The 144,179-nt window shown below is 45.8% G+C and overlaps 1 protein-coding gene across 1 annotated transcript; it reads left to right on the top strand.

Moving 5' to 3' along the window:
* Positions 1–24,423: 24,423 nt before the first annotated feature.
* Positions 24,424–134,452, top strand: NIPSNAP2 (nipsnap homolog 2). The gene is made up of 10 exons (XM_069226932.1): positions 24,424–24,680; positions 37,962–38,101; positions 38,180–38,225; positions 73,153–73,247; positions 97,579–97,649; positions 98,619–98,759; positions 101,420–101,451; positions 107,467–107,561; positions 108,134–108,217; positions 133,675–134,452. The coding sequence occupies exons 1-10, from the start codon at positions 24,586–24,588 to the stop codon at positions 133,737–133,739; spliced, it is 864 nt and encodes a 287-aa protein (XP_069083033.1). The 5' UTR covers positions 24,424–24,585; the 3' UTR covers positions 133,740–134,452.
* Positions 134,453–144,179: the final 9,727 nt, after the last annotated feature.

Genomic DNA, 144,179 nt, shown 5'->3' with positions numbered 1-144,179 from the left:
GCTCCTCTCTGTGATTGACAGCGCAAACAGTGAGTGCCTCCTCGCGCAGGTTGCTTCAGCCAGGGAGAGGACGGGCACCAGTGGCGGCTCCGATTCCCTCCTCTACTGGACTGCAGGCACAGCCTGCCCTGCATCCAATCCTAGTGCTGCTTTCATACTGCTGGAAGCATGAAAGCAGCGTTAGGACTAGACAGATGGGGTCCTACCCAGTACGGACAGCTGTATGGGCCTCCAGACCAACAGGTGAGTACACTTTGGGCACGATGCATGTGGAAAGGATGCATGGAGATGTGTGTGCAAGCATCGTGTCATCAGGGGTGGGGGTGGGAAAATATCTTAAGGCAGTGTACATGTTGTGGGTGGGCTATGTGTGTGCCAATGGTGGTGGAAACGGGTATGGTGTGCCATTTGTCTGACAGGCTTGACTGTTTGTTTAATGGTGTTCTCCTGTCTGTATTGTCTCTGCAGGTCAGTGCATCAAAAGAAGGGAATATGGCCTGCCATCGCCAAGGACGTGCGGACCCTGGGGGTCTATGGCAGGTGGAGCACCCACTGTCGTAAACGGTGGGATGACCTGACACGTGGGGCATGGAAGACCACAGAGGCCCAGCTGGGATGGCCTCCCAACGAGGAAGGAGTGCCTGTCGAACTCTGACCCCCCCTGATGGCCTGCATACTGGCGGTGGCGTACCCTGAGCTGGATGGGCGCTCGAGGGAATCACTGCAGCCACAAGGGGTAAGTACAGTGGGTATCATTACATATTTTGGCTGGTGGGGTGGTATCCGGGTGGTGGATGTGTGTTAGTGGGTGCCCCTTAGGCCAGGCCAGACATCGCAGCGTGGGTCATCTGAAGGGTAATGGGTGTATGGCAAATACAGGTAACCTGGCTTGTTAGCAGTCCTTTTCAGCCAGGGCATCGTGGGTCCCAGAAGTGCTGCAGGTGGCGGTGAATGCTCCTCATCTTGCCTTAGTGACTAGCCATTTCACTGGTAGTGCAATGCATAGTGCTTAAGCCTATTCCCTGTGTGACGGTGATGTGTATGCCAGTAGTGGTGTTGGTGCAGTCACTGACCCAGTGTATCCTTTGCCTGTCTCCCCCCTTTCTTGTTTTGTCATCCTGTCCTTGTGTGCATTAGCATCATCTGGTGGAGGAGCAGGGGCACCGGCGACAGAGGGAGCTTCATCCCACAGGACCCAGGAGGCAGAGTCCTCCAACGCCGAGGGAACCAGTGTTATGGAGGGCGAGGGGAGCACCACGGTGGAGACTGGAGGAGACAACACAGACTCAGATACCTCTTCTGATGGGAGATCCCTGGTGGTGGCGGACACCTCTGTGACCACCCAGCTGCAGGTACAGCTGCCACCCCCGTACCAGCACCGCCTTCCCAGAAGCCCCTCAATGAGTTGCCTGTGTCGGCTCACCCAGGAGGGTGGCATCTCCTTCGCCCCAGGCACCTCAGGCCCTGCCCCAGTGAGCCCTGCTGCCCTGAGTGAGGAGGCTATTGACCTCCTGAGATCCATCTCTGTAGGGAAGTCAACCATTGTAAACCACCAGGCAAGAAGAGGAAGAAGCCTGCAACTTTATCCAGGAAGGGGAAGAGTCCATCCACCCCTGCCAGGAAGGATAAGGGATCCACGCCCCATGTAATGGAGGAGACAAAGCCCTCTACTCCAGCAGCGGCAGTCAGGGTGACACCTCCACCACCACCAGCTGTCATGGAGCCCCCACGCCAGCTGATGAATTTATGCCATCAGCAAGTGCAGAGGCTGCCCAGGAGGCTCCTCCATCAACCACAACACTGCAGCCATCAGCAAGTGCAGAGGCTGCCCAGGAGGTTCCTCCATCTACCACCACACTGCAGCCATCAGCAAGTGCAGAAGCTGCCCAGGAGGCATCTCCATCCACCAACACACTGCATCCATCACCGCCAGCGGACGCCATGTATGCCACCCGCTAGGGGCTGCTTTACGAGTTGCCCCCTCCAGAACCAGTGGGAAAGTCACCCACTCCAGAGACTGTGGCCTTGCACTCCCCAATACAGAGCAATGGGCATGTTGCCCCCTCCATAACCAGTGGGAAAGTCACCCACTCCAGAGACTGTGGCCTTGCACTCCCCAGGACATAGCAATGGGCATGTTGCACCCTCCAGAACCAGAGGGAAAGTCACCCACTTCAGAGACTATGGCTTTGCACTCCCAGGACAGAGCAATGGGCATGGAGCCCCATCCAGAACCAATGGGCTTGTTCCCGCATCCCGCTGAGGAGCCCTCCCCTCCCCCTGAGGTGCCTGCCCATTTGCAAAAATGATGCCCTTGCAGAGTACTATCCGGATGTGGTCGGAATTCGAGTTGGGCCTTGGACTGTGCCCTGTGGCCATGTGGGCCCTTTGAACATTGGACTGGGCAGTATCCCTTTGTGTACATGTGCACATATCTGTTTCATTGACAAATCAAATTAATTATTTAGATGTTGATTTAACTTTCGTCCATTCCTGTTGTCCTTGCATTATTCTGCAGTTTTTCAAGGACAAATTGTTTTTAGTGTGCAGCTGGTTGTGTGTATAGTGTGTGTCATGCGTGTGTGTGTCGCTCTCGTTTTCCTCCCTCCCTCCCTTGTGTGCTGGGCAGCTGTACTTACCGTTGTCGTCTTCGTCGGCGTTGGTGTTCCAGGTGGAGCATAACGTAGAAGATCATCGAGAAAACTTGAAGTTTGGGTTCCATGGCGGCGTTGTTCTTCCCTGTGTCTCCAATGGTGAGTCCTTTCTCTTCTTTGATGCGTTTCTGCCAGGCGTTCTGATGGTGTTGGTACCACCCCGGAAAAGGTGGCGGATTGCAGGCTCAAAATATGGTGGGCGGTACTTTGTCTTCAGCCTGGCTGTTGGCGGCTACCACCGTGGTGAGTGTTGTGTCTCTCATGATGGTTGGTGTGGTACATTGGCTGTCTATGGGAGTTATTACTACTATGGTAATAATTTGGCAGTACTTACCGCCAGCCTGTTGGCAGTATTACCGCCACTTTATCCCTCATCCGCCATCGTCACAATGAGGGACTAAGTGTATTATTGTTTTATAGTGAAAGGGGCGGGGCCATGGGACTGTGACGGGGACGACTTCATCTCCGTGCGCATGTATGCGTGGCTGGCTGTCTCAGGGCAGCCAAACACACATGCGCACTGGGCTCTCTCCAACCCAGCTATGCAGGCACTGCATTGCTGGGTTGGAGACAGCAGGCAGAGATTTCCACTTTCCCCGGTCACACAGGCCATGGCAGGTTCCAGACACAGGTCACAGCAGCACACGCAGTGTAGGTGTTCTCCTGTTGCAGGTTAGTAAACAAGTTAGGAATCAGATAGAAAATGGCATTCACTTCCGCGGCGGTATACACCATCACCGCTGGAATACATCACCATTGGCCACTGTACACCAAGGGGGTCATTATGACCCTGGCGGACGGCGGAGAAGCAGCGGTAATTTTTGTTGGAATTATGACCATGGCGGTCTCCAGCCCAGCGGTCGTCACTATACCGCCTGCGGTATTTGGACCCGGCTTACTGCCATGGATTTCCTGCGGTTGGAACCGCCATGAAATCCATGGCGGTAAGCACTATCAGTGGCAGGGAATTCCTTCTCTGGCACTGATAGGGGTCTCCCCCACCCCCACCCAGACTCCCTCCCCTACACCCCCCACCACCCCTGCCACCCACCAAAGGTGGCAGGACCCCCCTCCCCACCCCGTCCCCCAACATCACTTCACTCATGCACACACACAGGCACCACCGACACACATACACGCACACACACCGACATACATGCAAATATCCACACACACAGTCAGACACGTACACCCACATTCAAACATACACGCACACAACCATGCAGACATATCTACAGACATACACGCACTCATTCCCATACTCACGACACCCACGCAAGCATACAGGCACTCAGACATCCCCACTACATACACAAACGCACACCCCCATGCACGCACACAACACACAACACCCCCCCACCCCTCTCCCCTCACGGACGATCGACTTACCTGGTCCGATGATCCTCCGGGAGGGGATGGGAGCCATGGGGGCTGCTCCGCCGACACCACACCGTCAACAGAACACCGCCACACCGAATCACAGGACGTGATTCAGTGTGCGGTGTTCTGTTGACGTGGCGGTGGAGGTGGAGCAACCTCCACTTCCCCGCCGCCTGCCAGTATGGCTGTTGGCGGCTCTCCGTCCGAAAAAGGACGGAGAGCTGCCAACAGTCATAATACGCCGAGCGGCAAACCGCCACCACTGGCGGTCTTACGCACGGCGGTCCCTCGGTGGTCTTGAGAAAAGACCGCCGAGGTCAAAATGACCCCCCCAAGTGTGCACACAGGCCTGCTAAGTGAGGCGACTTACATCTTTAAAGTATCATAGTTGCGAGCGCGCACACCTAGGCCTGCTATGACAGGCTGGATGCATATTTAAGACCCTCTAGGTGCTAGTGCGCACGCACAGGCCTGCTACAGCAGGCCGGATACAGGTTTAATGCACCATAGGTGCTAGTGCGCTCACTCAGGCCTGTTATTGCAGGCTGGATATATATATTTAAACATGCCATAGCGGCAAGTGCGCACCAAGGCCTGTCATGACAGGCCCAGCACATATTGGGCGCGCCAGTGGGCATGTATGCACACAATGGCTGGTGCCACTTCTTTGTGTATGTAGGAAGACGTGCTCATTTCCACACTGTATTGACAGGGGGAAAGGGCCCTGGGCCCTAAGACCACCAGGTAGGGAATCAGCAAAAACCTATGGGAAGAGCTGACCCCCCTGGGTAGGGAGAACCCATGTGAGAGTTCTTCCGTACCGGGCATTCGAAACAAGCATGTATCTGTCCAGACTCCCATCTACCACCTGCCCCACCCTTCAGGGGGTGATCTAGGGGTAGCAGAGGGTCCCCACAGGATCGGCTATGATGTTAATAGTGCCAACCTAAGCCCAAATGCAACTGTGCCTCCACAGGCCTGCATTGGCAGTCTCGATACATGCTTCACAGGCTATTCTAGTGGGTGCAAAGAGAGCGAGCAAAAGACCGGGAGGAAAAAGTGAAAGAATTCAGGAAAATCCCATAAGAAGGGCCCTTTCCAACACCAACCCTACCTCTTGTCCTAAGAATGCCTCCTAGTTTTATTTTGAGCAGGAAATTACTTTACCAACCTTTTTTTCTTGAACCTACATCTAAGGAGGAGGAGCTACAGGATGTCAAATGGGCAGTGTAAGTATATTTGGAGAGGCCTAAGGACTTTGGGACATCTGATTCCTTATTAGATACTTATGGTGCTAATGGTCTGGGTCACAAAGCATCTAACCTCTATATTTGCAGGTTGATATGTGACATGATTTTGATGGTGTATTCCTTAGTGCATCAATCTCCCTACATGAACCTATAACTGAAATAAGATGCATTGTTCCAAAAGAAAGGACTCCATTCCACCAATTAGGGTAGGGTGTCTTTTCGGTCACCACATGCATTAGTCTTACAGGAACAGTAGCCCTCACTCACCATTGGGTGACATGCTTCATCATCGGGCCATGCACCTCGTCAGGCCGGCTCTGCAATGCCTGACGGGCCAAACTAGAGGGCTCTTTGCCGGAGATCTTTTTAAGAAAGAATGCCGGTAATGAGTGGATGTGAGAGGGGCTTAGAAAATTGATAAAATTGGTTAAAGGTGCCCAAGAAAACTATCTTTAACACAACCTGAGACTCCTGCCAAGGTTAACCACAAAATAAGAGCAAGTACGGAAAACAATGATCTCGTTCCCTAACACAACTAAATGTATATCTACCACTCTATTTAGAGATTTAGATATTATGGAACTGTGTGTGGGTATTCACTATACTACAGAACTGCTAGTCATGATCAACATGTTTCTCGCATAATACAGTCACATGGATCAGGTGGCAATTCTTCAGGATCTGTTTGTTATGCATAACCCTCACTAAGGGAGTAAAACAACTCTACTCCTTTTGCCTAAGTAAGAAATTACTGAAATCTTACGTTGGAATCATAGACTTCTGAATGTGGAGACCAGGCTAGGTCAGGTACATGGGCCCCTTGGGTATCGCATAGATTCTGGCCACTCTTCTATCAAGACAATTTAACTGAAGAGCGCCATGGTCAGTCTGACTTACCCTATCATACAAGCTTCGTCCAGCATCCATGTGATCTCCAAGGGGCCCTGAGCAGAAGTGTCAGTTTGCAGAGTAAACGGCTTCTGGAAGTCTGGGCACTGTAGAATTGGGACTGACCTGAGAAAAGTCTTCAATGAGTCAAAGCTTTCTTGCTGGGACTTTGTTAGGGTCTTAAAGTTACGTGGGTTGACTTTTGTAAATAAATCCATCAGAGGGGAGCCCAAGTTGAAAAGTGGGGAATAAGGGCCAGATGTACAAAGCATTTTTCAAGTGGCAAAGGGGCCGATTCGCAGAATGCTTTTGGGATGTACAAAGTTAACGAATCGCAGTTTGGGTTTTGTGATTTGGTATTAGGAAGGGGCGTGTCAAGGGCATCCCTTCCTAATACCGAATCCAAATGGTTTGTATGACTGTTTTGTGACCGCGAATGCAGTCGCAAGACAATCCCAGTTAGCACCAGTTTCAAACTGGTTCTCCCCCATTCGCAAACAGGAATGGGTCCGCATGGGGCCCCTTCCCCTTTGTGAATGGCAGCGAAAATATGTTTTCAGAGCAGTCAGTGGTCCCACGGACCACTTCCTGATCTGAAAAAATGAAAAGAAATCTTTTCATTTTTGTTTTTGAAATGCATCTCATTTTCCTTTAAGGTAAACGGGCTGCATTTAAAAATAAAAATGCTTTATTTAAAAGCAGTCCCAGACATGGTGGTCTGCTGTCTCCAGCAGGCCACCATCCCTGTGAGGGCGGCCATTCCCAATGGGGTCGGAAATTGCGAACTACCTCATAAATATTCATGAGGTAGGTCATTTGCGACCCCAGTGGGAATCGCAAACAGTGTAAAGTACATTCTTGTACATCCGGTTTTGTGTCTCGCAAATTGCGCGTCTCTAAGACTTGCAGTTTGCGAGTCGCAAAACCGGATCTTTGTACATGTGGCCCTATATCTCCTATAATACCCCAGAAACCCCAGAAAGGATCGAACGACTCGTTTGGTTTGGGGATATGGGAGCTTATGGATGTCTTCGGTTTTGGCTACTTGTGGTCTTATGGTACCTTTTCCAATTACATATCCTAAGTATTTTATAGAGGTTTTGGCTAGGTGGCATTATTCGGGGTTGGCTGTAAGTCCAGCTTCGTGAAGGGTGTGAAGCACTGTTTATAACTGATTCAGATGCTGTTCCCAGGTCAGGCTGTAGATAATGATATCATCTAAATAGGCTACGGCGTTAGCCTGATGAGATTATAACAAGGTGTCCATCAACCGCTGGAAAGTAGCAAGGGCTCCATGCAGACCGAATGGTAACACTATGAATTGGTATAAGCCCGAGGGAGTAGAAAAAGCAGTTTTATCCCAGCCTGCTGGAGAAAGGGGTATTTGCCAATAACCCTTTGTCAAATCCAGAGTGGTTAGGTATCGTGCTAGACCTAATCGTTCAATCAGTCCATCAACCAGAGTGGTTAGGTATCGTGCTTGACCTAATCTGCCAATCAGTCCATCGACATGAGGCACTGGATATGTGTTGAAAAGTGAACTAGCATTGAGCTGGCGAAATTCTACACAGAAACAGACGAGGCCATTCGGTTTTGGTACTAACACTATCAGTGAACACCATCTACTATTTGACAGTTAAATTATCTCACTGTCCAACATTTGCCTGACTTCCTGTTCTACTATCTGTCGGCCAGCTTCTGGTATTCTGTAAGGTTTAAGGCATACTATCTTCCCCCCTTCTGTGTTTATGGCATGTTCCACTACTCTTGTTTTCACAGGAAGGATAGAAAAGACATCCTGATTATACTTGATTAGGGCTTTTATTTAGATTTGCTGTTTCTGGATTAGGGTCTCTTTGATCTCAGGTTCTATTGGTATTTCTCTTTGTTTGGATGGGGGTAAGTCTGTCTCTAATGATTTAGAGGACGAGACTAACAAAGCAGGCAGTTGAGGTACAGGATGGTCCTCCTCCTCCACCCAGGCCTTCAAAAGATTGATGTGGTAGATCTGACCTGTTTGTGGGGTATTGGGGATATCAATGTGATAATTCATAGGGGTGACCTGATCTCTCACAGTATAGGGACCTTGACATTTTGCTAAGAGTTTATTCTCTGAGGAGGGTAAGAGGATCTACACCTTCCCATGCCCAAGGTTTGCAACTTACTACCCGGATTGTATTGGTCTGTCTGTTTTTTTGGGCTTGGCCCATATGTTCTCTGACCTCATCCCATAGGTTGTGTATGTGCTCCTCTACAGGGCATATATATTCTAATATGTCCTTTCCCTCATTCTCCTCCCACTGTTTGGTAGCCATATCGAGTAAAGAGTGGAGAAGACGCCCAAATACCAATTCGGACGGACTGTACCTAGTTGAGGACTGAGAATGGGTTCTGATGGCATACAGTACTGGAGGGAGTTTCTTGTCCCAGTCACTTCCTGACTCAGATATGGTTTTCTTTAACAACATTTTAATTGTTCTGTTGTAGCATTCAACTAAACTATCAGTTTGAGGGTGGTACACTGAAGTGCGGATTTGGGTTAGTCCCAGGAGTTAGCATATCTTGGCTATGAGTTTAGACATGAACGGGGTCCCTAGGACTGTCAGAAGTACTCTAGGGAATCAGACCCGGGAAATTAACTTTATCACAGCCTAGGCTACTGTCTTTGTTGTAATGCTAGTCAGAGGAATAGCTTCAGGATAATGGGTGGCAAAGTCAATTAACACCATAATGTAGTGGTACCCACAGAAAGATGGCATACGTGGTCCCCCCAGATCCATACCCACCCTTTTGAAAGGTATATCAATAATGGGTAATGGTTGTAAGGGTGGTTTTGATATATGTGGGTTATTTATGAGTTTAGAACGTGGACATGGAGCAAAAAAAGCGTCTCAAGTTTAAAAAAATCCCATGCCAATAAAACTGTCATAACAGATATTCTTCGGTGTTATCCCTCCTGTAGTGACCTCCTCCATTCTGGCAATGTGGCACATGTAGTACCTGAGGTCGGAATGATATGGGTACCAATTGTTCAATAGTTGTTTTATAGTGCCCCCATCTTTCTGGCTAATTCTATATAACAAAACTTGTTTAATAAGAAAATATGCTTCTGCCTATCCTGTCTCTTCCTGTCTGGCGGAGGCGTGCGCATGCTGTAGCGATTGGTCCTCTCTCTGAGCCACCTGAAAATTCCCTGGAGAGGTTAAACAGGGAAGACTGTGGTAGCAAAAGGTATAGGGTTATTGTTATGGTTGATATGGTATCTTCTTTTATTCTCTCTCTTTCTCACGTTTACTTAAAGGTTTCTTTTCCTTACCCTCATCAACCTGTTCTCCTTAAAAAGGGGCTTCTTGTAACCAACCGCCCTCATTCTTGTTGGGGTGGATACTGTCTAAGAGCTCAACAAAAGAAGGATAGTCAGTGCCAATAATCAATTCTCCAGCTAGATGGGGTATGCCATCCACTATTAGTGGTTCATCATACCCTCTACAGTTGATTTGGATTTCTGCTACCGGATATGGCTTACAGTCAACATTGACATACATACTAAGTATGGATTCCCCCTCCTTCCATTCTTGGGGATGCACTCTTTCTACCCTTATAACTGACTGTTTACACCCCAAATCCACTAGGACCTGAGTGACGGTTTTGTTCACTTTCATGTTTTTTTGGAAACCAGGGGCATCACCATCGGTACACAGGACTCTTCCCCAGGTAAACCCTACTTCCATAGGCTCGGTACTGGGGGGTTTATGTGCCCAGTTTCTTGCTATGTGGCCGCACTTGCCGCAGTTATAACTTTGGGGAACCTCATTAGATTCTTTGCCGGGTGGTCAGATATAAGGAAGGGTTTTTGGGTGTGTTTAATGTACTGTCTGGTAGGTGGATTGGTTTTCCCTTGGGGTAAAAGGGGTTGGAGGCACTTTTAGATGTGATGGTTTAACCTGAGAGGTGCGATCAAAAGCACAGGCCAGATCAAAAGCCATTATGATGTTTACATCAGGATGTTGCCTTATCCAACTCTGGGTGGGCCTAGGAAGGGCTTCCAAGTATTGTTCTAACATGATGTTGCTCATAATGTCCTCTTTGGTAGAGGTAGCAGGTTTTAGCCATCATAGGGCCATATCTTGTATCCTTTAAACAAGGCTATGGGATTCCCTGGAGAGCTCCATTTTATCTTTCAAAACTTAATAAGGTAGTGTTCACTATCGTGTCCCAATCTCTCCAGAATAGCCATTTTAATTTTGTTGTAGGGTGTGGTGCCTCTGGGGTTAACTGCTTGGTATGCCATTTGCAATTTGCCGGTGCCGGCCGGTGAGAAGAGGAGCCACAAATTGTCCCCATCTGTCTTGAGGTCAGGTAGAGGGCGTGGCGACTCTTTCATAATTTATGAAAAAAAAGTCTGGATCTTCTCTGACTTGATATTTTTGTAGTATGTTATATTTTTGTAGATGCTAGGGTGCACTTTGGTACTGGCTATGATGTCTGTCAGTCTCTGGATTGCTGTTTCATGGACTAACTGATTGTTAACAATAACAGTTGCTTGGCGTTTGAGAGCATTCTGTAGGTTTTAATGGTTCTGTTGAGCTTCTTTAGCTTGGCCATTGATCACTAGTTGTAGATGTTCCTCTGCCTTCTGCGTAATTATGGCGTTCATTATGAACATGGCGGGCCACACCGCCACATAATGAACCCATTAAGGGCGGCCCTCACTCACCGCCAGGCTGCCTCCGTCAGGCAGCCTAGCGGCGGTCGGCATCATCATCCGACAGGGCAGCGGTGCTACCCCTCGGATAATGATCCCTCAGCCTTTCCCTGGCGAGTTTCTCTGATGGGAAAGGCTGGTGGAAGGGGTGCACCAGGGCACCCCTGCACTGCCCATGCACTTCCATAATGGTAAGTTCTTCTAATCTCTTCTTTTCTTCTAGTCTCTCTGTAGGTGGGTCAGGGCTCCCAGTACCTTAGAAAAAGGAACAACAGCTGGTAAGTGCATGTCTGGACTTTTTTCTATCTAAGTTAAGGGAAAGGGAAGGGAGGAGGAAGGCATGGGGTAAGGGAGCGGTGCAGGACTTTGACTCACCCACCTTTGTGTGCCTCTACAAACTCCCAGAACATGTGCTTTCTTTCTTGTACTCACTTTTGTGCTCACCGGAGTTCTATTGAATGAACATGTGGGGGAACTCATGCAAAATCCTTGACTGTGCCACCTGTCCCATTACCGGCCCTCCGTCCTCTCCCTCCAACCCAAAACCACCCTTTCTGGCCATGTATGCGATCACGTACCTTGACGAGCCACGTCCCTCCTGGAAATTGCATCCTCCTTGTCCTCTCGACAGTTGAGGGTTGTTCTTCCTCGGTTGCTTCCTCAGGTCTCTGTCCCGATTTAGGATGCTCCCTTCTGGTTCTGACACTTCCTCCTCTGCTCCCAGTCTCCAGATCCTCTCCTCTTCCTCATTCCGGGCTTCCTCCTCCTTTTTCTCGGTCACAGCGAGATTCACAGAACTCTCTCGCCAATCGATCATTCGACAGTGAGGCTGGACTGGGAACTGTTTGGGACATACGGCCGTATGTACGAACACTTTTTCCCATAGACACGGAATGGGTAAAAACCTTTGCTATATCTGGCCCATAGTCCCCCCAGGGGAACATTTGTTGTCTCACAGTGTATGCTCCCCGTATGTCATACTCTGCAGACCTGATGTTCCTGTTACAGGCTAACTATATGGTAATATGACCATGTTTCTTACAAATCCTATTTTCATTGTGGTGTCCTCTAGGGGCTGTTCTGAGCATTACAGTCTAATGCCTAACGTTTATTTGTGATAAAGGTTTTTATTGGGTTTTTATGATAATTGTATATGTTTTATTAATCTCTCCTTATTGCAATTTTGACCATGATTCAGGCCAACCTAATACACTATGACTGTTTGAACACTCTTGATATGTTTGGGCAACCCTTCTAATTTATTTATCTTGTTACTTCTCCATGGCTGTCTTGTTTTGGGAATTGTGTTAGCCAGCCAGCAACTCTGATGGTGGGGTGGTATCCTATTGGAATTATCATAGCAGATTTAAATTAGGATGCTAAATGGCAATATTTTCATTTTTGTCTGAAGATAGAGGAAGAAGGTAAATGGAAGTGTTTTAGTTATATGCAGGGCCACTGGAATTATGTGGCAGGTAACGACCACATTATGAGGCAGGGTTGACTAAATAATGCGGCAAAAAAGTCCAGTTATGAATTTACAACGCCACAAGCTCTAAATCAAGCAAATGCAAGACCCATTGCATAGCAAATGCTTTTTTTGCATGTCAGAGATGAGATGAGATGAACTCATAAGTATTGACTGTGACGGGGAGGTAAGGGACCAAGGATAATGAAGATTACTGCTAAGTAAAAATGGCATTATTAGTGCAGCACATGCACTGGCGCTGGTTCCCAAAAAATCCAGGGGGTACTTGGACACAGTTATGATTGTCTTTTAATAGTTACTGACGCAAGAGGGGGCGTTTTCATTGCTTGCATTAATGCCAATGAGACTGGGCTATTCAACTGAACAACATATAGATGCTGAATACAATACGTATGTGGAGCAACGGCATTATGTGCGCCCCGCTCCTTTATTACTAGCAGGGCCTCCTGACTGCTGAAGGATAACCCTCTGGGAGATGGGGCTGTAACCATGTGCCCACAGCAAACAACATTATACATAGGTGGATAATGACATTACGGAAGTGATAAAAACAAAAGTCAAATGTAAGAATGCAATTATTGAGACACGGAGATAGAAGTCTCTTTAAAATAACATTTTAACATTACTGCAAATAGAACTGCTGAAAGATAAACACCTCATAGTTTTCACATGCTCTGAAATATAAAAATGAAGTATGCATATTTTTGGAACTTTTAGGCAAACATTTGAAGAAAGCATTATTGTATGAGGGTCTAGGAAAGTACCCTCTCTTGGCATGGTTACCCCCACTTTCTGCCTCTTGTCAGTGTGGTTGACTGTGTCCACGAGGATCCTACTAACCAGGACCCCAGTGGCTATGCTCTCTCCCTTAAAACTTGGTAACTGTACCTTTTTCTCCCCACCGTTGGCATACTGGTCCCCACGTGTAAGTCCCTAGAATATGGAACCCAGGTACCCAGGGCATTAGGTTTCCAGGGGATCCCTATGAGCTGCAGCATATTGTATGCCACCCATAGGGAGCCTATGCAAAGTGTTCTGAAGGCCTGCCATGGCAGCCTGCATGAAACAGGTGCACACACCTGTTCTCACTAGAGGTCACTGGACCAGGTCACTATAAGCCACCCGTAAGGCAGGCCCTCTCAGCCCAGAGGGTAGGGTGCAGGTACCTGTGTGTGAGGGCACCCCTGCACTAGCAGAGGTGCCCCCACAAACGCCAACTCCATTTTACGGAACTTCGTGAGTGCGGGGACCCAATGCATAAACCAGTCCACACCGGTTCAGGGATCCCAAGTCCCTGCTCTGGCACGAAACCGGACAATGGGAAGGGGAGTGACCACTCCCCTGTCCATCACCACCACAGGGGTGGTGCCAAGAGCTCACCCAGAGGGTCCCTGGGTTCTTCCATCTTAAATCCAGTGTTGGCAGGGACCTCTGGGAGCGTCTGAGTGGCCAGGCCAGGCAGGTGACTTCAGAGCTCCCTCCTGATAGGTAGTCACCTGGCTAGATGACAAATACCCCTTTCAGGGCTATTTAGGGTCTCTCTCTTGGGTGGGTCCTCAGATTCAGCTTGCAAGATTCCAGCCTGACTCTTTTGCAACCTTATTTTGACTTTTAGCCAATGGAACCGCGACTGGACCCTCCAGGAACCAACACTCTCCATCCATGAAGAAGACTCTTCTTGCAACATTGTTTCCACGGCTCCTTCCAGCTTCTGCAATATTTCCCCAGGTGTGCATCCTCTGAGGGCAGCAAGTCTTCAGCCTGCATGAGAAGGAAGCAGGAATTTCCCTTGGAGTGAAGGAGTCACTTCACTGCATCCGCAGGCACCTGCTGCAACGACAACCGGCTGCGTGGATCTCCTCTCATCCTGAGCTGCGTGGATCCTGCATCACGTGTGGTGGTCCGGAGTAGTCCTATTGGTCCTCTCTGCCAGCTATCCAACTTTGGTAGAGTAAGCCCTTGCCTTCCCACACAGTACAGAACTCTCATGCACTGCATCTCTTGCAGCTGCCAAGGCTTGTTGACACCTCTTCCAAGACAACTTCAGGCTGCGTGCAGCTCCAGCCCTCAGCACTCCTTCCTGCGACGCACAGCCCCCTGCGTGGTTCTCCTACTGCGTGGGACCCATCTTCTATGTGCTGTATTGCTCCTTCTGCAACTTCTTTGTCCCCATCATGTGGGACTCCTGTGGGTGCTGCCTCTGCTCCTGTGGGCCCTCTGTGTCGCTGAGGGCCCCCTGTGACTCCCCCTCCTATGTTGAGTCCTCCTGGGCCTTGCCGGTCCCCGGCAGTACCACTTTTTTGCCATCTGGTTTCCATTACTGGTTTCATGCAGTCTTGTCTGGGTGTCTTTTCTTATATTCCTTCCTTTTGGGGAATTTCCAGTGATTTACCCCTGCTTTCCTGGTCGCTGGGGTGTACTGTGTTACTTACCTCTGTGGTTTTCTAGTACTCACAGCTCCCCTCTACACATTCCACTTACCTAGGTGGGGATCCTGTGTTCGCATTCCATTTATTTAGTATATGGTTTGGGCTCCCCCTAGGGTCACTAGTGGTTATTTGCAACTGCACTGTTTTCTAATCTTTTCTGTGCCTATTACTGTTTACTAGTGTATATAATTAGTGTGTATGCCTTTCTAGTATTTTGTGGTATTGTGTGACCAAAAATAAAGTAACTTTATTTTTGTACAACTGAGAATTCTATTTCATGTGTGCAAGTGCTGACTGACTACAGTGGTTTTGCATGAGCTTTGCATGTCTCCTAGATAAGCCTTGGCTGCTCATCCACAGCGTCCTCTAGAGAGCCTGGCTTCTAGACACTGCCTACACTTCACTTAGAGGGGATACCTGGATCTGGTATAAGGTGCAAGTACCTTAGGTACCCATCACACACCAGGCCAACTCCTACAGAAGGTTGTGTTTATTAGATATTTTGAAGCTGATACAAGAAATTGTGGGTATGCTCTGGTGTTCGCACATCCCATATGAGTGACAGGGTAGATGAAGTCCAATCATAAACCAAATAGATTAAAAACAGAGTCACATGGTCCCAGCACCAGAGCCCTCCAGAGGAAATTGTAAAGAAGGTACTGAGGCACATATGATGGACCTATTTGTTGTATGAAGTGACCACGATAAGTGAGTCATATGCCAGTAAATAAGTCTGTAATATGCTTGGTGTTTATTCTTCCAAAATCTTCATCATATCATGACAGTACATTCTTAAAGAGGCAGTCAATACATGTTTCGTCCACAGGACGTTTTCAAGGCTAATCAACGTTGGACATGTGAATCAATTGTCCACCTAGAACTTGGTAATATCCAGCACCACTTGGGTGAAAGCAAGAATGTACTGTTATGATGTTTTGAAGATTCTGAAAGAATAAAATACAATAATTTTACAGACTTGTTTACTGGCATACGACTCACTTATCATGGTCTCTTCATACAACAAATACATCCTTCTTGTGTGCTTTGTAACCTTCTTTACAAGATATTTTGAAGATATTGACTTTCTAGCATCTCTTGATGAGCTCTGGGTTTTTAATTGTGCTTTCTGCCTCCCTTCAGTGTCAAGGATGGAACAATACTGTCCTCGGCAGTGGCGCTCATGTGCCAAAGATGGAACCGTTCCATCCTGGCACCCACCCATGGGGGAGGTGCTGACACTCCCCCGGCGGGCTGTCTCTTTTCACCCACCAGGGTTTTTTTTTGCCTGAACATTGTTGTTTTGGGGAGCGGCCCATTGGGCAAGGGTTGCTCCCTGTGAGGGGCTACATATTTTGGCCATCTCTGCCCCCCTTGGGGTAGATTGTCTATTTTTGTAGGTCCATCGTCCCCCAGGGGGGGCAGCAAACCACAAGACACCAGGAAGAGTTTCTGTGTATGTGTAAATTGGAGTTTGTTTGACAGTCTGCATGTACTTGGTGTGTGTGGGCTAGCACTTGGCTGGCAGTATGTGCGGACTAGCTCCTGGCTGGCGGTGTGTGGGGACTGGCGCTTCGCTGGTGGTGTGCGTGAAGTAGGGCTTACTATGGTCAGGGTCATCTTGTGGCAACGCTAAAGCATTATCAACATGGACTGGTGCTTGGCTGTCGGTGTGCGTGAAGTGGCGAATGGGTGGAGGTGTGCGTGGACTGGCACTTAGCTGGTAGTGTGCGTAAAGTGGAGCTTGGCTGGCAGTGAGCATTGACTGGCGTTTGGCTGACTATGCGTGTGGGTGGCATTTGAATGGTGATGGGCAGACATCAAAGTGTTTTATAATGTTAACTGTTTTATTTCTGGTCATAATTTATGATTGTAATGTTTTATTTCTTCTTTTATTCTAGTGCAAACCTTTTGTTTTCCTTTGGTGTGACTTGTGCTTGCAGTTTCGGCACTGGTAGATCTGCAGTTTGTGTAGTTGCAGATATTTAGTAAGAAAATGTTTTTAGTACTGTTTACTCCATATGAGTATCATTGCCCTGCATGACTGCATTTGTTTGGGAAATGCTGTAATAGCAGCATATTTAGCTTCTGTTTGATTGTGTGTGAAATTCTCCTTGTATTTGTGCACAAAGTTTATTGGGTTGAACTGTATGTATTTTTCTTTTGTTTTTCCATTCTAGTGGGATATTGTTGGTGCTTGTTGTGTCTGTGCATAGTAGGTGCTAGTGAGTTTAGCTGTCTCTGGCAATTGAGTAGTATTCTTATACAGTATATTGTTGTGTCTGCGCTTTGTATTGATTGACTTTTCCTTGTAATTGTTATATGGCAGTAGTTTTACTTTTTTGTTTGATAATGCCACACTTTATTACTTATTTTACTATTTTTAGCATGTTTGTCAAGTTCCTTTTCTTAGTGAGGATTATGGCTAGCCGCAGGATGACGCTCAACAGGTTATTGGTATGCTTTTCGAGTCTTCCTCTGACTATGATTATGAGGCTGACACTGCATCTGAGGCAGAGGAAGAAGTCCTGGATTCTGGCAGTGAACTTTCTGTCCAAAACGAATCATCTGATGATGAAGCCACTATCAGTGTGGAGATAGTGCCTCTTTTGGAGGAGGACACTGATGTGCTAATAGTGTAGCAAGAGGCATCTGGATTGCAGCCTGGGGATGAAAGATTTCCCATTGGACGAGCTAAACTCTGGGTTGCCCCAAATATGGTGCAGCCGACGTTGCCTGCTTTTAGTGGTGTAGCAGGGTGTAGAGTTAATACTGAAAACCTTTTGCCTGTAAATTTCTTTCAGTTGTTTAAGGACAATGTATTTTTGGATAGATGAGATTGTTGACCAGACTAATTTGTATGCTGAACAGTATTTGTGGGACAACAGTGCCAGACTTAAGTTCTCTAAAGCTACCTGGTGGACTCCCACAAATCTGGATGAGTTAAAGAAGTTCTAGGGTTTAACTTTTTTGATGGACATGATACGGAAGCTGTTGCTGTCTTCATATTGGTCTACTAGTCCCCTAGTCCCTTGATGGCAACGGCTACATTTCAGCAACCATGAGTCGTAATCGGTATTTGCTTCTTCTTTGGATGCTGCGTTTTGTTGATAATGCTTTAGCGTTGCCACAGGATGCCCTGACTGTGACTGTCTTTTTAAGATTCAGCCTGTCCTTGATCACTCTGTAGATCGATTTTCAGAGATCTGTGTTCCAGGGAAAGTAATAGCTGTGGATGAGTCTTTTGAGTCTTTGGTCCTGTTTGAAGGCCGATTGGTTTTTAGGAAGTACGTTCCTAGCAAGAAGGCATGTTATGGAATTAAGGTGTATATGCTGTCTGAAAGTAGTACTAGATATATATACAATTTCAGGGTATACACCAGTAGGGATTCCAGGATTGACTCCCTACCCCTGGTTATCCATCCACTTTCAGAGTTAATGAGAAAATTGTGTGGGAACTTGGTAGAGGACTTTTTAACAAAGGTCACCATTTATACATAATTAACTTCTATACTGGTGAGCAATTGCTCAGGGAATTGTTCAAAGTGGACACTGTTGCTTGTGGCAAAATCTACTCTAACCGTAAAGGTTACACAAACAAGCTTGTTTATAGAAAACTTGAGACAGGACTGTGCAGTGCCTTGCGTACCGATAAACTTATTATTTGTGAAATTTTCTGAAGGAGAGATGTCTATATGCTGACTACCATCCATGATGAAAGTACGTCACCTGTTACTGTTTGGGGAATGTAGCTGAAGTGCACAAACCTGTGTGCATTTTAGACTACAATAAGCACATGGGTGGTGTAGATAGAGTAGATCAGAGGTTGGAACCTTACACTGCTGTTTGTAAGGCTTAAATGTTGTATAAGACGTGGCTATCCATTTATTTAATTTAGCAATCTTCAATGCTTTTGTTGTATTCAAGGATTGTTCTCCAGAGTAACAGATGACATTTATTCAGTTTCAGCAGTCTATGATAGGCAGCCTTGTTGTAGCGAGGCAGGCAAGAGCTCCTACCATTGCAACGGTGGAGGATGTGGTAGATTGAAAGATTGCCACTTTCTTGATCACATTCCGGCCCAGTAAGAGATATAGGGGGTCCGCCGAGGGACCGCTGTGCGGAAGACCGCCAGTGGTGGCGGTTTGCCGCTCGGCCTATTATGACCGTTGGCAGCTCTCCATCCTTTTACGGACTGGGAGCCGCCAACAGCCATACTGGTGGGAGGCGGGGAAGTGGAGGTTGCTCCACCTCCACCGCCATGCCAACAGAACACCGCTCAGCGAATCACGTCCTGTGATTCGCCGTGGCGGTGTTCTGTTGGCGGTGTGGTGTCGGCGGGGCTGCCCCCATGGCTCCCGTCCCCTCCCGGAGGATTGTCAGACCAGGTAAGTCGATCGTCTGTGAGGGGAGGGGGATGGGGGGTGTTGTGTGGGTGCACGGGGGTGTGCGTGTGTGTATGTAGAAGGGGTGTGTGAGTGCGTGTATGCCTGCGGGGGTGTTGTGTGTATGGGAATGAGTGCGTGTATGTCTGTATGGATGTGTGCGTGTATGTTTGAATGTGGGTGTGCGTATATGACTGTGTGTGTGGATGTAGGCATGTATGTCGGCGTGTGCGTGTAAGTATATAGGTGGTGCCTGCGTGCGTGTCGTGTGGGTATGGGTGAAGTGATGTTGGGGGTCGGGAAGGGGAGGGGGGCCATGCCACCTTTGGGGGGTGGCAAGGGTGGTGGGGGGCAGGGGAGGGAGTCAGGTGGGGTTGGGGGGTGCGGGAGACCCCTATCAGTGTCAGGGAAGGAATTCCCTGCCACTGATAGTGCTTACCGCCATGGATTTCATGGCGGTTCAAACCGCTGGAAATCCACGGCGGTAAGCCGGGTCCAAATACCGCCGGCGGTCGTCTCCGCCCTGGCGGGTGGAACCGAAAACCGGTGGATGACCATGGATGTAACCGCCATGGTCATAATTCCACAAAGTAAGACTACCAGCCTGTTGGCGGTCTTACCGCCGGTTCTCCTCCTTCCGCCAGGGTCATAATGACCCCCATAGAGTCTGTGCCCGAAGAGGTGTGCATAAGGAGGGTTGGTTATAATGCCCTGACTGTCCCTCTAATCATGGGCTGTGCATGGCCACATGTTTAAAAAATTGCCACACGGAATGGAGTTTTTGGGAGCAACCGTGACCGTAAAGTAAACTGACTGGTCTGTATTGTTTTATTTTATTTTGTTCAGATTTCAATGTAGGCATTAGTGTGATGTATTTAGTGAGACCTTTTGTGTTTGTAGTAATAGTTCTGTATCTACTTCCTACTGGTTTGTGATGGTGGTGTACATGGACTGGCACTTGGCTGGTGGTGTGCATGGACTGCCATTTGACTGGCGGTGTACGTGGACTGGCGCTTGGGTGGCAGTGTGCGCGGGCTGGCACTTGGATGGTGGTGTGCATGGAATGCTGTTTGGCAGTCGGTGTGCGTGGGCTGGCATTTGCTGGTGATGTGTGTGGAGTGATGTTAGGTTGGCGACGTGTGTGGGCTGGCACTTGGCTGGCAGTGTGGGTGGACTGGCGCTTGGCTGGTAGTATGTCTGTGCGCTGGTGCTTGGCTGGCGGTGTGTGTGAGCTAGCATTTGGCTGGCAGTGTGTGTTAGCTAACATTTGGCTGGCAGTGTGTGAGTAGTGACTTGTTGCTGGTCAGTACACATGCTGCAAGCCAAACGCCAGTGCACACACTCTGTCAGCCTCCAGCCGTGTGATTGCTGTGTCAGTCACGTCATGCGTATGAAAGTGATGGGCCCTTGAATGGCGCTGTCTGTTCATGTCAGTGTTGTAATGTGCCGGGCCTGCGGCGGACAGTGTGAAATGATCTTGTGTGTAACATAAGAATTTTGTGTGAATGGCCTGTAAAGTGGTTGGTGCCTTGTTCTGACTTTACAGCTCACGGGCTGTGAGTCATTGGTTTCGTTTTTTGACCATTCAGTTACTAATAGTGCATTTCATTTTTGTGAAATCTCTTGTTAATAAAATTTATGTTTTGAACCTTCACTCACCCTCATGTCAAAGCTAACCAGTTTGTGGGTGTACTTGAGGAACAGGTGGTTGTGAAGTAATGTCTGTCTTTCCTGTCTTTCTCTGCCAAGGTGTACATTGTCTCTAGGAAAAATTTACCAAATCTAGATATTTTCGTAAACTAGACACCCAGGGAGTACAGGGGGAGGGCCTCTCCTGGATCCAGACAAGCTTTCTTAACCACAATGCCCTGCAAACCTCAAAATGTGACTAAAATCACACATTTTTCTTGCATTACTGTTACATATTCTTCCAGACTCAGAAAGAAATCACATATTTCCTACCACCCAGTGTTCCCCCAGGTTTTCCGATATAAATGCTACCTCACTTGGGTTGGTGTAGTGCTTCTGCTCTTATCTCGTTTTTAGCACTTACATAACATATCAAGAATGCACTTCTGAGTTCAAAGAAGACTTTTATTGTTGTTAATTCTTCCCCAACCGCAATTTCGTGAATGACGAATTATTAGACTTCAAGCACACGTTAATGAAAACACAGTTTATCAGTTTGCAATGTACACAGCAGGTTATATTTATAAGATATTGAATGCAAAGCAAAACAAATACTTCACCGTGTGAGAAACTATTTACAGCTTCATCTTTCTAGGGTCTGCAAGCTGATGACTCCCTGTCAGCTGCGAGAAAGAGATTTATCTACCCACACGGGATGCTGGCAACTGGCGCCTAGTTCCAGCACGAAGTCAGGCAGATTCGAATCTAATTCTCTGAAGCCTGTGACATCCGTTACAAAGGTGTGCCCCCTCCTCTCAGACTCGGGAAAACTACGCAAGCCTTTGGAGACTGGCCAGATCTCCTAGACTGCTCCTCTTCCCAAGCTCAAGCAGAGAGAAAAACAACCAATGTACCCTCTCTTATCAGGTCTAGTCTACTGTGAGAAGAAAACATCTTGGTTCATCTTGTGCAAAAACACAGCTTGGAAAAATACAGCTTGGATTCTCAACTGCAATGTCTAACTTCACGTTAAAGGCAATAGGCAGCTAACCTAAATATCAAATGCAATGTCTAGTGTCATGTCAAAGCCAATAGGCAGCTGAGCTGAATACAAAATGCAATGTATAATATCATGTCAAAGCCAATAGGCAGCTGAGCTGAATACAGCATGTCAAAGCCAATAGGCAGAATACAGAATGTAATGGCTAATGCAATGTCAAAGCCCATAGGCGGCTAAACTGAATACAGAAAATAATGGCTAATGCCATGTCAAAGCCCATAGGCGGCTAAACTGAACAAAACATACAATATGCTACTGGTGAACATTGAGCAACTAATATGCGCAGTGGTGAAACACAAAGTCATTGGTCAAACAAAATTAATCAAATGGCAGGACATTTGGTGGGCGAAGTGCCCGTGACAGGGAAGGACCAGAAAAATGCAGAGATTGAGGGAGTATCACAGATTGAGGAGGAATCACAGCGTGTTCGTAAGCGCATTTTTTCTATACGTTTTTAGGCTGACTCTGCTTTAGGCACCCATACAAGTGAGGTATCATTTTTGTCAGGAGACCGAGGGGAATGCTGGTTGGTGGGAAATTTGTGCTGGTACAGTGTTTCCACACAGAAATGTGAGGAAATTGTGATTTTTTTCCCCGCTAAATCTGAGGTTTGTAAGGGATTCTGAGTGAGAGAATGGTGGGGGATCCGTGCAAGCCACACCTCCCTGGACTACCCTGGATGTCTAGTTTTTAGAAATATCTGGGTTTGGTAGGTTTCCCTAGATGGCTGCCGAGCCCAGGACCAAAACACAGGTGATCCCCTTAAAAAAACAGGTTGTTTTGTGATAGCTAATTTTGATATCTCCACGGTACATTTTCTGCGGATTCCTGTTGCGGGTACTAGGCCTACCCACACAAGTGAGGCACCATTTTTATCAAGGGGGGAATGCTGGGTGGATGGAAGTTTGTGGTTCCTTGCCGAACTTTCCATCACAGAAATGTGAGGGAAAGGTGTTTTTTAATTCAACTTTTGTAGTTTGCAAATTGATTCAGGGTAGAAAAACATGGTGACAGCAAAGCAGATCAGCCCACTCTGGATACCCCTGGATGTCTAGTTTTAAAACATGTACAAGTTTGCTAGGTTTCCCTAGATGCCTGTTGAGCTAGGGATCGAAATCCACTGCTATGCACATTGCAAAAAAGGGTCAGTCGTTAGTGGAAAAATGTGATGTATCCACCTTGCATTTTGAGCCATTTCCTGCCATGGGCCCTAGGCTTACCCACACAAATGAGGTGCCATTTTTATAGGCAGACTTGGGGGAATGCTGGATGGGAGGAAGTTTGAAGCTCTCCGTAAATTCCAGAACTTTCCATCACAGAAATGTGAGTAAAATGTTTTTAGACAAAGTTTGAGGTTTACAAGGAGTTCAGAGTAACAGAACCTGGTATGAGTCACACAAATCACCCATCCTGCATTTCCCTGGGTGTCAATTTTTCATAAATATATGGGTTTGCTAGGTTTCCCTAGGTGGCGGCTGAGCTAAGGCCCAAAATCCATAGCTAGGCACTTGCACAAAAAAAAAAGGTCTGTTTTCAGTGGAAAAATATGATGTGTCCACTTTGCGTTTTGGGCCATTTCCTGTTGTGGGCACTAGGCCTACCCATACAAGTGAGGTCCCTGTTGTTATCGGAAGACTTAGGGGAACACAGAATAGTAGAACAAGTGTTAACAATTGTCTTTCTCTGCATTTGTGCCTTCCAAATGTAAGACAGTGTGTAAAACATAAGTAATTTTGAAAAATGCCCTCTAATTCACATGCTTAGTTGGATACCCTCAAATTCAGAGATCTGCAATTAACCAGTACTTCTAAACTCCATATCTTGTTCCCATTTCAGAAAGACATAGGTTTCCTTGATACCTATTTTTCACTCTTTATATTTTACCAAATGAATTGCTGCATACCCGGTATAGAATGAAAACCCATTGCAAGGTGCGTCTCAGTTATTGGTTCTGGGTAACTCTGGTTCTTGGTGAACCCACAAGCTCTGTAAATACCCACAACCAGAATGGTCCAACAGACTAATGGTATATTGCTTCTGAATGGTCCAACAGACTAATGGTATATTGCTTCTGAAAATCTGCCATAGTTAGAAGTTACAGATGAAAACGTAGGCACAAATGGCTGTTTTTCCACTCAATTTCAATATTATTTATATCAACTGTTACTTTCTGAAGGCAAATCTGGTTTCCTGACAAAAGTCTGCCTCTTCCTGAAAACTGTGAAGATACTGATTTTAGCACCACAAACACTTGTTCGATACCATTTGCATTGGAAAAATAGACGCTGTTTTTTGCAGCACTTTTTCACATTTTTCCCACAAAATCCAATATGTAGCTGTATTTTGGCTAATTTCTCGGCCCACTCATAGGGAATCCACAAATCCTGGGTAACTTTAGAATCCCCAGGATGTTGTGGAAAAAGGACGCAAATTTGGTGAATACCTTATATCCAAAAAAAAAGTTATTGGGCCTAAGCGCGCCCTACCCCAAATAGCCAAAAAAGGGCTTGGCGGGGAGGCCTTGCAGCGGAGAGGTTAATAGAATAGATCCGGTGTCATTATAAGATGGCCGCTGGGTGGGCGTAACGCCTCCCAAGCCCTGCGCTACCTTTAGCCGCCCTCGGAGGCTCCCTGTGCGCGATTCGGTGCCTTGCCGTCGCCGCAGCGTCACCTCCTGGCGGCCGCTCCGCGCGCCTCCTTCAGAGTTCGGTGGCTGTCAATGAGAAACAAAATGGCGACCCACGTACTGAGGACCGTTGGAACGGGGCTGATGCGGGCTGGCGGGCACGGGGGACACGGTGTCTTGGCGCTGAGGTGAGAGCTCAATGCCCAGAGCGTTGCTTTAATGCGGTCACTTGAGGACGGCACCAGCCTAGTGTCTATCGCTCAGCATCGGCTTAAGTCGCCACGACCATCAAAAGCCCTTGGTACTGGTACAGTATGGTGACGTGGTTTGGGTCACGTTCTTGTGATCTGGGGTATTTCTTGTCCCTCATATAACTCTGGGTTCTGCAGGGAGGCCGCTATTTCTTGGCGTGTTTACGACCAGAAGTCTGCTCCCGTTGTCACGCAGGCAGACTCGGCGCGGTCAGCTGTGAGCTCGTATTTTGTGTGGTGCGGTGTCTCAATTTTGTGCAAATGTAGTACTTTTGTGCACTTGGTTGATTGGTCGGTCCCATGTGCTGGCCGTGGCAGCAGCACCCACCCCCACAGCAGCAGGCACGTGCATTGTTTCAAGGTCACCCATGCTAGGATCATAACACAAGGACATGCATCTACCCCAAAGCCTTTCTTGTCGTTATTTATCTATTGCATGTTTTCTGTAATGCACGGAGTGTTTCTTTGCCATAGTCAAGAAGCTCCCATGTTTGTAGAGGGAACTGGAGGCGCCCAAACCAAATAAAGAATTTCATACAGTTATGCAGCATATAAAAATGAAATGAACTGCAGTGTTGTTGGTTATACTGGTGAGAAACTTGAATATAGTAAACCACCGTACAACGCTAAAAATAGGGTTGTCGTAATTTCCACCTAAGTACACTTATTGGTATGGATGTACGTGATCTACTTTTACAAATAAGTAGCTTACGCAGACTAGTAGATTTCTAATAGTTATGTTTTGAACTAGGTCGTAAGTCACAGTCTATCTGAGTTATATGCTTAAAGCCTGCTCCTTATTCCATGCCTCATTTAACAGTTCATTTGACTTTTTTATTTATTTGTGCTGGTATCTTATTTTTCAACTTCTGACATCTTGATTGAAATGGTCTTTACAAGTAGCTCTCTAAAATAGTTTGCAAAAATCTAGTGTTCACAAGTTGATGGGCACGATCCCATTGATAAAACTAATTTTTAGGTTGAGCACGCAAGCGCTATGACGTGTTGTAATCTATTTTTGGGCCTTTAACCACATCCACTGCACGGCCATCACTATCACTCGTTTGTGGGCATGCCTTTCAAAAATCTTTTATTATCATTGGTAAATGCTTTACGTTTGTCCCTCCTTGGCACAGTTTTGTTATCGCCTTGGGCATTGACCTGTTACATGAATAATTGCACTTTTGCCGATACGTTTGACTGCAAGCAAACTTCTTTTTCCTTTGTGTCTCTCGTTCGCACTCATGCTCATGGCAGCCATGGTGCTTTGAATCAGCTTGCTTATCTCAACTGTTTAACTTTTCGGTTTCAATTTATGTGGCAAGAAAAGTTAAGTTAGGAATTTACAACGCTAATGTCTCTAACTCGAGCAAACAGGAGACCCAGGGCATTGCAAATGCTTGTTCATATTGCATCTTCAAGAGATCCTAATGAATTTTACTTTCTAAGACTATAATTTCACCTACATGTAAAGCCATTGAAATAATTTTTCAGGAAATTGCGTTTAACATTTGGTTCGTAGATCATGCCCCATCACATTGGTTAAATCTTATTAAGGCATCAGGGGCCTTTTGATTTTATTTTTTCACTTTGCAAAAGTCTTTCTTGTGTATTACCTCCAGTTTACTGTTGAAGCTCCATTGACATTACAGTTTTTCTTTCCAAATAGACTTGAAATCCTTAAGAACTATGTCGTTTGCAAGTAGCAAGCATCTCTCAAGTCTTGTCACCAAGCTTTGGAGAAGAAGATTTCACCATCACAACAGAAAATACAGGATCCAAGAGGCAATGCTGCGTAAGGGTATTTCCGTATCATAATTTTTGTGGAGAGCCTCCCATAATAAAATACCTTCGCTTGAGCCCAATTATCACTACGGAGAAGTTTCATTAATGCCTTAAGTTATAGTTGGTTATCCCACTGGTAGGAAATTGAGTTACTGGTTGAGGGGGGTGCTCAAGCAACAACCACAATTCTTGTCACGATGCAACATAAGTTAACCCCAAATTAACCTGTGCTCAGCCCTCTGGTAGCTTGGCACAAAAGCAGTCAGGCTTAACATACATGCAGTATGTACAATACAGTAATAAAGTGATAAGCACAGCACAAGACGAGTCCATACCAATGTAGAAAAATAGAATAAAATTCAATAAATCATCTGAAACCAAAACACCAGCAATCTGATCAGTGGAACCGGAGATATGCAATTTTAAAGTTTTAAGTAAAAATAGTGCCTAGAAGCACAAAGCGCCATCTCCAATGGACAGACCACCATTGCGTCTACTTCTCCTACAACAAACCACCCACACACCACCACCACCACACCACCCCCTACCGCATGTGGGACAAGATCCCCACGGAACACCTGAACTCCCAACTGACACAAACTCCCCCACCCAACACCACCGACCCCAACATCGCCACACACAACCTCAGCATCGCCGCACACAACCTCAACAAATGGATCACCACCTGTGCCGACGCTCTCGCGCCCCTAAAAAAAAAACATCACCACCGGCAATATCAAGAACGCCCCATGGTTCACCACTGAACTCCACGAGTCCAAACGCAAATGCCGCAAAGCAGAGAGAACTTGGAGACAGGAACCCTCCGCCACAAACTTCTCCGACCTCAAAACCACCACACGCATCCACCACCAAAAGAGCACACTACAAGGAACGTATTGACAACAACTCCCAAAGCAGCAAAGAACTCTTTACCATCATCAAAGAGCTCTCCAAACCCAAAGCCAGCAACCGAGACCCCACCCACACACAAACCCTCTGCAACTCCCTCTCACATCATTTCCACCGCAAAATCCAGGACATACACAACAGCTTCATACCACACACACCCTCCACACACAACCCCCACCCACCCAACACAAACCCACCACACACACCCCCCCAACCTACTCACCACCTGGGCCCCCACCACCGACGAAGAAACTGAAAAGACAATGAACTCCATTCACTCTGGCTCCCCCTCCGACCCATGCCCCCACCGAATATACAAAAGGCCAGTCCCACCATAGCCCCTAAACTCCGAGCCATAATCAACAGCTCATTCGCAACCGCCACCTTCCCTGAACTCTGTAAACACACGGAAGTTGTTACCGCGCTCCTAAAAAAAAACCCAAAGACGACCTCTCCAACTACCGCCCCATCTCCCTCCTCCCTTTCCCAGCCAAGGTCACGGAAAAACTAGTCAACTCCCGCCTACCCCACTTCCTCGAGACAAATCACACACTTGACCCCTCCCAATCTGGGTTCCGCAAGAACCACAGCACGGAAACCGCTCTCATCGCTTGCACCGACGAAATCAGATCCAGAGTCGACATGGGCGAGACCGTAGCACTCCTACTCCTGGACCTCTCCGCAGCCTTGTGCCAACACACACTCCTTACACGACTCCACGACGCTGGGATCCGCCACCTAGCCCTGGACTGGCTCACCTCCTTCCTTACCGCCAGATCCCAAAAAGTCCGTCTCCCACCCTTCCAATCCTCCACCACCAAAATCACATGCGGAGTCCCACAAGGCTCCTCCCTCAGCCCCACACTCTTTAACATCTACATGGCCCCACTAGCCAACATCCTCAAACCCCACGGCACCACCATCCTCGCATACGCTGATTACACACAACTCATTTTTTCCCTCACCCGCAACCCCACCACCGCCAAAACCAACCTACACGCTGCAGTCCTTGACACCGCTGCCTGGATGACAGCCAACCACCTGAAACTCCACTCCAACAAAACCGAAATAATCATTTTTGGTCCTCACAAAAACACTTGGGACCTCTCTTGGTGGCCCACCACATTAGGCCCCGCAAACCGCGCACGCAACCTCAGCGTCATCCTGGACCTCTCCCTCTCTATGACCCAACAAATCAACGCCCTCACCTCCTCATGTTTTAACACACTCCGCACACTGAAGAAGACATTCAAATGGATCCCCACAGAGACCAGAAAGACAGTCACCCACGCACTCATCAGCAGCAGGCTTGACTACGGCAACGCCCTCTACGCCGGCACCACACAAAAACTCAAACGCAAACTACAACGAATCCAGAACTCCGCAGCACGACTCATCCTCTACCTGCCACGACATGAACACATCTCACCACACCTCAAATCCCCCCCACTGGCTCCCCATAGACAAAAGGATCACCTTTAAGATACTCATCCACGCGCACAAATCCCTCCACAACACCGGCCCAACCTACCTCAATGAGAGTGACCTCCCACACGCCACCTCCGCTCCGCTGACCTCTCCCTTGCCACAGTCCCCTGCATCAAACACACCACCACTGGGGGCAGATCCTTCTCCTATCTGGCCCCCAAAGCCTGGAACTCCCTCCCCACCCACCTCCACAAGACCCAGGACCTCCTACTCTTCAGAAAAAACCTTAAAACCTGGCTTTTCGAACAGTGATCTCCCCCTCCTCTCCAGCGCCTTGAGACCCTAACGGGTGAGTAGCACGCTCTATAAGTCTCTTTGATTGATTGATCTGTGGTTATCTGGTCCTGCCAAGCTGGGTCAAAGTCTCAAGTTCAGGCTGATGGAGCCTGAACTGGCCATCTCCGCGATGGAGCACAGGCCTGATACAGGGATCAAGTTAGGCCCACTAAACAAAGTACCTTAAATTCTAGTTTGTGGAGTGTTACGTGATCCCACTTTGTGCCTGGTGGTTCCTAAGAAGCTGAGGGGTGCAGTGTGGAGTCCTGCGTCATCATCAAAGATGCAGTTGACTGGGGACTTGCAATGCGAAGGCTTGTGTTGATAATGCGTCACGCTGCAGCAATTTCGAGGAAGCTGCAATGTTAAGTTTTGCATCAGAGAGAACTTGCACTGCTCCAGTTCTGATGCAGCTGGGAGGAGATGCATTTTGATGTGTCAGTTCTGCTCTCAGGACCATAGCTAGGCTGACGGAGCACTTTCAGGCCCGCTTCCAAAGGTCCAGGTCTTAGGTGGTACCACTTGGTGGGGTGGGGAGGGTCGGACTCAGACAGATTCCAGGTGCTGGGTTCATGGTGGTTGGAGCCTTTTCTGCCCCCGAGGCTCTGATCAGCAGGGCAGCCAACTAGCGCTTGTTGTCACTGTGGTGATCCGGGATTCAAGATGCTGGTTCAGTCCTTTCAGTAAGGCTGCAGGCCAACAGAGTAGCAGTCCTTCATGTAGAGCAGCACAGCAGTCCTGTGTCTTCCACAGATCCTGAGGTGTACTGATCTAAGGATCCATTATTTATACCTGATACCCACTTTGAAGTAAGATAAGTTTCTGGAGGTTTCCTCCCCCAGAGGTATTTGAAATTTCCTGCCTCTCTGCCCTGGCCCCAGCTTGTCTAGGGTCACAAAAGACTTGTGTCAAACTCTTTGTGAGTGTGCTCAAGCAGAGCCTTGGTGATGTGCAAGTGTGGTAGGTGACAGCTCCTCCCCCCTCATCAAGTCTGAGATGGACCATCCTACCAGCACATATCTTACTTTGTCTCACTGTCTAGAAGCAATAGGTAAAGACCAGCTACACCTAGTCATGTGACCCAGGATGCAGGCCCCAAATGGTTAGAACATGAAAATGCAAACTTTCTAAAAGTGACAGTTTCAGAATTGTGACTTAAAATCCAACTTTACCATTAAAGAGGGTTTTAAATTACAACTCATCACACTCTAAGCTCAACATTCTTACCAGCTCCCAATTGAAAGTTAGCACTTATTAAATGTAAGGCCTACCTCTCCCCCAATGTTATCCCAGGGGAAAGGTAGGCATGCAGTAGTGAAAAACACATTTTAAGAGGTTTTTTTTCTACTACCAGGACATGTAAAAAGTATTAGTACATGTCCAACTTTTTAAACACACTGCACTCTACTATATGGGCTGTTAAGTGCCTACCCTAGGGGTGACTTGTATGTAGTAAAAAGGAAGGCTTAGGCCTGGCAAAATACTTTTTTTTGCCAGGTCAAAATGGCAGTTGCAAACTGCACACACAGGCTGCAGTTGCATGCCTGAAACATGTTTACAAGGCTACTTAAGTGTGTGGCAAAATAATTGCTGCAGGCCCACTAGTGGCATTTTATGAACTGGCCTTAGGTACAAGTAGTACCACTTTACAAGGGAGTTACAAGTAAATTAAATGTGCCAATTGGTTGTAGGCCAATGTTACAATGTTTATAGAAGAGAGAATTGGCACTTAAGGACTCTGCGCACTTTACCACAGCTAACCAGTACTAAAGTCAGCAAAAACAGGAGAATGGAAGGCAAAAAAGTTGAGGGAAAACCATGCCAAAGGTGTCTGCTTCAACACCACTCCTTCAGTTTTACCCAAAGAAGACAACCATCATTGGAGTTGACTGCTGACTGTGATCCTACAATACAACAAACAAGCTTTGGCGAAACCAAAAGGTCGCCCTTTTGGGGCCTATTGCTTTCGGCAATACTGGACAGCTTTGGGACACTGCAGCCTCGTCAAAATAAAAACAAGCATTTGCAATGCAAACGGTCACACGTTTGCTTGAGCTCGAGTAATTAGCATTGTAAACTACTAACCGGACATTTCTTGCCACATAAATTGTAAATGAAAATAAAATAGTTTCACATAACTAACTGGACTTTTCTTGCCATATAAACTAAAAAGTAAAAGTTTCACATAAGCAAGCTGACGGCCGCCATCAGTGGAAAGCAGACAAATAGTTCACTCATAGTGAAACCTATCGGCAGAAGTGCAATTATCTACGTAACCGGCAAAAGTGCAATTAACTATGTAATAGGGTTGATGTCATGCAAAGCGCTCGACTTCTGCCAAGCGAGATTGCGCTGCGAAAAAAAGTAGTCCACAAACCGGACTGAAAACAGCAAGCCTCGTATGTTTTCAGTACTTGGTCGCTGTGCTCCAGGAGGGCTAATTACCGGAAAAGGCATGACGTATGCATGCATGCCTTCCACTAATGAAAGCAAGCAGATTTTAAAAGGCAAGCCCACAAACCAATGAAAGACACTGACGTGACATGGGTGTGGTTTGAAGCCCAAAGAGAGATAACAACACAGAACTGAACGCTTTGGGCTCGCCTGTAAAAAGGCATGATAGCAGTCATGTCATTCTACTGATGCTCGAATTAGTCAGAACACATACATGTGCAAGCTGAATGACACAGACTCCATTTATCTTCATTTTTATTTAGGATCCCAGATATTTGATGCCACATGGGTCATCAAAAAGAAATATATATATTTATTTTTTTAGTGTGAAAGCGCTTAAAAACTGGAAAGGTTGATAGAGTGAATGGGTGGGATTAGGGGGGAAAAGTAGCACACTGAGGGTGGGTGTTAAAAACACATGGGAAAGATAACACTACAGAAGCACATGGGCGAGAGAGTAGCATGCAAAGGAGAAAGATTGGAAACATGTACACGTGGATTGTTTGAGCAAAAAGAAACCAGTGCAGCATGGAGGGGAAAAAGATGAGAGAGAGAGAGAGAACAACGCAGAGGGGTAAGAGGAGCAGACAAAATTGATATCTGGAAAAAACATGCAGTCTTGTGGAATTATTAGAAGAAGAAAAAAAAGTAGTTCACTAAAGTGAGAGGTGGAAGTTAAGAGGTAAGGAACCTTTGCTTCATTGGAGAGACAAACACAAGATGGACAAGGTAAGCTGTTGAATAAGAAGCAAGCAAATAAGTGCCTACAAAGATAAACGGTAAGAAACAGGCAAACTTGCTATGATGGGCTCAGAAAAAATAGGCTAATGTTATCCAGACAGTACTTTACCATAGCCTGAATCACAACTTTCTGGTTCATGGAAGGAAGAAACCATGGGTCGGGGGTGTGGGTGGTGCTAATGTCTTATCCCACCTCTGCACTAACAGCAGCTCTGGGCCATTTTTTTGGAGGGTAAAAGTGATGAATGCTGTTGCTTGGCCTTTCAGAAAAGAACGGTTAGTAGTATTCTGTCTTGCATGCTACCACTGCCCGGGATCACCTAAGATTATTTTTAGTGCAGTATTTACACAAATGGCTATCCTATCTTATTTATTACAATTGCATGTAGCAGGTGTTTAAGGTGCAAAAATGAGGGCGTTGCAGTGCTTAAGTGAATGATAAGTATTAAAGAATGCAACATAATAAACTGAATTGAGCACACTAGACGCATGAGCAGTCTGACTATAAACTGTATCAAATATTATCAAAAAGAGTCTTGAAATAAAGTATTAATTTCAGAGCACCACTGCTTTTTATAATGCAAAACCATCCGGAGGAAAAATTTTGACAAAGATTTGATTCCGCAGAAGTTATTTAGGGACCTTCATCAAGACAGCTGTAAGGAGGCAATTAACTAGCATTCTTCTCCGTGAATAATCAAGAGTAGGTCAGGAGCCGTTTATGAGGAAAGGACGAACAAGTCTGGGAAAGCATTTTGGGTCAGTATGATGTGAAGCATTTCACCTGGCTGGGGTGTAAATAAAATGTCAGACTCGAAAGATAAAGAGTAGGGTACTGGCACACTCCATGTCAGAAAATAGGATGGAGAGATCTTAAAGCGTCTCTCCATTCTATTTCCACAGGCTTTTCCTCTTCTGCTTTGCAGCCTGACTCCTGAATATCATTTCCTAGTTGCCATGTGTACTTCGCAGTTTTCAGGCTGGAGAAGGAGCAAATGGTGCCTACCTACCGCCATCCTTCCTCAATGTTCCATGCCTTCTGTGCTGCATTCGTGCTCTGAAATTACAAAGTGTAGGACGTTTTAGCATGCAGTTCACCTGCAACATAGCTGCAATGGTGAATTATTGGCATACATTCTTAAAAGCTATAACTGAAAGGAAGCCAGGATACCTGGCCATTTACTCCCATATGTGGGGCTACTATGGAACCATCCAGGTCTAAGTCATCACTAACAATCTAGAAATTATGGAAAAAAGGCTGTAAAATTTCCCATATGCCAGTGGACTCTATATATGTCTGCTTGGTTCCAAGTCTGTTCTTCGGACTACTGTAGTTTAGGACACTGTTGATTGCCCGCATGTTGTAATAAGCATTGGCATAGCCAATAGGTCTCACTTTTGGGGCCTTATAAATATTTAGCCAGGCAGCACATTATCCTTGGTGCTACAGCATCTACTGTTATTTCACATGCCACTGGTAAACGGCCACACATTAACCCCTTCGCTGCCAGGCCTTTTCCCCTCCTGTGCCAAGCCTTTTTTGGGATATTTGGGTCAGTTTGCGCTTAGGCCCTCATAACCTTTTGTTCACATAAGCTATCCACGCCAAATTTGCGTCCTTTTTTTTCCAACATCCCAGGGATTCTAGAGATACCCAGAGTTTGTGGGTTCCCCTGGAGGAGACCAAGAAATTAGCCAAAATACAGCAAACATTTCGTTTTTTTCAAAACAATGGGGAAAAAAGGGCTGCAGAAGAAGGCTTGTGTTCCCCCTCTTCCCCCCCCCCTGAAAATGACATAAACAAAGGGTTTGCAGTGCTAAAATCACGATTTTCCCAGCTTTCAGGAACAGGCAGACTTGAATCAGAAAACCCCATTTTTCAACACAATTTTGGCATATTACTGGGACATACCCTATTTTTACTATTTTTGTGCTTTCAGCCTCCTTCCAGTTAGTGACAGAAATGGGTGTGAAACCAATGCTGGATCCCAAAAAGCTAAACATTTCTGAAAATTAGTCAGAATTCAGCAAGGGGTAATTTGTGTAGATCCTACAAGGGTTTCCTGCAGAAAATAACAGCTGAAATAAAAAAAATATTGAAATTGAGGAGAAAAAAAACAGCAATTTTTCTCCTCATTTTACTCTGTAACTTTTTCCTGCGATGTCAGATTTTTTTAAAGCAATATACCGTTAAGTCTCCTGGATATATAGGGCTTGTAGGTTCACAAAAACCCTAGGTACCCAGAGCCAATAAATGAGCTGCACCTTGCAATGGGTTTTCATTCGATAACGGGTAAACAGCAATTAATTTGCTGAAATATAAAGAGTGAAAAATAGGTATCAAGAAAACCTTTGTATTTCCAAAATGGGCACAAGATAAGGTGTTGGGAAGCAGTGGTTATTTGCACATCTCTGAATTCCGGGGTGCCCATACTAGCATGTGAATTTTCTTAGCTGGTTCTGCAGATTTGAACTCCTGTTTGAAACAAATGCAGCAGATTTGGACTACCTCTCCATATAAATTGCAGACGCTATTAATAAAGAAATGCTTACTGCGCCGTTAAATCTGTGTGTCAAACCTGTGTGCTGACCTCCGATTTGTATAGACTGCGTCATGGGATTACTCAACCTAGGACTTTCCCATTTATGTTTCTTAACCTTCTGCCATTGTTCAGTAGAAAAAAAGCTTCTAGAAATAATCTAAATTAATTGCTCCGATGCCCTAGATATTTTGCATTGTCAGTTCCAGCTACTTATATGTGAAATAAACCACAAAAAAAAAAACTTGAATCCGGTGACACAACTTTAACCAGAATTGATGGGAGGTATACCATGATTCACATCTGTCATTCATGTAGACGTTAAAAATGACTGAACAGCACATTAGCCTGCTCTTTGATTGGCTACTAAACGGGGCAAGAAAGGAGGTTCTTACAAGATGAAAACATGCATGGCCTTTTCACAATAGTGACACTGCAAATGGACGGTGCACCATTATGAAATACAAGGTTAAACATCCATTGTACTGACGTGAACACATTAAGGGGTGATACTTTAATAGTACTTTAGTCGAACCGCTGCCTCAAGTAAACAAGAGGCAACCATGTACTGTGGGAGGAAAGTGATATCAGTGCTGCTCTCTGCAGAGAGGTGGGAGGCGGAAGGGACGCTAGACAAAATTATTAGTTATAACACTTGGGGAAGATTCTGCAGACGTCTCTTGGATCTTCTTTCTTAAGGCACCTACATACTTTACAAAACTGAAATCTCTTCAGTTTTCACACTGGTTGGCAGTGGTAAAGAGCCCAGAGTCCAAAAGCCAACAAAACAGGTCAGAAAGAATAGGAAGAAGGCAACAATTTGGGGATAGCCCTGAACAAAGGGCCAGGTCCAACAGTAACAATGAAAAAAGTTGATTTACATTTTCTTAAACATGCTTGTTTCCTCCCGGTACAGAAGAAATAAAAGGTAATCAATCTTTCACAAAAATTGATAACCAACCACAAATATTTGTGTGAGGGGAGTAGACAAGATAGCCCAAGTCTTTTTCCGACTGCATGGACACAGCTTCATCTCTTGTCTTCTGCATCTGTACTCATTACAAAAATCCTCTGTGATCGTTCAGGGAGATTTAGGGTCCCTAATCAGCGTTTTGCTTGCCTGTTACTTGCTGTTCAAGCTATTTCAACTTGTGACGATTTTTGCTAAAATAAATAAATAAAGGAATAGCTTTTTTTGTGGGCAAATTCGATGCATAAACAAATTTTCAGACTTTTCAATTAAATTCCTATAAATCTGCAGAAGAGAACATCCTTTATGTGTCTATAAATGTCTACGTATAATTGTGAGTGGAAAAACAAATAAAATAGCCTGCTTTCATTTAGCATTTGTAGCTTCGATGAGCATAAGTAATAACTATTATAGAACTTGAAGTTTTTTTTTCTCATGTTTCTTTATTTTTAAATACATCGTTATGTAAGCATCCTTCCTTGCTGCACTGGACTGTTACGTACATCACGATAAAATCACTGTCAGACAATACTTGCCTTCCGTTAATGCTTAGCTTGGAGTGCTCCGCCTAGGATCGTGGCCAAGGTACCTGCAAGCTTTGGCTGTTTGGCACTCCACTAGTGAAAGAGTTTATGTTGAAATTGATGTTTTTAAAAAAATTGTTTAGATACATATATGATTATTTGAATTTGTGGTGGGTGGGTGTTTGTCTTTACATGGTTGTCTTACTGTTTTTGTTGATTGTGTTTTGTTGGGTCTATGTTGTTCGTTGTCCGAATGTATTTTGGATTGATGTATGTTTTTTATTGTTTAGTATTAGGTTTAATAATTTTTTTTTTCATTGTTTGAAATAAAAAGATTTTTTCTTTTGTTTTAAATATACATTAGAATGTTTTATGTTTTTGTTTGTTTATAAGAGTCGTATTTTCTGTAGAGGGGAGGCAGTGTGTCTTTTACTGGCGTCAAGTTAACGTCCGCCCTGTATGTGTGTTTAACGTCTCCATACTGGAGGCTGCACCTGAAATTACATTTCCCTAGAAAGTGAAGGAGGAGGTAGGGTGGTTTGTGAGGTAGAAGGTGAAGCAAATATAATGAAACTATTTGTCAGGAAGAAAGGAAGTGAGAAATATGGTAGGAGGGTTAAATATGAAAAGAAAGATGGAAGTGAGAAACGATGGGGACAGCAAAAATAATGGAAAGAAAGGTAGGAGTGGGGCAGGAGAAGATATAAAGCCGAAAGAGGAAGAAGTTGAGGGTAGAGAGAAAGCAAGGGTTAAAATGAAGACGATAGAGCTGAACATGAAGAGAAAACAAGGCCACGGAGGAAAGGTTCAGTGAAAATGGAGGACTGAGAGGATGGAGGAAAAAATAGAATGGGAAAAATAGGCGGGAGAGCAATATGTGAAAGAAGGATGAAGGAAGTATGGACGAGTGTGAGAAAGGTGTCGAGAATCAAAAAGGGTTTTGGAGGAGAAGGAAAGGGGGCAGAAATTGGGTTCTGGATAGCACATTTGGGAGGCGATAATCAAAGCTAGACAAAGCTGTATACAAAGAGTAGGCAAGGAGATCAGATGGAGATGGGGGGGGGGGGGAAGAAGAAGGGTAGGATGTGATTAGAAAACAGGAGACGACGAGGGAGAAGAAAGGAAAGGGTGGAAAGACAAGTCAAGGGGAGCAAGGCGAGAAAAAGAGAGCGAGGTGGATGAAGAGAGACTGAAAGTGGAAGAGGCAGATCACCGAAGAGAAGGATAAAGATTGGGAGGGGAGAGTAGGATGGGTGGATGATAACTCACAGCTATGCCACTGCTTATGGTTCTATCATTAGTACAGTAGGTGTAGTGGCACCAGTTCCCAAGGTATAAAAGGGGCTCACTGCATTCTAAATATGGTCGTCTCCTAATACCGACCTTGGCTGCGAGGTGCCTTTTTTTTTCTCCACACAGAACACCTATGCTACGCGGCTACAGAAAAACTTCTAGAAACAATATAGGTGAACAGCTTGATTGATCGATCAATTAAAGCCAGCAGATATTCAACTCTTATCTCATTGTTTAGGGGACTGGCATCATCGAGTAACCGAGCTCGAGAAGACAGCTGGTTGAAATCCCTCTTCGTACGTAAAGTCGATCCACGCAAAGATGCCCACTCCAATCTTCTGGCCAAAAGAGAAACGAGTAGTCTGTACAAAATACAGTGTGAGTTTCAAACTGATTCTTTGGAAGTCATGTCTGTCCGTGTGTGTTAAATCTAATAATTGAATATCTGCCTTTCAGTTCATAACGTGAAGCCAGAGTGCCTGGAAGCCTACAACAAGCTTTGGTAAGAGTGTGATTTTGAATGATCGGTCTAGAGTGTTATTTGAAGATCATAACCACAAGCATCCTGCTGTTTTCAGAGTTTGGTAATAGTGCATGTAGTTATCAACACTAGTGACTTTAAAAAAAAAAAAAATCTTTCCGTTCAGGACATGTAGGCATCATGGACTCAAGACTGTCGTCTGAAATTGATAAATAACCAAGCCCGTTTCGCGTGCTTTTAGCTTGGGCATTTTACACACCATGACTTGTGTATATATTGTTAATGCATACTGATAAAACGAATTTGCAAATCATTTAAAGTATTTCCTGTTCATGAAAAATTGAGAAAAAAGCATTTTGTGTTTGGTAAGATGAACAGCCTTTCTGAACAATAAAGGCCATAGAAATTATGTTTGAGAATTCTATGCTACATATAAATTCTTATGTTAATAGTAATTTATTATTTGCGATATCACAAGAAGCGTCAGTTGTGTTGTGAAAATCATTCTTGTAATAACCATTAAAGTATAAGTGAATTAGAATTTTCTGCTCACTGACTACACCCCCCAGTAACAAAATGGAGAAATTACATTACATAACCAACACTCAAAATATACCAGAAAAGTATTAGTGACTTTGAGGGTGTGACTTAACAATAGAACTGAGGACCAGTAATTTTGGCTGAACATTTGATTGTATGTAGCACATAAACATCATACAAGCATGTTGTCTATCAACAACTCTTATTTGATAAAATAGCAACCTGCTTATGGCAATATAATCTGTTCAGAAAATCCATTTGCTTCCACGTGTTACTTTAGCGCTGGGATGCCCCCGGGTAGCCATGCGCTCTACAAATCTATAAACTAAAACTAAACTAAACGTGTTAACTGGAGCTAGACACCAGCACATTGCTTGGTTTCTGCTAACAGCATTTGAATTTATTGAATACTGTGCGAAACAGGCACACAATTGACCTCCTGATTCAGTGTCATGGGAGGGGGGGTGGTGGGCTATACCAGAGTCACCTCTCTATGTTTATTGCATGAATTTGGCAGACAATTGACTGAAATTTGAGCATTTAAAAGATAGTAGGTCGGTAGCGAATTTAGCATTGGCTGCTTTGCAGAATCATTCATTGAACGAACGTCCTCCACTCATGGCTGAATTAATTTGATAAACATTTGAACAATTAGGAAGCTCTTAAGGAGTCAAGATTTTTTTGTTGGTTTAATCAGGAACTAAATCTAACAAAGATATTCTTAATGTGTTTTACATGAACATCGTTGTTTCATAGCCTACAGAGAAAGAAACTCCTCTGGGTCATTGGAAGAATTTACATAAATTGGTTATCCAGTCTAAATTAAAATATCAGAGAGAAAAACATTTTGCAACACCAATTAGGTGGTGTTAATGATTTCATTATTTAATGGCAAATTCAGTTTTATTACCATTGAATATTAGATAGCAAATATTTTCTAAAAGGGGAAGGTGTGGCTAGACGCCAATGGAGTAGGGCGCGAGTTGCGAAGCTCCCGGCCAAAGACTGCCATCCAGCAATATCAACAATGCAAAAACCCCACACCGGCCCTAAGACGTGCAGCACATTCCTTTGTGACACCGGGTCACCCTCCTGTTGGGAGTAGGAGGTGACATTTCTGAGATGGTGAGCAGTGGCAGTGAACCAGACTGCGCAGCGGTCTTACAAAATGGCGGCGCAGTGCACCAGTGAGACACAGGAGAGGCTGCCAGACACACTACCCTGATGCTAGAATATTCCTGTGGGGTCCACTGACATGAGCTGTGGGAGTGGAGCGAGCGCTAAGAGAACAGTTCCTGCAGTGGAGCGAGAACATGGTGCAGCAGGCGGGCCTGGACCAGAGAGCGCGGAGAGAGATGTGGCTGACCATAAGTGAGGACAGAGGCCGATGAGGATGCAGAGATGACAAATGCTAACAAGACTGAGGTGAGGTGGGAGAGCCCATCGTAGGGAATGACAACAAGACATTTGCAGGGACCTTTCCCCTCCATTCCCAGGCCCTCCCCCTCCCCCCCAATGCCATCCATACTGTGTGTGTAAAGAGGGGCCCGGACATTAAAAGCTTGCAATACCTGAGAGGCGGCGGGCAGGCCAGGACTGGCGGGAGCAGATGATAGCACTGCCTGCAGGAACGGAGACCAGTGAGGGGACAGTAGCAGACCCATGTGCCGGTGCGTCAGGGGTGAGGAGGGAGAGGGCTCAACACCGGGGATACACCATGGACATCTGCAACCAACCCCCCACCTGCGATCCCAATTGTGAGGAGAAGGGATCTAATATTAGGGGCCGGGATGCCTGCATGATTTCCCCAGAATGGCGTTAAACTCCTGCGTGGGGATGAAGAGTCAGTCCCTGGCGGCATAGGTGAACCAGCCGCAGACCTTAGAGGCAGGCCTGGCGACACCTGGGGAACCTGCAGAGGGAGCCCACTTGTAGGGAGAAGTACCTGAGAGTGCAGAAACAGAAACTTTGACCAATATAGCGCGTTAAGGTGCGCAGACCCGAAAGCATTAACCCTAACCCCATTTGGAGGGCATACTATGACTGAACCCAGGGGGACACTTCCCCTTAGCATATATGAGTTAGCAAAGTCCAGTAACCAGGCAACACTAACTCAGGCTGAACGAAACTACAGCACTGGTGATTGGGGGACGAAGGAATACACAACTCCACCAAAGGCTGACTATAGCACTGCTACACCGACAGAGTGAGTGGGTCTTCCCTGCCTTCACTGGCCGCTTCATAAGAGCTTGTTTTCACGCACACATGCCCCAACTGCTTAAAAAAACAACAGTGGAAGGGAATAGGGGCTTGAAATGCTACAAACCATACAGTACACAGGAGTGTGGAATTTAACAAAACACCTACTTGTCCATGGAACAAGCTGTGTCCTAAATCTACTTGTCCTGTAAATAAATCCACTTGTCCCTTGGTGCCATTCAGTGCAGCAACAAATTATGGCAGCAATTTCATTATATAATAGCTCTGAGAATGGCCTCTCTGATTATGCCAGGGCTCATGCAATAGTACAGTATGAATACTACCAGATTTTCTTTTGCCACCTTTCCACAGATCACATACTGGGGCCGGAAGAAGCAGTGTGAGCAATAGTTCCAGGGATGGAATGCCCATATAAATTTGTTCAAACCTACTAACTTGTATGTTTTAGGGATTTACACCAGCTCTTCTTTGGCCTTTTCCATACTGAGAGAGGTTGGAAATGTACTCCTGACAAGGGCAGAAGCAGAACTTCTCCCAGGGTTTGGAACAAAAATGGTTGAAGAAAAGTGGACTTGTAAACACTCAACAGATATCCACATGAGAAAATGTACACATGCATAGTTGCTAATGGTAAAATGTAGTTCACAAACATTTTCTAGGAGTATGATTTCCTGGCTCACTTCTGTAAATTCTTGTGAATTCACAAAAGCCATAAATCTGCACTAATGCAAGGGCATATACCATGAATGCACTTTTGTGACTTTCTTTAAGAATTGCCCCCTTAATTAGGTCTGACGTTAACCAACACTTCTGTTTTTATGAAAATTCTTTCTCTCGGTCTATCACTGCCTTCACTGTCAGTGACAGTATTCTGCTCTTTCACAAGGAGCATATCTGCACACAAAGTAGTTTCGTTTAGTGCCAGGGACCTCTGAATAATGTGTGCTTTTTCAGACCAAAAAATGTAGTTTTTTTTGCCAATCTTTATTATAAAGATGCAGGCCTGGCAGCTCCCACAACAATTACGTTTTACAAAAACCTTGTCAAAACAAGACGTACATTGGCAAAACCAAAAGGCTGACCACCTATGTCAGATCAATTGGTGTTGTCAATGCTAGTTTTATTTTCATGTTTCCCATAATCTTGTTAAATATGATTACACTGATTTTTCTATCATATATATTTTTTTTTATAGCTTGCATCAACACGTTTTACTAAAGGATGCTTCAAAGAAATGGTACCTAAAATTTCGCAGTAGATTAATAAAAGCTTTTTTGTAAACATTTTATTTTGAAAGCTAAAAAACAGACTTGATTTCAAGCTTCTTCAAGTATTTGCATCTGACCAGAGAGCGTTCTGGGAGCATTATACGTATCTTCCTATTGTTAAACTTTGCAAATGTCTGTACACATTTTTATAATGGAACCAATCTCAATAGAAGAGTCCGAGCTTACAACATTTCCTTAAAGCACTCACCCTAATAATAAAGGGTTTGCATAAATGAATCATAAATACAAGTTTGAACAGCGTTGGCATATGGACACAAATATTACCCTAACTGTCAAGACAATGCCCTTCCCTGACCCATTATTGGTACTGTAAACTGGCAGCCAAAGGGTTTGTGCCGTAGGGGGTTGGGTCTACTTATCCTAAGGACAAAATAAACATGTGAACTTGTAGTCCTTGACCCCTAACAATATATCCTGGGCTGCGGACTATAGGAATCCCACATACCTCGACTACATAGGGGATCAGAGGGTCCTCTCACAGAGCTCCTACTTCCATCCTCAAAGCGGACCAACTCACTGACTTTATAAAATGGGTGAAATAAAAAAAAAAGAGAGCTATGAACGACCCAAATGCATCCCAAGAATCGCATCCCCTCATTGAACATCAGAGCATGTCCACAGATCACACAAACAGATCATCAGCATGCAACGCTAGATATTGTCCTGCAGGCTACCATGGCATCCTGTGAGGTGCAAGAATTGAAAATTTATACTGTTGCAGCAGCCATTGGTCTTCTAAGAGATGACCACTGGTGCTTGGTTGAGTGGGTTACAACAACTGAGAGGTCCCTAGACGCAGTTGCCCCTTAGGTGACAGCTGTGATGGACCACTGGTCCCAAGTAGCGGTCTGGATCAAGGAGCTAGAAAGGAGGTCTGAAGACTTGGAAAATAGGGACAGGAGGAACAACATACAAATTATAGGGCTACCTAAAAGAATTGAAGGCTCTAGCAGAGTCTTGGTGACCTATCAAGAGAAACAGTTCTAAGAAGAGGTAGCACACGACAGTCTGTCTTCCTATTACACCCTGGACTGTGCCCACCGAGTACCAGCACGCCTGCTGTTGCCTGGAGCAGCCCCGCAACCAGTGGTAGCCAAACTATTATACTACTGAGACCACATTCTGACCGAAACCCGAATCAAGAGAGACCACATTGTAGAAAGCCAAAGTCATGATTTTTCTTCGCTTCTCTCGGAAAGTCCAACTGAAACAGGCCTCCTTCCTGGCAGCTAAAAAGCACCTTTGCTACTTGAACGTACAATATGCAATATTGTTCCCTGCCAAACTGCGTGTGACCTATGCAAACGATGTGTGGTTCTTTACCAACCCACAGTGCTTTGGGACTGGATTAACAGCCTTCCCCAAACAAAGGAACACCCATCGGCGTCTGCCCGGAACTGAAACAAAAAGTCCCCCAAGAAAAAAGCGGAAAACCTAATGGGAGGGAGCCCTTTCCAGATCACAAGCCATGAGAGAATGACCGCGAGCAGTGAGAGAAATGGCAGCAATCAGTGCGGCTGGATCAAAGTCCCCCCTCGCCTGGGGGATGGTGACCATTCAGGAGATTCGGACTCTGTGTCCTCACGGGGCACTGAATCCTCGCTGCTGCAGGTAACACCAGGCACCACTAACCATATCATTTAATGGACACATTAGTACTATTGCCATGTTCCGCTGCATTGAACTACCTAGCTTGCTAAGGGGTATACCCGATATGATTGCAAGTGCATTGACCTGAAGGGCCTGTGATACCCTGAGTTACAGCTGGTTGGCATGATGTGAAGCCGGTAAGTGAGGCACATGGCGAAGTTAAACCCACCACAATTGTGCATATGTTGACAGCACAAGAGTTTAATGCAGTTTGGCTGCAATGGCTGTTTCCTTTTGTCCTGGGGTCGGGGAGTTGGTTCTTGGTTTTTGGAAGTTAGACGTTGGAGCCCCCTATTGTCCCTGGGATCTCAGGATTGACTCCACTAGGAGCCGTAGTCATGTATGCATGCTAGGACCCTCTGCCTGCCAATCTACCTCCCTCCTGTGTGTTGGAACCATGGCATCCTCCTTAGCATGCAATTTTCTAAGCTGGAATGTGCGGGCCTCCATAATATGTCCAAAAAATACATACCTGAAAAGGAGGGTTACTCACTTTGCTATTTAATGCATGAGACGCATCTTTTTACAACTGTGAGAGTCCCTAGGAATAAGATGTCGGGCCAATTATATACCTCTAACTACTCATCTTTCGCTATGGGGTACTGATATGGGTTAGACCTGGAGTTCCGTTTCAACTAACAGCTGAAATCATAGACCACATAGGGAGATATATGGTGGTGATGGGGCGACTGGAGGGCCGCTACCTGACTGTGATGGGCCTGCTTGCTTCCAACATAGATTAAGGGAGTTTTTTTTGATGAAATGTCCAGGCTGCTAGTACCTTATATGACACACAGTATTTTGTAAATATGTGGCAGACCCAGTACTAGATAGATCCCACCCACCTTTCCTGACTCACTGGTCTATCGACTAGCACAGATGTTTACAAACTGGCAGCAAAGATGGGGGGGGGCTTATAGACTCCTGGAGACATACACACACTGACACCATGGAGTAATCATTTTACTTGCGAATACATGACCTGCATTGTAGATTGGATACATTTCTATGCTCCCCGAGTTGTCCAGGGCACTGTCCAGAACGCATAATATCTATGGAGAACTGTCCGATCACAACCTTATACTAGTGTCCCTAAACTGGGTTCAGGAACACCCTCAAATCTCCGACTGGCGTCTACGAGTGGAGACACTATAAGAACAGGTGTTCCACCACAATATAGGAGAAGCTATGTGATCTTACTTTATGGATAATAGGGCCACGGCGTCTTCTCCATTGATTGAATCAGATACCTTTTTTAAGGCGGTCTTTCGAGGTAGATGCATAGCGGAGGTAGTAGGAGCAAGACGTATCCTGATTAAAGACCTCGAACAACATGAAAGAGCACTCGGGGACCTAAAGGATTCAAGACCTGGGAACTTTGTTTTGAAACAACAGTTACTTGACAAAAGGGAGGAGGTGGCGGTGTTCACGGAGAGACTCCAATGCTTTGGCAACTAAGAATATATGATTAGAGTGCATGAAAAACAGGACCAGGCTGGATCCCTACTGGCCTGCCTAGCCAACCCTTCCATTAAGGTCTCTACTCCTGGAGGTGGATGCGGAGTCAGGAGTTTAATGCTGTTTGGCCTTTACACACAAGGGGCCGTAAATGATTGATTAGAGGAATTCAATAAACTACTATAGGAGTCGCCAACTGGAATGGATCTCCAACAGATAGACTGGTTTCTTCACCCTGTGGTACTCCCACTGTCTCGCAGAAGGGTGGGGGGGGATTGGGGGAATAACACCACACGAAGTGAGGTCTGCAGTTAAAACTATGGCCCGTGGCAAGGTCCTTGGGACAGATGGCCTTCCAATGGAGGTCTGCAACGTACATATATGATTTAGCCCCCCCCCAGACTAGTGTTGCTCTATGCAGAGGCCCGGGAGGCAGGACACCTCCCCGCTACAACTAGGGAAGCCATGGAATCCCTTCTTGAAGCCGAGACGTACACCATGGGATGTCCGAGCATACCGCCCCTATCTATGCTCAACATAGAATATAAAATATTAAGTAGGATACTAGCTTCTCGCTTTCTCCTGCGAATGGGGGCCCTGATTCATGTGGACCAAACCAGCTTCATACCCGGCATAGCACAGCCTGGAATATCCGGCGGCTGCTTGAAGTCCTCAACACTGACCCCACCGCTCCTACAGCGGCAATGATGGTAGCAGCTGACATAGAGAAGGTTTTTGATAGCCTCAGATGGGACTGGGAGAGAAGTTCATTGAATGGGTTACGCTCCTCTACTTGAATCCCACTGTCCGAGTTCGAACAGGTAGACAAATATTTGAATCCTTTACAGTGAGCCGACACACCAGATGGGGGTGCCCGCTTTCCCCATTATAGTTTGCCATTGTGGTTGAACCACTGACTAGCAGAGCATTATATGGCGTGGCATATTGGGGAGTGACCATACGAGGAATAACTCATTACTCTGCCTTGTACGCTGATGATATGTTACTATTCCTAAGAAACTCAGATGAGGAATTACCCAGAGCAACAGTCCTCCTAGAAAGCTTTGGCGGCGCATGTGGCCTCTGCACCAACTGGCAAAAATCTAGCCTTTCCCCATCTGCAGGACAACCCCCAACCTCAGAATTTGCGCCGGGCCTTACCTGTGAAGGTACATGCCTGACATACCTTTGGGTCTGAATATACCACAATCCTGCAGACAGACTAAAGGGTAATGTGGGGACTGCAGTGAGGAGTCTGAGGGGGGAGGGCGGATTTTTGGAAGGCCTTACCATCGTCCGTAGCGGGTAGAATTGCAATAGCTAAGATGACTGCCCTTCCCTGATTGATGTATTGCCATTGCCCCTCATTATACCTTGCAGGATATTTTGGGAATTGGACACATTACTGACAGAACTAATTTGGAGCGTGGGTAGACAAATTGCAACACTCGACAACAAACGGGGTTGGCGGCACATGACCTGGAGACGTACTACCTGGTGGCTCAGCTCCAGTGGTTTGCACAATGTCTTTATTCCCAGGAACAGTTCAGAGACACCAGGATGCAGTCGGGCCCCATGCCTCTTTATCGGGTCCTCTTAGACCCACAGATTCCATTGGACGACAACACCGAGCTGGAGGTGGTTCGCCACTGTTGGATATAGACCCTCCAGCACATTCATACAGTGGATGGGGGGGGGGGGATGGGAGGGGTGGCCGGCCCTCCGCATGGGGGATGCTAAATACTATGCACTATATCCGGCTGCCTAAAAGTAGTAGCTTGCCTATACCAACCAATACAACATGACCTTATGAAGCCACTAGGAACACTGCAGGAACAAAGGAAGAGGGATATAACACACCTGATCCCAGGCACTGACTGGGACAAGATCCTTATGAACTCTTACACTGTGACTCGTAATGCCAGATTCAAAGTTTTTACTACTTACACAGGGCGTATTTAACCACAGGATGCATTGAAACACTTTGGGACCCATGACGCAGCCTGCCCAAGATGTGGCCAAATAGGGGAAGAGATGTTCCATATGGTGTGGTTCTACCCAGGGGCACTGGAAGGAGGTGGTAGACTGCATCAACGATGTGACAATGTGGGCGATTCAGCACTCCCTGGTAATATGTTTGTTTGGGGGTGGGGGGGTGGGGATGGGTTCCAAATCCAAGACCCTCAAAACGACCACTAGATTCATAGATCTTGCTCTGACATTAGTGAAAAGAAGGACTAAAAAAAAAATTGACATCTTCCAGAGGACCTAGACTGACTAAATGGAAAGAAGAATTTACTAAGTGGGCAATATATGAGAGTGCAAACCTACTTGAAGAGGCTAGATGAGGTAGAGGATTGATAGAAAGAGCCCGAGCCTGGGAGCACCTGTCTAGTGGCCATAGGGCAAGATTCCCCCTCCCAATACACCAGTACCCGAGGATGCATGAGGAACTGCACATTCGTGCTATAACGCCTGCCACTTTAGCAAAACAGAAGGACCCTGACTAGCACTGAAGTACTGGAAAGAGAAGAGTTGGACATTACAACTGGATAAGGAGATGCAGGGGCTCAGAGGAAGTGGGAGGGATAGGGGATATTAAGTTGTTGTTTGTAATTAGTGAGTGTAAACCAAGCTTGAGTGTTACTACTCTGTTTGAGAATTTTTGTGCGAAATGACCTCATACTGTCGCATGGAGTAGTTGGTACACTGTTGACGTACCCATGTGGTGAGATATTTCTGTGCCTTGCGGGATATGTATGTATTATCTGAAAATGCAATAACATTTGCTTAAAAATATATATATTCTAATAGAAGTAGACTAGAATGCATTCACCAAGAGAAAATTGTCAGAGATTACTTTTACAAGAACTTTGGAACTGAAAATAGAAGCCACTCCGTTGCTAATTTAGCATGTATGATCAGTTTACAAAATCTGATACTTTTAAGGACAAATGTAGCCATACCATAAAGGGTCATGTCAAACACGAACAGTTCAGCTCTTGTTTAAAGGTGATGAATTACAAATTGCACCTGAGACTGAGTGACTTTTAAGAATAACACTTTTAAAATCACAAAATATTCAATTGTAACTTTTTTTCCCCATAAAAAGAGACCCATAGTTTGCAAATGGGCAAATAAAATATTTGGCATGGCCTGTACTGTGTGTCCAGGGGAGCTCCGCTCATCTTGTTTTATCAAGGACGTGCTCTTTATTGTCTCCCGATGCTACAGACTCCCATGTTGCATTAACGATATTGAATGGACTTTAGAAACTCTGTAATATGCAATGTCTCGAGGAGCTTACGTTTAGACTTGCCATTGTCCAAAAACGGTCCTATTTATGACTTTTCTCTCGGTTTATATTTAAAAAAAAAAAAAAAAATTCTGCCCCAATATAACTTCAGCCGCCTCTTGACTTGAGCAAACTCAAACTCGCAGTCAATGTTTCCTTTGAGTCGGTGGTTTCACTTGTGTTGTGTTTTTTTTTTTTTTTTTTGAGAAAACAGCACTTATTTTTCCTTATCAGACCTTGACCAGTTTGGTCTGTGGTTTATGGAAAGTCTTTTTACAATCTTTTTCTGCTAGCTGGTTTTGCTTTGATTTCGGGATTCAAATGGAGTGCTGTATTTTTCCTCAGGACTTCTGTATTTTTTCTATGACCTAAAAGCCTTTTGTCTCTGCCGATTCTGTGTCCACAGAAGGCGTTTTTCCCCTACCCATTAGGTTGTACCCAGTACGCCTTCTGTTTTGTCAGAAGGTAAGGAGAAGCATGAACACACGTTTATGAAGGCCAAGGAAGTCGTTGATTGCCAGCTGGCATTGAGAACCTATAGAAAAACCTAACCCATCTCTCTCCTTCAAAATACATCCAATTCTTACAGAAATTATTTCACCTACTGTTGGTTTTTCTTCTCTGACTGCCTATAATGCTAAGCGTGCCATTTGCACCCGTGCTTTAGGGTGCATTCAGTCACCTTTGTTTGTACTTGGCTAAAGAGCAAGACGTGGCATTTTTCTATAAAGGAGTGTTCTTGTTATCCAAATATCCATAGCTGAGGAACAAGCAGACAGTTGTTTTAATCATGACACATTGATTTTAACCTGTACAAAGACATCACTTGTGTGAATGAGAGGCCACGTGACCAAACCAATAGCGTAAATCCTGAGATTGTGCACTAATGCCCAAAACCATGGTAGGCACTTAAAAACCTAATTGAATTTTCTCAGCATCCAGCCAAATAGACCATGTATTAATGAAACCGCTATGGACATTACATGGAAGAGAATCTTTTATTTCACTATTTCCCCTCTACAAGAATAACAGTGAGTCGTAGAAGCATACTACAGCCTGGTGACTAGTACCCCTTAGGTTGCTGATGAGGCCATCAGTGGCAAAAATAATTCCTTTCTCCTGCTGTGGCTTAACCTACCTGCAGCCTTTGACACAGCTGACTACCAAGCAATGGTTCACATCTTGGAGACATGCTTGTATTTATCTGACACTGTCCTCCTATGGTTCACCTTTTACCTCCACAGCAATCACCACCTCTTTGAGATGGGAGCACCGAGGTCGCAGAAACTCTTTCTCTTGCAGAGTGTTCATCATTGTTAGAAATGGGGTTTTTGGTTGGCAGTCAGGTTGCCCTCTGTCCAAGCAAGAACCCTCACTCTAGTCAGGGTAAGTCGCACACAATCCAAAATCAGCCTGTGCTCACCCTCCGGTAGCTTGGCACGAGCAGTCAGGCTTAACTTAGAAGGCAAATGTGTAAAGCATTTGTGCAATAAATCATACAACACCATAGCATAACACCACAAAAATACACCACAGTGTTTAGAAAAATATATAATATTTATCTGGGTATCTTCAGGTCAAAACGATCCAAGTTGCAATATGAATTTGTAAAGATATCACTGAAAAGTGATATAAAGTGTCTTAAGTCTTTAGAAAGTAAACAGAGTCTCTTTCAAACACAAAGTACCTGGTTTCTGGTGGAAAATCTCCTCAGAGGGCCACAAAAGAAGAGATGCGTGGAAAAAGGGTGTGTGCGTCGATTTCTCCCCAGCACACACGGACTTGCGTCGTTATTTTCCACGCGGAGAAGTCGAGCGTCGTTTTCCGGCACGCGGACAGTCTCTTTCTGTGGGTCGCGGGGATTACCAGATGTCCCGGGTCTGTGCATGGATTTTCCTGCTTGTTTTCCGGCTGCGCGTCGTTCTGCGGGGCTGTGCGTCGAAGTTTTGATCTCACGGCAGGCGTCGCGTCGATTTCTCCTCTAGACTTCGATCTGCGGGGCTGCGCGTTGAAATTACGATCTCACGGCAGGCGTCGCGTCGATTTCTCCTCTAGAGGTCGGGCGGCGTTGTCCTTGCGAGGCCGTGCGTCGGATCTTCGATCATCCCAAGAGCGTCGCGTCGACCAGCGTCGGAGTGCGGCGTTTTTCTCGCCGCGAAACAAGCTGTGCGTCGAAATTTTCGGCGCACGGAGCGTCCAAGTAAAAGAGGGAAGTCTTTTTGGTCCTGAGACTTCAAGGAACAGGAGGCAAGCTCTATCCAAGCCCTTGGAGAGCACTTTCACAGCCAGACAAGAGTTCAGCAAGGCAGCAGTCCTTTGTAGAAAGCAGGCAGGTGAGTCCTTTGAGCAGCCAGGCAGTTCTTCTTGGTAGGATGTAGTTTCTGGTTCAGGTTTCTTCTCCAGCAAGTGTCTGATGAGGTAGGGCAGAGGCCCTGTTTTATACCCAAATGTGCCTTTGAAGTGGGGGAGACTTCAAAGAGTGGCTAAGAAGTGCACCAGGTCCCCTTTCAGTTCAATCCTGTCTGCCAGGGTCCCAGTAGGGGGTGTGGCAGTCCTTTGTGTGAGGGCAGGCCCTCCACCCTCCCATCCCAGGAAGACCCATTCAAAATGCAGATGTATGCAAGTGAGGCTGAGTACCCTGTGTTTGGGGTGTGTCTGAGTGAATGCACAAGGAGCTGTCAACCAAGCCCAGCCAGACGTGGATTGTAAGGCACAGAAGGATTTAAGTGCAAAGAAATGCTCACTTTCAAAAAGTGGCATTTCTAGAATAGTAATATTAAATCCGACTTCACCAGTCAGCAGGATTTTGTATTACCATTCTGGCCATACTAAATATGACCTTCCTGCTCCTTTCAGATCAGCAGCTGCCATTTCAACAGTGTATGAGGGCATCCCCAATGTTAGCCTATGAAGGGAGCAGACCTCACAGTAGTGTAAAAACGAATTTAGGAGTTTTACACTACCAGGACATATAACTACCCAGGTACATGTCCTGCCTTTTACTTACACAGCACCCTGCTCTAGGGGTTACCTAGGGCACACATTAAGGGTGACTTATATGTAGAAAAAGGGGAGTTCTAGGCTTGGCAAGTACTGTTAAATGCCAAGTCGAGGTGGCAGTGAAACTGCACACACAGTGTAGGAAGTTGGCTCTGTATGTGCTATTTCAAAGTAAGGAATAGCATGCACAGAGTCCAAGGGTTCCCCTTAGAGGTAAAATAGTGGTAAAAATAGATAATACTAATGCTCTATTTTGTGGTAGTGTGGTCGAGCAGTAGGCTTATCCAAGGAGTAGTGTTAAGCATTTGTTGTACATACACATAGACAATAAATGAGGTACACACACTCAGAGACAAATCCAGCCAATAGGTTTTTATATAGAAAAATATCTTTTCTTAGTTTATTTTAGGAACCACAGGTTCAAATTCTACATGTAATATCTCATTCGAAAGGTATTGCAGGTAAGTACTTTAGGAACTTCAAATCATCAAAATTGCATGTATACTTTTCAAGTTATTGACAAATAGCTGTTTTAAAAGTGGACACTTAGTGCAATTTTCACAGTTCCTAGGGGAGGTAAGTATTTGTTAGGTTAACCAGGTAAGTAAGACACTTACAGGGCTTAGTTCTTGGTCCAAGGTAGCCCACCGTTGGGGGTTCAGAGCAACCCCAAAGTCACCACACCAGCAGCTCAGGGCCGGTCAGGTGCAGAGTTCAAAGTGGTGCCCTAAACGCATAGGCTAGAATGGAGAGAAGGGGGTGCCCCGGTTCCGGTCTGCTTGCAGGTAAGTACCCGCGTCTTCGGAGGCAGACCAGGGGGGTTTTGTAGGGCACCGGGGGGGACACAAGCCCACACAGAAATTTCACCCTCAGCAGCGCGGGGGCGGCCGGGTGCAGTGTAGAAACAAGCGTCGGGTTTGTAAATGGAAGTCAATGGGAGATCTAGGGATCTCTTCAGCGCTGCAGGCAGGCAAGGGGGGGGTTCCTCGGGGAAACCTCCACTTGGGCAAGGGAGAGGGACTCCTGGGGGTCACTCCTCCAGTGAAAGTCCGGTCCTTCAGGTCCTGGGGGCTGCGGGTGCAGGGTCTCTCCCAGGCGTCGGGACTTTAGGTTCAAAGAGTCGCGGTCAGGGGAAGCCTCGGGATTCCCTCTGCAGGCGGCGCTGTGGGGGCTCAGGGGGGACAGGTTTTGGTACTCACAGTATCAGAGTAGTCCTGGGGTCCCTCCTGAGGTGTTGGATCGCCACCAGCCGAGTCGGGGTCGTCGGGTGCAGTGTTGCAAGTCTCACGCTTCTTGCGGGGAGCTTGCAGGGATCTTTAAAGCTGCTGGCAACAAAGTTGCAGCTTTTCTTTGGAGCAGGTCCGCTGTCCTCGGGAGTTTCTTGTCTTTTCGAAGCAGGGGCAGTCCTCAGAGGATGTCGAGGTCGCTGGTCCCTTTGGAAGGCGTCGCTGGAGCAGGATCTTTGGAAGGCAGGAGACAGGCCGGTGAGTTTCTGGAGCCAAGGCAGTTGTCGTCTTCTGGTCTTCCGCTGCAGGGGTTTTTCAGCTAGGCAGTCCTTCTTCTTGTAGTTGCAGGAATCTAATTTTCTAGGGTTCAGGGTAGCCCTTAAATACTAAATTTAAGGGCGTGTTTAGGTCTGGGGGGTTAGTAGCCAATGGCTACTAGCCCTGAGGGTGGGTACACCCTCTTTGTGCCTCCTCCCAAGGGGAGGGGGTCACAATCCTAACCCTATTGGGGGAATCCTCCATCTGCAAGATGGAGGATTTCTAAAAGTTAGAGTCACCTCAGCTCAGGACACCTTAGGGGCTGTCCTGACTGGCCAGTGACTCCTCCTTGTTATTCTCATTATTTTCTCCGGCCTTGCCGCCAAAAGTGGGGCCTGGCCGGAGGGGGCGGGCAACTCCACTAGCTGGAGTGTCCTGCTGGGTTGGCACAAAGGAGGTGAGCCTTTGAGGCTCACCGCCAGGTGTGACAATTCCTGCCTGGGAGAGGTGTTAGCATCTCCACCCAGTGCAGGCTTTGTTACTGGCCTCAGAGTGACAAAGGCACTCTCCCCATGGGGCCAGCAACATGTCTCGGTTTGTGGCAGGCTGCTAAAACTAGTCAGCCTACACAGATAGTCGGTTAAGTTTCAGGGGGCACCTCTAAGGTGCCCTCTGTGGTGTATTTTACAATAAAATGTACACTGGCATCAGTGTGCATTTATTGTGCTGAGAAGTTTGATACCAAACTTCCCAGTTTTCAGTGTAGCCATTATGGTGCTGTGGAGTTCGTGTTTGACATACTCCCAGACCATATACTCTTATGGCTACCCTGCACTTACAATGTCTAAGGTTTTATTTAGACACTGTAGGGGTACCATGCTCATGCACTGGTACCCTCACCTATGGTATAGTGCACCCTGCCTTAGGGCTGTAAGGCCTGCTAGAGGGGTGTCTTACCTATACTGCATAGGCAGTGAGAGGCTGGCATGGCACCCTGAGGGGAGTGCCATGTCGACTTACTCGTTTTGTCCTCACTAGCACACACAAGCTGGCAAGCAGTGTGTCTGTGCAGAGTGAGAGGTCTCCAGGGTGGCATAAGACATGCTGCAGCCCTTAGAGACCTTCCTTGGCATCAGGGCCCTTGGTACTAGAAGTACCAGTTACAAGGGACTTATCTGGATGCCAGGGTCTGCCAATTGTGGATACAAAAGTACAGGTTAGGGAAAGAACACTGGTGCTGGGGCCTGGTTAGCAGGCCTCAGCACACTTTCAATTGTAAACATAGCATCAGCAAAGGCAAAAAGTCAGGGGGCAACCATGCCAAGGAGGCATTTCCCTACACAACCCCCCCCCAAACGAAAGAGGATGAGACTAACCTTTCCCAAGAGAGTCTTCATTTTCTAAGTGGAAGAACCTGGAAAGGCCATCTGCATTGGCATGGGCAGTCCCAGGTCTGTGTTCCACTATAAAGTCCATTCCCTGTAGGGAGATGGACCACCTCAACAGTTTAGGATTTTCACCTTTCATTTGCATCAGCCATTTGAGAGGTCTGTGGTCAGTTTGAACTAGGAAGTGAGTCCCAAAGAGGTATGGTCTCAGCTTCTTCAGGGACCAAACCACAGCAAAGGCCTCCCTCTCAATGGCACTCCAACGCTGCTCCCTGGGGAGTAACCTCCTGCTAATGAAAGCAACAGGTTGGTCAAGGCCATCATCATTGGTTTGGGACAAAACTGCCCCTATCCCATGTTCAGAGGCATCAGTCTGCACAATGAACTGCTTAGAATAATCTGGAGCTTTGAGAACTGGTGCTGAGCACATTGCCTGTTTCAGGGTGTCAAAGGCCTGTTGGCATTCCACAGTCCAGTTCACTTTCTTGGGCATTTTCTTGGAGGTGAGTTCAGTGAGGGCTGTCACAATGGATCCATATCCCTTCACAAACCTCCTGTAATACCCAGTCAAGCCAAGGAATGCCCTGACTTGAGTCTGGGTTTTTGGAGCTACCCAGTCCAGAATAGTCTGGATCTTGGGTTGGAGTGGCTGAACTTGGCCTCCACCTACAAGGTGTCCCAAGTAAACCACAGTTCCCTGCCCTATCTGGCATTTGGATGCCTTGATAGAGAGGCCTGCAGATTGCAGAGCCTTCAAAACCTTCCTCAGGTGGACCAGGTGATCCTGCCAGGTGGAGCTAAAGACAGCAATATCATCAAGATAAGCTGTGCTAAAGGACTCCAAGCCAGCAAGGACTTGATTCACCAACCTTTGGAAGGTGGCAGGGGCATTCTTTAAACCAAAGGGCATAACAGTAAACTGATAATGCCCATCAGGTGTGGAGAATGCTGTCTTTTCTTTTGCTCCAGGTGCCATTTTTATTTGCCAGTACCCTGCTGTCAAGTCAAAGGTACTTAGAAATTTGGCAGCACCTAATTTATCAATGAGCTCATCAGCTCTTGGAATTGGATGAGCATCTGTCTTGGTGACAGAATTGAGCCCTCTGTAGTCCACACAAAACCTCATCTCTTTCTTTCCATCTGTGGTGTGAGGTTTGGGGACTAAGACCACTGGGCTAGCCCAGGGGCTGTCAGAGCGCTCAATGACTCCCAATTCCAGCATCTTGTGGACTTCCACCTTGATGCTTTCCTTAACATGGTCAGACTGTCTGAAGATTTTGTTCTTGACAGGCATGCTGTCTCCTGTGTCCACATCATGGGTACACAGGTGTGTCTGACCAGGGGTTAGGGAGAAAAGCTCAGGAAACTGTTGTAGGACTCTCCTACAATCAGCCTGCTGTTGGCTAGAGAGGGTGTCTGAGTAGATCACTCCATCTACTGTGCCATCTTTTGGGTCTGATGACAGAAGATCAGGGAGAGGTTCACTCTCTGCCTCCTGATCCTCATCTGTTACCATTAACAGATTCACATCAGCCCTGTCATGGAAGAGCTTAAGGCGGTTCACATGGATCACCCTCTTGGGGCTCCTGCTTGTGCCCAGGTCCACCAGGTAGGTGACCTGACTCTTCCTCTCTAGCACTGGGTAAGGGCCACTCCATTTGTCCTGGAGTGCCCTGGGAGCCACAGGCTCCAGAACCCAGACTTTCTGCCCTGGTTGGAACTCAACCAGTGCAGCCTTTTGGTCATACCAAAACTTCTGGAGTTGTTGGCTGGCCTCAAGGTTTTTGGTTGCCTTTTCCATGTACTCTGCCATTCTAGAGCGAAGGCCAAGTACATAGTCCACTATGTCCTGTTTAGGCTCATGGAGAGGTCTCTCCCAGCCTTCTTTAACAAGGGCAAGTGGTCCCCTTACAGGATGACCAAACAGAAGTTCAAAGGGTGAGAACCCTACTCCCTTCTGTGGTACCTCCCTGTAAGCGAAAAGCAGACATGGCAGGAGGACATCCCATCTCCTTTTGAGTTTTTCTGGGAGCCCCATGATCATGCCCTTTAATGTCTTGTTGAATCTCTCAACTAAGCCATTAGTTTGTGGATGGTAAGGTGTAGTGAATTTATAAGTCACTCCACACTCATTCCACATGTGCTTTAGGTATGCTGACATGAAGTTGGTACCTCTGTCAGACACCACCTCCTTAGGGAAACCCACTCTGGTAAAGATACCAATGAGGGCCTTGGCTACTGCAGGGGCAGTAGTCGACCTAAGGGGAATAGCTTCAGGATACCTGGTAGCATGATCCACTACTACCAGGATATACATATTTCCTGAGGCTGTGGGAGGTTCCAGTGGACCAACTATGTCCACACCCACTCTTTCAAAGGGCACCCCCACCACAGGAAGTGGAATGAGGGGGGCCTTTGGATGCCCACCTGTCTTACCACTGGCTTGACAGGTGGGGCAGGAGAGGCAAAACTCCTTAACCATGTTGGACATATTGGGCCAGTAGAAGTGGTTGACTAACCTCTCCCACGTCTTGGTTTGTCCCAAATGTCCAGCAAGGGGAATGTCATGGGCCAATGTTAGGATGAACTCTCTGAACAGCTGAGGCACTACCACTCTCCTAGTGGCACCAGGTTTGGGGTCTCTGGCCTCAGTGTACAGGAGCCCATCTTCCCAATAGACCCTATGTGTTCCATTTTTCTTGCCTTTGGACTCTTCAGCAGCTTGCTGCCTAAGGCCTTCAAGAGAGGGACAGGTTCCTTGTCCCTTACACAGCTCCTCCCTTGAGGGTCCCCCTGGGCCTAAGAGCTCAACCTGATAAGGTTCAAGCTCCAAAGGCTCAGTTCCCTCAGAGGGCAGAACTTCTTCCTGAGAAGAGAGGTTCCCTTTCTTTTGCTGTGTTGCAGTTGGTTTCCCAACTGACTTTCCTGTTCTCTTGGTAGGCTGGGCCATTTTTCCAGACTCCAGCTCTACTTTTTCACCCTGTGCCTTGCATTGTGCTCTTGTTTTCACACACACCAGTTCAGGGATACCCAGCATTGCTGCATGGGTTTTTAGTTCTACCTCAGCCCATGCTGAGGACTCCAGGTCATTTCCAAGCAGACAGTCCACTGGGATATTTGAGGAGACCACCACCTGTTTCAGGCCATTGACCCCTCCCCATTCTAAAGTAACCATTGCCATGGGATGTACTTTTCTCTGATTGTCAGCGTTGGTGACTGTGTAAGTTTTTCCAGTCAGGTATTGGCCAGGGGAAACCAGTTTCTCTGTCACCATGGTGACACTGGCACCTGTATCCCTCAGGCCCTCTATTCTAGTCCCATTAATTAAGAGTTGCTGTCTGTATTTTTGCATGTTAGGCGGCCAGACAGCTAGTGTGGCTAAATCCACCCCACCCTCAGAAACTAGAGTAGCTTCAGTGTGGACCCTGATTTGCTCTGGGCACACTGTTGATCCCACTTGGAGACTAGCCATACCAGTGTTACCTGGATGGGAGTTTGGAGTGGAACCTTTCTTGGGACAGGCCTTGTCTCCAGTTTGGTGTCCATGCTGTTTACAGCTATGACACCAGGCCTTTTTGGGATCAAAGTTTTTACCCTTGTACCCATTGTTTTGTGAAGAGGCTCTGGGCCCACCCTCCTGTGCAGGTTTTTGGGGGCCTGTAGAAGACTCTTTACTATTTTTAGTTTTGGTTGTCTCATCACCCTTCTGCTGGGGAGTCTTTGTGACCCCTTTCTTTTGGTCACCCCCTGTTGAAGTCTTGGACACCCTTGTCTTGACCCAATGGTCCGCCTTCTTTCCCAATTCTTGGGGAGAAATTGGTCCTAGGTCTACCAGATGCTGATGCAGTTTATCATTGAAACAATTACTTAACAGGTGTTCTTTCACAAATAAATTGTACAGCCCATCATAATTACTTACACCACTGCCTTGAATCCAACCATCTAGTGTTTTCACTGAGTAGTCAACAAAGTCAACCCAGGTCTGGCTCGAGGATTTTTGAGCCCCCCTGAACCTAATCCTGTACTCCTCAGTGGAGAATCCAAAGCCCTCAATCAGGGTACCCTTCATGAGGTCATAAGATTCTGCATCTTGTCCAGAGAGTGTGAGGAGTCTATCCCTACACTTTCCTGTGAACATTTCCCAAAGGAGAGCACCCCAGTGAGATCTGTTCACTTTTCTGGTTACACAAGCCCTCTCAAAAGCTGTGAACCATTTGGTGATGTCATCACCATCTTCATATTTAGTTACAATCCCTTTGGGGATTTTCAACATGTCAGGAGAATCTCTGACCCTATTTATGTTGCTGCCACCATTGATGGGTCCTAGGCCCATCTCTTGTCTTTCCCTCTCTATGGCTAGGATCTGCCTTTCCAAAGCCAATCTTTTGGCCATCCTGGCTAACTGGATGTCCTCTTCACTGGAGTTATCCTCAGTGATTTCAGAGTTGTTGGTCCCTCCTGTGAGGGAACCAGCATCTCTGACTATTATTTGTGGAGTCAGGGCTTGAGAAGCCCTGCTCTCCCTAAGTAGGACTGGAGGGGGGGAATTTCCCTCCAAGTCACTATCTTCATCCTCTGAGTTGCCATCCTCAGAGGGGTTGGCCTTTTCAAACTCTGCCAAAAGCTCCTGGAGCTGTACTTTGGTAGGTTTGGGGCCCATTGCTATTTTCTTTAGTTTACAGAGTGACCTTAGCTCTCTCATCTGTAGATGGAGGTAAGGTGTGGTGTCGAGTTCCACCACATTCACATCTGTGCTAGACATTATGCTTCTAAAAGTTGGAATACTTTTTAAGAAACTAAAACTGGTTCTAGAATCTAATTCAAACTTTTACAAACTTTTAAACTCTAAAAGAAATGCTAAACAGGATCTAACACAAGGCCCTAGCAGGTCTTTTAAGAATTTAGAAAACTTTTCAAATTGCAAAAATCAATTTCTAATGACAATTTTGGAATTTGTCGTGTGATCAGGTATTGGCTGAGTAGTCCAGCAAATGCAAAGTCTTGTACCCCACCGCTGATCCACCAATGTAGGAAGTTGGCTCTGTATGTGCTATTTCAAAGTAAGGAATAGCATGCACAGAGTCCAAGGGTTCCCCTTAGAGGTAAAATAGTGGTAAAAATAGATAATACTAATGCTCTATTTTGTGGTAGTGTGGTCGAGCAGTAGGCTTATCCAAGGAGTAGTGTTAAGCATTTGTTGTACATACACATAGACAATAAATGAGGTACACACACTCAGAGACAAATCCAGCCAATAGGTTTTTATATAGAAAAATATCTTTTCTTAGTTTATTTTAGGAACCACAGGTTCAAATTCTACATGTAATATCTCATTCGAAAGGTATTGCAGGTAAGTACTTTAGGAACTTCAAATCATCAAAATTGCATGTATACTTTTCAAGTTATTGACAAATAGCTGTTTTAAAAGTGGACACTTAGTGCAATTTTCACAGTTCCTAGGGGAGGTAAGTATTTGTTAGGTTAACCAGGTAAGTAAGACACTTACAGGGCTTAGTTCTTGGTCCAAGGTAGCCCACCGTTGGGGGTTCAGAGCAACCCCAAAGTCACCACACCAGCAGCTCAGGGCCGGTCAGGTGCAGAGTTCAAAGTGGTGCCCTAAACGCATAGGCTAGAATGGAGAGAAGGGGGTGCCCCGGTTCCGGTCTGCTTGCAGGTAAGTACCCGCGTCTTCGGAGGCAGACCAGGGGGGTTTTGTAGGGCACCGGGGGGGACACAAGCCCACACAGAAATTTCACCCTCAGCAGCGCGGGGGCGGCCGGGTGCAGTGTAGAAACAAGCGTCGGGTTTGTACTGGAAGTCAATGGGAGATCTAGGGATCTCTTCAGCGCTGCAGGCAGGCAAGGGGGGGGTTCCTCGGGGAAACCTCCACTTGGGCAAGGGAGAGGGACTCCTGGGGGTCACTCCTCCAGTGAAAGTCCGGTCCTTCAGGTCCTGGGGGCTGCGGGTGCAGGGTCTCTCCCAGGCGTCGGGACTTTAGGTTCAAAGAGTCGCGGTCAGGGGAAGCCTCGGGATTCCCTCTGCAGGCGGCGCTGTGGGGGCTCAGGGGGGACAGGTTTTGGTACTCACAGTATCAGAGTAGTCCTGGGGTCCCTCCTGAGGTGTTGGATCGCCACCAGCCGAGTCGGGGTCGTCGGGTGCAGTGTTGCAAGTCTCACGCTTCTTGCGGGGAGCTTGCAGGGATCTTTAAAGCTGCTGGCAACAAAGTTGCAGCTTTTCTTTGGAGCAGGTCCGCTGTCCTCGGGAGTTTCTTGTCTTTTCGAAGCAGGGGCAGTCCTCAGAGGATGTCGAGGTCGCTGGTCCCTTTGGAAGGCGTCGCTGGAGCAGGATCTTTGGAAGGCAGGAGACAGGCCGGTGAGTTTCTGGAGCCAAGGCAGTTGTCGTCTTCTGGTCTTCCGCTGCAGGGGTTTTTCAGCTAGGCAGTCCTTCTTCTTGTAGTTGCAGGAATCTAATTTTCTAGGGTTCAGGGTAGCCCTTAAATACTAAATTTAAGGGCGTGTTTAGGTCTGGGGGGTTAGTAGCCAATGGCTACTAGCCCTGAGGGTGGGTACACCCTCTTTGTGCCTCCTCCCAAGGGGAGGGGGTCACAATCCTAACCCTATTGGGGGAATCCTCCATCTGCAAGATGGAGGATTTCTAAAAGTTAGAGTCACCTCAGCTCAGGACACCTTAGGGGCTGTCCTGACTGGCCAGTGACTCCTCCTTGTTATTCTCATTATTTTCTCCGGCCTTGCCGCCAAAAGTGGGGCCTGGCCGGAGGGGGCGGGCAACTCCACTAGCTGGAGTGTCCTGCTGGGTTGGCACAAAGGAGGTGAGCCTTTGAGGCTCACCGCCAGGTGTGACAATTCCTGCCTGGGAGAGGTGTTAGCATCTCCACCCAGTGCAGGCTTTGTTACTGGCCTCAGAGTGACAAAGGCACTCTCCCCATGGGGCCAGCAACATGTCTCGGTTTGTGGCAGGCTGCTAAAACTAGTCAGCCTACACAGATAGTCGGTTAAGTTTCAGGGGGCACCTCTAAGGTGCCCTCTGTGGTGTATTTTACAATAAAATGTACACTGGCATCAGTGTGCATTTATTGTGCTGAGAAGTTTGATACCAAACTTCCCAGTTTTCAGTGTAGCCATTATGGTGCTGTGGAGTTCGTGTTTGACATACTCCCAGACCATATACTCTTATGGCTACCCTGCACTTACAATGTCTAAGGTTTTATTTAGACACTGTAGGGGTACCATGCTCATGCACTGGTACCCTCACCTATGGTATAGTGCACCCTGCCTTAGGGCTGTAAGGCCTGCTAGAGGGGTGTCTTACCTATACTGCATAGGCAGTGAGAGGCTGGCATGGCACCCTGAGGGGAGTGCCATGTCGACTTACTCGTTTTGTCCTCACTAGCACACACAAGCTGGCAAGCAGTGTGTCTGTGCAGAGTGAGAGGTCTCCAGGGTGGCATAAGACATGCTGCAGCCCTTAGAGACCTTCCTTGGCATCAGGGCCCTTGGTACTAGAAGTACCAGTTACAAGGGACTTATCTGGATGCCAGGGTCTGCCAATTGTGGATACAAAAGTACAGGTTAGGGAAAGAACACTGGTGCTGGGGCCTGGTTAGCAGGCCTCAGCACACTTTCAATTGTAAACATAGCATCAGCAAAGGCAAAAAGTCAGGGGGCAACCATGCCAAGGAGGCATTTCCCTACACACAGGCCTTGCAATGGCAGGCCTGAGATAATGAAAAGGGGCTACTTAAGTGGGTGGCACAACCAGTGCTGCTGGCCCACTAGTAGCATTTAATTTACCAGCCCTATGCACATAAAGTGCACCTTACTAGGGACTTATAAGTAAATTAATAGTCCAATCAGGTATGATTCAAGGTTACCATGTTTTAAGGGAGAGAGCATATGCACTTTAGCACTGGTTAGCAGTGGTAAAGTGCGCAGAGTCTAAAAACCAGCAAAAATGAGGTCCGAAAAAGAAAAGGAGGAAGGCAAAAAGTTTGGGGATGACCCTGTCAAAAAGCCAGGTCCAACAATCATGTTCAACCTCTTCGCGAAATCTTTGGAACCACATTCCTCTTCCTGATCAAGGCACATCATAATGACAACACAACTCTTTCTCACAATTTCCTCAGCTCTTGCAATTCACTGACTAAAAACCTGCATCAAGCTGCTTCAGAACTCACTGTCAGATGTAGTCCAACCTAATCAAAACCCCCCCTTTGTTACAAACATGAGCAAGCAGCCACAAATTCAAGCTTGGTTAGTGTTGTTACACTATCTACCGAGCAGCCATTGTGAAATTACTTGGATTCACTTCTGCACAGACCATTCCTTCAACTAACGTGGCCTAGAGATCAAAGATGATTAGAGTTCCACCCCAATAAAAAGGGGAAAACTCTTCTTACCTGAAACTGACTTCAAACAACAGTGCATGGTGTAGTCCTCTCCCAGTGAATAGGGCAACTCTCTGCTTAGTGGCTTTCCTGACACCACACTGGCCCTTGTGAAAGTGGTTTTCATGCTGCAGCTCGTCTCATTAAAGGTTTTCAAGATATTCAATCACATCAGCCCCACACTGAAGGGACTACATTTCTACCTCTGTAAGCCTGCAGCATCTTTAAGAACACTGTCACATACTGCCACTCCGGTAGCTAGGACAGCACCAAAATTTGAAACAAGGAAAAGACCTAAATATAGACCATCCTCAGGTGTAGATCAATATCTCCATCTACCTCACAACTACTTCTTATCTTTTGCAGTTAATAAAGAAACTAACAAGACCCCTCTTCAAAGAGAAGTACCAATTAACACAATTGGAAACTGCGCATTAACAGCCTCGTTGTAAAACATGTTGATTCACACTTGCCAGCTGCTTTGTATATAATGGATCCCCAGTTAGTTTCCCACCTTTCAAGTTCTGATATATGCACACGTGAAGATGGATTTTCAGCCCTCTAGAGTTTCATTTATAATTGGATTTTTACCACATTTTTTCACTAACATTAACTACCGATACGTTGTATCAGATTCTACTTGGTCTGTTAATATTGATAATGCTGTATTTAGAAAACCCATTTGCTGGCTTTTTTTTTTGGGCTGTGGCAAGAATGGCATGTTTCTGTGAGGAGGTCATACACAGGTTCTACCAAAGAAACCAACAGCATTACCACAGGTTATAACGTGCACAATTGAGTCTAACTTGCACCTCCCTCTTGGCAAATTCTCGCAGGTGATTCTGAGATGCCCCAGCCTGTCAGTCAGTCAATTAATCAGGCATTTGTAAAGCGCACTACTCACCCATGAGTGTCCCAAGGCGCTGAGGTTGGGATGGGGGATGTGGGGGGGGGGGGGTAGGTGCTGCGGCTGCTCGAACAGCCAGGTCTTGAGAATTTTCCTGAAGGTAAGGAGGTCTTTGGTATGGGGCAGGTGGGTGGAAAGAGTGTTCCACATTTTGGTGGCGAGGTGCGGGAATAACCTACCGCTGGTTGTTCTGCGGACACGTGGGATGGTTGCGAGGGAGAGGTCGGAGGAGCGGAGATGCCGAGTCTGGGTGTAGAAGGAGAGTCGTCTGTTGAGGTATTCTGGTCTGGTGTTGTGCAGAGCTTTGTGAGCGTGGGTGAGGGCCTGTAGCCCTAAAACCTGCAGCCCTAATTACTCTCATGGAGCCTGGTTCACAAACCTTGCAATGGATTCAGTCAAAAACCGTTGGTTGACAAGGCACAACTTAAACTCATTGCAAAGCCTCACACACGCTGACTGATTGACACAGGGACGTGCAGCAAGTTTTTCCCACACAGACGCTGATTCCACTGTACACTGACGCGAACCCTTGGTTAAAGTGGGGTCTTTGTGAAAATGATGACATCCAGCTGCTTGTTATGTTCTATTCTGCCACCTCACAGTAGGCAGACGATTTCCCCGATGTCAAAGTTTTTAGGTAACCGTCCTATTAGCCTCAGGCAGGTTTTTGGATTGTATTTTTGTGTTTAGATTCGACCTTTAAAAAACCTTTACATACAACACAAAGCTGTGTTTGCATGCGATAAAGCTCTGGTAAACCTCTGCAGCAGTCTTCTCAAAGCCATCTGCAGCTGTTCACCTAACCTTTTTATGTTAACTATATAAAGCACTTGCGTTCAATGCTATAACTCTTCAATCATGTCTGTTATATTGTTAAAATAGAGGAGTTCCCTCCAGTAAAGTGCTCAGAAGTGGCCCTAAATGTCCCAATCACTACTCCTCTAAGGAGCCTTAGTTTGTCCAATATTAGTATTGTGTTCTAAATTCAGATAGTATGGTTGTATTAGAAACAAGATAGCATAAATTAACTTCTTCCTCATTCATTAAAGTGACATTCGGGATTTGTCCCTTGTTAGAACATTTAAAGCCTTTATTGGCAAAACATCCATTTTGCTTCTCCTATATTCCAGATCACTAGTTCTAAGATGGGTGTTAAAAATGTATTTGGTTTCAGGAGTAACTAGTGTATATTATGTTTGAAAAAGTAACGATCATTGTGTGCATGTACCAAGTGTCAGTAGTTTGTACTCAAATCTGAGTGTACATCTAAACGATAATAAAAAATAAAGAAGTATTCAAACATCCGGTTCAAGATTTACCAGTTTATCACCACTAATGCCTTTTTTTTTCAAAATGCTGATGTGACATTGATAACACTTCAGAATTCTGTTTCTTTGCATATTGTCAAGCAATAATGAGCCCTGGCCTATTGATTATGACACTTACACATGTGTTAGTATTTATCTTTTCAAGCAAGGTTCAGCCCATGCATTTCTGAACAGTAACTTTTCTTCATTACACCACTGTGCAAGTGGTTGAATGGTCGAGCTGCTTACGTTCTGCGAAATCTTAATTTCTCTTGGACCAGAGCATGTCTGGTTTTGCATCCCACTAAACGTGTAACAGTGGCACAAACCAGAGGTCAGAGTTTTTAGTGATCAACTTAGAAACGGTAACCCACACAGACAAGGAATCCATTTTTGGAGGAGAAATGGTGGCATATCTTGCAGGTCCATTCCAGTGACTCTTCAGTCCGCTCCTGTAATACATAATGTGAGCACTCGGTCACAAACCCCACTTCCGGTCTGTTCTCTTTTTCGTTTTATAGCTTCTTCTGCCTCCCTTATCAAATCTTCCATTTGGTCAACTTAGCCTCACCTCTCCTTATCCCACAGTACATTTTTGCTGAGGTCAATGAGCCTCTCTACATGTCATGTGATAACTCATTCCCCACGTCCATTACGACTGTTTCTTTTCTCCCTCTGTTGATGTACACCCCTTCCCTGCATCACCATCGAGTCTTCTCTGCTGGTGCCATGAACTCTCCCCTTTGATCATTCCGCAAGCGACACAGCTCTGTGCCCCCAGTTCAACAGAAGTAATATGCCTGCAAAGCCCTATCCGTCCGTGGCCTGTCTAGTAGTACACTGATCTGGCAACTGCGCAACCCAGAACACAGTCTCTGCTTTCCTTGTGATGGCCACTTTAGCAAATTCCCACCCTTCAGAGCATCTAGTTTGTGTAGGCTTCCGTTTTCCGGAGCAGCAATCATACTGTAGAGAATAGTAGACTATTACGTTTTCATTCTCTGGTTCTAAATCCATTGGCCTAAATCATTTTGCTGTGGCTGATTCTCCCAGCATTGTGTTCCCAGGATGCCTTCAAATGTACTGCATGCTGTGCTTAATTAATGAAGTAACAATTCGTTCGGTGGCATGTGTAGCTGCAGATACACATGCTGTGCACAGTCCGCCGTCTGGTGTTGGGCTCGGACTGTTACAAGTTGTTTTTCTTCGTAGAAGTCTTTTCGAGTCACGAGACCGAGGGACTCCTCCCACTTCGGTTCCATTGCGCATGGGCGTCGACTCCATCTTAGATTGTTTTTTTTCCGCCATCGGGTTCGGACGTGTTCCTTTTCGCTCCGTGTTTCGGGTCGGAAAGTTAGTTAGAATCTCGGAAAAAATCGTCAGTATTTTTGCGTTCGGTATCGGGTTAGTTAGAACAAATCGACACCGAATCTTGAAGAGCTCCGGTGGCCCTTCGGGGTAATTTCGATCCCCCGTCGGGGCCTGGTCGGCCCGACCGCGTGCGACTTCAAGACTGATGGAACGGAACCCGTCCCGCTTCTGTCCTAAATGCCATAATAAATATCCGTATACGGATCAGCATCTGGTCTGTAACTTGTGCCTGTCTCCCGAGCACAAGGAGGATACGTGTGAAGCCTGTCGAGCGATTCGGTCGAGGAAGACGCTCAGAGACCGAAGAGCCAGGAGATTGCAAATGGCGTCCACGCCGACAGGACAACAACGGTTCGAGGACGAAGAGGAAGCGTTCTCCATCCACGAGTCGGATTCGGGGGAATCCGACGCCGAAGACATAGCAACCGTGAGTAAGACGTCGAAAATTAGGGCTCACGAAAAGTCCACAAAAGCCCAGGGGACGCCACTGCCAACAGGCCATGGCTTAACCCAAAAACTAGGTGACCGAGCCAAGGCACCGAAAAAGGGCATGCTGGTGTCGAAGTCATCCGACTCCGGTCGTGATACCGCCACACAGCAACCTCGGAGCCGAGACACCGGCTCCGAGAAACTTCGGCGCAGAGACAGCGGCGCAGAAGATGTTCGGCACCGAGAGACCACGCCGAAATCAAAGAAAACTTCTTCGGAGCCTAAAAAGACTACCGAAACGGTTTCGGTACCGAAAAAAGCCTCGGTACCGAAAATTAGTTCCTATACAGAGGAACAAGGACTAAACACCCAATTGCATAGATTTGGGGAAGAGCTTCAAACTGTAGAAACTGACTACACTCAAAGGAGGCTTCACATCCAGGAAGACACAGGGAAGATAACCACTCTTCCCCCAATCAAGATGAAAAGGAAACTTGCCTTCCAACAAGGGGACAAGCAACCACAAGCAAAGGTGGTAAAGAAAGTAACACCACCACCTTCTCCACCACAATCAACACATGCATCACCGGCGCAAACTCCACCACTAACGCACTCACCAGCTCATACCACAATGAGCCAGGATGATCCCGATGCATGGGACCTCTACGACGCTCCAGTGTCTGACAATAGCCCAGACTCGTATCCAACTAAACCGTCACCACCCGAGGACAGTACATCATATGCACAGGTGGTAGCAAGGGCAGCCGAATTCCACAATGTCTCACTACATTCGGAACCTATTGAGGATGACTTTCTCTTTAACACCCTGTCCTCCACCCATAGCCAGTATCAGAGCCTTCCCATGCTCCCAGGAATGCTAAGGCACTCAAAACAAATATTTCAGGAGCCAGTTAAAGGCAGAGCCATAACTCGTAGGGTGGAGAAAAAATATAAGGCACCGCCCACAGACCCAATATTTATTACAACACAATTGACACCGGACTCAGTAGTTGTGGGGGCAGCTCGTAAGAGAGCCAACTCTCATACATCAGGAGACGCACCACCTCCAGACAAGGAGAGCCGCAAATTTGATGCAGCAGGGAAAAGAGTTGCAGCACAAGCAGCAAATCAGTGGCGTATCGCCAACTCGCAAGCACTCTTGGCAAGATACGACAGGGCTCATTGGGATGAAATGCAACATTTCATCGAACACCTACCCAAAGAGTTCCAAAAAAGAGCGCAACAAGTGGTGGAAGAGGGGCAAAGTATCTCGAACAATCAGATACGGTCTGCCATGGATGCAGCCGATACAGCTGCAAGGACAATAAACACTGCAGTCACAATACGGAGGCACGCATGGCTGCGCACTTCTGGGTTCAAACCCAAAATACAACAGGCTGTGCTCAATATGCCGTTTAATGAACAGCAATTGTTTGGGCCGGAGGTAGACACTGCCATTGAAAAACTAAAAAAGGACACCGATACAGCCAAAGCCATGGGCGCACTCTACTCCCCGCAGAGCAGAGGCACATTTCGGAAAACACCTTTTAGGGGAGGGTTTCGGGGTCAACCCACAGAAACCAACACTTCACAGACAAGACCACCTACCTACCAGGGTCAATATCAAAGGGGAGGTTTTCGGGGACAATATAGAGGAGGCCAATTTCCAAGAAATCGGGGAAAATTTCAAAGTCCCAAAACCCCTCAAAATAAACAGTGACTCACAAGTCACACAACCCTTTCACACAACACCTGTGGGGGGAAGACTAAGCCAATTCTACAAATCTTGGGAAGAAATAACAACAGACACTTGGGTCTTAGCAATTATCCAACATGGCTATTGCATAGAATTTCTCAAATTCCCTCCAAACGTCCCACCGAAAACACCCAATATGTCAAAACAGCATATAGATCTTCTAGGACTAGAAGTTCAAGCATTACTACAAAAGGACGCAATAGAATTAGTACCAAGCCTACAGGAAAACACAGGAGTTTACTCACTGTACTTTCTAATACCAAAGAAGGACAAAACTCTGAGACCAATACTAGATCTCAGAACACTAAATACCTACATCAAATCAGACCACTTTCACATGGTCACATTACAAGACGTAATCCCACTGCTCAAACAGCAAGACTACATGACAACATTAGACCTAAAAGATGCGTATTTCCATATACCGATACATCCTTCCCACAGGAAATACCTAAGGTTCGTATTCAAAGGAATACATTACCAATTCAAAGTGTTGCCATTCGGAATAACAACTGCGCCAAGAGTCTTTACAAAATGCCTGGCAGTAGTAGCTGCACATATCAGAAGGCAGCAAATACACATGTTCCCTTACTTAGACGACTGGTTAATCAAGACCAACACGCTAACAAGGTGTTCACGTCACACAAACTATGTCATACACACCCTTCACAAGCTGGGTTTCTCCATCAACTATGCAAAGTCACACCTTTTGCCGTGTCAAACACAGCAATACTTGGGAGCGACAATCAACACAACAGAAGGGATAGCCACTCCAAGTCCACAAAGGGTTCAAACATTTCACAAGGTAATACAGGCCATGTATCCAACACAAAAGATACAAGCAAAAATGGTATTAAAACTCCTAGGCATGATGTCCTCATGCATAGTCATTGTCCCAAACGCAAGATTACACATGCGGCCCCTACAACAATGCCTAGCATCACAATGGTCACATGCACAGGGTCAACTTCTAGATCTGGTGTTGATAGACCGCCAAACATACATCTCGCTTCTATGATGGAACAGTACAAATTTAAACAAAGGGCGGCCTTTCCAAGACCCAGTGCCACAATACGTCATAACAACGGATGCTTCCATGACAGGGTGGGGAGCACACCTCAATCAACACAGCATCCAAGGGCAATGGGACATACATCAAAGGAAGTTTCACATAAATCATTTTGAACTGTTAGCAGTATTTCTAGCGTTGAAAGCATTTCAACCCATGATAACCCACAAATACATTCTTGTCAAAACAGACAACATGACAACAATGTATTATTTAAACAAACAGGGGGGGGGGACACTCGACACAGTTGTGTCTCCTAACACAAAAAAATATGGCATTGGGCAATTCACAACCACATTCGCCTAATAGCACAATTTATTCCAGGGATCCAAAACCAGCTAGCAGACGACAATCTCTCTCGGGATCACCAACAAACCCACGAATGGGAAATTCACCCCCAAATACTGAACACTTACTTTCAAACTTGGGGAACTCCTCAAATAGATCTATTTGCAACAAAAGAAAACTCAAAATGCCCAAACTTCGCATCCAGGTACCCACACAATCAATCCCAAGGCAATGCTCTATGGATGAATTGGTCAGGGATATTTGCGTACGCTTTTCCCCCTCTCCCTCTCCTTCCATATCTAGTAAACAGATTGAGTCAAAACAAACTCATACTAATAGCACCAACATGGGCAAGACAACCTTGGTATACAACACTACTAGACCTGTCAGTAGTACCTCATGTCAAGCTACCCAACAGACCAGATCTGTTAACACAGCACAAACAACAGATCAGGCATCCAAACCCAGCATCGCTGAATCTAGCAATTTGGCTCCTGAAATCCTAGAATTCGGACACTTAGACCTCACACAGGAATGTATGGAGGTCATAAAACAAGCTAGAAAACCTTCCACTAGACACTGCTATGCAAATAAATGGAAAAGATTTGTTTGTTACTGCCATAATAATCAAATTCAACCATTGCACGCATCTCCAAAAGATATAGTAGGATATTTACTACATTTGCAAAAATCAAATCTAGCTTTCTCTTCCATAAAGATACATCTCACCGCAATATCTGCTTACCTGCAGATTACTCATTCAACTTCCCTATTTAGAATACCAGTCATTAAAGCGTTTATGAAAGGCCTAAAGAGAATTATACCACCAAGGACACCACCTGTTCCTTCATGGAACCTCAACATTGTCTTAACAAGACTCATGGGTCCACCTTTCGAGCCCATGCATTCTTGTGAAATGCAATACTTACGTGGAAAGTTGCATTTCTCATTGCCATCACATCTCTAAGAAGAGTGAGTGAGATTCAGGCATTTACCATACAAGAACCATTTATTCAAATACACAAGAATAAGGTCGTTCTAAGGACAAATCCAAAATTCTTACCAAAGGTTATCTCACCGTTCCACTTAAATCAAACAGTAGAATTACCAGTGTTCTTCCCACAGCCAGATTCAGTAGCTGAAAGAGCACTGCATACATTAGACATCAAAAGAGCTCTAATGTACTACATTGACAGAACAAAACTAATTAGGAAGACAAAACAACTATTCATTGCCTTTCAAAAACCTCATACAGGAAATCCAATTTCAAAACCAGGCATTGCTAGATGGATAGTTAGGTGCATTCAAACCTGCTATCTTAAAGCAAAGAGAGAGCTGCCTATTACACCAAAGGCACACTCAACCAGAAAGAAAGGTGCTACCATGGCCTTTCTAGGAAATATTCCAATGAACGAAATATGTAAGGCAGCAACATGGTCTACGCCTCAGACATTTACTAAGCACTACTTTGTAGATGTGTTATCTGCACAACAAGCCACAGTAGGTCAAGCTGTACTAAAAACTTTATTTCAAACTACTTCAACTCCTACAGGCTGAACCACCGCTTTTGGGGAGATAACTGCTTACTAGTCTATGCACAGCATGTGTATCTGCAGCTACACATGCCACCGAACGGAAAATGTCACTTACCCAGTGTACATCTGTTTGTGGCATTAGTCGCTGCAGATTCACATGCGCCCACCCGCCTCCCCGGGAGCCTGTAGCCGGTTAGAAGTAGATCTTGAACATTTGTACATTTGTAAATATATTACTTCAAACCTTCATTTTGTACATACGTACTCATTCCATTGCATGGGCACTATTACTAACATACACAACTCCTACCTCACCCTCTGCGGGGAAAACAATCTAAGATGGAGTCGACGCCCATGCGCAATGGAACCGAAGTGGGAGGAGTCCCTCGGTCTCGTGACTCGAAAAGACTTCTTCGAAGAAAAACAACTTGTAACACTCCGAGCCCAACACCAGACGGTGGACTGTGCACAGCATGTGAATCTGCAGCGACTAATGCCACGAACAGATGTACACTGGGTAAGTGACATTTTCCATACTCCCCACCCATACTTTCAAGGCACTACAAAACATCCAGCATACCTCAACAATCAAATCTGCGTTCATAAAACTTCCAGGCACCTCTGTTCGTCCTGACTACTTCTTGCACACATCCCACACATACGGAAAGCCAGATCAGTTGTTCAAGTCTTCACCTGCATTGCTTCTACGATGTGAAACAACCTGCCGCTACACATAAGAACCTCCTCCTCCTCACTCCTTGAATTCAGCAAGAAGCTTAAGACCTGGCTTTTCGAATAAGTCCCACTAGACAGTAACGTTGGCTAGAATAACATCTGATCAGTGCCAGGATACCCTCCGGCGTGATAGTGCGCTCCACAAATCTGCAGAACATAATGCAGCTATGTGACATAGCCTCTTAATAAAGTAACAATAAATGTTCTGCAAATTATGATCATAAGCACAACACTTTTTTCTTCATTTATTAAACCCTTGAGTACTGATTTCTGTTTTGGGTCTCATGCCTAAGTGCCTAGGTCTGAACAGTTTTTGAAGTGTTTGTTTTTTAAATTGGTAACATTTTATACTAAAGAACAGTTGCTGATTGTGTGGCTTTGCTTACCCATATGCATTTATGTAGCACATTTTTCGTCACAAGCTTTTGTGATTGTGACCTCTGCCAAATAATCATTTATGTTTTAATGGTAAGTTAATGATTTTTATTTGCATCCCAGAGTAGTGGATGTTCCATGACTAATTGACCTAATTCCAAACCCTATTCATGTATGTTATTCGTGACACATGGCTGAAAGAGGTCAAGCAAAGCTTCTGACAATCGTTACTTTCCTCAAAGTAGCCATGTGACATGCTCCTTGATTGAGAGAGATTATATCTCTTTGTAGCCTTGCCTGAACAATTGAGTAAAAGGTTCATGACAGTCTGGAGAAAAAGTCACACATTAGACTGATTTTTTTTAAATAAGTTAGTTATTAGTGGCGTTTGATGATTTATGGGTACCTAGAAGAATACAATATAGTGTCAATATTCCTTGTTTTTAAGTGAAGAGGTGCTGCCAAAGATTCATGAAGAAAAAAACTACCCGTGCACACTGGTGGGAACTTGGAACACGTGGTACGGAGAACAAGATCAGGCTGGTATGAGATAGCAGTATAACAGAATATAAATGTGCTAACCGTAAGAGTGTTTGCCTGCCAGATATTGTTTTAAAATGTTATCTGTATGTTGATAAATCTTTGTGTGCCGAGTGATACTGTAAATTTAAAACCTGGGATAAGAAGTCAAACTTAATGCAAAGTTATGATATGTTGTGTGACTCACCTGTTATGTCCGATCCTAACTTACATAATAGATGCATCGAAATTCTTTAAATGTATAACGATTATTGTGTGTGATTTGATAGAATCTTGATAAATGCACGGCTTATACTTTTCTTGGCTTCTCTTATGTTTAAAAGTGACTCTTCCAGTGTTTTTTTTTTTTTTTTAGCATGTACGTCTTTACTGTAATGCTTTTTACCATTTCATAATAATACATAAACATATATTGTATGCTGGCCCTCGATCAATTTCAAGTTTTATAATCGCAAAACAGTAGTTCTTTGAGAATTTGGCCTTTCCTTTTTCAGTTGGTATGCTTGATTTTTTTCCTTTTTTTTTTTTTTTTTTTTTTTTTTTTTTTTTTTTGAAACAGAAATTTAACCGAATGTTGCAAATGGCTGGTTATTGATATAGTTACCACGTAAAAGACCATTTTAATAAAAATTGAAGTTTAACCTTGATGATGGTAAAGAATTCATGCCATTGCTTTATATGTGCTTGTTGAATACACTAGTTCTTTGGATCACTACATTTATCTAAGTGCACAATAAACTTAAATTACATAATCATTATGGAATATGGTGTTATCACCTGCAGAAACAACCAAAAAACAAATCTCAGATGGTCCTGAGAACCTAAACACTGAAGTACAAATCAAAAGTTAAAACACATGATGTTGATAATCCTTCACATACTTATTTGATACAGCCAAATCATATGGTTAAGTCAAACTAAGTTACTTACATGTTTGGTATGACTGTACTTATGGCTTCAGGGTGTAATGGATAATATAAGGAAAACATCAGTTCACAGTAACTAGTAGATCCTCACCCACTACTCCAGTTCCTCATCAGTTATGAACTCTTTATCAACAGTCTTAAAAACCAAATCTTAACCCAAAGCAGCTGCATTTTAAGGTTAAAAAAAAGTGTTTGCATTCATGACTGCATTGCACATAAGCCTCTTCAGCCTAAATACCCAGTTAGATGTACAATTACGGGTATTATTGAACAGTTTTTTTTTTTTTTTTTTTTTTTTAATTTTTTTTTTTAAATATTGCTATCTTTCTATTGGATGTACTTCTTTTATCCTTTTTTTTCAGGGACACTGTCCTGTTTAAACCAGTTTTCTAGCCTGTACATCGTACATTTTCTCATATTCTGCTTTCAAATCTCATTTTCTATGTTGTTCATGTTTAGTAACCTTTCATTAGGTAGACACTGTTAGTTTTGCACAATCCCAAATGACTTAGTTTGTTCAGTTTTTCATTGCTAGTTAAAGATTTTGGAGAAGTTTCAGATTTCTTACTTTTGATAAAAGAAAGATAACTGGTCCCAATGTTTCCTAAGCTTTTCTTTTTTAGATTGCATTCCCATGTTATAGGAAGTCAAGGAAGCACAATTCCAGGGATTTTCTAGGACTTTAGCTTGGAGCTAATCAGGGTTCAGAGCTTAATGTGCCAGTAAGAGCTGAAAACTCGGTACATAAAAAACAAGACTAAACTATACCATTGTCTGACATGCCTTCTTTGCTTAAAATGATGTCCTTTAAATCTTCACTGGTAGATCCAGTCATCAGTTTTGTCTCCGAATCACAGTTCACTCCTGTGCCCACATACAGTATAACTTAAGCTGACAATGTGGAAGCAAAATCAAACTGTCTTGGTATTAGTGAGCTATTACTTACACTGCATATAGGCAAGGTGCTTCCGTATCAAAAGAGCTGGAACTGCATGGAAGTTTACTCCTGTCTGGCACCACTGCGGCAGCAGGGCTGTCTCCTGGGAGTCAAGGCAAACTGACAGTCTAAATTCTGTTATTAGTTACACATTCCGTTCAAAAAATAAATACCTTTCATGGAGTTTAAGGATATTTTTGTTCGTAAAATCTCTTCTCAGAAATTTCTTTGTTGCCTATTTCCAGCGTGGCCCCAGGCAGCAATTTGCATCATGAAGACGAGATCAAATGACTACACCATGCAGAATGTTAGAGATGCAATACTCTTTGCAGCCTACTGTCAAGACTGTTTGCCACTCTGTGTATATGCACTTAACAATACACCGCTGCCTCCCTCTAAAATGTGTGTTCAGCCTACGTCTGTTCTGGTCTAATAATCTTTCTTTCCCCCCTTGGGAAGCCACCTTTCTTCACTGCACTCTTGTTTACCATACTCCTTAACATTGGAGATTATACTAACTTGTCTCTGGGTCACAATCTCCAGCAATTAATTATATTTTGTTTATCATATCCTTTCTCTCCATCCAAAATGTTTTAGGTTTACTTCCTTCCATTATTCCCTTCGTCTAAAAGGAAGTTGTTTTGTGGTGTCTTAAACTATCATTTATATAACCAAATACTTTCTCACATTCACTTCCTAATTACAGGTTTCTAGCATACACCAATTGAATACTCCACTGAATCAAGTATGGTAGCAAGCTTCGCTAATTCGTTGGTGTAAGGAAATGCCTCCTTGGCATGGTTGCCCCCTGACTTTTTGCCTTTGCTGATGCTATGTTTACAATTGAAAGTGTGCTGAGGCCTGCTAACCAGGCCCCAGCACCAGTGTTCTTTCCCTAACCTGTACTTTTGTATCCACAATTGGCAGACCCTGGCATCCAGATAAGTCCCTTGTAACTGGTACTTCTAGTACCAAGGGCCCTGATGCCAAGGAAGGTCTCTAAGGGTTGCAGCATGTCTTATGCCACCCTGGAGACCTCTCACTCAGCACAAACACACTGCTTGCCAGCTTGTGTGTGCTAGTGAGAACAAAACGAGTAAGTCGACATGGCACTCCCCTCAGGGTGCCATGCCAGCCTCTCACTGCCTATGCAAGTATAGGTCAGTCACCCCTCTAGCAGGCCTTACAGCCCTAAGGCAGGGTGCACTATACCATAGGTGAGGGTACCAGTGCATGAGCATGGTACCCCTACAGTGTCTAAACAAAACCTTAGACATTGTAAGTGCAGGGTAGCCATAAGAGTATATGGTCTGGGAGTCTGTCAAACACGAACTCCACAGCACCATAATGGCTACACTGAAAACTGGGAAGTTTGGTATCAAACTTCTCAGCACAATAAATGCACACTGATGCCAGTGTACATTTTATTGCAAAATACACCCCAGAGGGCACCTTAGAGGTGCCCCCTGAAACTTAACCGACTGTCTGTGTAGGCTGACTAGTTCCAGCAGCCTGCCACACCAGAGACATGTTGCTGGCCCCATGGGGAGAGTGCCTTTGTCACTCTGAGGCCAGTAACAAAGCCTGCACTGGGTGGAGATGCTAACACCTCCCCCAGGCAGGAGCTGTAACACCTGGCGGTGAGCCTCAAAGGCTCACCCCTTTGTCACAGCCCAGCAGGGCACTCCAGCTTAGTGGAGTTGCCCGCCCCCTCCGGCCACGGCCCCCACTTTTGGCGGCAAGGCTGGAGGGAACAAAGAAAGCAACAAGGAGGAGTCACTGGCCAGTCAGGACAGCCCCTAAGGTGTCCTGAGCTGAAGTGACTCTAACTTTTAGAAATCCTCCATCTTGCAGATGGAGGACTCCCCCAATAGGATTAGGGATGTGACCCCCTCCCCTTGGGAGGAGGCACAAAGAGGGTGTACCCACCCTCAGGGCTAGTAGCCATTGGCTACTAACCCCCCAGACCTAAACACGCCCTTAAATTTAGTATTTAAGGGCTACCCTGAACCCTAGAAAATTAGATTCCTGCAACTACAAGAAGAAGGACTGCCTAGCTGAAAACCCCTGCAGAGGAAGACCAGAAGACAACAACTGCCTTGGCTCCAGAAACTCACCGGCCTGTCTCCTGCCTTCCAAAGAACTCTGCTCCAGCGACGCCTTCCAAGGGACCAGCGACCTCTGACTCCTCTGAGGACTGCCCTGCTTCGAAAAAGACAAGAAACTCCAGAGGACAGCGGACCTGCTCCAAAAAGACTGCAACTTTGTTTCAAGGAGCAGCTTTAAAGACCCTGCAATCTCCCCGCAAGAAGCGTGAGACTTGCAACACTGCACCCGGCGACCCCGACTCGGGTGGTGGAGAACCAACACCTCAGGGAGGACCCCCGGACTACTCTACGACTGTGAGTACCAAAACCTGTCCCCCCTGAGCCCCCACAGCGCCGCCTGCAGAGGGAATCCCGAGGCTTCCCCTGACCGCGACTCTCTGAAACCTAAGTCCCGACGCCTGGAAAAGACCCTGCACCCGCAGCACCCAGGACCTGAAGGACCGGACTTTCACTGGAGAAGTGACCCCCAGGAGTCCCTCTCCCTTGCCCAAGTGGAGGTTTCCCCGAGGAAGCCCCCCCCTTGCCTGCCTGCAGCGCTGAAGAGATCCGTTGATCTCTCATAGACTAACATTGCAAACCCGACGCTTGTTTCTACACTGCACCCGGCCGCCCGCGCTGCTGAGGGTGAAATTTCTGTGTGGGCTTGTGTCCCCCCCGGTGCCCTACAAAACCCCCCTGGTCTGCCCCCCGAAGACGCGGGTACTTACCTGCAAGCAGACCGGAACCGGGGCACCCCCTTCTCTCCATTCTAGCCTATGCGTTTTGGGCACCACTTTGAACTCTGCACCTGACCGGCCCTGAGCTGCTGGTGTGGTGACTTTGGGGTTGCTCTGAACCCCCCAACGGTGGGCTACCTTGGACCAAGAACTGAACCCTGTAAGTGTCTTACTTACCTGGTAAAACTAACAAAAACTTACCTCCCCCAGGAACTGTGAAAATTGCACTAAGTGTCCACTTTTGAAATAGCTATTTGTCAATAACTTGAAAAGTATACATGCAATTGAAATGATTCAAAGTTCCTAATGTAATTACCTGCAATACCTTTCAAACAAGATATTACATGTTAAATTTGAACCTGTGGTTCTTAAAATAAACTAAGAAAAGATTTTTCTATAACAAAACCTATTGGCTGGATTTGTCTCTGAGTGTGTGTACCTCATTTATTGTCTATGTGTATGTACAACAAATGCTTAACACTACTCCTTGGATAAGCCTACTGCTCGACCACACTACCACAAAATAGAGCATTAGTATTATCTATTTTTACCACTATTTTACCTCTAAGGGGAACCCTTGGACTCTGTGCATGCTATTCCTTACTTTGAAATAGCACATACAGAGCCAACTTCCTACATTGGTGGATCAGCGGTGGGGTACAAGACTTTGCATTTGCTGGACTACTCAGCCAATACCTGATCACACGACAAATTCCAAAATTGTCATTAGAAATTGATTTTTGCAATTTGAAAAGTTTTCTAAATTCTTTAAAGTCCTGCTAGGGCCTTGTGTTAGTCCCTGTTAGCATTTCTTTTAGAGTTTAAAAGTTTGTAAAAGTTTGAATTAGATTCTAGAACCAGTTTTAGATTCTTAAAAAGTATTCCAACTTTTAGAAGCAAAATGTCTAGCACAAATGTGACTGTGGTGGAACTCGACACCACACCTTACCTCCATCTACAGATGAGAGAGCTAAGGTCACTCTGTAAACTAAAGAAAATAACCATAGGCCCCAAACCTACCAAAATACAGCTCCAGGAGCTTTTGGCAGAGTTTGAAAAGGCCAACCCCTCTGAGGGTGGCAACTCAGAGGAAGAGGATAGTGACTTGGAGGACAATTCCCCCCCTACCAGTCCTATCTAGGGAGAACAGGGTCTCTCAAACCCTAACTCCAAAAATAATAGTCAGAGATGCTGGTTCCCTCACAGGAGAGACCAACACCTCTGAAATCACTGAGGATAACTCCAGTGAAGAGGACATCCAGTTAGCCAGGATGGCCAAAAGATTGGCTTTGGAAAGACAGATCCTAGCCATAGAGAGGGAAAGACAAGAGATGGGCCTAGGACCCATCAATGGTGGCAGCAACATAAATAGGGTCAGAGATTCTCCTGACATGTTGAAAATCCCTAAAGGGATTGTAACTAAATATGAAGATGGTGATGACATCACCAAATGGTTCACAGCTTTTGAGAGGGCTTGTGTAACCAGAAAAGTGAACAGATCTCACTGGGGTGCTCTCCTTTGGGAAATGTTCACAGGAAAGTGTAGGGATAGACTCCTCACACTCTCTGGACAAGATGCAGAATCTTATGACCTCATGAAGGTTACCCTGATTGAGGGCTTTGGATTCTCCACTGAGGAGTATAGGATTAGATTCAGGGGGGCTCAAAAATCCTCGAGCCAGACCTGGGTTGACTTTGTAGACTACTCAGTAAAAACACTAGATGGTTGGATTCAAGGCAGTGGTGTAAGTAATTATGATGGGCTGTACAATTTATTTGTGAAAGAACACCTGTTAAGTAATTGTTTCAATGATAAACTGCATCAGCATCTGGTAGACCTAGGACCAATTTCTCCCCAAGAATTGGGAAAGAAGGCGGACCATTGGGTCAAGACAAGGGTGTCCAAAACTTCCACAGGGGGTGACCAAAAGAAAGGGGTCACAAAACCTCCCCAGGGGAAAGGTGGTGAGACAGCCAAAAACAAAAATAGTAAAGAGTCTTCTACAGGCCCCCAAAAACCTGCACAGGAGGGTGGGCCCAGAGCCTCTTCACAAAACAATCCTGGGTACAAGGGTAAAAACTTTGACCCCAAAAAGGCCTGGTGTCGAAACTGTAGTCAGTCTGGACACCATACTGGAGACAAGGCCTGTCCCAAGAAAAGTTCCACTCCAAACTCCAATCCAGGTAACACTGGAATGGCTAGTCTCCAAGTGGGATCAACAGTGTGCCCAGAGCAAATCAGGGTCCACACTGAAGCTACTCTAGTCTCTGAGGGTGGGGTGGATTTAGCCACACTAGCTGCCTGGCCGCCTAACATGCAAAAATACAGGCAGCAGCTCTTTATTAAAGGGACAACTGTAGAGGGCCTGAGGGATACAGGTGCCAGTGTCACCATGGTGACAGAGAAACTGGTTTCCCCTGGCCAATACCTGACTGGAAAAACGTATACAGTCACCAATGCTGACAATCAAACTAAAGCACATCCCATGGCAATGGTAACTTTAGAATGGGGAGGGGTCAATGGCCTGAAACAGGTGGTGGTCTCCTCAAACATCCCAGTAGACTGTCTGCTTGGAAATGACCTGGAGTCCTCAGCCTGGGCTGAGGTAGAGCTAAAAACCCATGCAGCCATGCTGGGTATCCCTGAACTGGTGTGTGTAAAAACAAGAGCACAATGCAAGGCACAGGGTGAAAATGTAGAGCTGGAGTCTGGAAAAATGGCCCAGCCTACCAAGAGAAAAGGAAAGTCAGTTGGGAAACCAACTGCAACACAGTCAGAAAAAGAGAACCTCTCTTCTCAGGAAGAAGTTCTGCCCTCTGAGGGAACTGAGCCTTTGGAGCTGGAACCTTATCAGGTTGAGCTCTTAGGCCCAGGGGGACCCTCAAGGGAGGAGCTGTGTAAGGGACAAGAAACCTGTCCCTCTCTTGAAGGCCTTAGGCAGCAAGCTGCTGAAGAGTCCAAAGGCAAGAAAAATGGAACACATAGGGTCTATTGGGAAGATGGACTCCTGTACACTGAGGCCAGAGACCCCAAACCTGGTGCCACTAGGAGAGTGGTAGTGCCTCAGTCGTTCAGAGAGTTTATTCTGACCTTAGCCCATGATATTCCCCTTGCTGGGCATTTGGGACAAACCAAGACGTGGGAGAGGTTAGTCAACCACTTCTACTGGCCCAATATGTCCCAGAAGGTTAAGGAGTTTTGCCTCTCCTGCCCCACCTGTCAATCCAGTGGTAAGACAGGTGGGCACCCAAAGGCCCCCCTCATTCCACTTCCAGTGGTGGGGGTCCCCTTTGAAAGAGTGGGTGTGGACATAGTTGGTCCACTGGAACCTCCCACAGCCTCAGGAAATATGTACATCCTAGTAGTAGTGGATCATGCTACTAGGTATCCTGAAGCTATTCCCCTTAGGTCGACTACTGCCCCTGCAGTAGCCAAGTCCCTCATTGGTATCTTTACCAGAGTGGGTTTCCCTAAGGAGGTGGTGTCTGACAGAGGTACCAACTTCATGTCGGCATACCTAAAACACATGTGGAATGAGTGTGGGGTGACTTACAAATTCACTACACCATACCATCCACAAACTAATGGCTTAGTTGAGAGATTCAACAAGACATTAAAAGGCATGATCATGGGGCTCCCAGAAAAACTCAAAAGGAGATGGGATGTCCTCTTGCCATGTCTGCTTTTTGCTTACAGAGAGGTACCACAGAAGGGAGTAGGATTCTCACCCTTTGAACTTCTGTTTGGTCATCCTGTAAGGGGACCACTTGCTCTTGTCAAAGAAGGCTGGGAGAGACCTCTTCATGAGCCTAAACAAGACATAGTGGACTATGTACTTGGCCTTCGCTCTAGAATGGCAGAGTACATGGAAAAGGCAACCAAAAACCTTGAGGCCAGCCAACAGCTCCAGAAGTTTTGGTATGACCAAAAGGCTGCACTGGTTGAGTTTCAACCAGGGCAGAAAGTCTGGGTTCTGGAGCCTGTGGCTCCCAGGGCACTCCAGGACAAATGGAGTGGCCCTTACCCAGTGCTAGAAAGGAAGAGTCAGGTCACCTACCTGGTGGACCTGGGCACAAGCAGGAGCCCCAAGAGGGTGATCCATGTGAACCGCCTTAAGCTCTTCCATGACAGGGCTGATGTGAATCTGTTGATGGTAACAGATGAGGATCAGGAGGCAGAGAGTGAACCTCTCCCTGATCTTTTGTCATCAGACCCAAAAGATGGCTCAGTAGATGGAGTGATCTACTCAGACACCCTCTCTGGCCAACAGCAAGCTGATTGTAGGAGAGTCCTACAACAGTTTCCTGAACTCTTCTCCTTAACCCCTGGTCAGACACACCTGTGTACCCATGATGTGGACACAGGAGACAGCATGCCTGTCAAAAACAAAATCTTTAGACAGTCTGACCATGTTAAGGAAAGCATTAAGGTGGAAGTCCACAAGATGCTGGAATTGGGAGTAATTGAGCGCTCTGACAGCCCCTGGGCTAGCCCAGTGGTCTTAGTCCCCAAACCTCACACCAAAGATGGAAAGAAAGAGATGAGGTTTTGTGTGGATTACAGAGGGCTCAATTCTGTCACCAAGACAGATGCTCATCCAATTCCTAGAGCTGATGAGCTCATAGATAAATTAGGTGCTGCCAAATTCTTAAGTACCTTTGACTTGACAGCAGGGTACTGGCAAATAAAAATGGCACCTGGAGCAAAAGAGAAGACAGCATTCTCCACACCTGATGGGCATTATCAGTTTACTGTTATGCCCTTTGGTTTAAAGAATGCCCCTGCCACCTTCCAAAGGTTGGTGAATCAAGTCCTTGCTGGCTTGGAGTCCTTTAGCACAGCTTATCTTGATGATATTGCTGTCTTTAGCTCCACCTGGCAGGATCACCTGGTCCACCTGAAGAAGGTTTTGAAGGCTCTGCAATCTGCAGGCCTCTCTATCAAGGCATCCAAATGCCAGATAGGGCAGGGAACTGTGGTTTACTTGGGCCACCTTGTAGGTGGAGGCCAAGTTCAGCCACTCCAACCCAAGATCCAGACTATTCTGGACTGGGTAGCTCCAAAAACCCAGACTCAAGTCAGGGCATTCCTTGGCTTGACTGGGTACTACAGGAGGTTTGTGAAGGGATATGGATCCATTGTGACAGCCCTCACTGAACTCACCTCCAAGAAAATGCCCAAGAAAGTGAACTGGACTGTGGAATGCCAACAGGCCTTTGACACCCTGAAACAAGCAATGTGCTCAGCACCAGTTCTAAAAGCTCCAGATTATTCTAAGCAGTTCATTGTGCAGACAGATGCCTCTGAACATGGGATAGGGGCAGTTTTGTCCCAAACAAATGATGATGGCCTTGACCAGCCTGTTGCTTTCATTAGCAGGAGGTTACTCCCCAGGGAGCAGCGTTGGAGTGCCATTGAGAGGGAGGCCTTTGCTGTGGTTTGGTCCCTGAAGAAGCTGAGACCATACCTCTTTGGGACTCACTTCCTAGTTCAAACTGACCGCAGACCTCTCAAATGGCTGATGCAAATGAAAGGTGAAAATCCTAAACTGTTGAGGTGGTCCATCTCCCTACAGGGAATGGACTTTATAGTGGAACACAGACCTGGGACTGCCCATGCCAATGCAGATGGCCTTTCCAGGTTCTTCCACTTAGAAAATGAAGACTCTCTTGGGAAAGGTTAGTCTCATCCTCTTTCGTTTGGGGGGGGGGGGGGGGGGTTGTGTAAGGAAATGCCTCCTTGGCATGGTTGCCCCCTGACTTTTTGCCTTTGCTGATGCTATGTTTACAATTGAAAGTGTGCTGAGGCCTGCTAACCAGGCCCCAGCACCAGTGTTCTTTCCCTAACCTGTACTTTTGTATCCACAATTGGCAGACCCTGGCAAAACTAGTCAGCCTACACAGATAGTCGGTTAAGTTTCAGGGGGCACCTCTAAGGTGCCCTCTGGGGTGTATTTTACAATAAAATGTACACTGGCATCAGTGTGCATTTATTGTGCTGAGAAGTTTGATACTAAACTTCCCAGTTTTCAGTGTAGCCATTATGGTGCTGTGGAGTTCGTGTAAAACAGACTCCCAGACCATATACTCTTATGGCTACCCTGCACTTACAATGTCTAAGGTTTTGTTTAGACACTGTAGGGGTACCATGCTCATGCACTGGTACCCTCACCTATGGTATAGTGCACCCTGCCTTAGGGCTGTAAGGCCTGCTAGAGGGGTGTCTTACCTATACTGCATAGGCAGTGAGAGGCTGGCATGGCACCCTGAGGGGAGTGCCATGTCGACTTACTCATTTTGCTCTCACTAGCACACACAGGCTTGTAAGCAGTGTGTCTGTGCTGAGTGAGGGGTCTCTAGGGTGGCATAAGACATGCTGCAGCCCTTAGAGACCTTCCTTGGCATCAGGGCCCTTGGTACTAGAAGTACCAGTTACAAGGGACTTATCTGAATGCCAGGGTGTGCCAATTGTGGATACAATGGTACATTTTAGGTGAAGGAACACTGGTGCTGGGGCCTGGTTAGCAGGGTCCCAGCACTCTTCTTAGTCAAGTCAGCATCAGTATCAGGCAAAAAGTGGGGGGGTAACTGCAACAGGGAGCCATTTCTTTACAGACTGCCTAGCTGAAAACCCCTGCAGAGGAAGACCAGAAGACAACAACTGCCTTGGCTCCAGAAACTCACCGGCCTGTCTCCTGCCTTCCAAAGATCCTGCTCCAGCGACGCCTTCCAAGGGACCAGCGACCTCTGACTCCTCTGATGACTGCCCTGCTTCGAAAAAGACAAGAAACTCCCGAGGACAGCGGACCTGCTCCAAAAAGACTGCAACTTTGTTTCAAGGAGCAGCTTTAAAGACCCTGCAATCTCCCCGCAAGAAGCGTGAGACTTGCAACACTGCACCCGGCGACCCCGACTCGGCTGGTGGAGAACCAACACCTCAGGGAGGACCCCCGGACTACTCTACGACTGTGAGTACCAAAACCTGTCCCCCCTGAGCCCCCACAGCGCCGCCTGCAGAGGGAATCCCGAGGCTTCCCCTGACCGCGACTCTCTGAAACCTAAGTCCCGACGCCTGGAAAAGACCCTGCACCCGCAGCCCCCAGGACCTGAAGGACCGGACTTTCACTGGAGAAGTGACCCCCAGGAGTCCCTCTCCCTTGCCCAAGTGGAGGTTTCCCCGAGGAAGCCCCCCCTTGCCTGCCTGCAGCGCTGAAGAGATCCGTTGATCTCTCATAGACTAACATTGCAAACCCGACGCATGTTTGCACACTGCACCCGGCCGCCCCTGCGCTGCTGAGGGTGTACTTTTTGTGCTGACTTGTGTCCCCCCCCCCCGGTGCCCTACAAAACCCCCCTGGTCTGCCCCCCGAAGACGCGGGTACTTACCTGCAAGCAGACCGGAACCGGGGCACCCCCTTCTCTCCATTCTAGCCTATGCGTTTTGGGCACCACTTTGAACTCTGCACCTGACCGGCCCTGAGCTGCTGGTGTGGTGACTTTGGGGTTGCTCTGAACCCCCAACGGTGGGCTCCCTTGGACCAAGAACTGAACCCTGTAAGTGTCTTACTTACCTGGTAAAACTAACAAAAACTTACCTCCCCCAGGAACTGTGAAAATTGCACTAAGTGTCCACTTTTGAAATAGCTATTTGTCAATAACTTGAAAAGTATACATGCAATTGAAATGATTCAAAGTTCCTAATGTACTTACCTGCAATACCTTTCAAACAAGATATTACATGTTAAATTTGAACCTGTGGTTCTTAAAATAAACTAAGAAAAGATATTTTTCTATAACAAAACCTATTGGCTGGATTTGTCTCTGAGTGTGTGTACCTCATTTATTGTCTATGTGTATGTACAACAAATGCTTAACACTACTCCTTGGATAAGCCTACTGCTCGACCACACTACCACAAAATAGAGCATTAGTATTATCTATTTTTACCACTATTTTACCTCTAAGGGGAACCCTTGGACTCTGTGCATGCTATTCCTTACTTTGAAATAGCACATACAGAGCCAACTTCCTACAGTTGGTATGGGACAATACAATACGTTCATTTCCCTGTGTTCTCAGTTAATCTTGGATAAATGTGGAAGTTAATAGGCTGTAAGCGCCTGTTAAATTTATTTTGTTGTGCATTATTTCAAAAATATCTTCTAAAAAATGCTATTATTTGTGTGGTGACTGCAGAATTGGGCTAGGTTGACTGATGCATATCAACTCGTACTTCCCAAGTACTCCTATGCCATCTTTTCCCATGGTGATGGCAGATTCTCCACCTACTGTAAAGGTCACATTTCTGCCCTTTGTACCTAGGCACTATTTCCGCATGCCTAGTAATGCTCTACTAAGCTGTCTACCTTTTGTCCAAAGGTGGCCAGTAGTACGGATGTTTTTTCATTCATTTTGTTAAACCTTACCATTATTGCCCCATATTTATTCTACCTTTCTTCTGGTTCAGGCAGGCATCACTAAACTTCTCTTTCTTTTTAAAACTTTACTTAGCTTCTCTTTATTTGTTACAAAATCCTATTATTGATGCACCGTTGTGCCATCTATCTACCACATCATTCATTACGTTCATTTTTCATTATCCTTTAGTGTGATATCTACTTTTGATACACATTTCTCCACTGTTGCATCACCCTTCTTCCTTCTGCCTCCATACTGTTTCCAGGCTCTACATTATCCACACTCGTATGTGCTCCATTCTGTAAATATACCATTGCACTGTTGTTATGGTTAATAGACGCTTGTATAACACAATCTGTCATAAGGGAGGGCACCTGCTCAGAAACATTTATCAAGATTAGAGCAGCAATGACGTGTTATCTGATCGTATCCCCTGTAGCACTGCATAGGAAAAGGTGAGATGATGTACCATCCTCATGCATATGCTAATGCTTATCAATCATTAACTGCACATCTCTTCTTAGCATCCTTACGTGCTCTAAACCTAAATGCAGTGGTTAGTTCACAGCACACCATGTATTTGGTATAATACTGCTCCAACCCATTGTTACCCACAACCTATGTCCACACAGACAGTTTTCATCACATCAAGGCTAATCAAAGCACACACATCCTTCTATCCTCCAAACTCCATACCACATAGTTTGAAGATCAGTACATTAACCCAAGGTAACCCTAAAGTTGCTTTTTTGCCTGTAGATGAATACACTTTTTATACACCTTCTCAAGTCAGCTTTAGTAGTGATTCCCTCCTCGTGTTAAGTGTACATCATTTACATTACCTCCGCTACCGTAATTTTACGTTTTGATTGTTAGTCCCTGCTCTTGGCACAACCTGGCTCATTCACAGTTTACCCATTAACCACAATGTGATCCTTGAAAAGCCATATTACCTGGTCTCATCCCACTAGCTTTGCTGTCGCCCTCTGGAAAACATCTCTTATTACGGTAGAGAAATAACAGAGTTATGGGCAAGGATCCTGGTGAAGAACATCTGGTGCTATGCCCATTGGAGGTAAAGTGAAGAAAACAGTTCTGCCTTTAGTACTTTTCCCAACATAATGCCCTTGTTCGGTAATTAATGGTTGTTTATGCAGACGCTATTATTCAGGTCATGAAACTCCGATCCACTTCCTATAATATCTCTTCGACATGCTTTTGAAAAAAGCTGCACTCAGTTATTGTGATGCCACAGTCTGTTCTGATGTCTCTGCCTCGCAGTGGTTCATTCACTCTTCAGTTGCTCTTTTACTTATAATGGCATATCTGATAGAGACTTCTAGTTGCAGATTCCTTACCTTAGAATTTCCCCCAGGGTTCAGACTGGATCTGCAGACTTTTCTTCGAGCAGTATCCTTGTGCCGTAAGGTGGCGTTTGTCAACACAGCTTCTGTCGTTGGCGTCTTGGTTGTTGTGCTGTTGCAGTTGTGTATAGGCGCCACCCCGGCGCACTGACGTCCGTTCTTTTCTTTCCGCGTCAGCCTACGCACAGATCTGGTGAAGAGATACCTTCAGTCACTTTTTGACCTTTTAACCAAAGTTTTCACTCTCTTGGTGCATCCAGATGTCTTCCCCCTAAGATTAGTTTCAAGCTGTGGGACTCCTGTCACCGCATGATGTCGGTAACGGATCCGTACCTCGCCTCGTGTGCTTGTGGTGCCTAGAGCGCAACCACAACCTGAAGTCATGCTCCGAGTGCCAGGCCATGACCCCGAAGGCTTTGAGGGAGCAGTCCCTAAAGCTCATAATGGCCTGGCGCTCGGCTCTGTGTCTCTCCCGGTCTTGTTCGAGAGGAAGGCCATGAGACCGCTCGCAGAGCCCCACCACCAGTCGTCTTCGTCCCACTCCAAGTCCTCGGACATTCAGGTCACACCAAGAATAATTTGAAGATGTTCGTTGACTTCATCCCATCGCTCGGAAGATTTGACGCGGAAGGAGTGTAGATGCTCCAGGCCTCTGTCTTTGGAGCCCACTTCTGGATTGGCTCCGTGCCTCCCCGAGTTTCCAGGAGCCAGAGCCACCCATACCCAACTCGGGGAGTTTTACGAGACCATGCACCTCATTTTTGGGCAGACGTACCCTTTTATGACACTCCTGGGTCCAGGGAGGTTGGAGGGGAGGACTTCCTCGGGTTCGTTGCTGGTGGCTTCCCCCTCGGCTCCAGCAGCTTCCCCCTTGGCTCCGTGCTGATGCCAGTCGTGCCATCGCAACCTTCCCTGGTGCTGGCAAAGACATTGACGCTTCAGACGCTGTTCGAGACCATGATTGGCATCAACCCCATTCTCATTTCCGACCCGGTGCCAGCCCAACGTCCCTCAATTTCAATTCCAATTTTTTACAGGGCCTATGTTCCCCAGGTTCGATCCTGGGCCTTATACTTATGAATATAGGCATGGTGCGAGTGTGTGGGGGTCACTGGACCCTATAGAATGCCAGCTAGATGATCCACAAAAGGACTCGGCTCAGGAATTCTGCAAAGCCAGTGATCTAGACTCCTCTCCTGACACTGGCAAGGTTTCTACTCCTACCGTGGCTATGGAGGAAGGAGCCTCCTATTCCAGAGTGGTGGGAAGAGTGGCTGAGATCCTGGGCCTTAAGCTGCCTTCTCTGGCAGTCAGGACTAAACTCCTGACCGTGGTGCTTCAGCCCGGGACTTCTACGTCAGAACCTGTTTCGCTCTTTAATGAAGTCCCTACTGATGTCCTGCTGGGGACGTGGTTAAACCAAGCACAGGGGCTCCTGTCAGCAGGGCAATCCCCTGCTGCCATAGGCCTGTGCCTAGCGATCCTAAATTCCTGACTCAAAACTCTCGCCTGAGAGCTTAGTCATCCAGACTTCTTCCTCTTCTGGCGAATTCCCATCCGCACCCTCGGATAGGGAATTAAAAAGACTGGACCAACTTGGGAAGAAGTTGTTCTCTTCCCCCAGTCTGGCCTTGTGGTCCGTGAACACTGCATGCTTCTTGGACAGCTATTCCCATACTTTATGGGATACGGTGTCACAGGTGCTTCCACAGGTAATCACTGCTTCACCTGGTATGCTCCTCCCAGCAATCACTCATCAACGTACCCCGCATAAAGAAGTCCTTGTCTGGAGGAAGATCTTTCACCTACCTGGCAGCAAAAGGTTGGAACACCATACCTCTTTACCTCAGACAGTCGCCAATGCTAACTCAATTCAGGAAGGACCTCAAGACCTGGCTCTTCGACTGAACTTTGAGAACATACCCTTCCGTGCTTTGAGACCTTATGGGTGAGTAGCGTGCTCTAAAAATATTTGATTGATTGTGGCTCTGGACTGGGCACAAAGCGTATGCTATCCCGAGCTTCTGCGCATGACCATTGATCCTCCACTCAGACTGCCTCTTCCAGAGGATCTTATGTCACAGCAACAGCAGACCATTCGCCATCCGAACCTGTCCATTCTCTTCCTTCTTGCGTGGAAATTGAGCGGCGGCAGTTGACAGCTTTTGACCTTTTGCCCGAAGTCTGTAATGTTGTCTTGGCAGCCAGGCGTTTCTCCACCAAAATGGTGTACACCTGTCGGAACAAATTTGTGGCATGGTGTACCAACAAGTCTGTTGAGCCCCTTTCTGCACCTATGTCTGAGGTTCTTCTGTTTGTACTCTCTTGCCCAGGAGGGCTCTGCTTTGGGCACCCTGAAAGGTTATCTGTCTGCCATCTCTGCTTTCCTCAGACTACCTGATCAACCCTCCATGTTTAAATTTCCCATTGTTGGGAGGTTTCTCAAGGGGCTTAGCCACATGTTTCCACCTACCCCGTTCATAATGCTGCTGTGGGACTTGAACTTGGTTCCCACTTACCTTGTGTGCTCCCTTTGAGCCCCTTCATAATTGTCCTCTGCTGCTTCTCACTTTAAAGACAGCCTTTCTTATTGCCATCACCTCTGTACACAGTGTGTGAGCTGCAAGCTCTTTCTTTGAAGCAGCCTTTTCTTTCTGTCCATCCTGACAGTGGTGCTTGGTACCAGGGCCTCTTTCCTCCCTAAGGTGGTCACGCCCTTTCACGTAGGTCACTATATCACTTTGCCTACTTTTTACGCTCCCACACATCCTTCTCTTGAAGAGGGGAGACTTCCCCATCTGGATCCAAAAAGAGCGTTGGCGTTCTACCTCAGTCGTACCAAAGACTTCCGGGTGGACGATCAACTCTTTGTTGGTTATGTGGGTGCGAAGAAAGAACGGGTAGTGCAGAAAAGGACCATCTCTTGATGGGTTGTTCTCTGCATCAAAATGTGCTACAATTTGGCTAACAAGCAACCCCTGAGGATTTGCGTGCTCACTCCACCAGAGCAACTGCTGCAAACACTGCGTTAGCACATGGAGTTCCAGTCCTGGACATCTGCTAGGCAGTAACGTGGGCGTCCCTGCACATGTTCGCGAAACACTACTGTCTGGACTGTCTGGACTGTCCTGTACGCAGGGACAGCTACTTTGGCAATTCGGTCCTATAGGACTTCCTAGTATGATCTTGTTCAGATGAACAAGTTACCTACCTTTGGTAACAAATTATCTGGTAGAGACATATTCTGGTTGCGTATTCCTTACAGACTCACCCATCCTTCCTGCCCTGCGAACTGATTTCTAGGGACAGGGACTTTCTTCCAGGGCCCTAGTTCTGGTACACCGGTCTCAGTGTTCTTCATGGCTCTGCGCTTTTGGCGTGGAAAGTCGTGAAAAGAAACTAACATCAGCGCACGGGGTGGTACCTATATATGACTGCGACATCATCACGGCGACGACAACGACTGAAGCGGAGGCACCTGACGCCACCTGAAGGCGCGGACAGGTATTGCTCGAAGAAAAATCTCCAGATCTAGTCTGACGCCTGTGGGAAATTCTAAGGTAAGGAATCTCCAGCTAGAATAGGTCTCTACCACATAGTTTGTTACCGAAGGTAAGTAACCTTTTTATTAACACATTTGAGACGACATTTTTTATGCACAAGCAATATTTAATTCTCTGAGTTTGCCTTTTATCTTTATGAATACTTTGATATGTTTCAACAAACGACTCAGCCAGAACACTAAATGGCACTTATAGAATTTTACACCCATGCCTCCAGGCTTTAAAATGTGCATTTCACCCTCATGTTTCCTATTAACACTAAATGTTCCCCTTTCACCTCATACACTTTTTTTTTTTCTTCTTAAAGGTGATCTCCACCTCCATGCAATCGTGGAAGATGATTCACTATACAGATATTTCAACGCCTTACAAATTTCCTTTTTCCTTTTAAAATCTTTGCTGGCTATATTTGTTTCCTGCATCTGCTTGTCAGTTTTTACATTGGCATAAACTTCATATGTTAATTAATACCTATAACCTTGCATGGAGAACTCCTAAAGCTGCAGCTATTTATCCACTCCGGTCCTAAACTTCTAGCTCCGTCAGAAGAAAAATTATATTGTTCCTTAGTTTTTCCCCCCAAACTACTTCTCAAATGTGTTCATAGCTTTGAGCCATTGGTCTGTTTGCCTCTATTCTTTGTTCTGCTTCCCAGCTCAGTCAAATGACTACAGACACAGTCCGTTAGCATCTAAGCAGTCTAGCTTTTTTCTGTCCTCAGACTAGTTCCCCTCTCTTGCGTCCTGTTGGAAATGGGGTCTCTAGTTGGCAGTCGGTTTGCATCCTGTCCAAGTAGGGACCCTCACTCTAGTCAGGGTAAGGGAGATACCCAGCTCAGATAACCCCTGCTTACCCCCTTGGTAGCTTGGCATGAGCAGTCAGGCTTATCTCCGAAGCAATGTGTAAAGTATTTGTATATAGCACACAGTAATACAGTGAAAACAATACAAGAGGACACCACACCAGTTTTAGAAATATATTTATACAAAACGAGACCAAATATGCTAAAAGTCCAACATACAATAAATAAGATACAAATTTTGCAAGGATTACTTAAAAAGACAGTGCCTTGAAGTCAATTGCTCCATCTGGGCTATCATGGCGTCGTGAACAACAAATCCAACAGTTTAGGCCGGCCGCAGCGTCGCGGGCCAGCTACGGTGTTGGGAAGACCCCCAAACAGTACCTTGGAAATGCAGGGCGTTGTGATCCTCGCGATGAGTTCTGGAGAGTGGCGTCGCGGTGTAGGTCGAGGAGGTCTGAGCAGGGGTCGTCGGGCCCTTGAAGTCACATGTGTTGCAGATCAAACTCCAGGCTGATGAAGTCAGGGGCGCTGGTGTGGTTGGTATTGGGGCAGCGGTGTGAAGCAGGACGATGCGACGTGTGAGGCCACAAGTCACAGTGCAGGCAGCGGCTTGGTGACGGCATCCAGCGGCATCAGTGAGACCAGGGCTGTGGTGTAAAGGTGGGCAGTGCGACATGCGGTGTCACCAGGTCACAGTGCAGGCAGCGTTGTCGTTGCTGAAGCACTGTTGTCAGTAGGACCTAGTCGGTGGTGTGGCACAGGACTGGCTTTGTGTGGTGTCCACGAGTCACGGTGCAGACAGGGACACCGGGTGACGACACTGGAGTCTATGGTGCTGGGGTCGGTGGACCGGGGCTGTGGTGCGGGACGGGACGGTGCTTTGTGTACCTCGTGAGCTGTGTTCACAGGCAACTGTGCAGGCAGTGGCGCTAGTGTCAGCAGGAGCGGCGTATTCAGGGATGCACAGGCTGTGGTGTGAGCAAGGCAGTGCCGGAGTGCGGGTCCCACAGGTCACAGTGCAAGCAGGGGCTCGGTGGCAGCGTCCGATGACGGCGGCAGTGAGACCAGGGTTGTGGTGTGAAGTGGGTCGGTGCGCCTCTGTGCGGCGTCTGCAAGTCAGGGAGCAGGCCATCGGTGCCGTTGCAGTGGTTTTTCTTTTTGAACAGCACAGCACACACAGTTCCCAGTGCTGCAGGCAGATGAAACTGAAGTCTTTGGCATCCCTGAGACTTCCAACAGGAGGCAAGCTCTACTCCAAGCCCTTGGAGAACTCTCTCAAGCAGGATACACAGCAAAGTTTACCCTTTGCTCTCTTCAGGCAGAAGCAGCAACTGATGGCCAACCCAGTAAAGCCCATACAGCAAAGGGGCAATACTCCTCCTCCTGCTCTTCTTCTTGGCAGAGGTTCCTCTTGTTCGGAAAGATTCTAAAAGTCTGGGGTTTTGGGTCTACTTCTTATACCCAGTTCTGCCTTTGAAGTAGGCAAACTTTAAAGGAAAGTCTCTGTTGTTGACACAATCCTGCCTTGCCCAGGCCTGGCCCCAGACACACACCAAGGGGTCGAAGACTGCATTGTGTGAGGGCAGGCACAGCCCTTTCAGGTGTAAGTGACCACTCCTCCCTACACTCTAGCCCAGATGGCCCATCAGGATATGCAGGCTACACCCCAGCTCCCTTTGTGTCACTGTCTAGAGGGAATTCACAACAGCCCAACTGTCAGTCTGACCCAGACGTGGAATACACAAGCAGGTAGAGGCACAGAATGGTTTAAGCGAGAAAATGCACACTTTCTAAAAGTGGCATTTTCAACCAGAAAATTTGAAACCAGCTTTACAAAAAAGATGTGTTTTTAAATTGTTAGTTTAGAGACCCACGACTTCATATCTCTATCTGCCCCTAAAGGGAAACCGCACTTAAGTTATTTAAAGGCAGCTCCCATGTTAATATATGAGAGAGAGGCCTTGCAATAGTAAAAACCGAATTTGGCAGTATTTCAGTTAGGACATGTAAAACACATCAGTACATGTCCTACCTTTGACATACACTGCACCCTGCCCATGGTGCTACCTAGGGCCTACCTTAGGGGTGCCTTACATGTGCAGAAAATAAAGGTTGGGGCCTGGCAAGTGGGTACACTTGCCAGGTCGAATTGGCAGTTTAAAACTGCAGACACTGCAGTGGCAGGGCTGAGACGTGTTCATAGGGCTACTCAAGTGGGTGGCACAAACAGTGCTGCAGGCCTACTAGTACAGTTTGATTTACAAGCCATGGGCATCTCTAGTGCACTTTACTAGGGACTTACTAGTAAATCATATATGCCAATCATGGATAAACCAATCAACCGTACAATTTATATAGGGAGCACTCGCACTTTAGCACTGATTAGTGTGCAGAGACAATAAACCAGCAAAAAGAGAGTCCAGTGTACCATAAAAACAGGAGGTCAGAAGGCAAAAAGAGGGGAGACACACCAAAAGCTGCCAGGTCGAACATGTCCATTTTGTACTTAATTAACATGCTTTAGTTCTTTCATTTGTATGGAGAGTCCACATGCCATTGATGGAAATGTTAGTTGCGCTTTATAGCTTTGCATTGGTAATATTCTATACCACTGCTTTAACTGGTGCAGCACAAAGGAATCAAAACGTGAAAGCACGGTCAGCATATTGTTTAACACCTTGAATAAAAAAAAAAAAAACTCACTAACTACAAATGCTCTTCAAGACATAGTCCAATTTATTTTTTTTGGTCTTCCTTTTAAACAGTTTAGAATTTGGTGGTCTCTCCAAATATTTGTTTCTTTAATTCTGACTTATCTGCTAAACCTGTGTAACAAAACCACATCTAAGCTCGTTCTGGTGTTTTGCTTACTGCTGGGTAACAGAGCAATCATCTGTGAGCTCAGAGTGGTCTGAGTAACCTATCTGTTCTCTTTACAAACCACTTCTTGGTCATTGATAAATCCACATCTTTTTGTGGCATATAGTGTCACTGTACATGGCCCATTTTGGCACAGAGCATGAATTGCATATTGAGGGGTCGCTATAATCGGTAGTAATCAGCCCCGCCTCTTGTGGAGCGCTTGTTGAGCTACTTGTTTTAAAGATAATGGCAGAGCAACATTAACGGTGCAGCGCCGAGTCTGTGTGTCTCTGCCTTTACATCACTCTCTGGTGGGCCGTCAGTGGATTAAGATTCCAGTTTGAGGAGCAGCTCTTAGTGATCCTTAAAGCAGTAACCGTTCAAGGAGGAAGGCTTTGTTGCCCAAGTGCCAGAATTCCAGAAAATGATTTTTTCAATGTTTTTTTTTTTTTTTTATTTATTTTTTTTATTAAGGGAAGCTGCTAAAATAGAGTTGCACCCAGAGAATCCATAAGCGAGAAAAGGGACAGGCCCACAACTGACAACTCATGAATACTCCATGAGAATGTACTGTCAGTTTTCGGTAACTTAACCACAGTTCTGGATAAATGGAGAGGGACAATTCTGCACGCTTCTCGTCCTTTGTAAAGTAGCCATTACATTTCGTAAGAGCACTCGAAGCAAAACGATAGTACTAGCTGCCTTCTCGTCTGATCTATTTGCTTCTTCGAGCTTTTACACCTAGTGGTTTGACCACATTTGACCCGTCGGCTGTTCTTATTTTTATTTTATTTTTTAATTACATTGGGACACTTGCCGAGGTGTATTAAGGCTCATAACTCGAGACCTTTATGAGTGTTTTTTTTAATGTGATCAGTTTCATGTCCATGCCCTTGACGGATGTCTATTCATTTTCTGAGTAGAAAATCTTAGAGAAGTTACCATCTAAAGCAATAACCGAATAGTGGCTAATTAGGCAAAATATAGATTACATTCATTAATGGGAAATGTAGTCCGAGGACCTCCAGAAGCCAGTAATGTCAATGCGATAAAAGCAAGATGAGAGCTTCTCGCTGTACCCAAGTATGTATGGAAGGTTCAAGCAATACAGTACTCCCCCCTGCTCTTTTTATATCGCATTACTTCTTGCACCCATTTTTCATAGTATTAAAACAGGATCTGGAGGTGAAAAGAAAAGTTCTCCTCTGATGTGAAATGTTTATCGTAAAATAGCTTTAAGAATAATGATTACAAAAAAAAAGAAACCGAAGAGGGCGGAATAGCAGAAAAAGGGACAAACATGTCTCCTCTTGGCATGTCGTATCTATCCCCGTTGTGTGCTACACTTATAATGTAGAAGAAAATGTGTTAATCCTGCATAGTCGATTTGTTAATTGATTTATTTCTGCACCATCCTGCAGATAGCATTTTAAGGACGTTAGCAGAAGTCAATTTTTTTTTTTTTTTTTAAACCAATTTGTAATATTTAGGTGCTCCATTCTCATCAGACCCATTAATGGGAGATCGTGCTCTAGAGCAGTACCATAGGAGCCAGTGGCACGATCAATTAAAGATGTGGAAAGAAGCGCGAGATCTGTACCCACAGCCACGCTGTGCCTACCCCATCCCCTACCACCCACCTGCTCCTTATGCCCCAGATCGCATTCTCAGCAAAGGTCAAGGATACCAACTATACGAGTGGGGTTGTTTGATTTTTAGGACCTAATGATATTTATCTTTTGGAAAGGGAATCAGTAATTTATCCTGATTTCTTCCAAAGTTGTATTTCTGTCCCTTTAACACTGGGTTTAAAACCAGTAAAATTGTGCTGTGGCTTTTCAGCACGTTAAAAATGAGGATAAAACCTAGGAGTGGGCAAGACACGCATGCTCAAACTGGGTGTGGAAGTCACCCTTTCTTAATTTATTTTGTAATCCCCATTTTCTTTCAAATGAACACATGATGCTAAAGCACCGTAAGTAAAAATAACTGAGACACACATATTGGTGCCTAGGAGCTCCTTTCTTTCTACTACTAGGATAACGTAGGATTCAAGAGTTTCTTCTGAGAATTTTGAAGGGGAGAGCCGATCTTAGCTGCCTTATCCGCTTATTTCTGCATATTGGTCTGGTTGATTTTTAAAGTCTGATTTTAGGATTATTTTATTCATTTCAAGCCGGCAGCTGTCCCACTCCTTTGGGGAGATAATATATCTAGTATCTTTTGATAACTCTTTTACACTTGCATTTAGGAGTTCTGCCGTATCATGTTTTCCTTAATTATATAATTTACTACAATATTTAATTTTCTGGCTCTACCTAAGCCACTCGCACATTTGAGCTCTTTTTTTAGGTATCCCCATTTAATACCAGCCCATGGAGTTACTAAGAAGCCAGGGGTGTCACATGTTTTTAATGTTAATCACTGGTTGCAGGTATTGAAAATAACTGTTTGCTAGGGAGCTAAGTTTATGAAAAGTCTCCAGTAGTATTGTCAAATGACGCTGCTCTGCATGACAGCATGTTAAATGTTTGTTTGCCCCTTGGAAAAGTGGAATTATTTGTGGTGCTGGTCAATGGTTTTTCAATTAAAATGTCCTAAATCAATATAACTCTTTTTCATGAATATATTTCAGTGCATCTCTGGCGGTACGAGGGGGGATACCCGGCTCTCACGGAAGTGATGAGTAAACTTCGAAAAAACCAGGTTAGATCTGATATCAATTATCATCAAAACTTAATTCCCTTTACCAAGACATATTACCATTTTTGTGCATTTACAGTCATCCTGTTAGTACAATAATTCCACTTCCCCCCCTCTCCCATTGATAACTGGTTAAAAAGCGATTTGTTCTTAATGGGGTGTGGAACTGTAAAGCCAGTAGTTCGCTTTTCGCCTGTTTGGTTTGTCGGCCAGCAAAGAAGTGTTCCATTGAAACATTAGGATTAATGAAACAAAATAATTCTGAAATTTTAAAAATGAATTTCTGAACACCAAATCCATACAAGGCATCTCTTTGGTCACAAAAACTAATGTAGTAACAGATTTATTTAAAAAACTGAATAAGGACATTCGGTTATGAAACATAACGGAGCAATAATGTTTTTTTGGTTACTCATGTATGCTCTACACTAGACATTTCAGTGTATCCATTCCGATGTAAAACCTTTTTTCCAAATCCTTATAGGTTTTTATATTTAATTGTATCCTTCATCAATGGTACATGTACTTAGTCTCCTCAAATTACAAAATAAACCAATTAAACTAACGTGAATTATTCCCATTTATTCCATTTGCGGTCGCATGACATCCTGTTATCACAGTCTGTCTTATTTTGGTGAGAAACCTCTTTCTGCATCTTAGTTCCATCATCATTGTTGAGATTATGCTTTTTCACGGTGGAGTTCCACTATTTTCAGACCTTTCTTCCAGTCGTTTGTTCTTCGTAGTTAGGCCAAATCTATACGTCATCTCTGCCAATTTCTCCGAAGAACCCAACAAGAAGTTAGAGCGCTTGGCGCAAAGTTTTCAAATAGATACACCATATAAAATATAATGATGTATTTCTTAAAAGCAGAATGCACGTAGGACTTGTGAAACAGTTTAAATGAGGCTGAAAGTAATGTGCAAATGTATTTCTAAAATGTAATTTGATTATCTTTCCTCATTTTAAAGGAATTTACTGAATTTCGTAAAGAGAGGGGTAACATGCTTCTGTCACGCAAGAACCAGCTCCTTTTGGAATTCAGCTTCTGGAATGAACCAGTACCTAGGAAAGGACCGAATATTTATGAACTGAGATCGTATCAGCTGAGAGTAAGTGTGACAGATATAGATCACGTTCCTTAAATAGCTGTGTAAAGCCATTGTTTGAAAGTGTTCCTTGATGCCATGCAAAAATACATTTATAAGCTAAGGCAGTGGTTCCCAGCCATGTGACTCCAGAGGACCCCCACTGAATCACTATTGGAAGCTGGGGGCCTCTCCAAGCAATTTGTATTATTTACATTTCAAACCTTAATTAAAACAGTAATTAGCGAAAAATACACATACAAGTTAAACGCCAAACAAATACTCCAGTTACTAAGGATATCATTATTTTATATTGAACAAAAATATGCAAAAATCGAAAAAGTTTAATGGGAAGGTTGGCGCTGCATCTCACGACTAACTTTTCAATGTTTTAGTTTTATTTAAAAAAGCTGAATCCTCAGGTCAGATTCTACATTTCCCAAGCGATTTCTGTTTTTATCTTTTAGGTACATAAGATCTGATAAAGCTTTTTCACATAAATATGTGGTGGGGAAAGTAAAACCATAATGGCCTCTCATCTTTCCATAGTCTCTCGTCACATGTAATTCATTTATTTTATAGCACCTCTAATACCATTGTAGGCTGTCGGAGCACTTTACAGGGAACTATTTCACACAAAACTAACAGCCAGTTGCGAGTTCTAGTTCTTGTGTGATCCACACAGGACAATTACATTCTATGACAGTCTATGCTGTGACACGGACTTCACATTATGGATTAGGTGATGTGGCAAAGTAGACCATCACACAGGCAGCATAAATCTGTCAAAAGCAGATTATCCAGTCCTGCCAGATGTTTCATGCCGCTAGCTTCTCTCCTGTGGTAACTCAGAGCTTTTCATACACTGCAATCAACATAATTTACTTTGCGAATGTGTGTTTAATATGGCCCTCGGGTTGACAGGAGGTCATCAGAGACACACTAGTGTTTCACATATATGTGTCTATGTGAAAAGTGCAAGGATGAGAGTATGCAGTGGCTATGAGCAGAGATATCTATAGATTTTTTTGCTATGCCATTTGTACATAGAAAGGTCTCAAAAGAGGTCATTCATACCTCAAAACGATTCACTGACCGTTTTAAAACGGAACAGAAATAAATTTCATTGAAAAGGCCATCAGCAACTACTTGAATGGGGAGTGGCAGAGGAGCATCATATGTGCATGTCATGTACTTACGAAGTGGGCAGCAGAATAAATATTAGCCTGGGAACAGCTGCTTGATAAGATTAAGGATGGGGGGGATTTGAGCTTGGATATCGGCTCGGACGAGGAAGGTTAACTCGCTTGATTGGAAATAATATTGATTCATGAATAATGTGGCAACCAAGTATGTATGTGCCTTGCTATCGATAAGGACTCGGTTTGATGGCTTGGTTCATGATTTTCTTTTTCCAGGAATCTTTTTATTATTATTTTGGTTATGTCATAACATTTTATACCAATGGTAATGTCCACATAGTAAACATTTACATCTGTTACATATATCGCAAATCAGTGGGTGTCAGTAGCAACGATTGGTACCTATATCACATTTGTAAATGGTGGAATAGACCGTTACCCCAATATTATGCAACACATAACACCTCTTGTAGGATTTATGTAGGTCTCAGTATAGTCATTCTGTAGGAAGGATACTTGAACCTTCCTGCTGAAGCACAGTGTACCAGTAGTCCTATCTCTCCGTTACTTTCGCCATCCTATTTGAGTGCACGGACGCTTACATATGTATTTATCAATGCTGATCCAATATTAATTTGGTTCATGATATAGTGTGTGCTTACTGTATAGTATTTTTGTTCATGCCACCCTAACATGTATGTTGTAACTCACACCTGCAAAATCTTACACCTCTTGACCTGTGAGGATATATTGTGTGAACCTGGGACTCTTGAACTATAGGGTTGTTTTTTCTTTTGTTTCTGTGCAAATAGACTATAAAAATGTATTTAAAAAAATGTAACTTCCCTAGTCGCCCTAGTGCTGAGTAAACTAGGATTAAAATCCTTAAATTCCTTTAAGTGCAGGCTGCATGTGCCAGTGAGCACAGTGCTTGTCTGGGCTGTTACCAGTTGCAGAAGAAGGTGAAGTCCCTAAAATCTACGTCCTTAAAGTTAGCCATAAATAGAAGTGTTTTAGTCTATGGAAAGGTGATTCAGCTTGTGGACGTAGTAAACATGTATTGTATTTTAATGTTACCCCCACTGTACCCGTATTCTGCTTTTATTACAGCAGAAATGCACAAGGAGAGGGTTGCGAGCAGAAAAGGAGGGGAGGTGAAGCTTGAGCAGCTGGACAGAAAGATGGAGGTGTGGGCACACGGGGAGCCGACATACAGGGAAAGAGGGAGGGGTGGAAGGGAGCAACAGGATGCAGACGCACACAGAGAAATATGAGGGGCCTAATGTTCCAACCGAAAGGTGAAATAATAGGGTAACATGCAAAAGAAAAATAGTTTCCAGAGGTCAGCAGTGGAATGATAGAACTCAACAAATCATAATATGGAAAGACTGCAATGAATCCTGAGCAAAACGCAAACCAAAAGTCCGCTCTAAGTGTATATTAAAGTATTGGTAACAGTGGGTCTAATAGTAAAAGAGTCTGTAGGAAGACCTAAAAGTTAATGCCAGGGTATGACATTTGTATATTTCCTTTTTCTTTTAGCCTGGAACTATGATTGAATGGGGCAATTACTGGTAAGTTTGTGGTGCTGAATTCACACGTCATGAATTGTATTTTACCTTTACCTTTACGTTTATTGAAAAGCTCTTTTTATCTTTTCGATCCCTGTGCGAAAGTTGTAGAGTTTATGTGGGAGGACACATTCTATGCAATTCATGGTTTTGGTTACAAACACATGGTACATTAGCAATAGGGTTTAATATAGGCACAACGGGCACAACGATTTGCGTATCTGTATTCCTTTTATTTAAAACAAGTCTTTTTGGGGTGGGGTATTTTTAGAAGCTATTTACATAGTTTATATAAAAAGTTTAATGATGTCATAAGCTCCATACGTACTTTTATTTTTTTTATTTACCTTTTGTGCATTCTTGTTCACTTTCTCTTTAAGTACTGGAATGACAATGAACATTGTTTGGAAGTAACCCTGGCCAAACACCTATACATCATATTTTATATGATAATACATATTAGGGCAACAACAAAAAGGTACATTAATAAAGTGCAGCAAAAATGTAAATCTTTCTCCAGCCTGAATTTACACTGTTTTAATCTACATTTGTTTTAATGTGACAAGTTATGGAGATTTATGAAATAATGCAATTAAAAAATGAAAGTGCAGGTTAATTTTCAAATTACTATCCAATCTGTTCTCTTTCGTCTGCCTTGCACAGAGCTGAACCCAGTTTGGGTGTATTGATTTTGTCCAATAAAGCCATTACTGATATTGATTCTAACAGATGATTGTGTGCATGCTGTACAATGATAATTATGTGAGATATCACAAAACAAGCAATTAAAATTGTCAACCTAAATAATTGTAATTTACTAATTCAAGCATTCAGTGGTATAAATAGTAGACATTCAGTGGTATAAACGGTAGAATGGCCTCAGTGCTTGCACTGATTAGATCAAAGATGGACTATGAAAATCTCTCTTCTTGCGGCTGCCAAACGTTTTGCGTCTGCTCAGTTATTCATAATATATATTTTTTTAAGAACAGTGGTTCCCTTGGATAAAGCCTCAAGCCTAAGCTTCCATATGTGTAAAAAAACAAAAAAAAAAAAAAAAAACACACACACACACACACACACACACATATGATATTGATAGGATTCACTGCCATTAAGAGGAATTAAACAAAATCAGTAAATAATATGTAGGTGAACGGTGCAGTATAATTATTTATTCATTTTATTTAAGAGTTTTATATAGCGCTGGCCAGAAGCGAGGAAATCAGGGCGCTTTACTTCAATACCTGTTCAACAAATAACAAGTACAATCAGAACAGTCGAATCAAGACCAGACAAAAGTTGAGGCTAACGGGGGGGGCAGAATAATAAGGAAGGGGTACAAGGAGAGCTAGGGGTATGTCTTGGTGGGCGATTGATGTTCTGCTAGTTGAGATGTTGGTTGAGGAAGAGATCCTGTAGTTGTCTTTTGAAGCTCAAGAAGGAGGGGCTTGTCCTGACATACACGGTTATGGAGTTCCAGAGTTTTAGGGCATTCCTGGGTTATTAGTTTGTTGGCGTTTGGCGGAATGAGGAGTAGTGTGTTTGAGCTTCTTAGGTTTATTCCCTGACCTGCACTTTTGAGTTTTGAGGCGAGGTAAGCTGGTTCCCCTATGTGTAGGGCTTTCAGTGAGGCAAGCAGTTCTAAAGCTGCAGCACATTTCAGTTGGGAGCCAGTTCAATTCTTTCAGGGCAGGGGAAATGTGGTAATATTTTTTGATTCCTGTGACCATTCTGGCTACTGCATTGAGAGTGGTTCTAAGGGGCACAAGGAGGGATTTTGCAGTGCCTGTAAGGGTGGCGTTCCAGTAGTCTAATCTAGACCACACCAACGCTTGTGTGGCCGATTTAAGATCATTCACCGGTAGTAAGGGTTTGATTTTGTTCATATGTTTCAGGTTGTAGAAGACACACTTCGCACTGTTTTTTATATGAACGTTTATGGTAAGTTTGGGGTCGACTGTGATTGTTGAATCTGGGGGGACTGCTCAGTCTACGATATGAGAAGAAATTCAGTCTTATTTTGGTTGAGTTTTAGGTGGTTGTGAGCTAGCCAATGTTTGACGTCATTGACGGTGGCATTTAGCCGGTGTGTACGTCGTCTAGTGTGGAGATTTACATGTAGAGCTGGGTGTCATCTGCATATAGTTGGAAGGGGATGTTTGCTTGATTGAGAATGACAGTGGAAGTGATACATGTGAATAGCTGTGCGCTAAAAATGTTAACAAAAAAATACAAATACTGTAGATATATTCACAATGCTACCGCCAGTTTTACCTCAGAAGTAGAGAACGGTTCAGATGAATTTCAATAAATGGCAGTCTATAAATCAAAAGACGTCGAACCCTATCAGTCATTTGGGAGGAGTCTTCATCAGGACCGATTGGAAACAGCTACAAAAAATAATTTTAGAAAACGGAGAAACTCAAGAGGCCCGGCTAACTATGCAGTGCATGTGCAAGTGAACACAGTGCTTGTTTTGCTTGTGGGCGCTGTTCTCAAAAGATGATGATTATCTTACTCTACATATTGCAAACTGACATTGCTTTATTGTGTAATTTCTGAAATTCTCTAACGCATAATTGTGCAGCACACCCCAGTCCCACCCACTCCAATATGCCCCAATACAATCCACCCCATCTCACCCCACACCAGTTCACCCCACTCCTATCCAAACCACTGACCCCCTGTCCAATCCTCCAACCCACCCCAGTCTAATATGCCCCACCCAAAACCAAAACAATCTGTCCCACTCCAATCCAGAACAATCTGTGTCCCACTCCAATCCAGAACAATCTGTGTCCCACTCCAATCCAGAACAATCTGTGTCCCACTCCAATCCAGAACAATCTGTGTCCCACTCCAATCCAGAACAATCTGTGTCCCACTCCAATCCAGAACAATCTGCCCCACTCAAGTCTGGCCCACTCCAATCCAGAACAATCTGCCCCACTCCAATCCAAAACAATCTGCCTCACTCCAAAACAGTATGCCCTACTGGTGGAATCTACTGTACTTCAATCCAAAACAGTCTCTCCGCTTCCCGTATGCCCACTGCAATTTAAAACTATCTGCCCCACTTCAATCTGTGCCACTCCAGTCTGCCCCAGTGCAATCAAAAACAATCTACACCACCTCATCCCAATCAAATTACCCCACTCCAACCCAATCCACACCACTCCAATCCACCCTAATACAATCTGCTGCACTCCAGTCTAAAACGATCTGCCCCACTCCAACCCAGTCCACCTCACCTCAATCCACCCTAATTCACCCTACTCCAATCCACCCCACTACAATCTAGTCCACTCCACTCCAGTCTATCCCACTCCAGCCCAATCCAATCTTCCTCACTCCAATTCAATACACCTGACCCCAATGCACTCCAGTTGTCCACCCCAGTCCATCCTACCACACTCCATTTCGACCCACTCCACTCCATTCCAACCCACCCTACTCCAATACAAAACAGTCTTCAACTCCAATTGTCTGTCTGCTACCCAATCCACTATATGCCACTCCATTCCACCCACACCACCCCAATCCATTCCACTCCAATACAATCCACTTTAATCTACCCTACTCCAGTCCAATCCACCCCACTCCAAACCACTTTAATCTACCCCACTTCAGTCCACTCCTCTTAAATTAAACAACACCACACCAGTCCAGTCAACCCTCAACCCCACTCCAATTTTGTTTTAATTTTTTTGGCAGTTTTATATAGCTCAAACTCGCCACCCACCCCTGGTATTGGAGCGTTTTACATGAGCACAAGGACACATTCATTTTCTGGTAGGCATGGGGAGATTAAGTGATTTGCCCAGAATCACAGGATGTTGAGCCCACGCCAAGACTCTAACCTGGTTCCCCAGCTCCAGAGTCAGCAACTCTGGCTGTTACGCCACATCCTCTTTCCCAGCCACCTCATGCCAAACCAATCCACCACACAGTCCAATCTATCCCACCCTAATCCACCCCATTCAATCCAATCCACCTCACTCCAATCCAGTCCAGTCCATCCCACTCTAATCCAGTTCACTCCACTCTAATCCAGTTCACCCCATGCTACTCCAATTCATGTTACCTCAGTGCAATCCAAACCACCTCATTCCACTCCACTCCAATCCGGTCCACCCCACTCCAATCCGGTCCACCCCACTCCAATCCGGTCCACCCCACTCCAATCCGGTCCACCCCACTCCAATCCGGTCCACCCCACTCTAATCCGGTTCACCCCATGCCAATCCAATTCATGTTACTGCAGTCCAATTAACCCTACTCCAATACACTCCACCCCATTTCAGTCCACTCTACCCACTCCAATCCACCCCACCTCATCCCAGTTCAGTCCACAACACTCCACTCCACCCACATCCAGTCCACCCCACACCAATTCAATCCACGCCACTCCAAACCACCCCAATCCAATCCACACCACCATCCCATTTCAGTCCACCCCACTACAATTCATCCAACCCGATTCACTCCAATCCACCACACTCTATCCCAATCCAGTATACCCATCCCAGTTCATTCCACCCCACTCCACTGAGTCAACTCCAATCCAAGCCACCCTACTTCACTCCGCCCCACTCCAATCCATTGAATCCAGTCTAATCCACCACACATCACTCCCCCCCAGCCCTATCACTCCAATCCACACCACACACGCCAATCCAATCTACCCCTCTAGTATCCAATCCACCTCACCCCATTTCAGTCCACCCCACACCAATTCACCCCACTCTATTAAAATACAATCCACCCCCCTGCCTCAGTCTACTACAACCCATTCCACCCTATTACACCCCACTCCCCTGTACAACACGCTCTGCCTCTACTCAACACTGCAACACTCTGCTCCCCCTAATCTGAGACACTCCAACAAATTCACTCGACAACACTGTAATCCGCCACTGCACTCTGACACCTCACCCCACTAACCTTTAGACATGCTGAACAGCAGCCATGCTGGTCTACAACATGGCAAAGCATTGGCTTTGCCAATGCATTTTTACCTGTAGAACAATATACTGTTTATGGACTGGGTGATGTATACCCGAGTTACCCACAATTCGTTTGGTAAGTGCAACATGCACATCAATGATCGATTTATCGTGTGCTGTATAGTTGGCTGGACCGCATGAGTTTCTCTATTTTCTGAAATTACTTTTTGTATGCGTTTCCAATCAGTCCTGATGAGGATGCTTCCTAAACAATTGACAGGTCGAAACATCAGCATTTTTTGACTTGTAGACAGCCATATATTGAAAATTGCCTCAATTGTAGTCTTGATTATGGAGAGAAAATTGGAAATTATTTTGCCAATGTTCCAACAGTGTTTCTACTTTGTTGACATTAGTGCACATCTATTCACTTCACTTCGACTACGCCATTCACTGGAGCTCCTTTATATTGTATATTTGAATTTGTTTAATTCCTCTTTAGGACCGTAAAATCTGTTAATGGCAGATGTGTGTACATGTTTGTTACACCAAGGAAGCTCAGGCTTGAGGCTTTCTCAGAGGGAACCGTTGTTCTCTAAATACAATTAAATACCCTGGTTCTCAGGGCTACAGGGATTTCCCATATTTAGAGCCAATTATTCAAAATGGCACTGCTCATCTACCCCACTTACAAGCAACTTCTCTTCTTCATTCCTTCACTGACAGATTATGGTAGTCTGATTTGCATTAGGACTCTGCTCTCTGATCATGAAATGGCAATTGCACTCTGTTCTATGACAGGATCTTATTTCTTTCAATCAAAACCTTCTAGAAATCTCAGGTCTCTTGCTCTTCCTGCTGCCCTATATACCATTTTCTACAAATCTTCTTAATATGTGATAGCTGCTCAGACTTGGTTGTTTTCCAAACATCTCTTGTAGTACTAGGATCACTAAGGAGCATCATATTTTGTTTGAACCAGGTCACGTGGTTTTGCCAAATAAGCTAAACGTGGCACAGAAAATGTTGCTTTGTGAACACACTAAACTTCTTCTTTCCTTCCTTCCAGGGCTCGAGCTATTGGTTATCGGCAAGATAATAATGAAGCTGTTGCTGGATTTTTTTCACAGATTGGACAGTTGTATATGGTTCATCACCTCTGGGGTACACATCTCGTATTGTTATTTGTAATGTTCATCTTTTCACTTTCTTCACTACTTAATTACATAATTTATTCAGAGAGAGTCTTTCGCATGACCTTCAAGGTTTGCCTCACACCCTCTAATTCGTAAAGAATTTTGTACATTGTTTTTTTCGATTTGGTATTGAGTGAGTGTGAAGGAAAGAGTACTGGAGAGAGAATGAAGTACTGCAGATTTTTAGTAATCAGACAGCAACAATATATTGTATACTAATATTTAAATTTTCAGTTTAATATTCAGGTAATTGTCTCAGTAGTACCTTTACGGTGGGTCCATGCTCTTGCTCCAAGTCATGCTTGTAGATTCAACAGACCACCAGATCACTTTGTGTATCGTGTTGGCCTGCCATCCCTGCATTCCATTGTATAGTATTTCCTTCCGCAGTTGGTAATATTGTGAGATGTAGCATATTGAGATTCAGCTACGCTGACTGGGGAGCTGCGTTATTTGAGCTTCTGACTTGTGTCAGTATGTGCTTGAAATATGTTTTTTACTTTGTGTTGATTCTCATTTGATGATTTGTTTTCCTTGCAGCATATCCAGACCTTCAAAGTAGAGATGATACAAGAAATGCTGCATGGCAGAAGGATGGCTGGGATGAATGTGTTTACTATACAGGTAACATATTCTTCTGTTTTAAAAAACAAAAAAGCATCTTTATGCATGGCTTGTGGGCAGGTATCTAAACATTAACTTCAAAGCTATGGTTATAAAATAATAAAAAGCTTTGCAGACACTTCGACCCTGCAGTGTGCACTTTACGGTGCCTCTGCTATTATCTAGTGTGTATGTTCTTATTTAACAGCCCTGCAAAGAGTACTTTTGTTTTACAACTACATCTGGTATATTTTTGTTACCAATACAAATCGTCCGGTGTGTTGAAGAAAAAACACAAGAAATCCAAGCAGAACTGGGCCGCTTTCTACTGCTTACTCCTCAGAAGGACGAGAGCTGCACCATACATCTTGATCTGAGTCGATCGGAATTGGAGCCTATCCCGCAGCTTGTTCCGGCACAACCAGAGATTTTAAGGCCATGCCCCTCCTCTTCAGATCCTTGTCAACTCCCTCTGGTGTGGCTTCGGCTCAGTGGAGCCAAGAGGCTTGCCATCTGGAATACTGCCTCGGCGCCACTGTACACACTGGTTCCTGGAACTGCAACACTGACTTCATCAATGCCAGAAGAGAAAGTGCGCATTGTAACATATGCCTCCGAGACAGTGCAGTTTGACCTCGACAAAGACAGTGCCTGGCTACTGTTGATGCGCCACTTCCTCCACTCAAACTGACACCTCCTCAAGGGAGGGAGAACACATACCCTGCATTTCCTGTTTAGTACTGATTCTGACAAAGATTCTTACGTGGTGATGAGATTGGAGAGCCAGACCATGAAGAGAATTTGTATGATGACTCTCAAGTAGCTAGTGACCTTTAACTTCCCTAAATCGGGGCTCCTCTCAGCCCCTGGTCCTTTTAGTAAAAAGTGCACTTCTTATGCCATGGTGATGCATAGGGCAGCCATAGTCCTTGACCTCCAGCTCTCCACCTTGGAGGTCAAGACCAGTGTCCCGACAGAAATCCTCCTCTCGGGGCAAACATCCACTGTGTGTCTCTTGCTTTTCAATGAGGCACGTACGGATACCTTGCCAAACCTTGCTCCACCCCAGCCAGCCACCAGATCGCAAGACTCCACCAACCTGCCCCGGCCGACCCTGTATTTTTATCTTAGCACCACTTCCCTGAAAGCTTGGCGGTGCAGGCGTCTACAAGCAGGACAAACCCAAAGTCATTCACCAGCTGCTCCCCAGATAGGGAGTCAAAACAGGTGGAGACATTTGGAAATGGTCAATCTCATCCATCTGCTCTTAGATCAGTGAATGCCTCTTGCAGTGCTACTCTCACACTGTGTGATTTTGTGGCTCAAGTCCTCACAGTTAGCCCTGAAGATCTCGGACCTATTCTTAGCCAGGCTATATAGGACGGTGGTGATGCTGCCAAATTCACAATTCTTTGTGGTATGGATGCCACCAATTCCATCGGGCGGTCCATTGGCACTAGTGTTCACCATTCGCCGCCATGATCCATTTTCAGGCAATGTCCAGTCATCCCTCATGGAAACGCCCTTTGATGGCTCTTGCCTGTTTGAAGAAAAGGCAGGTTCCACTGTAGAGTATTTCAAGAAGAGTAGGTGTAAGGAAATGCCTCCTTGGCATGGTTAACCCCTGACTTTTTGCCTTTGCTGATGCTATGTTTTGAATTGAAAGTGTGCTGAGGCCTGCTAACCAGGCCCCAGCACCAGTGTTCTTTCCCTAACCTGTACTTTTGTATCCACAATTGGCACACCCTGGCATCCAGATAAGTCCCTTGTAACTGGTACCCCTGGTACCAAGGGCCCTGATGCCAGGGAAGGTCTCTACGTGCTGCAGCATGTCTTATGCCACCCTGGGGACCCCTCACTCAGCACAGACACACTGCTTGCCAGCTTCTGTGTGCTGGTGAGGACAAAATGAGTAAGTCGACATGGCACTCCCCTCAGGGTGCCATGCCAGCCTCTCACTGCCTATGCAAGTATAGATAAGTCACCCCTCTAGCAGGCCTTACAGCCCTAAGGCAGGGTGCACTATACCATAGGTGAGGGCACCAGTGCATGAGCACTGTGCCCCTACAGTGTCTAAGCCAAACCTTAGACATTGTAAGTGCAGGGTAGCCATAAGAGTATATGGTCTGGGAGTCTGTCAAACACGAACTCCACAGCACTATAATGGCTACACTGAAAACTGAGAAGTTTGGTATCAAACTTCTCAGCACAATAAATGCACACTGATGCCAGTGTACATTTTATTGTAAAATACAACCCAGAGGGCACCTTAGAGGTGCCCCCTGAAACTGTATCTGACTACCTGTGTAGGCTGACTGGTTCCAGCAGCCTGAGACATGTTGCTGGCCACATGGGGAGAGTGCCTTTGTCACTCTGTGGCCAGTAACAAAGCCTGCACTGGGTGGAGATGCTAACACCTCCCCCAGGCAGGAGCTGTAACACCTGGCGGTGAGCCTCAAAGGCTCACCCCCTTTGTTCCAGCACCACAGGACACTCCAGCTAGTGGAGTTGCCTGCCCCCTCCGGTCACGCCCCACTTTTGGCGGCAAGGCCGGAGGAAATAATGAGAATAACAAGGAGGAGTCACTGGCCAGTCAGGACAGCCCCTAAGGTGTCCTGAGCTGAAGTGACTAACTTTTAGAAATCCTCCATCTTGCAGATGGAGGATTCCCCTAATAGGGATAGGAATGTGACCCCCTCCCCTTGGGAGGAGGCACAAAGAGGGTGTACCCACCCTCAGGGCTAGTAGCCATTGGCTACTAACCCCCCAGACCTAAACACGCCCTTAAATGTAGTATTTAAGGGCTCCCCTGAACCCAAGAATTTAGATTCCTGCAACTTACAGAAGAAGAGGACTGCTGAGCTGAAAAACCCCTGCAGAAGAAGAAAGAAGACACCAACTGCTTTGGCCCCAGTCCTACCGGCCTGTCTCCTGCCTTCAAAAGAAAACTGCTCCAGCGACGCTTTCCCCAGGACCAGCGACCTCTGAATCCTCAGAGGACTGCCCTGCTTCAAGAAGACCAAGAAACTCCTGAGGACAGCGTCCCTGTTCCACAAAGACTGCAACTTTGGTTCAGAGGAGCAGATTTAAAGACCCCTGCAATCCCCGCAAGAAGCGTGAGACTTGCAACACTGCACCCGGCGACCCCGACTCGACTGGTGAAGAAACAACGCTACAGGGAGGACCCCCAGGCGACTCCAAGACTGTGAGTAACCAAAGTTGTCCCCCCTGAGCCCCCACAGCGACGCCTGCAGAGGGAATCCCGAGGCTCCCCCTGACCGCGACTGCCTGACTCTGAAATCCCGACGCCTGGAAAAGACTCTGCACCCGCAGCCCCCAGGACCTGAAGGATCGGAACTCCAGTGCAGGAGTGACCCCCCAGGAGGCCCTCTCCCTTGCCCAGGTGGTGGCTACCCAGAGGAGCCCCCCCCTCCCTCCCCCTTGCCTGCCCGCACCGCTGAAGAGACCCCTTGGTCTCTCATTGAAATCTATTGGAAACCCGACGCATGTTTGCACACTGCACCCGGCCGCCCCTGCGCTGCTGAGGGTGTACTTTTTGTGCTGACTTGTGTCCCCCCCCCCGGTGCCCTACAAAACCCCCCTGGTCTGCCCTCCGAAGACGCGGGTACTTACCTGCTGGCAGACTGAACCGGGGCACCCCCTTCTCCATTGAAGCCTATGTGTTTTGGGCACCTCTTTGACCTCTGCACCTGACCGTCCCTGAGCTGCTGGTGTGGTAACTTTGGGGTTGCTCTGAACCCCCAACGGTGGGCTACCTTGGACCCCAATTTGAACCCCGTAGGTGGTTCACTTACCTGCAAGAACTAACAATACTTTACCTCCCCCAGGAACTGTGAAAATTGCAGTGTCCACTTTTGAAATAGCTGTATGTGTTTTATGTAAAAAGTATATATGCTATTGTGATTATTCAAAGTTCCTAAAGTACTTACCTGCAATACCTTTCAAATGAGTTATTACATGTAGAATTTGAACCTGTGGTTCTTAAAATAAACTAGGAAAGGATATTTTTCTATACAAAAACCTATTGGCTGGAATTGTCTGAGTGTGTGTTCCTCATTTATTGCCTGTGTGTATGTTCAACAAATGCTTAACACTACTCCTTTGATAAGCCTACTGCTCGACCACACTACCACAAAATAGAGCATTAGTATTATCTCTTTTTGCCACTATCTTACCTCTAAGGGGAACCCTTGGACTCTGTGCATGCTATTCCTTACTTTGAAATAGCACATACAGAGCCAACTTCCTACATTGGTGGATCAGCGGTGGGGTACAAGACTTTGCATTTGCTGGACTACTCAGCCAATACCTGATCACACGACAAATTCCAAAAATTGTCATTAGAAATTGATTTTTGCAATTTGAACTATTTTTCTAAATTTTTAAAAGGTCCTGCTAGGGCCTGGTGTTAGTCCCTGTTAGCATTTCTTTTAGAGTTTAAAAGTTTTGTAAAAGTTTGAATTAGATTCTAGAACTAGTTTTAGATTCTTAAAAAGTATTCCAACTTTTAGAAGCATAATGTCTAGTACAGATGTGAATGTGATGGGACTCGGCATCACCCCTTACCTCCATCTTAAGATGAGGGAGCTAAGGTCACTCTGTAAAATAAAGAAAATAGCAATGGGCCCCAGAACTTCCAAACTACAGCTCCAGGAGCTTTTCGCAGAGTTTGAAAAGGCCAACCCCTCTGAGGATGGCATCACAGAGGATGAAGATAGTGACTTGGAGGAAAATTCCCACCTTCCAGCCCTAACTAGGGAGAACAGGGCCTCTCAAGCCCTGTCTCCAAATATACTAGTCAGAGATGTTGCTTCCCTCACAGGAGGGATCAACAGCTCTGAAATCACTGAGGATAACTCCAGTGAAGAGGACATCCAGTTAGCCAGGAAGGCCAAAAGATTGGCTTTGGAAAGACTGATCCTAGCCATAGAAGGGGAAAGACAAGAGATGGGCCTAGGACCCATCAATGGTGGCAGCAACATAACTAGGGTCAGAGATTCTCCTGACATGTTGAAAATCCCCAAAGGGATTGTAACTAAATATGAAGATGGTGATGACATCACCAAATGGTTCACAGCTTTTGAGAGGGCTTGTGTAACCAGAAAAGTGAACAAATCTCACTGGGGTGCTCTCCTTTGGGAAATGTTCACTGGAAAGTGTAGGGATAGACTCCTCACACTCTCTGGAAAAGATGTAGAATCTTATGACCTCATGAAGGGAACCCTGATTGAGGGCTTTGGATTCTCCACTGAGGAGTATAGGATTAGATTAAGGGGGGCTCAGAAATCCTCGAGCCAGACCTGGGTTGATTTTGTAGACTAATCAGTAAAAACACTAGATGGTTGGATTCAAGGCAGTGGTGTAAGTAATTATGATGGGCTGTACAATTTATTTGTGAAAGAACACCTATTAAGTAATTGTTTCAATGATAAACTGCATCAGCATCTGGTAGACCTAGGACCAATTTCTCCCCAAGAATTGGGAAAGAAGGCAGACCATTGGGTCAAGACTAGGGTGTCCAAGACTTCCACAGGGGGTGACCAAAAGAAAGGGGTCACAAAGCCTCCCCAGGGGAAGGGTGGTGAGACATCCAAAAACAAAAATAGTAAAGAGTCTTCTACAGGCCCCCAAAAACCTGCACAGGAGGGTGGGCCCAGAGCCTCTTCACACACCAATTTTGGGTACAAGGGTAAAAACTTTGATCCCAAAAAGGCCTGGTGTCGTAGCTGTAGTCAGTCTGGACACCAAACTGGAGACGAGGCCTGTCCCAAGAAAAATACCACTTCTAACTCCACTCCAGCTAACACTGGAATGGCTAGTCTCCAAGTGGGATCAACAGTGTGCCCAGAGCAAATCAGGTGTCACACTGAAGCTACATTAGTCTCTGAGGGTGGGGTGGATTTAGCCACACTGGCTGCCTGGCCCCCTAACATGCAAAAATACAGGCAGCAACTCTTAATTAATGGGACAAGTGTAGAAGGCCTGAGGGATACAGGTGCCAGTGTCACTATGGTGACAGAGAAACTGTTTTCCCCTGGTCAATACCTGGCTGGACAAACTTATCCAGTCACCAATGCTGACAATCAAACTAAAGTACATCCCATGGCTATGGTAACTTTAGAGTGGGGAGGGGTCAATGGCCTGAAACAGGTGGTGGTCTCCTCAAATATCCCAGTAGACTGTTTGCTTGGAAATGACCTGGAGTCCTCGGCATGGGCTGAGGTAGAACTGAAAACCCATGCAGCCATGCTGGGTATCCCTGAACTGGTGTTTGTCAAGACAAGGGCACAGTGCAAGGCTCAGGGTGAAAAAGTAGAGCTGGAGTCTAGAAAAAGGGCCCAGCCTACCAAGAGGAAAGGAAAGACAGCTGGGAAACCAGCTGCAACACAACAAGAAAAAGAGAACCTCGCTTCTCAGGAAGAAGTTCTGCCCTCTGAGGGAACTGAGCCTATGGAGCTGGAACCTTATCAGGTTGAGCTCTTAGGCCCAGGGGGACCCTCAAGGGAGCAGTTGTGTAAGGGGCAAGAAACCTGTCCCTCTCTTGAAGGCCTTAGGCAGCAAGCTGCTGAAGAGTCCAATGGCAAGAAAACTGGAACACATAGGGTCTATTGGGAAGATGGACTCCTGTAGGAAGTTGGCTCTGTATGTGCTATTTCAAAGTAAGGAATAGCATGCACAGAGTCCAAGGGTTCCCCTTAGAGGTAAGATAGTGGCAAAAAGAGATAATACTAATGCTCTATTTTGTGGTAGTGTGGTCGAGCAGTAGGCTTATCCAAGGAGTAGTGTTAAGCATTTGTTGTACATACACATAGACAATAAATGAGGTACACACACTCAGAGACAAATCCAGCCAATAGGTTTTTGTATAGAAAAATATCTTTTCTTAGTTTATTTTAAGAACCACAGGTTCAAATTTTACATGTAATATCTCATTCGAAAGGTATTGCAGGTAAGTACTTTAGGAACTTCAAATCATCAAAATTGCATGTATACTTTTCAAGTTATTCACAAATAGCTGTTTTAAAAGTGGACACTTAGTGCAATTTTCACAGTTCCTAGGGGAGGTAAGTATTTGTTAGGTTAACCAGGTAAGTAAGACACTTACAGGGCTTAGTTCTTGGTCCAAGGTAGCCCACCGTTGGGGGTTCAGAGCAACCCCAAAGTCACCACACCAGCAGCTCAGGGCCGGTCAGGTGCAGAGTTCAAAGTGGTGCCCAAAACGCATAGGCTAGAATGGAGAGAAGGGGGTGCCCCGGTTCCGGTCTGCTTGCAGGTAAGTACCCGCGTCTTCGGAGGGCAGACCAGGGGGGTTTTGTAGGGCACCGGGGGGGACACAAGTCCACACAGAAATTTCACCCTCAGCGGCGCGGGGGCGGCCGGGTGCAGTGTAGAAACAAGCGTCGGGTTCGCGATGTTAGTCTATGAGAGATCTCGGGATCTCTTCAGCGCTGCAGGCAGGCAAGGGGGGGATTCCTCGGGGAAACCTCCACTTGGGCAAGGGAGAGGGACTCCTGGGGGTCACTTCTCCAGTGAAAGTCCGGTCCTTCAGGTCCTGGGGGCTGCGGGTGCAGGGTCTCTCCCAGGCGTCGGGACTTTAGGTTCAAAGAGTCGCGGTCAGGGGAAGCCTCGGGATTCCCTCTGCAGGCGGCGCTGTGGGGGCTCAGGGGGGGACAGGTTTTGGTACTCACAGTATCAGAGTAGTCCTGGGGTCCCTCCTGAGGTGTTGGATCGCCACCAGCCGAGTCGGGGTCGCCGGGTGCAGTGTTGCAAGTCTCACGCTTCTTGCGGGGAGCTTGCAGGGTTCTTTAAAGCTGCTGGAAACAAAGTTGCAGCTTTTCTTGGAGCAGGTCCGCTGTCCTCGGGAGTTTCTTGTCTTTTCGAAGCAGGGGCAGTCCTCAGAGGATGTCGAGGTCGCTGGTCCCTTTGGAAGGCGTCGCTGGAGCAGGATCTTTGGAAGGCAGGAGACAGGCCGGTGAGTTTCTGGAGCCAAGGCAGTTGTCGTCTTCTGGTCTTCCGCTGCAGGGGTTTTCAGCTGGGCAGTCCTTCTTCTTGTAGTTGCAGGAATCTAATTTTCTAGGGTTCAGGGTAGCCCTTAAATACTAAATTTAAGGGCGTGTTTAGGTCTGGGGGGTTAGTAGCCAATGGCTACTAGCCCTGAGGGTGGGTACACCCTCTTTGTGCCTCCTCCCAAGGGGAGGGGGTCACGATCCTAACCCTATTGGGGGAATCCTCCATCTGCAAGATGGAGGATTTCTAAAAGTTAGAGTCACTTCAGCTCAGGACACCTTAGGGGCTGTCCTGACTGGCCAGTGACTCCTCCTTGTTTTTCTCATTATTTTCTCCGGCCTTGCCGCCAAAAGTGGGGCCTGGCCGGAGGGGGCGGGCAACTCCACTAGCTGGAGTGTCCTGCTGGGTTGGCACAAAGGAGGTGAGCCTTTGAGGCTCACCGCCAGGTGTGACAATTCCTGCCTGGGGGAGGTGTTAGCATCTCCACCCAGTGCAGGCTTTGTTACTGGCCTCAGAGTGACAAAGGCACTCTCCCCATGGGGCCAGCAACATGTCTCGGTTTGTGGCAGGCTGCTAAAACTAGTCAGCCTACACAGATAGTCGGTTAAGTTTCAGGGGGCACCTCTAAGGTGCCCTCTGGGGTGTATTTGACAATAAAATGTACACTGGCATCAGTGTGCATTTATTGTGCTGAGAAGTTTGATACCAAACTTCCCAGTTTTCAGTGTAGCCATTATGGTGCTGTGGAGTTCGTGTTTGACAAACTCCCAGACCATATACTCTTATGGCTACCCTGCACTTACAATGTCTAAGGTTTTGTTTAGACACTGTAGGGGTACTATGCTCATGCACTGGTACCCTCACCTATGGTATAGTGCACCCTGCCTTAGGGCTGTAAGGCCTGCTAGAGGGGTGTCTTACCTATACTGCATAGGCAGTGAGAGGCTGGCATGGCACCCTGAGGGGAGTGCCATGTCGACTTACTCGTTTTGTCCTCACTAGCACACACAAGCTGGCAAGCAGGGTGTCTGTGCTGAGTGAGAGGTCTCCAGGGTGGCATAAGACATGCTGCAGCCCTTAGAGACCTTCCTTGGCATCAGGGCCCTTGGTACTAGAAGTACCAGTTACAAGGGACTTATCTGGATGCCAGGGTCTGCCAATTGTGGATACAAAAGTACAGGTTAGGGAAAGAACACTGGTGCTGGGGCCTGGTTAGCAGGCCTCAGCACACTTTCAATTGTAAACATAGCATCAGCAAAGGCAAAAAGTCAGGGGGCAACCATGCCAAGGAGGCATTTCCTTACACAACCCCCCCCCAAACGAAAGAGGATGAGACTAACCTTTCCCAAGAGAGTCTTCATTTTCTAAGTGGAAGAACCTGGAAAGGCCATCTGCATTGGCATGGGCAGTCCCAGGTCTGTGTTCCACTATAAAGTCCATTCCCTGTAGGGAGATGGACCACCTCAACAGTTTAGGATTTTCACCTTTCATTTGCATCAGCCATTTGAGAGGTCTGTGGTCAGTTTGAACTAGGAAGTGAGTCCCAAAGAGGTATGGTCTCAGCTTCTTCAGGGACCAAACCACAGCAAAGGCCTCCCTCTCAATGGCACTCCAACGCTGCTCCCTGGGGAGTAACCTCCTGCTAATGAAAGCAACAGGCTGGTCAAGGCCATCATCATTTGTTTGGGACAAAACTGCCCCTATCCCATGTTCAGAGGCATCAGTCTGCACAATGAACTGCTTAGAATAATCTGGAGCTTTTAGAACTGGTGCTGAGCACATTGCTTGTTTCAGGGTGTCAAAGGCCTGTTGGCATTCCACAGTCCAGTTCACTTTCTTGGGCATTTTCTTGGAGGTGAGTTCAGTGAGGGCTGTCACAATGGATCCATATCCCTTCACAAACCTCCTGTAATACCCAGTCAAGCCAAGGAATGCCCTGACTTGAGTCTGGGTTTTTGGAGCTACCCAGTCCAGAATAGTCTGGATCTTGGGTTGGAGTGGCTGAACTTGGCCTCCACCTACAAGGTGGCCCAAGTAAACCACAGTTCCCTGCCCTATCTGGCATTTGGATGCCTTGATAGAGAGGCCTGCAGATTGCAGAGCCTTCAAAACCTTCTTCAGGTGGACCAGGTGATCCTGCCAGGTGGAGCTAAAGACAGCAATATCATCAAGATAAGCTGTGCTAAAGGACTCCAAGCCAGCAAGGACTTGATTCACCAACCTTTGGAAGGTGGCAGGGGCATTCTTTAAACCAAAGGGCATAACAGTAAACTGATAATGCCCATCAGGTGTGGAGAATGCTGTCTTTTCTTTTGCTCCAGGTGCCATTTTTATTTGCCAGTACCCTGCTGTCAAGTCAAAGGTACTTAGAAATTTGGCAGCACCTAATTTATCTATGAGCTCATCAGCTCTTGGAATTGGATGGGCATCTGTCTTGGTGACAGAATTGAGCCCTCTGTAGTCCACACAAAACCTCATCTCTTTCTTTCCATCTTTGGTGTGAGGTTTGGGGACTAAGACCACTGGGCTAGCCCAGGGGCTGTCAGAGCGCTCAATTACTCCCAATTCCAGCATCTTGTGGACTTCCACCTTGATGCTTTCCTTAACATGGTCAGATTGTCTAAAGATTTTGTTCTTGACAGGCATGCTGTCTCCTGTGTCCACATCATGGGTACACAGGTGTGTCTGACCAGGGGTTAAGGAGAAGAGTTCAGGAAACTGTTGTAGGACTCTCCTACAATCAGCTTGCTGTTGGCCAGAGAGGGTGTCTGAGTAGATCACTCCATCTACTGTGCCATCTTTTGGGTCTGATGACAGAAGATCAGGGAGAGGTTCACTCTCTGCCTCCTGATCCTCATCTGTTACCATCAACAGATTCACATCAGCCCTGTCATGGAAGAGCTTAAGGCGGTTCACATGGATCACCCTCTTGGGGCTCCTGCTTGTGCCCAGGTCCACCAGGTAGGTGACCTGACTCTTCCTTTCTAGTACTGGGTAAGGGCCACTCCATTTGTCCTGGAGTGCCCTGGGAGCCACAGGCTCCAGAACCCAGACTTTCTGCCCTGGTTGGAACTCAACCAGTGCAGCCTTTTGGTCATACCAAAACTTCTGGAGCTGTTGGCTGGCCTCAAGGTTTTTGGTTGCCTTTTCCATGTACTCTGCCATTCTAGAGCGAAGGCCAAGTACATAGTCCACTATGTCCTGTTTAGGCTCATGGAGAGGTCTCTCCCAGCCTTCTTTAACAAGGGCAAGTGGTCCCCTTACAGGATGACCAAACAGAAGTTCAAAGGGTGAGAATCCTACTCCCTTCTGTGGCACCTCTCTGTAAGCGAAAAGCAGACATGGCAAGAGGACATCCCATCTCCTTTTGAGTTTTTCTGGGAGCCCCATGATCATGCCTTTTAATGTCTTGTTGAATCTCTCAACCAAGCCATTAGTTTGTGGATGGTATGGTGTAGTGAATTTATAAGTCACTCCACACTCATTCCACATGTGCTTTAGGTATGCTGACATGAAGTTGGTACCTCTGTCAGACACCACCTCCTTAGGGAAACCCACTCTGGTAAAGATACCAATGAGGGCCTTGGCTACTGCAGGGGCAGTAGTCGACCTAAGGGGAATAGCTTCAGGATACCTGGTAGCATGATCCACTACTACCAGGATATACATATTTCCTGAGGCTGTGGGAGGTTCTAGTGGACCAACTATGTCCACACCCACTCTTTCAAAGGGAACCCCCACCACTGGAAGTGGAATGAGGGGGGCCTTTGGATGCCCACCTGTCTTACCACTGGCTTGACAGGTGGGGCAGGAGAGGCAAAACTCCTTAACCATGTTGGACATATTGGGCCAGTAGAAGTGGTTGACTAACCTCTCCCACGTCTTGGTTTGTCCCAAATGTCCAGCAAGGGGAATGTCATGGGCCAATGTTAGGATGAACTTCCTGAACAGCTGAGGCACTACCACTCTCCTAGTGGCACCAGGTTTGGGGTCTCTGGCCTCAGTGTACAGGAGTCCATCTTCCCAATAGACCCTATGCGTTCCATTTTTCTTGCCTTTGGACTCTTCAGCAGCTTGCTGCCTAAGGCCTTCAAGAGAGGGACAGGTTTCTTGTCCCTTACAGCTCCTCCCTTGAGGGTCCCCCTGGGCCTAAGAGCTCAACCTGATAAGGTTCAAGCTCCAAAGGCTCAGTTCCCTCAGAGGGCAGAACTTCTTCCTGAGAAGAGAGGTTCCCTTTCTTTTGCTGTGTTGTAGTTGGTTTCCCAACTGACTTTCCTGTTCTCTTGGTAGGCTGGGCCATTCTTCCAGACTCCAGCTCTACTTGTTCACCCTGTGCCTTGCATTGTGCTCTTGTTTTCACACACACCAGTTCAGGGATACCCAGCATTGCTGCATGGGTTTTTAGCTCTACCTCAGCCCATGCTGAGGACTCCAGGTCATTTCCAAGCAGACAGTCCACTGGGATATTTGAGGAGACCACCACCTGTTTCAGGCCATTGACCCCTCCCCATTCTAAAGTAACCATTGCCATGGGATGTACTTTTCTCTGATTGTCAGCGTTGGTGACTGTGTAAGTTTTTCCAGTCAGGTATTGGCCAGGGGAAACCAGTTTCTCTGTCACCATGGTGACACTGGCACCTGTATCCCTCAGGCCCTCTATTCTAGTCCCATTAATTAAGAGTTGCTGTCTGTATTTTTGCATGTTAGGCGGCCAGACAGCTAGTGTGGCTAAATCCACCCCACCCTCAGAAACTAGAGTAGCTTCAGTGTGGACCCTGATTTGCTCTGGGCACACTGTTGATCCCACTTGGAGACTAGCCATACCAGTGTTACCTGGATGGGAGTTTGGAATGGAACCTTTCTTGGGACAGGCCTGGTCTCCAGTTTGGTGTCCATGCTGTTTACAGCTATGACACCAGGCCTTTTTGGGATCAAAGTTTTTACCCTTGTACCCATTGTTTTGTGAAGAGGTTCTGGGCCCACCCTCCTGTGCAGGTTTTTGGGGGCCTGTAGAAGACTCTTTACTATTTTTAGTTTTGGTTGTCTCATCACCCTTCCCCTGGGGAGTCTTTGTGACCCCTTTCTTTTGGTCACCCCCTGTTGAAGTCTTGGACACCCTTGTCTTGACCCAATGGTCCGCCTTCTTTCCCAATTCTTGGGGAGAAATTGGTCCTAGGTCTACCAGTTGCTGATGCAGTTTATCATTGAAACAATTACTCAATAGGTGTTCTTTCACAAATAAATTGTACAGCCCATCATAATTACTTACACCACTGCCTTGAATCCAACCATCTAGTGTTTTCACTGAGTAGTCAACAAAGTCAACCCAGGTCTGGCTCGAGGATTTTTGAGCCCCTCTGAACCTAATCCTGTACTCCTCAGTGGAGAATCCAAAGCCCTCAATCAGGGTACCCTTCATGAGGTCATAAGATTCTGCATCTTTTCCAGAGAGTGTGAGGAGTCTATCCCTACACTTTCCAGTGAACATTTCCCAAAGGAGAGCACCCCAGTGAGATCTGTTCACTTTTCTGGTTACACAAGCCCTCTCAAAAGCTGTGAACCACTTGGTGATGTCATCACCATCTTCATATTTTGTCACAATCCCTTTGGGGATTTTTAACATGTCAGGAGAATCTCTGACCCTATTTATATTGCTGCCACCATTGATGGGTCCTAGGCCCATCTCTTGTCTTTCCCTTTCTATGGCTAGGAGCTGTCTCTCTAAAGCCAATCTTTTGGCCATCCTGGCTAACAGGAGGTCATCTTCACTGAGAGCATCCTCAGTGATTTCAGAAATGTGGGACCCTCCTGTGAGGGACTCACTATTTCTGACTAACACAGTTGGAGACAGGACTTGAGGGGTCCTGTTCTCCCTATTTAGGACTGGAGGAGGGACATTGGCCTCCAAGTCACTAATTTCTTCCTCTGTGATGTCATCATCAGAGGGGTTGGCTTTTTCAAACTCTGCCAACAGCTCCTGGAGCTGAATTTTGGTAGGTCTGGAGCCAATGGTTATTTTCTTTATATTACAGAGAGACCTTAGCTCCCTCATCTTAAGATGGAGGTAAGGTGTGGTGTCGAGTTCCACCACCTGCATCTCTGTATCAGACATTATTCTGCTAAGAGTTGGAATACTTTTTAAAGAATCTAAAAACTGTTTCTAGAATCTAATTTCAAACTTTTAACAAACTTTTAACTCTAAAAGACAATGCTAAACAGGGACTTAACACACAAGGCCCTAGCAGGACTTTTAAGAATTTAGAAAAATTTCAAATTGCAAACATGAATTTCTAATGACAATTTTGGAATTTGTTGTGTGATCAGGTATTGGCTGAGTAGTCCAGCAAATGCAAAGTCTTGTATCCCACCGCTGCCACCAATGTAGGAAGTTGGCTCTGTATGTGCTATTTCAAAGTAAGGAATAGCATGCACAGAGTCCAAGGGTTCCCCTTAGAGGTAAGATAGTGGCAAAAAGAGATAATACTAATGCTCTATTTTGGGGTAGTGTGGTCGAGCAGTAGGCTTATCCAAGGAGTAGTGTTAAGCATTTGTTGTACATACACATAGACAATAAATGAGGTACACACACTCAGAGACAAATCCAGCCAATAGGTTTTTGTATAGAAAAATATATTTTCTTAGTTTATTTTAAGAACCACAGGTTCAAATTTTACATGTAATATCTCATTCGAAAGGTATTGCAGGTAAGTACTTTAGGAACTTCAAATCATCAAAATTGCATGTATACTTTTCAAGTTATTCACAAATAGCTGTTTTAAAAGTGGACACTTAGTGCAATTTTCACAGTTCCTAGGGGAGGTAAGTATTTGTTAGGTTAACCAGGTAAGTAAGACACTTACAGGGCTTAGTTCTTGGTCCAAGGTAGCCCACCGTTGGGGGTTCAGAGCAACCCCAAAGTCACCACACCAGCAGCTCAGGGCCGGTCAGGTGCAGAGTTCAAAGTGGTGCCCAAAACGCATAGGCTAGAATGGAGAGAAGGGGGTGCCCCGGTTCCGGTCTGCTTGCAGGTAAGTACCCGCGTCTTCGGAGGGCAGACCAGGGGGGTTTTGTAGGGCACCGGGGGGGACACAAGTCCACACAGAAATGTCACCCTCAGCGGCGCGGGGGCGGCCGGGTGCAGTGTAGAAACAAGCGTCGGGTTCGCAATGTTAGTCTATGAGAGATCTCGGGATCTCTTCAGCGCTGCAGGCAGGCAAGGGGGGGATTCCTCGGGGAAACCTCCACTTGGGCAAGGGAGAGGGACTCCTGGGGGTCACTTCTCCAGTGAAAGTCCGGTCCTTCAGGTCCTGGGGGCTGCGGGTGCAGGGTCTCTCCCAGGCGTCGGGACTTTAGGTTCAAAGAGTCGCGGTCAGGGGAAGCCTCGGGATTCCCTCTGCAGGCGGCGCTGTGGGGGCTCAGGGGGGACAGGTTTTGGTACTCACAGTATCAGAGTAGTCCTGGGGTCCCTCCTGAGGTGTTGGATCGCCACCAGCCGAGTCGGGGTCGCCGGGTGCAGTGTTGCAAGTCTCACGCTTCTTGCGGGGAGCTTGCAGGGTTCTTTAAAGCTGCTGGAAACAAAGTTGCAGCTTTTCTTGGAGCAGGTCCGCTGTCCTCGGGAGTTTCTTGTCTTTTCGAAGCAGGGGCAGTCCTCAGAGGATGTCGAGGTCGCTGGTCCCTTTGGAAGGCGTCGCTGGAGCAGGATCTTTGGAAGGCAGGAGACAGGCCGGTGAGTTTCTGGAGCCAAGGCAGTTGTCGTCTTCTGGTCTTCCGCTGCAGGGGTTTTCAGCTGGGCAGTCCTTCTTCTTGTAGTTGCAGGAATCTAATTTTCTAGGGTTCAGGGTAGCCCTTAAATACTAAATTTAAGGGCGTGTTTAGGTCTGGGGGGTTAGTAGCCAATGGCTACTAGCCCTGAGGGTGGGTACACCCTCTTTGTGCCTCCTCCCAAGGGGAGGGGGTCACGATCCTAACCCTATTGGGGGAATCCTCCATCTGCAAGATGGAGGATTTCTAAAAGTTAGAGTCACTTCAGCTCAGGACACCTTAGGGGCTGTCCTGACTGGCCAGTGACTCCTCCTTGTTTTTCTCATTATTTTCTCCGGCCTTGCCGCCAAAAGTGGGGCCTGGCCGGAGGGGGCGGGCAACTCCACTAGCTGGAGTGTCCTGCTGGGTTGGCACAAAGGAGGTGAGCCTTTGAGGCTCACCGCCAGGTGTGACAATTCCTGCCTGGGGGAGGTGTTAGCATCTCCACCCAGTGCAGGCTTTGTTACTGGCCTCAGAGTGACAAATGCACTCTCCCCATGGGGCCAGCAACATGTCTCGGTTTGTGGCAGGCTGCTAAAACTAGTCAGCCTACACAGATAGTCGGTTAAGTTTCAGGGGGGCACCTCTAAGGTGCCCTCTGGGGTGTATTTGACAATAAAATGTACACTGGCATCAGTGTGCATTTATTGTGCTGAGAAGTTTGATACCAAACTTCCCAGTTTTCAGTGTAGCCATTATGGTGCTGTGGAGTTCGTGTTTGACAAACTCCCAGACCATATACTCTTATGGCTACCCTGCACTTACAATGTCTAAGGTTTTGTTTAGACACTGTAGGGGTACCATGCTCATGCACTGGTACCCTCACCTATGGTATAGTGCACCCTGCCTTAGGGCTGTAAGGCCTGCTAGAGGGGTGTCTTACCTATACTGCATAGGCAGTGAGAGGCTGGCATGGCACCCTGAGGGGAGTGCCATGTCGACTTACTCGTTTTGTCCTCACTAGCACACACAAGCTGGCAAGCAGGGTGTCTGTGCTGAGTGAGAGGTCTCCAGGGTGGCATAAGACATGCTGCAGCCCTTAGAGACCTTCCTTGGCATCAGGGCCCTTGGTACTAGAAGTACCAGTTACAAGGGACTTATCTGGATGCCAGGGTCTGCCAATTGTGGATACAAAAGTACAGGTTAGGGAAAGAACACTGGTGCTGGGGCCTGGTTAGCAGGCCTCAGCACACTTTCAATTGTAAACATAGCATCAGCAAAGGCAAAAAGTCAGGGGGCAACCATGCCAAGGAGGCATTTCCTTACAACTCCTGTACACTGAGGCAAGAGATCCCAAACCTGGTGCCACTAGGAGAGTGGTAGTGCCTCAGGAGTTCAGAGAGTTTATTCTAACCTTAGCCCATGATATTCCCCTTGCTGGGCATTTGGGACAAACCAAGACGTGGGAGAGGTTAGTCAACCACTTCTACTGGCCCAACATGTCCCAGAAAGTTAAGGAGTTTTGGGTCTCCTGTACCACCTGTCAAGCCAGTGGCAAGACAGGTGGACATCCAAACGCCCCCCTCATTCCACTTCCAGTGGTGGGGGTCCCCTTTGAAAGAGTGGATGTGGACATAGTGGGTCCACTTGAACCTCCCACAGCCTCAGGAAATATGTACATCCTAGTAGTAGTGGATCATGCTACTAGGTATCCTGAAGCTATTCCCCTTAGGTCAACTACTGCCCCTGCAGTAACCAAGGCCCTCATTGGTATCTTTACCAGAGTGGGCTTCCCTAAGGAGGTGGTGTCTGACATAGGTACCAACTTCATGTCAGCATACCTGAAACACATGTGGAATGAGTGTGGAGTGACTTATACATTCACTACACCCTACCATCCACAAACTAATGGCCTTGTTGAGAGATTCAACAAGACATTAAAGGGCATGATCATGGGGCTCCCAGAAAAACTCAAAAGGAGATGGGATGTCCTCTTGCCATGTCTGCTTTTCGCTTACAGAGAGGTGCCTCAGAAGGGAGTAGGATTCTCACCCTTTGAACTTCTGTTTGGCCACCCTGTAATGGGACCACTTGCTCTTGTTAAAGAAGGCTGGGAGAGACCTCTTCATGAGCCTAAACAAGACATAGTGGACTATGTACTTGGCCTTCGCTCAAGGATGGCAGAGTACATGGAAAAGGCAAGTAAAAACCTTGAGGCCAGCCAACAGCTCCAGAAGTTTTGGTATGACCAAAAGGCTGCAATGGTTGAATTTCAACCAGGGCAGAAAGTCTGGGTTTTGGAGCCTGTGGCTCCCAGGGCACTTCAGGACAAATGGAGTGGCCCTTACCCAGTGCTAGAGAAGAAGTCAGGTCACCTACCTGGTGGACCTAGGCACAAGCAGGAGCTCCAAGAGGGTGATCCATGTGAACCGCCTAAAACTCTTCCATGATAGGGCTGATGTGAATCTGTTGATGGTAACAGATGAGGACCAGGAAGCTGAGAGTGAACCTCTCCCTGATCTCCTCTCATCAAACCCTAAAGATGGCTCAGTGGATGGAGTGATCTATTCAGACACCCTCTCTGGCCAACAGCAATCTGATTGCAGGAAGGTCCTGCAACAGTTTGCTGAGCTCTTTTCCTTAACCCCTGGTCAGACACACCTGTGTACCCATGATGTGGACACAGGAGACAGCATGCCTGTCAAAAACAAAATCTTCAGACAGTCTGACCAAGTTAAGGAAAGCATCAAGGTGGAAGTCCACAAGATGCTGGAATTGGGAGTAATTGAGCGCTCTGACAGCCCCTGGGCTAGCCCAGTGGTCTTAGTCCCCAAACCTCGCACCAAAGATGGAAAGCGAGAGATGAGGTTTTGTGTGGACTACAGAGGTCTTAATTCTGTCACCAAGACAGATGCCCATCCCATTCCTAGAGCTGACGAACTGATAGACAAATTAGGTGCTGCCAAATTCCTAAGTACCTTTGACTTGACAGCAGGGTACTGGCAAATCAAAATGGCACCTGGAGCAAAAGAAAAGACAGCATTCTCCACACCTGATGGGCATTATCAATTTACTGTCATGCCCTTTGATTTAAAGAATGCCCCTGCCGCCTTCCAAAGGTTGGTGAATCAAGTCCTTGCTGGGTTGGAATCCTTTAGTGCAGCTTATCTTGATGATATTGCTGTTTTTAGCTCCACCTGGCAGGATCACCTGGTCCACCTGAAGAAGGTTTTGAAGGCTCTGCAATCAGCAGGCCTCTCTATCAAGGCATCCAAATGCCAGATAGGGCAGGGAACTGTGGTTTACTTGGGACACCTTGTAGGTGGAGGCCAAGTTCAGCCACTCCAGCCTAAGATCCAGACTATTCTGGACTGGGCAGCTCCAAAAACCCAGACTCAAGTCAGGGCATTCCTTGGCTTGACTGGGTACTATAGGAGGGTGGTGAAGGGATATGGATCCATAGTGACAGCCCTCACAGAACTTACCTCCAAGAAAATGCCCAAGAAGGTAAACTGGACTGTAGAATGCCAACAGGCCTTTGACACCCTGAAACAAGCAATGTGCACAGCACCAGTTCTAAAAGCTCCAGATTGCCCCTATCCCATGTTCAGAGGCATCTGTCTGCACAATGAACTGCTTGGAGTAGTTTTGTCCCAAACAAATGATGATGTCCTTGACCAGCCTGTTGCTTTCATTAGCAGGAGGTTACTCCCCAGGGAGCAGCGTTGGAGTGCCATTGAGAGGGAGGCCTTTGCTGTGGTTTGGTCCCTGAAGAAGCTGAGACCATAACTCTTTGGTACTCACTTTGTAGTTCAAACTGACCACAGACCTCTCAGATGGCTGATGCAAATGAAAGGTGAAAATCCAAAACTGTTGAGGTGGTCCATCTCCCTACAGGGAATGGACTTTATAGTGGAACACAGACCTGGGACTGCCCATGCCAATGCAGATGGCCTTTCCAGGTTCTTCCACTTAGAAAATGAAGACTCTCTTGGGAAAGGTTAGTCTCATCCTCTTTCGTTTGGGGGGGGGGGGGGGGGGGTTGTGTAAGGAAATGCCTCCTTGGCATGGTTACCCCCTGACTTTTTGCCTTTGCTGATACTATGTTTTGAATTGAAAGTTTGGTGCTGGGGCCTGGTTAGCAGGCCTCAGCAGTGTTCTTTCCCTAACCTGTACTTTTGTATCCACAATTGGCACACCCTGGCATCCAGATAAGTCCCTTGTAACTGGTACCCCTGGTACCAATGGCCCTGATGCCAGGGAAGGTCTCTAAGGGCTGCAGCATGTCTTATGCCACCCTGGGGACCCCTCACTCAGCACAGACACACTGCTTGCCAGCTTGTGTGTGCTGGTGAGAACAAAATGAGTAAGTCGACATGGCACTCCCCTCAGGGTGCCATGCCAGCCTCTCACTGCCTATGCAAGTATAGATAAGTCACCCCTCCAGCAGGCCTTACAGCCCTAAGGCAGGGTGCACTATACCATAGGTGAGGGCACCAGTGCATGAGCACTGTGCCCCTACAGTGTCTAAGCCAAACCTTAGACATTGTAAGTGCAGGGTAGCCATAAGAGTATATGGTCTGGGAGTCTGTCAAACACGAACTCCACAGCACCATAATGTCTACACTGAAAACTGAGAAGTTTGGTATCAAACTTCTCAGCACAATAAATGCACACTGCCAGTGTACATTTTATTGTAAAATACACCCCAGAGGGCACCTTAGAGGTGCCCCCTGAAACTGTATCCGACTACCTGTGTAGGCTGACTGGTTCCAGCAGCCTGCCACCCCCGAGACATGTTGCTGGCCACATGGGGAGAGTGCCTTTGTCACTCTGTGGCCAGTAACAAAGCCTGCACTGGGTGGAGATGCTAACACCTCCCCCAGGCAGGAGCTGTAACACCTGGCGGTGAGTCTCAAAGGCTCACCCCCTTTGTTCCAGCACCACAGGGCACTCCAGCTAGTGGAGTTGCCCGCCCCCTCCGGTCACGGCCCCACTTTTGGCGGCAAGGCCGGAGGAAATAATGAGAATAACAAGGAGGAGTCACTGGCCAGTCAGGACAGCCCCTAAGGTGTCCTGAGCTGAAGTGACTCTAACTTTTAGAAATCCTCCATCTTGCAGATGGAGGATTCCCCCAATAGGGATAGGAATGTGACCCCCTCCCCTTGGGAGGAGGCACAAAGAGGGTGTACCCACCCTCAGGGCTAGTAGCCATTGACTACTAACCCCCCAGACCTAAACACGCCCTTAAATCTAGTATTTAAGGGCTCCCCTGAACCCAAGAATTTAGATTCCTGCAACTTACAGAAGAAGAGGACTGCTGAGCTGAAAAACCCCTGCAGAAGAAGAAAGAAGACACCAACTGCTTTGGCCCCAGTCCTACCGGCCTGTCTCCTGCCTTCAAAAGAAAACTGCTCCAGCGACGCTTTCCCCAGGACCAGCGACCTCTGAATCCTCAGAGAACTGCCCTGCTTCAAGAAGACCAAGAAACTCCCGAGGACAGCGGCCCTGTTCCACAAAGACTGCAACTTTGTTTCAGAGGAGCAGATTTAAAGACCCCTGCAATCCCCGCAAGAAGCGTGAGACTTGCAACACTGCACCCGGCGACCCCGGCTCGACTGGTGAAGAAACAACGCTACAGGAAGGACCCCCAGGCGACTCCAAGACTGTGAGTAACCAAAGTTGTCCCCCCTGAGCCCCCACAGCGACGCCTGCAGAGGGAATCCCGAGGCTCCCCCTGACCGCAACTGCCTGACTCTGAAATCCCGACGCCTGGAAAAGACACTGCACCCGCAGGACCTGAAGGATCGGAACTCCAGTGCAGGAGTGACCCCCAGGAGGCCCTCTCCCTTGCCCAGGTGGTGGCTACCCCGAGGAGCCCCTCCCTCCTCCTCCCCCCCCCCCCCCCCCCCCCTTGCCTGCCTGCACCGCTGAAGAGACCCCTTGGTCTCTCATTGAAATCTATTGGAAACCCGACGCGTGTTTGCACACTACACCCGGCCGCCCCCGCGTTGCTGAGGGTGTACTTTTTGTGCTGACTTGTGTCCCCCCCCCAGTGCCCTACAAAACCCCCCTGGTCTGCCCTCCGAAGACGCGGGTACTTACCTGCTGGCAGACTGGAACCGGGGCACCCCCTTCTCCATTGAAGCCTATGTGTTTTGGGCACCTCTTTGACCTCTGCACCTGACCGTCCCTGAGCTGCTGGTGTGGTAACTTTGGGGTTGCTCTGAACCCCCAACGGTGGGCTACCTTGGACCCCAATTTGAACCCCATAGGTGGTTTACTTACCTGCAAGAACTAACAATACTTTACCTCCCCCAGGAACTGTGAAAATTGCACTGTCCACTTTTGAAATAGCTGTATGTGTTTTATGTAAAAAGTATATATGCTATTGTGATTATTCAAAGTTCCTAAAGTACTTACCTGCAATACCTTTCAAATGAGATATTACATGTAGAATTTGAACCTGTGGTTCTTAAAATAAACTAGGAAAATATATTTTTCTATACAAAAACCTATTGGCTGGAATTGTCTCTGAGTGTGTGTTCCTCATTTATTGCCTGTGTGTATGTTCAACAAATGCTTAACACTACTCCTTTGATAAGCCTACTGCTCGACCACACTACCACAAAATAGAGCATTAGTATTATCCCTTTTTGCCACTATCTTACCTCTAAAGGGAACCCTTGGACTATGTGCATGCTATTCCTTACTTTGAAATAGCACATACAGAGCCAACTTCCTACAGTAGGGTCATGGCATGTTCCCTGTGCTTATCTGCCCCACCTCGCCAACTGCATCAGCCCTATCGCTCCTTTCGTGACTTCAGCAGAAGCATCCTATACTGTCAGACAATCCAACCTCAACAAGGTGCCCAGTAGTTTCTTTGTTGAAGCCATGGTGCCCTCCATCCTAGCAGTCCAGGTCAACTGCCCTCCTGCAGCCCTACCTACAAAATCCCTTTAGCATGCCCTTGGTGGAGCACAGCCAATGCAGTCCCAGGCAAAGCCTACCCCAGCCAGCAGAGGCTGTTTGCTTATCAGCAGTTTCTGTTTTTTTTTTTTTTTTTTTTTTTTTTTTTTTGGGCCCTTAGGGAAGATGACCACCTACATTGTCATAGTACCCCATGCCAGGAGCAACATGCGCCTGTTGCAGCAGTGCCTCTCAACACAATGGTCATAAGCCGAGAGTCACTTGAAAGATCTAGTGTTGGTAAACACCAGTATCTTTCGCTCTCAGTAGTGGTGGAACAGCAGCAGCTGTGTATGGCAGGCCTTTCTTAGACCCGATCCCACAAGTCACCATTGCCACAGACTCCTCCTTTGCCCGCTGGGGGCAAGCGGGTGCGTATATTGAAGAAATGACAACTTAGTGGTGTGGACTCCCCATCACGAGGGATAGCACATCAACTATCTTGTGCTGCTAGCCATATGCCTCACTTATCAAGACAGTTAACATGATCCCCATTTATTACCATCAGAAGCAAGATGGCACACACTTACCCCTGCTCTCAGCCCTAGTACAAGAGTTGTAGCATTGGGTATCCACCATATCCTACACCTTCTGACTGACCACCTCTGGGAGTGGACAACGACCATGCTGACCTACTCATCAGGATGTATCAAGTAGTCCATGAGAGGGACCTCCACCCCAAGTTCCTACCTCAGTACTTTGAACGCTCGGATGCCCCAAGGATAAACCTGTTCTCCACTCCCCAAAAAATGCAAAATGTCTAACCTTTGCCTCCAGGTTCCCACACCCACAGTCGATGGGCAATGCACTATGGATGAACTGATAGGAAGCTTTGCTTATGCTTTTCAGCCTCTCCCACTGGTTCGTCCACTAGTGCATCTCCAGTCACTGAACATTCTTAATCCTAGAGTCCAGGACATCATTTTTTTTCCTTCATCTACAAAAGATAGGTCAGATCTACACTTCTGTATGCCTACATCTAGCTGCGATGGGGGATGCATGCAAAGCAGGAAACCATCCTTCCCCTTTCTCAACCCAGTAATCAAAGCCTTAATCACAGGCCTCATGAAGGTCATGCCTCCTACATCTGACCCTTCTCTTTTATATGGAAACTTAATGTGGTCCTTGCCAAGCTCATTGATCTACCCTTTGAGCCTGTGCTTTCTTGTCCTTTGCAGTTCCTTTCAAGGAAAGTGACTTTACTCATTGCTTTAACCGCTGAACACATTAGTGAGCTGCAGGCCCTTACACTCCCAAGAACCCTTCATCCAGGTTCACAACAGGACCTAGCCTTCCCGCAGGTCTGATTTGTTGTTTGTAGCCTTTGCAAAACCTCACAAAGGCCAGTCTAAGTCTGAGACTGGCATTGCTAGATGGATAGTCAACTGCCCCATGCCTACTACTATAAAGGTAAAAGAGCCCTCCCTCTTACCTTTAGGGCACACCCTACATGCAAGAAGGCAGCAACCATGGCCTTCCTTGAGAACATCATGTGAGCTGACATATGTGAGGCAGCTACGTGGTCAACCCACGCACCCTTACTAAACATTATTGTGTAGACATCCGACCCTTCCAGCAAGCAATGGTTGGCCAGACTTTCTAGAGAACTTTGCTTCAAACAGCTGCATCATCAACACACTAGCCACCACTTGTAGGGTATATGACATTTCAGTCTATGTAGAGCTTGTATACAGCAGCACATGCTCCTGAAGGAAAAGATTAATTATCCTGTAAGCATCTTTTTGTAGCATGTAGTGGTGTAGATTCACATGCACCGACTCACCTCCTTGGAAGTGTGTATGGCTCTACTTACAGATCTCTTCTCTTACATACTTGATTTCACAATACACCTACTGCACCATGCTGTGTCTTCTAGCTGCTCCACACTTACTGTCAGCCGCTGTACAGCAAATAATCTCACAGGGGCATTGTGCCTATTGCGCATTGACTGCTAAGGGTCGAGTCGCACTGTAACCTGTGATTCAAAAGACTTTTGAAGAAAAACAACTTGAAACGTATGAGCCCAACAGTAGATGATAGCAGTAAACAGAGCAAGTGATTCTACAGCACTACAGGCTATGAACAGCTGTTGAGAGGGTAAAATGTTCCTTATTTTCTATTTGAAGTATTATGTACAAGAGTTGGATTCATGCAAGATTTTGAGTAAACACATACATACACTGATTCAAAATTAACCTCATTTGTGTAGTAGCTAGCCTGAAAATCTGATAAGGATCTGGCTGGATTTGATATTTCTTCTACAAGGTCAGGCTGGCCTTCAGGGCTATGTGGCAGTGCCAAAAGGACTGGTCAGATCAGTAATTGTGTGGACCAGTTTTTGGGCTGTTTATGGTCCTGTTTTATGTTTTGATCGGTTGCTTATACAATACAATAACCGCCCCAGCTATTGAATACGATGATTTGTTACTCTATTAAGGTGTATGAGTTACTAACTACTTCTGCCTCCTTGTGCAATCCTTTGCTGCAGAACTTGGCTACTCCAGGAGAGTGAAGTATTAAAAGTGAGCAACTAGTATTATAGGGGTTCTTTACTATTGGTGGCCCAGTTGGTCCAGTGAAAGACTGGATGCTTTCGACAAGTAATTGCCCCAGCAACCCAAGAACAGGCCTAACTCTAACTGAAATATGAGCTTGCTATAAAACCACATCTAGTGAATTTGGATTTAAAAAATCTCTTGTGCATTTTCTAACTTTTTTCCTTTATTTCTTAATTTTAGTACCTCTTATTCAAGAAATGGAATCACGAATTATGATACCATTGAAGAGTTCCCCTCTCCAGTAATATACTATCAAGTTACCTGTGCCTAATTAGAAGGAAGTGGCAAGAATTTCTGATTGGTGACACTGGGTAGTGATAAAAGAGAACTGTACCATATTCTGAAATACTGTAGTTAATTTTAAAATGGCGATGGCTCTTCTTTACCAACCACTTTCCTCAGGATCTTGCAGCAACATTGTGTGTTGTATGATATAACCATTGAATGGAAATGTCTGCTTTTGAGTTGGTTTGCACGTCGTCTGAACAACACTCACACTCCATGGTTAACTGTTACCTTAACTGTCTGTTACATACGGAGAAGCATTATTTATGTTTTGTAGATTATGCTGTGCTAAGAACTCTTGAATGGAAATGGACAGATGTATACATGTCTATGGAATTATGTACAGTACCTATTTGTTGGACAAATTGTGTATAACCTGTAACCAATAAACGCAAAAATGTTGCATTTTAAATGGAAATCATATAGCTGGCTTTGAAATCCAGCTGAATGAAACTGCTTGGAGTAGTGCTCACTGTAATCATTGCTAACTCTTTTGACAATTGTGATGGAGCTTTAGTGGGACTGTGGCCATTGGATATTTTGGGCGTGAGAATGTTGCCTTACTTAAAACAAAGCTGACAAACATATAGTTATGAGTGGCTTAAAAAAACTGTACCTGCAAAAACTTTGGATACATATGAAGTGGTTTATTAAATAAAGTGATTACATTGAATGATGTTCAGACACTTTTTTTCCTTTTTAAATCTCGCTAAACGTGTTATGGAATGGTGTGATTTGTTGGTTTGTGTAGAAACAATAAGTCTTAAAACAGGTGCAATTAATCCTTTTATCCAGCATTGTTTCAGTTTCATTTTTGTACTTCTAAATGTTTTAGAAACGTAGCAATTGGCTTTCTTACCTAAAATCCTGTTTGAGTACATGCCTAACTTAATTCACTTTAATAACTAGTCATTGCTGAGAAAATACATCTATGTGTTATGAAGTGCTGCACATACAAGTGCTATCACTGCATTAAAAACAATACAATATTTTGTTTCATTTAACTGTTTTTGAAATTTGATCTATGATGACTAGTTGACATCACCTATGATAATGTGACTACACGTTTGACTTTTATTTAGAACAGCTTTTCTTTTTCATGTTACATCTCTGGACAGCCTGTGATAACCAGCGACATTTTTGAACCACGCATCCTTTGGATTACGTTTTGCAGAATAAATATATTTGAAAACTTATTACAGCTTTCAGTTACATTAATATAATTTACATTTCTGCAGAAAAATAAAATATCTTCCCCTTATATTCTCCAGTAATGGAGTATCTTTCATAGATTCACATGCTTGAATCACTCACGTCTTCGAGGAACACTGAGAAAGAAGAGACCCAAGAGTAAGACTGCATAGCCAGATTCTCAATTGTTTTGGAGAACAGAGAGCTAGACCAATCTAGCCTGCTCTCTTCTAGCCAATTGCATATCTGCTTCCTACTTCCTCTGTCCAGGCCCAGTGACAGTTGAAAGCACATGAGAGGCCAAACCGGCGCTATAACCCTAAGCATATTTTATGGGGGGCATGGCCCTCACCTGCTATCAAACATTAAAGCTGTGCATTTTAGTGAATTCTTCCCCAAACACTTGTAGGTAAAAATGTACTGTGTGTAATGTTTTAGAGCACACAATGCCTTATATTGTTTTTTTCCTATTTTGAGTCCTCCGCTGCCAGATATATGGACAATCTCCTCTATTTCACATGCAGTATACTCCGTGCATTAACTTCTCAAAGTGGCACATTTTATGTGCCAAACATTGCATGCAGATTTCTGAGTGATAAATGTAGAAATCATAGAAGCCTGTCGTGTACTAGAAATGGAAAATATAACTTGCAGAGGAATTGCTTGGCATTACTACAGGTGCATAAAAGTCAAACTTCATGTTATGAAACATTTAAAAAAGCTATCTTATTTAAATGTGCCTTAGAAAGCCAAGTCACCGCGATAAAAGAACTAGGACTTCTCAGCATGCAGGTTTTACTTTCCAGCCACCATACCAGCAAAAGTAAACACGGCTGATATGCATTAAAAGGGAAAAGGTCGGCACTTTTCACTGAGAGCATGTAGTAACAAATAACAAGGGGTGCCATGGTTATGCAATTTGTAAGAAGCAATGTGGATCAAGTAACAATGATAGACCTTTACAGGACTTCAGAGGCTTCTAAGCAAGGTGATTTTCGGGTCTTACGCTGAGACCTTTTTTTGGAAACTGAGTGTACAATTGTGCATTGAAATTGCATTGTCCAGGTGTACAGGCCAAAATATGATAAACTATAGATTCCACTTTGGATCTCCAGTCACCTTTTCTCCATATGTAAGTATCTAGTTCTCATTTTGCTCGTTGAAGCTCGATTTTACTTCCTCTCTTCTCTCCTCATCTCCTGATCTCTGTCCCCACTGTCTTTCTCGCCCTTTTACCCGCTAGCCCTCTCACCCTTTTCACCACTTCCCAGTCAGTCATAAACATTTATTCAGCTTAAAAAGCCATAAAAGATCAAGGTACAAACATATTACACATACAGTTCATTTCATACTATAAACAATTAATAAAGAACAGCAGCAAAATAAAAGGCAATTAGTTAAAAATCCATCCACCACGTTAGAATAACCCAAAACCTGCCCTCAATCCAGCCCAATTAGCAGTATCTCTTACTAATATTAAGTGACACTTTAATGAAACTGATCAGAGCATGACACATCTCTTGCGAATCAAGGGACAGTAAAAATCGAAAAACTTCCTGATGTGAATTAAAACTGCCTGAATGCAGGAGTGGAAGTAAACAACGCAATTCTAATGATTTATAAAGTGCGCAAAAAAGCGAAAAGTTCAATATGCTTTGTCTAGAAGTATTGTCACAAAGGCAAAAAGGGAGATTCTGAAACCATGCCCCTTGTGGGAAAGCTAAAAGAAAACGCAATGTCTCCAAACGGAACCTGGTTAAATAAAACCTGTATGGAGCATTTTCTATATAAGCGAGGTACACATTCATCTCATGGCCAAGTGCTAGGACATAATTTTCCAGAGAGGTAAGCTTAACAGCTCTTTGCATGCGCAAAGGCTGACCCTGTTCATAAGAGGCCAACTCTGTCTGGGCTCTGGCTAAATGGGAAGTTTGAGAAGGGTTATTAAAAAGCTGTATGGCTCCCAGCCTACTTAAGGTACCCAAGTTAAGGTATAGAGTTGGCGTTATACAATGCCAGGCAATCCTGAAGAATGTGTTTACAGAATTTTAATTCCTGGGTATGCCAAATTGTTGACCATAGTAAGAGGGGTGCCAGACGCAAAATGTCTCCCACAACTTTAGTCCCAATTCTGAGTGACAAAAATAGGTTGGCAGCCTCTGCAGTACCATAAAGGTCCTTGAAGGAAGCTTTTCTCTACAATTTGGAGTCTACAGCAATCACAGCCCCTCCCCCCCCCCCCCCCCCCCCCCCCTCACACACACACACTCTCCAGCTCTTTACGTAGCAATTGAGAGGCACTTAGCTTTATATAAAGTAATCATTTCCCTCACTGGACTATGAGCTAACTTTGTCACAAAGCTAAACATTTCTTCCATAGCTCTATTTGTTTGTTTCACCCTCTGCACCACCAAGGACTCTGTTAGCTTGCCAGTCATAGGGCAGTCTCAAATAACAGAAACTTTCCACTTTGGTGACTGGAGCTCCTTGAATAAAAAAGGTTTTCTTTGGCTCACAAACTGTTATGAAATACTTCGACTAGTTAATCTTTAAATCTAAGGTTGACAAACTCCAGAAAGGCGTCCAAAGGTTTTCTGAAGGTTATTTGCAGTTCTGGCTAATAGTATGGCATCATCTTCATATAGAAGGGTCAGGTTAAAATGAGTGCCTACCCATAGGAAATCCAATTTCTTTTGTAGTAGGTGAGCTTCTAAACCATTTATATAAATGAGAGCAAAAACGAGACTAGGATGCACCCCTGCCGAACACCTTGGTTATATTATATAGATGATGAACACTCTTCCCCCCCCCCAGAGCCAAAATGGATCTTAAATGAAGTGTTCCAGTGCAGTCGTCGAAGAAGAGCAACCAGGGGTTCTTCTACCCTCAGGTTGCTCATCATATCCCATAATTTGGATCCATTGGTCATGTTAACAGCGCATGACATGTCCATGAATACTAGGTGTAAAGAGCCTTACCAATAATGAGTGATGGGTTCAAACACCTCTCCAACATACCCATTACTTGTCTAAAACGGTATTGGGCGTCAGAGAGGATGTTGTTTGAGATAGCCCACCCATCCAATCGTGCCAATAGGATCAAACCCAGGATCTTGAATGTAGAATCCAATAGGGATATTGGCCTATAATAGGCCGGGTCAGATCTGTCACCTTTTTTGTTGAGCGCTGCTTTTCTCAACTTCTTGTTTTCCATTTGTGGACCTAAACCACGCCAACTTTACACCCATCACTTTCATTCGTTGTTGGGCTTGCCTTACAACAATACCTTGATGTCATCAGTGAATGCTTTACGTTTGTCCCGCCTTGGGCTGTTTTTGTCACGCCTTGCAGACTAACTCTTTTACATGGATAATTTCACCATTGCTGATATCCTTCGTGTGGGAGAACTACTTTTTAGGGTCAAGCCTGCATCGCATGCGTTTCGCTAAGCGAGACACTTTAGGAATTAAAAAGGGCTCAGAGCCCTGTCCACGTCACGTCAGTGTCTTTTATTGGCTCGTGGGCTTGCCTGTTAGAATCTGCTTGATTTCATTAGTGGAAGGCATGCATACGTCATGCCTTTTCCGGTGGGTAGCCCTCCTTGAGCGCATCGACCAAGTACAGAAAACATGCAAGGCTCGCTGTTTTCCGTCTGGCTCGTGGATTACTTTGTCTCTATTTTCCCAGCATGATCTCGCTTGGCAGAAGGCGAGCGTTTTACATAATATCGACCCTGTTACACAGTTCATTGCGCTTTTTTCTGGTTACATACATAATTTCACTGGTAATGAAACCTATCGGCAAAAGTGCAAAGTCCGGTTAGGAGTTTACAACGCTATCAGCTCTAACACGAGGAAACACGAGACCCATTGCATTGCAAATGCTTGTTTGTTTTATGGCTGGGGAAGGTGGGATGACCAAGTTCGCATGAACCTGTGTGGGAGGGTTTCAAAAGTGCCTCATTCATCACCTCACGGCTCACCCTGCACGTGAAGCAGCGTTCTCTTCCTGTAGTGGAGCCATGGAACGACTCCTCTGCATTGCCAACAGACAGACCCATGTGTGGGAGGGGGATGCAGCTCGTGAAACAAGGCAACAAGCATCAGTTCTTGAGGGGGTGAATCCAAGGATCGAGAATCGCAATTACTGTGGCTTAACCAGGCCTCGTCTGTTTATTGTTTGGCTCGCTGTGGTGACCTTATTCTGCTCTTGTGGCTTGCAGAAAGGAGCCTGGCTGGTTGGCACCCTTACGCTCCTGTTTTTATTTGCTTTGTTTTATAGCACACCATTACCAATACTCTCTTTTACTGTGTCTTGAAACCACACAGCTTTTTGCTGATCCCCGCGAGTATGTGTTCATGCAAATACATTTGTTTATTAAAATAACACTCTTTCTCCATGAAGCGTCTTTGTCTCCGGGGAGGTAAAAATGCATTTCATCTTGGCTCCTTGTTTCTAAAGCACAGACTGGGAATTTGCAGGAGATGCCCTGAAAAGCAGGGTTTCTTGCAGCAAACCCTTGCAGAGCCCCAGCTTGTGTGTATCATACAAGGTATGACCTCGTTTGGAAGATGTCTGGAGGGAGGAGCAAATGGTGGTACATGTGGATGGGCAGATCTTTTGTGAATGCCGAGTACTGGAGACGCCACTCAAATGATGTGAAATGTGTTTTGCCTCTGTGTTGTTAAATCAATCTGTAAGCCACTTCTAGAACTGAGAAGCCTATATTGTTCCTGTGGCCAGCCTCTCCGTGGCAATTAACACAGCCAGAGTAAGGCAAAAGGCTTACCTCATCAAAATCTTAATAAAGCCAGGGGTAGCCTGTGGCTGACATTGGCCATTTTGTGCTGTCTTGGCTGCAAAACCCCCAGGCGCTGTGCACATGCATTGTGAAGGTCTGGCTAGGGCCAGAGCATGATCCAAATAAGGCTCATCCGACTGGTGCTCGCCCACCTCTGGTCTGTACACCCCTGGTCAAAATGGTGGCCTCTTTTCTTTCTTCCAGGAAAGGGTGAAAAATACAATATTTCAAACTTCTGTAATTTATGCTCAGATTGCCAAGCTTGTTTTCTCTCCCACTTATTTCTTTGTTCATGAAGTGTATTTTTTTTTTTTTTTTTTAGCTGTAGGCAATAAATATTCATGCCTTTAAAAAAGATGCATGGCTACTACCAATGTCATCAACTTTCCTCCTTGCCCATAGTGGACCATTGTACTAATTTGACAACATTTCTGCCTTGCATGTGTTGCCGTATATATTATTAGGCCTTCTCTTATTATCTACTTCCTTTTTAGGTCGAGCGCGCAAGCGCTTTGACCTGTTGTAAGCATTGTGGGCTTTTAACCACTCCGACCTCATGCCCATCACTTTCATTTGTTCGTGGGCTTGCCTTTTCAAAAATCACTTGATGTAATTGGTAAATGCTTTATGTTTGTCCCGCCTTTGGGCGGTTTGGTTACTTCCTTGGACACAGACCCTGTTACAGGGATAATTGCATGATTGCCGATATACTTGAGCGTGGGCAAACTACTTTTTTCTTTTGTCTGTGCTTCATGGCTGCCATGGCGCTCACAGCACTCAGAGCGCGAACTTGATCGGCAGTATTGTTTCTACATTATATGCACACTGATCTGCTTAGTACATGTTCTTTGCAGCTGGCATGTTAACCCTGTGCTCTGCCTTATGATGACTCCAAGCTTCCACTAGACAAAAATACGTTCTCTTAGCTGCCATGATGCTCTTAGCTGCCATGACGCTCACAGCTGTCAGAGCATGAACTCGATCAGCAGTATCGTTTTTACATTATTTGCACTCTGATCTGCGTAGTACAGGTTCATTGCAGCAGGCATATTAACCATATGCGCTACCTTATGATGACTCCAAGCTTCCACTAGACAAAAGTATGTTCTCTCTCTAGAAAGAACATAAATCACCAGAGTTATTTTGACATTTTTACATTATATGCACTGTGTGATTTGCCTAGCACATGTTCTTTGCGCAGACACATTAACCCTCTGCGCAACCTTACAATGAGTCCAAACTTCGACTAGACAAAAGTACATTCTCTCTCCAAAAAGATTATTCGCCAGAGTTATTTTGACATTATATACACACTCTGATTGGCTTAGTACACGTTCTTTGCAGCACACATGTTCATTCTGGGACTTGTCGTTTTATTTTTATAATGTGATACAAGCTGGAAACCGACCCTTGGAGTAGTATTTGTAAAGTTGTCCTGATCCCTAGTTTGATTCACTCATTTTGTTTTTTCAGCTTTGTATTCTGGGATTTGTAGTTTTATTTTTATTACGTGATACAAGCTGCAAATAAAAAGCAGAAACCTGACTAGATGAACAACACACTTTTGAGCATATGAAACTTGAGCTGTGTGTGCGTGTATTTATAAAACTAACCTCAAGGAGAGATTACAGTTGATTATGTTGTACAGTGGTCAAAATTTATAACTAATATTTTTTTTCAAGACTGAGGATCATTAATATCATGTGAGCTGGCTCTCTTCAAGCGTGTGAAATATCTGGGTATTTTGTTCGTCTCCCCAGACTGCAGTAAAGGGACAGTGATCTAGTAAGTACGCATTCTTGGAGTACAATTATTTATTCATTACCCCACAGGCAATGTCGCCTGTAACAACTGCCAAGTAAATATGTTTTGCATTTAGTGGTAGTTTGTGTTTTAAGGGCCTTGTTAAAAAAAGAAAAAAAAGAATCCAGTAGGCCTACTAGCCCCTTTGGTTATATGCAGGATCACTAGAATTATGTGGCGGAAAGAACCAAATTTGTGGCAAAAAGTCCAGTTATTCATTTACAATGCCAATAGCTTCAACTCAAGTAAATGCAAGACTTATTGCATTTGCAAATGCTTGTTTAAAGATAGGTATTACGATGGCATATTTCCATGTGGAAGGGAGTGGTCCAATAATGGCAACTCTAAAAACATTGCTGAGCATTGGGGCCTATAAGGATTCAATAAGGTTTCCAAAGTAAGTTTATTTGTAGAACAGGACGATCCACAAGCTGAAGTAACCTCTTCCTCCCAACTCTTCTCTGTGTCTGTCTCCCAACTGCCCCATGTTCTATCCCAATATTCCACATTTACACATTCCAACGCCCTCCATTCTCAACACACGCTGAAGTAGGATTAACATGCTAAAGAGTATAAATACCCGACACATCTTTCCCATTAACATAACAACAACCAAAAAAAAAAAAAAGAAATCACATAACCTAACATACATAGCCTAAAAATTTTTACACATAAAAATGAATTCCAAACATGTACACAAATAGAACCCAAGAATAACATAATACAATGCACAACCCGTAAGGACCCAAATACAACAGAAGGTTATATTAATCTAGATATTCAAAGCAAATAATCTTAATCTTTTTGATAATAGCTTTTCCCTTGAAGACACTCTTGGTTCATGTTTGTTTCTTATGTTGTATCCCCCCGCATTCTCCTTCTTTCCTCTTACAATCCATGTCCTGAACTATTGACAATTTTTCCTTTCCATCATCCAACTTAACTGCATTTTTACATGCACTAACAACCATTTTGGGTGATGAAAATTTTGATTCCCCATTCTGAATTTTTCGGACCCCCTTGACCTTTACATAATCCCCCTTCTTCACACAAATTGTCTTCCTTGGCGCCTCAATATATTTTTCCTGGGCCAAGAGCCTCTTCTCACACACCTTCTCTATCACACCTTTATCAACAACAAATTCTCGCACCCAATGTCTTGTTAATTTGGTTGAAGGAACCCTGCCTATCAATAAGACAAAAGGTGAGACTTTAGTATCCGAGTTGGGTGTGGTATGCACAGCCCATAACAATTTCTTAAGCTCCTGTTTGCAATTCAAACCACTTGCCTTAGCCAACTGCACATTATCTTTAATGACTCTGTTAAAATGCTCCACCAGACCATTGCTTCTTGGATGATTTAATGAAGTCTTAGTATGTTTGATGCCCATGTGTGCCAAGAAATTAGTAAATTGAACTGACGTAAACTGACATCCATTATCAGTCAATATTTAATCGGGTATACCTTCTTTATCGAAAATCGTCTCCAAGAATTCAATGACTTTTGTTGTATTTGGCGCTTCAACAAACTTAAGTTCAGGCAAACTACTATAAAAATCTATAAGTACTAACCCGTACTCAGTAAAACCATTCGATAACACCATGGGCCCAATAGTGTAAATAGCAACCTTGCCCCAAGGTTTATTAGGCACACTTATCACCTCAACAGAAGTAGGTATACTGTCCTGAGATTCATGGCTTGCTGCACGTATCAGACAATCTCTGACAAAGTGTTTCACACTCTTATCCAAGCCAGGCCACCAAAAATGTTCACATCTCCTTTTCATGGCTCGCATGCCTGTGTTTCCTTCATGAGAGAGTGCAAAAATGTTGTTCCTCAAACCTCCTGGCACAACCAACACATTTGAACGCATCACATTTTGATTGCCCACAGATAATTAATCAAAAACTTCTTTGTACGCCTCACTTACTTCACCATTTTGTTTCCATCTTGTCCCCCCTTGAGATAAACCACATTTAACTTCAGATATTTGTTTATCCTCATCGCATGCAATCTTCCACTCATCCTCCGTCACTGCACCCTCAAGATGACAATCTACGGAACACACTAAAACATCATCTTCACCTGACCACAATTTATCATCCGTACAAATGCTCAAACTAGGAAGGCGTGACAAACAATCCGCCAATAAATTCCTTACTCCTGGCACATACTCGATATGGTAATCAAAAGCCTTTAACCCTTACTGCCACTTGGCTAATCTGGGAGTAGCATGTTCTGCTCCCTTTGTAGAAAACACTTGCAACAAAATGTCTGCCCCACAAGTAAGGTTTAAAATGCATAATACCCCACCATCATGCTAGGGCTTCTCTTTCGATCGTCGAGTAAGTAGATTCTGCATCCCTCAGACTGCGAGAAGCAAAAGCTATTACTTCATCCTTACCTAATTTCTTTGCAATAAAACAGCACCTAAGCCCTTTTGACTCGCATATGTCATGATTATCGTATCATCACTTGTGTCAAATGGTTTTAGGGGAATGGCCTGAGCAACTTCCATTTTTATCAGCTGGAATTCTTGTTCACAAACCAGACTCCATTCAAACGTAACATTTTTTTTCAAAAGGTTCCTTATAGCATACGTTTT

The sequence above is a fragment of the Pleurodeles waltl genome, chromosome 3_2 (genome assembly GCF_031143425.1).
Source record: "Pleurodeles waltl isolate 20211129_DDA chromosome 3_2, aPleWal1.hap1.20221129, whole genome shotgun sequence".
In the NCBI taxonomy this organism is placed as follows: domain Eukaryota; kingdom Metazoa; phylum Chordata; class Amphibia; order Caudata; family Salamandridae; genus Pleurodeles; species Pleurodeles waltl.
This window is presented reverse-complemented; position numbering and strand designations above follow the sequence as displayed.

Coding starts and splice junctions, on each gene's coding strand:
- NIPSNAP2 (XM_069226932.1), top strand. CDS start 24,586: ATGAGAAACAAAATGGCGACCCACGTACTGAGGACCGTTGGAACGGGG. Junction 38,226..73,152: donor GAAGCCTACAACAAGCTTTG/GTAAGAGTGTGA, acceptor CTTGTTTTTAAG/TGAAGAGGTGCTGCCAAAGA. Junction 98,760..101,419: donor TGAGATCGTATCAGCTGAGA/GTAAGTGTGACA, acceptor TTTTTCTTTTAG/CCTGGAACTATGATTGAATG.